Source organism: Acipenser ruthenus, chromosome 4 (genome assembly GCF_902713425.1).
Source record: "Acipenser ruthenus chromosome 4, fAciRut3.2 maternal haplotype, whole genome shotgun sequence".
In the NCBI taxonomy this organism is placed as follows: Eukaryota; Metazoa; Chordata; class Actinopteri; order Acipenseriformes; family Acipenseridae; genus Acipenser; species Acipenser ruthenus.
Window position 1 is genome coordinate 99,337,662 of NC_081192.1, and position 134,287 is coordinate 99,471,948.

General features: G+C 39.9%; 8 protein-coding genes across 10 annotated transcripts in view; 4 read left to right on the plus strand and 4 right to left on the minus strand.

Annotated features, from left to right (window-relative positions):
* LOC117400540 (ATP-dependent zinc metalloprotease YME1L1-like) overlaps positions 1-715 on the plus strand; it is a 13,682-nt gene extending 12,967 nt beyond the window's left edge. For both annotated transcript variants that reach the window (XM_059023210.1, XM_059023212.1), the window contains exon 19: positions 1-715. This exon is cut by the window's left edge and continues 557 nt beyond it. The gene's annotated coding sequence lies outside the window, so the exon portion shown is untranslated.
* Positions 716-2,263: 1,548 nt separating this feature from the next.
* Positions 2,264-14,075, minus strand: LOC117400110 (phenolphthiocerol/phthiocerol polyketide synthase subunit C-like). Its single transcript, XM_033999546.3, has 6 exons — positions 13,980-14,075; positions 13,526-13,679; positions 12,650-12,810; positions 11,678-11,881; positions 8,267-8,448; positions 2,264-8,168 (listed from the first exon to the last, which is right to left on the minus strand). Exons 1-6 carry the CDS (start codon positions 14,035-14,037, stop codon positions 2,637-2,639), a joined length of 6,291 nt encoding a protein of 2,096 aa, XP_033855437.3. The 5' UTR covers positions 14,038-14,075; the 3' UTR covers positions 2,264-2,636.
* A 9,486-nt stretch (positions 14,076-23,561) lies between these two features.
* Positions 23,562-32,461, minus strand: LOC117400111 (patched domain-containing protein 3-like). Its single transcript, XM_033999547.3, has 4 exons — positions 31,404-32,461; positions 30,535-30,656; positions 30,233-30,378; positions 23,562-26,509 (listed from the first exon to the last, which is right to left on the minus strand). Exons 1-4 carry the CDS (start codon positions 32,100-32,102, stop codon positions 24,753-24,755), a joined length of 2,724 nt encoding a protein of 907 aa, XP_033855438.3. The 5' UTR covers positions 32,103-32,461; the 3' UTR covers positions 23,562-24,752.
* Positions 32,462-33,765: 1,304 nt separating this feature from the next.
* On the minus strand, positions 33,766-42,529 carry LOC131737026 (patched domain-containing protein 3). The gene is made up of 4 exons (XM_059023450.1): positions 41,471-42,529; positions 40,602-40,723; positions 40,300-40,445; positions 33,766-33,815 (listed from the first exon to the last, which is right to left on the minus strand). The coding sequence occupies exons 1-4, from the start codon at positions 42,167-42,169 to the stop codon at positions 33,766-33,768; spliced, it is 1,017 nt and encodes a 338-aa protein (XP_058879433.1). The 5' UTR covers positions 42,170-42,529.
* Positions 42,530-59,727: 17,198 nt separating this feature from the next.
* Positions 59,728-73,307, plus strand: LOC117399236 (uncharacterized). Its single transcript, XM_059023451.1, has 6 exons — positions 59,728-59,785; positions 61,556-61,709; positions 63,254-63,414; positions 63,876-64,079; positions 66,419-66,600; positions 67,225-73,307. Exons 1-6 carry the CDS (start codon positions 59,728-59,730, stop codon positions 72,772-72,774), a joined length of 6,309 nt encoding a protein of 2,102 aa, XP_058879434.1. The 3' UTR covers positions 72,775-73,307.
* Positions 73,308-82,052: 8,745 nt separating this feature from the next.
* On the plus strand, positions 82,053-97,131 carry LOC117399354 (uncharacterized). 2 transcript variants are annotated; one of them, XM_033998450.3, is made up of 7 exons: positions 82,053-82,291; positions 87,082-87,154; positions 87,350-87,503; positions 88,186-88,346; positions 89,902-90,105; positions 90,741-90,922; positions 91,021-97,131. In XM_033998450.3, exons 2-7 carry the CDS (start codon positions 87,097-87,099, stop codon positions 96,469-96,471), a joined length of 6,210 nt encoding a protein of 2,069 aa, XP_033854341.3. In that variant the 5' UTR covers positions 82,053-82,291; positions 87,082-87,096; the 3' UTR covers positions 96,472-97,131. The 2 variants fall into 2 exon arrangements, with proteins under 2 accessions (XP_033854341.3, XP_033854342.3); XM_033998451.3 differs by lacking the exon at positions 82,053-82,291 and having other exon boundaries at positions 86,691-87,154.
* Positions 97,132-99,624: 2,493 nt separating this feature from the next.
* Positions 99,625-103,396, minus strand: si:ch211-250m6.7 (patched domain-containing protein 3). Its single transcript, XM_059023452.1, is given in 4 exon segments — positions 99,625-100,363; positions 100,366-101,625; positions 103,196-103,341; positions 103,383-103,396. Coding segments are annotated over 4 exon segments (1,791 nt in total). The 3' UTR covers positions 99,625-99,992.
* Positions 103,397-109,466: 6,070 nt separating this feature from the next.
* On the plus strand, positions 109,467-119,092 carry LOC117399464 (ras-related protein Rab-18). The gene is made up of 7 exons (XM_059023213.1): positions 109,467-109,641; positions 111,984-112,039; positions 113,660-113,721; positions 114,626-114,698; positions 114,815-114,933; positions 116,306-116,372; positions 116,833-119,092. Exons 1-7 carry the CDS (start codon positions 109,574-109,576, stop codon positions 117,006-117,008), a joined length of 621 nt encoding a protein of 206 aa, XP_058879196.1. The 5' UTR covers positions 109,467-109,573; the 3' UTR covers positions 117,009-119,092.
* Positions 119,093-134,287: the final 15,195 nt, after the last annotated feature.

A 134,287-nucleotide genomic window follows, 5' to 3' on the forward strand; every position in this document is an offset into this window, starting at 1 on the left:
TCTGTCTGCAGTCGGCTACAGTTAGTCATTTTGCTTTGTATTGAAAGGTCTGTTCTATGTTTTATATCTGCTTCACCTGTATTCATACTACCAGCAGTGTTTTGCCTCGACTCCTTGCATCTGTATTCATGAAAGACAGTTGGCCAGTTAACATGTTCAATAAAAAATGTACTTCTCAAATATTCTGTTTGAAAAAATAGATGGAAAATCACCATCTGACCATTTTTGTATCCAACTGCAATAGCAAACCTAGTTTTAAAAGGTCAAATACCGTACATGTCTGTTCCACAAACAGTGGCACCACAATTGAAATATTCTCAGTCACATTAGGTACATTTCCACTTTTTAAAAACCTTAATCCAAATACACTTGTGGTTTTTGCTTTAAAAACACACTCTGTTTACTTTACTAATCCATCTGTGTGTTTAGGTTAAATATTTGACATGGATACCACATGTGCTATGGTACCTGTTAATTCCACAGGAAAGTCAGGTTATATTCTTATAATTAATGGAATCTTTGCCCAGATCCCAAAAATAATGGGAAGCATTAGACTTTGCAGCATGACATGCACTTTGCCTTTCAAAACTTGGGTGATGGAGCTGCAAGAAGTAGCAGATCATTGGTTAATTGTGGGTGTTTGGGAGCAAATCTGAAACAAATCAAAACACTGAAATAGTAATGTCTCAACTAAAATCCTACTCTACAATTTTTTTTAAACAAAATTAAATAAAACACAATGGTAACTTAAACGACAAAGGTACAAATCTATGTATATAGTAATTCAAACTTTAATTTGTATCGCACACAACTACAATCCTCTGTGGTGATGCAATAGTCCAGGCTTCCACAATTAAGGCCTGATTTTTATTTAATTATAATTTCCACCATTTTAAAGCAACAGGTATTTTAAGTAGTTTTGTTTAAGAAATATAGCCCATCTGTACCTCATACATTTGTTATCTATAAAATGAAACACAGTGGTCATTTGGAATTCCGAATCATTTTATTGTAAGCTTGCTATACATATTGGACAGATTTAAAAATTAAAATGTATACATTTCTGCAGTGAAATATCCCTTTGCTTGAAAGTTCTTTTTTGTTTCAGAATGTGCATCATTTGCTTTTTCAGTGTTCCCAATATATCTGCCTTTTGTATTCCTTTCTGTTACTGTTGGAGATTGACACAGAAGAAGATTTCTGGGGTGTATAAAACCTCATTTGAACAGACTGTAAAAATAAGGTAATGAAGTATATAACAGTACGTGTGTTGTGTATAATTGTAGTTCTGTATTTGATGCTAACAGAATGCTCAATGATTTTTCGGAGTTGTGTCAAATCTGGTAAAACACATTAGTAACATGTATGTACTTTCCCTGCATTGCTGACAAGCAGCATCTTTTGGAGATCCCCACCCTGTCCTCGGGTTCTCCCTCTTTTCCACTATCTGCCCTCAATGTTGTTCTTCAAGCAGCGGGTTGAAGGGGGCGCAGAGAAACCAGAAACAGTGGCAGAGAAGTTGCAAGACAGGGAAGGCTGGGTCCACAGAGCAACTATGATGAAAGTAACTTTCTTGTACTGCCTGCATTGGACCAAAGTTTCAAAAGTTATTTTTGTTCCTACCTGTAAATGTTCCACTTGGTCCTTTTCTGACCTGGACTGTAATTGGACTGGCAACTTGCAGGTAAAAGGCCAGTCCTCTCAGTCCACTTCCATCCCCAAATTCCATTAAACGGTTATGGGTGAAGATGTGAGCAAATGCTTGAATTGGCACTTATTTGCCACCTATCTTTAAATAAATAATCTGTTATAATTATGGTATAATAAATTCAACAGTCATTCCTCAAATAATTATTAATTGAAGTAACTCCATGTGTGATGTAGTATTGTATGTAATAATATAAAATAAAACATTTATAAATTTAAGACATTTATGCATTTCACCTGGTTGCTGTTTGTTTAGCAGCAGTGCCAGGTGACATTAATTATTATTTTTATAATACACAAAAAAATGATTTTAACGAAAATTAGCAGTGAGATTAAAATGTATGCCTTTTTAAATGAAACACCTTTCTAGATAAATCATGTTGGTAGAATTTCATATTGATAAAAATCGCATATTTAGTATTAAGAAATACTAATATTGAAAATACTACAATTTAAGATTAATTTTATTAATCAAATAAATGAAGACACTTTGAACATTGATTACTACTGATATGTACACAATGTATTATTATTTTTACACATATAAGGCCTTGATTTCTTACAATACACATCAAATGCAATAGTTAATTATACTATATAATTAATTAATCAAATACATTTATCTTGAAAACATAAAAATCAGTTTTACAGTGTCATTATCAGTGATTATTCAATCCCAAATGCAGATCATCTGTATTGCTTCACAAAGCAGTGACATATAACCCTATGCTTCAATAATCTTCAACATATAACAATGTATATAGTAAATGCATCACTTACTAATTATAACATGAATCTAAGGCTGCAAGGCAGCATGCTGTTATGCAATTAATGTACCATTTTATTCTGATACTTAAAAACATAACATAATTCCTAAAACTTTGTCACTCGGTTGTTATTTTCGTATGCTGTAATACTCGATGATTTATCTATTTTTCCTCAGACTGGGACCTTGCCTGGCACCTTTCCTGGAGAAGCGACACCAAAGTAGACACTGTTGTGTTCGGATCAAGTAATTTAACAAGTGGTACATTCACGTGTCTTTCCTGAAAGATGCGATTTTGCAGGGTCATTGCCAGCATCGAGTCAATCCCAAAAGCAGAGAGAGATGCATCTTTTGTCAGCTCATCTGGATCAGCGTTGCTTACTTCAGAAAGCAGGATCCTAACGTAATCATCAGGTTTTATGAGAGATGTGCTCAGCAAAAACTGTGCGTCAGTTACATCGGTATTCTTGAGTTCTTCTGTAACCACAGTATAGAAACGCATTCTGAGAGAGGTGTTTTGAGAAAGGACATGGTCATTTAAATTTTTGAAGTTGAATTTGCACACAACTTGCTGTGGATTGTCCTGCAACAAGCAGCTTTCAAGCCCTTCATGAATCTCAGGTAGCTCCATGATCACCATTCCCTTAGCCTCAAGAAAGCGCTGGAAACTATCCTTGTTTAGCAGGAGTCCCAGGTTCAAAGCTCCCCAATTGATGGACTGTCCAGCAAGTCCACAGTTCCTACGGTAATGGCAAAAGACATCCAGAAATGAATTTGCTGCAGCATAGTTTGTTTGGGCTGAATTTCCAATAAAGGACGTGATGGAGGAGTAACAAATGAAATAGTCTAGGTGACAATGCTTTGTTGCATAGTGAAGATTCAAGGCTCCTGCAACCTTTGGTCTCAGAACTTTGTCAAAGTGGGATCTGTTTAAAGTGTGGATTAAGCCGTCGTGTAAGATGACAGCACTGTGAAACACTCCTTTAATTGGACAACCAGGAAAAGATTGACCAATAAAACTGATTGCCTTCTCAACATCCTTGAGGATGGAAATATCACATTGGACACTTCTCATCATAACCCCATACTGATTCTGTAAGTTTGTAATCTCCTGTTGCCTCTCAGGAGATGGAGCACTTCTGGAAAGAATGACAATGCAGCCACCTCCGCGCTGAGCAATGAACTTCACTGTCTCAAATCCCAGACCTGAAAGTCCTCCAGTCACTATATAAACAGAGCTTCCTTGGAAAAGCTGTTTTTGATTATGATGAACAGGAATATCAGAAATACTATTCTTTGATACATGATCTAGCACAACCAGCGAGATGGACTTTGATAAGAAATAGGATTCAGGCTTCTCAGTATACATGTGCTCACTGCTGCCCATTATTTGTTTTTGGAAGATGTTTCTTGTTAGAGTCAAGGATTTGTTTTCAAAATGCATCGACTTCATCCATTTATAGATGTCTTTTTTGTATTTCATGAGATCGGCTTTCTGGAACACATTGGCTATTTGAAGGATATGAATGTGAACTTCTTCATTTTCACTTCTCAGCAGACTTTGAGAAACAGAGAGGAACAGATGGTTATCACACACTACAACTATGTGCTTAGCATTGGAAACACTGCAGACTTTTACCACTAAAGATGTGTCAAATGGAGGCAGAAGAACTAAAGCCTCACACTTATTTACACTCTGCAGTAGACCACTGAATTCTGTTCCAACTATGGCATCCCATCCTGACTTTTTTGCTGCGAGTGCTAAAACTTTCAGCAAGCTTGACTCCGGTTCAGAGGATATGACACCTAACCTTCTCCGTTGTTTTGATTTGGGTAATGCATGATATAGTATTTCCCATGCCAGTATAAAGTAGGATACACAAGGAGTTTCCATTAGGAAGGGAAGCTTTCTACTGTCATAACAGGCTGCCTCAGGAAGCACAACCTTAGAAGATGCAACAACTGGGTAGCATGAAGCTATGGGATCCCCTACCTTTAACTTTTTCACATCACTTCCCACTGCTGTAACTGTACCACTGAAGTCTAGAGCTAAAAGTTTGTGTTCATGAGCTGCATGTTTATTCCAGTACAGGGTTTGACCAAAATTCAAATCGGACAAGCTGACAGGAAAGTAATCAGATGAATGGACACATATCTTATTGAGCTGAACCTCTACAGTTTGCTTCTTAAGGTGTTTTTCGTGATCACTGGTAGTGTTTGCATGTAGATCTGCCATTCTGTATGGATCTACTGTTTGGAGAACAAAACTTTCAGAACTGGAACGCAACATCCTTTGTTGGCTGCTGCCTGAACTTTTAACAGGTGTGTGTATAATTCCAGATGTGTAAATCTGACCCTTGCTTATCATGACCTCTGGGTATTTTGATGTTTTGTATGAGGTAATCACTTGGGCCAGTGCTGAGATGTCTTCATTGCTTACAGAATGAATATCAATCAATTGAAAGGAGAGATCTGAAATTTCTGCAGCACATGCCCTGGTCATTCCACACAATGCAAATCCTGGATTAATGTGATCCACTGCCTTCTCTGTTGTTCTGTATGTGATGGTTCTGATGGGACATTTGGATTTCTTTTCCTTCAAGTCGCTGACAACCTGTCGATAAACTTCACAACAGTTCACAAGGTTCTGCAAAACTTTCTCTGTACTTAGCTCACTGAGGTTTTGAAATCCCCACAAGAACAAAACCTCATCATAGTCATTGTAAGAGACTGGCCAAGTAGACCTGGTAAACAGTTCTGTAATATCAAGTGTTGACAAACATCCTGAATCTTTGTAGGAAATATATGTAGACTTTGGGTGCATGTACTTTCTGAGATATTTGGCCACACCAAGCTGGTCTGCAAACACTAATGTTTTGGGTCCAATGGTAGAGTTAACTATTTCAGTACCTTCTTTCCACTCATTATGAAAGAAGAATTCTTTTGGAACCGAAGAACTGCTTCCTAAAAATGTAATCCTTACATGTTTAAGTTCAACTAAAGTAGAGCCTTCTTTATCTGTGAACTCCCCACATACCTCAATGAAGTCAAGAGTCACTTTGGTTGTTCTTAAGTACATGAACATTTCTTTCTGCAGGGGCTGAGAAACTATCAAACTGCCAATACCAGAAGGAAACCCAGGTCTGGATTTGAAAGCATTTGCTGCTACAGTAGCTGTCATTTGTAAGAAATAATCTAAAACTACAGGGTGAATGCAGTACTCATGCAACTGTACGATAACTTCTTCTGGGACATTAATCCTTGTAACAGCTTCCTGAAGCTCTTCCCCATAATGCACATCACCAAGCTGTCTGAACACAGACCCATATTGGAACCCTACGCCAGACAGCTTCTCATAAACTTCTTCAGACTTCACTACTAATGCACATCTTTTGTAGATGAACTCCAGCGATAAGTTCTTTTCTTCAACTAAGTTTTCACAGCAACTCTGGATGTTACCAGATGCATGGGTTGCCACTGGAGACTTTACTTTAAATGTGGCCTCACCTTTGTGTTGCTCAAGCATTATCTTTAGCTCAGTTAAATTCTGACTTACAATACAAGGGCTAAGGAAACTAATGCTAAGTTGCATGGCGCTGAGCTGTAGTTTTGGTCTCACACTAGCCATGACAGATGCCAAGCCTAATTCAACATAGAAAGCACCAGGGACTATAACAACACCATTGTTTTTATGTTCATAAATGTATGGTGTTGCATCTGTTGATATGTTGCAGTTGATCTCCTTGCTGTCAATACCTGCACTGCACAGCACTGGATGAACAAAACTTACTACACTGTCATTGCCCTGTCGTACCAACTCAAAATACACCTCTTTTTTGATACCATCGAACTGATACCTTGGGCAGGGTGTAGGTAGAGTCTCATATGCTTTGTAGAATTGTTCCCAATCTACTTCTAACCCTACCTCGAAGAGCTTTGACACAACGGTAAGCAGAGTCTCATAGTCTTTGTCAGGCTGCACAGATGGAAACACTGGAGTCCCATTCCCTACAGTCTCTATAATATTCCTTTGCAGGGCCCTTCTTGGACCTATCTCTACAAAAACAACATGTTTCTTCCCAGCCACTGCTGATTTCACTGCCTGTTCAAACGCAACTGGTTCTCCAATGTTCTTGGCCCAGTACTGGCCTGTGGTAAAATCTCCTTCAGTAGCTAAATGCCCTGTTACTGTAGAAAACAACTCTACTTCCATTTCCTTTTTTTGTAAGAGACCTATGCTGTCCTGTATAGGGTTCAAAATGGACTCCATCATGTGACTGTGGTATGCAGCTGGGACATCTAGAACATGAAGAAATAGGTTCTTGAATGATGTTGACAGTTTCTGATGAAGACCATCTATAGCTTCAGACTCGCCTGACAACGTGCATGACTGGGGGCTGTTGTAGGCAGCAATGCAAGCTTTCCCTGAATAAGCAGGAAGAAACTGTGCCACTTCTGACACAGGTATGTTTCCAACAACAAGCATTTTCCCTCCAGTGACCTTGGACTGCAAAGTACTGCGGAAATAAATGACCTTAACAGCATCATGAAGGGACAGCAATCCAGAGCAATGTGCAGCAGCAACCTCACCCACAGAATGCCCAACTATAGCATCTGGTTTTATACCCCAGTGCTTTAAAAGGCTGGCAATTGCCACCTGAATGGTAAAGAGCAGTGGCTGGACAATGTCAGGTTTTAAATAATCATCATCAGAACCATTTTCTAGCTTCTCTAAGAGACAGATGGAAGTGTATTTATGGAAAACACTCTGTATTTCTTTCACCTTTTCTCGGAATATATGTTCCCCCTTCAATAGCTGTATGCACATGCCTTTGTAGGTGACCCCATTTCCACAGAACACAAAAATGAATTGTGCATCTGACTTTGCTTGAGTAACTGTCATTTTTGCTGCAGATTTAAGTTGTTGGTTTAATTTACTGAGAGATGGTGCTAGAAAAGCTTTTCTGTATTTGTGCCTTGTGTGACTTCTCCTGCATGCAGAGGTATAAGCCAGATCGTGTAGCTTTATTGCATCATGTTTGCTAATCTGTTGGGCTGTGTCTTCCATCATCATTTTCATTGATTTTTCTGAGGCTGCAGACAGCACAACTATTTCAAGTGGCTTTTGTGTTTCTGAATTCAGAACTTGTGATTGTTTGTATTGCCTGACAACAACATGTGCATTGGTTCCCCCAAATCCAAAGTTATTAACACCTGCAGCTCTTCCAAGTGGTCCAGACTTTTCCCACTTTTCTGCTGTGGTTGGAATTTTAAGCCTGAGAGATTTAGCATTGATGCTGGAATTGTCTTCAGAATAGTGTAAAGAGGGAGCAATTGTTTCATGGTGCATCATCAATAGGACTTTGATCAACCCTGCGACCCCTGCTGCAGATTCAGTGTGACCAATGTTACCTTTCACAGAGCCTATTAGAAGAGCTGGTGATCCTGGAGGCCGGGCTTTTCCAATGGCGTTAGAGATGCTGCCTGCTTCTGTAGGATCCCCTACAGGAGTTCCAGTCCCATGAGCCTCTACATACTGTACATGTGAGGGGTCAACATGTGTGGAGTAAATCCTGTGCAGAAGCTCTTCCTGTTGGGCCATTGATGGTTTGGTGATTGGAGTGACTGCTCTGCCATCCTGATTTACAGCACTGCTCGCTATGATTCCCCAGACGTGGTCAAAATCCTTCTGTGCCTGTTTAAAAAATGAATGACACTCATTTCATAGGTACACTCATCAGGGTTTTCAAACCCATCCTCTTGTAATATTCACAGTGTGTTGTTGACTCTTACCTTTGCTAATGGCTTTAGCAAGACAATGCCACACCCTTCTCCTCTTCCATAGCCATCAGCCTTGCTGGAGAAAGGTTTGCTGGTTCCTTCAGGAGATATCATTTTTGCTTTGCTGAGAGCAACAAAAACTCTTGGTTCAATGATGCAACTGACCCCTCCACAAATTGCCATATCACAGTCCCCTGAAAGAATAAGAAAAATCTTTCTAAAAATATAGACCAGTACTGATTAGATACCAGGGGCAGGATTTTCAAAAGGTCACAAATGATAACTCCAGTGTTAATCAACAAATCGGTATGTAGCATTGATTTTCATTATTAAATAGTCGTGCAAATGTGATTTCCGAAATTATGTTGATTTATGAAATAATATTTGTGTGGGAATTTAAAAGGAAGTCCTTGTTAATTGTCATAATTTATCAGGAGTTAATTTGCACTTTGAAAAAGAGGGTTTTAATTAATGAAAGAGTATATACTCACCTTGAAACAGACATTTAACAGACCGCGTCTGTGATGCTGACGATACAGAGAGAGAGTGTACAGGACCAGGGTTAATTTCTTACAGACTATCTCGATAACTCAATATTTGTAGTTATGAAAATATTTTAGCCTTTTCTATCGTGGTTATGAATGAGATTTATTCACTTTTAACCATTTGTAACCTTACAGAATGTGTGTGCTAATATGATATACTGTTATTTGCACCCAGTGTAATGTTACTACCAAGAACTGATCAATGCAACTGCAGCCTATCTGAACTCTGGATACGTACATTATATGACAGCTGACCTCTACTGTAGATTTTATTTGAATTATACAAATATAAACCTAAGTGTAAATAATGGAATCTTTGTATAGATTTTCCTTAGCTGATTGTGGATTTGCAATGTGTCCTTGGCTTTTAACAGTCCACACAAGAATGAAGAACAGGCGTACAAGGACACACAGATCCACTAGGAATGTGATCGAGATCACTGACATGGATTTTGCTTAAACATATTTGTAATGTTGTTTGACTCCCCCACCCCCCCACACTTTATGTGCAATGTACACTTTTACCTTCACGTATATAAAGTGTTCTTATAGCACTCTAAGGGTTCATGGCTACTTCTAACAATGTTGAGTTTATTTATCACGGAGGCGAGCAAACAGTGCAGGTAAATGACTAGTGGGGTTTCATTTTTTTTATTTCAGTTTTTTTTTATCTGTGATGCCTTTTTTACCCACACGCCAGATAATCGTAAATCAACATTTTATATGTGAAGTGTTCTAAATAAATGCATATTCTGCATGACAAAATGCACCATTTTAAATGAAGTTTACAAATTATACACAAACTCCTTGGCTTGATTCATGCCAAAGCTGCCCAATTCCAGCCTTGCTGAAGCACCCGCAGATGAGTCAAATTTTCAGCTTTGCCCAACACCTGGTCATCTAATGGTTAGACGGAGACCTGGAGAGGCCTACAAGCCACAGTGTCTCGCACCCACTGTGAAATGTGGTGGAGGATCGGTGATGATCTGGGGGTGCTTCAGCAAGGCTGGAATCGGCCAGCTTTGGCATGAATCAAGCCAAGTACATGGTTGTCCTGGAAGAAAACTTGCTTCCTTCTGCTCTGACAATGTTCCCCAACTCTGAGGATTGGTTTTTCCAGCAGGACAATGCTCTATGCCACACAGCCAGGTCAATCAAGGTGTGGATGCAGGACCACCAGATGAAGACCCTGTCATGGCCAGCCCAATCTCCAGATCTGAACCCCATTGAAAACCTCTGGAATGTGATCAAGAGGAAGATGGATGGTCACAAGCCACCAAACAAAGCCAAGCTGCTTGAATTTTTGCACCAGGAGTGGCATAAAGTCACCCAACATCAATGTGAAAGACTGGTGGAGAGCATGCCAAGACGCATGAAAGCTGTGCTTGAAAATCAGGGTTATTCCACCAAATATTGATTTCTGAACTCTTCCTAAGTTAAAACATTAGTATTGTGTTGTATAAAAATGAATATGAACTTATTTTCTTTGCATTATTCGAGGTCTGACAACACTGCATCTTTTTTGTTATTTTGACCAGTTGTCATTTTCTGCAAATAAATGCTCTAAATGACAATATTTTTATTTGGAATTTGGGAGAAATGTTGTCAGTAGTTTATAGAATAAAACAAAAATGTTCATTTTACCCAAACACATACCTAGAAATAGTAAAACCAGAGAAACTGATAATTTTGCAGTGGTCTCTTAATTTTTTCCAGAGCTGTATATATATATATATATATATATATATATATATATATATATATATATATATATATGTGTGTGTGTAACAGGGAGAGACCTGGACTGGCCGTCTGACGCATGCGCGATGCTGCAGGAAGGGGGCGGCAGTCCCGTTGGGTCTGCCTGCCAGTCATGGCAGTGACACGGAGAGGTGGGGAAGAGGGTGTGTGTGCTTTTCCCCTCTCTGAGTGGCTGGGAGGCGGACTTTAATGGGATTGCTAACCTATAAAGTAACACTCTGTTGTTTCCTCAGATCTGCCCCTTTCAACTGGAACAGCAAGCAAGGCGGTCTCGCGTTGACTACCAAAAGACGGGAGGATAACAAACGCCCGGAAAGAAAAATCAAAGAAAATAATTTTAAAGAAAGAAAGGGAAAAGTGGGGGATCGTTGGGCAGCCCCAGTATTTGTTGTACAGGGAGACAGCAGAGTGTAGGACGGAGTCCCGGGTCGTACGGGTAGCGGCGACTGGGGAGATTCACGCTGCGAAGTGCAGCACATTTATTTTGTAGTTTTTCCTTACTGTGTTTTATTTTCCCTGTTTCTTTTTGCCTTTTTCGTTTTTATAATTTGTGAGCACCTGCGAGTGCCGGACTGTAGCTGAGTACCCTGCCGTGGTATTCCCCGTTGGTTCTGGATACCATAGCTGGTAGCCAGACCACGGACCACAAGTGCCCTCTACGGGCTCAAAGAAATCAGTACACCTCACCAGAGTACAAAAAGAAAATAATAAAACCGAGCACCTGTGTGGTGTTGTCAACTACCATTTCTGTCTCCCGTGTCAGTGAATACCCGCACCCTCCCACAATATATATATATATATATATATATATATATATATATATATATATATATATATATCATGAATATAATAATGTAAATACTTTATGAAATAACATTAAAACTAGAAAGTTTTTGTAAATAAAATAAAATCATCCCTTGTAGCAAAATGGGTTTATGAAAAAGGATCTGTTTCATTGATATGCCCAGAGGTTAAAGCAATGTGGTAGTGAAATGGTTCATTTATACTGGACACCACTTGTAAAGTAACTTTATTTCAGAGTGCTTGGTTTGGTCAAAGCAATTTTTTAAATGAAACTTTCCAGACCTGATCAATTATTTAATCAACATTTTGTTACCTTGCTTAATTGCTTGACAGGCATAGTGAAGAGCAACCAGAGATGAGGAGCAAGCGCTGTCAATTGCAAACGAAGGTCCAGTAAAGTTGAAACAGTAGGAAATCCTATTGGCAGCTATGCTCATCGCTGTCCCAGTGCCATTGTAATGGTCAGCTGTACTGGCACAATTGTTCAAAATCATTTCATAGTCCCTGTTCATAATACCTGTAATAGCAAAAAATATCGTTATAAAGAGTTATAATACATGTCAAACAATTGTAAACTTTTCTTTCATTATCTTTATACAAGTATTCTTTATGTATACCTTGTAATACAGCTCCTATTATCAACAACACATGTTGGGCTATTACTCTAGAAAACAGCAATAGAACACTCTCAAATGAATGATATGTTTAGATGACTCACAAGCCCCTAAATGAAATGTCTCTGTTGTTTATTTCTGTGTTGGTTACTTTATTAAGTGCGTTGTTACTATCTGATATAATTCTGTAGTGCTTATGATGATGTGAATAAATAGCTTCAAACATTTTGCCTGTTGTATTAAAGTGTTACAGAACACCCTGCAGTGTTGCTTGCCTTTGCTGTATCCTGTATTGTCTGTACAGCAACAATATATTTTGTCAACATGGCGATCATCCTGGACTGCATCACCCAGCTGTTTGTGGTTTTCCTAGGATTAACCCTAAACATGGGCGGGATGAAATCCAGGAACCCCTCCCCCGTGCTGTAAAATGCTCCAATAAAATGTAGTCATTGCTTAATCCAGCAATGTAGCAGGATGACCAAATCGATCCTTTAGTCAAGTTGACAAGTGTTTCAGCTAGTGCCTCCATCAGTGTACAATGTATATTTGTTGATTGTTTTTTGAAGTTATGGATGAACAGCCTTACAAATGCTCACTTGTTGCCTAAACTAACACAGTGTTTTGACTGTGTTTTAGTCTAAATGGTAAACATGGTTAGCATCACCTACCAATGAAAACCCCTGTTCTGGTTCCACTGGCCTTTTCCATTGGCATCCCAGCATCCTCCAGAGCTCGATAGGTACATTGCAGGAGAAGCTTTTGCTGCGGATCCATACGATCTGCCTCTGCTTCAGGAATGCCAAACAGCCTGTGATCAAACTCATTGAACCTGGAGAATGAAAATACAAATTATTATTCCATAGCAATTTTCACTGGGTATTTGGCACATTTATTAATATCACTAGTATATTGTATATATTTACCTTTGGGGTACACCCTACAAGCACCCCTTGTGGACATTTTTATTCTGGCCCGATACAGAAAGCAATTTTACCTTGTTTCCATGCACCACTCAACCTGGGTTGAAAACCCTGCTGCCCCTGATACTGCGTTTCCATGTTATTTTAGCCAATCCACATTGGCTGCCTGTCCAAGCTGCCCCTGATTTTTGTGGACCTTTTCCCAAAGCGGGCCAGACTTAACAACACTGACCAATCAAATGACGAGTGGGCGTGAACATTTAATCCACATCCGGGGTGAGCAGGTTTCTTCGTGCTTTAATATTCTTGAATTGTTTCTTTTAGTAACAAAAGGCCCCAAAGAATTGTTAGGATTGTCAGAACCAAAGCAATAGTATACATCCTTTCGGTTTTGTAAACAAATAAATGTAACCTCAGCCGCAAGGCTTGCTGGGAAAGAACTGCCAACATCCGTCAAAAACTAATATTGCATGGAAACAGTCTTATCCCTTAACTTGGGCAGACTCTCAATGGGGGTTCAGGATCAATGCGGGAGAACCCGAGTCAGCTTGGATTGGCGGTCAGTCTATGCTTATGAAAATTAGGTATTACAGTACCTAGCTACCATTAGGTAATGCTTCTTACCCATCAATGAGAGCTGCTTTCGCTGTGCGGGATTTCCCTGGCTTGCTGTCATCTGGATCGTACCACAATGTGCTGTTGAATCTTTCTGAAGGTATCTCCACTGCACAGTTTTTCCCCTCCAGAAGAACATTCCAAAAATTGTCAATTCCTTCACCTTTTTCAACAACAATATATATATATATATATATATATATATATATATATATATATATATATAGTATAAATTGTATCAGAAAAGGGTTAGAATTAGATTTAGAGTTAGGGTTAAGGTTAAAACTAGGGTTATATCACGCAAAAAGATGTACACATTAAGTACATTGTAACTATGTATAATGACATTGTAATTATGTACACATATATTTACTAAGTAATTGCTACATATATACACTGTAGAGACACTTAATGTAAAGTGTTAACAAATAAACAAATACAACTGAAGCAATTGGAATCCTACCTCCTGGAAAACTGCATCCAATTCCCACAACAGCAATGTTTTCAGAATCGTCTCCCATTCTTTATTGTACACAAACACAGCTAAAATAAAACAAAGCAATAACAGTAGAGTATTCCTAGAAATCCTATCAATTCTAGCAAACTAGTATTATGCATTAATATACATTGCTGGTATGATAATTCTGTACCAAATCATTGCAGAAATACATTTGGAGTCAAATGAAGTTGTCCCACCCAGAGATTTTGCATTGATATTCGTTTAATAACATTTGTGGTAGAACTGCATTTGTGAGATGGATTGCTCATTAAATTCAAGATCCTCACCTAAATATCCAGGCGTAGGATAACCTGGGACAGCATTTCCACAGGCAGCTCAGAAGTGCTGCTCACAAGCTCTCACACTGAGCCCTTTTTTACGTCTTTGTACTATTTGAGAACCTTTCACCCTTAACAAGCCCCAATTGCCTGCCAGTAACCACATTCCAGACACAACTTCCAAAAGTTCAAAAGATAGTCATATGCCTATATACATTTTAACATACTGTACATCTGCACATATTAAATGTCAGCTTGTCACACTAACAGCAGGGGCAGCAGTGTGGGGTAGTGGTTAGGGCTCTGGACTCTTGACCGGAGGGTCGTGGGTTCAATCCCCGGTGGGGACACTGCTGCTGTACCCTTGAGCAAGGTACTTTACCTAGATTGCTCCAGTAAAAACCCAACTGTATAAATGGGTAATTGTATGTAAAAAAAAAATAATGTGATATCTTGTAATCATTGTAAGTCGCCCTGGATAAGGGCGTCTGCTAAGAAATAAATAATAATAATAATAATAATAACCTAAGGGTGTTTTACTTGACACAGAAACATTTTGTTCTGTTACACTTTGTAAAGTGCCACAGGGCTGGTTGTTTGGTTATGATTACTTATGGCTATAATTATGATACTATATTATTATTATGTCAATTGATAGCATGTATTTGCATTTCTATTCAATAAACATTTTTTCCCCCATGGGGCAAAGTATCTTGGGAAAATAAAAGCAGGTGTAATAAATAAATCAAGTAGTGAGCAATATTTATTTGGGTTAACGAAACCATTTGTGATGCGTTCATTAAATCAAAATATCGCTTTATTATATGAAATTTTCCTCAAACATCCTTTCACACTAATTTCTAATCATCTTGTATCCCAAGTCTCATTAAAGCAAGCCCTGGAACAGTCAATATATGTTGTTCTTGTACAGTAAAGAAGTCTTATTTATAATAAATGAATAACTAAACCAGAAAAAAAATAACTACCCGGTTCGTCCCTGAACAAATTCAATATTGTGTTTACATCCTGACAGCATAAATCTAAAACAATGATCATAATAATAACAAAATTGTAAAGTACAGTATTGTAATGTGTTTAAATCTATATTAATATAAATCCTATTTCCTCTTAAATATAGAACATGGTAATTAATAATACACTAGGGCCAAAGGTTTTAAAAACCAGAGACACTATGTAAAACAAATCAACACCAGTTCTAAATAAATCAGATTATGTAAAACCCAAAAGCTCTAATCTCACAAAAGGTCAAATATATTACTATTATTAATGACATGCAGACAATTGTATTATCAACAAGGAATGACAAGAAATGACACTTCTTACCTCATGTCTAGTTCTTTGTTAACTAACAATTTCGGATGGCTTTATATAGTCTTCATTTCAAGCATGTATAATTGGTTAATTGCTGTAATTATGGAAACAGGCCATAAGGAAGGGTTGAGTTTCTCAGAAAGATACCCATCAGTATCAGCCAGTACAATACCCTTATACAGATCATGATTAACCTGAAAGGAGCCTTGCACTTTGCACAAAGTCTTTTTTTCTTTAAAGCAGTTAGCCTTCCTATTTTAGGCAAAGCTAATAATTAGAGGGTGGTACTGGGGTGCTTTGATACGTAATGATGAAGATGTTCTTCAGTGGTTTTGCACAACATGTTATTATTTTTTATATATATAACCTATTCAAGTATTTTGTTGTTTATATGAAATTACATTGTTACTATAACGCTTTCTGTTGAATTACATTTTAAAGATACAAGTGCTTTTTAAAAAGAAATCCGCCTGTCTTCTAAAGCACTGACCCCTTTATTAAAAGTTTTTTTTTGCAAAATAGCTGCCCTGTTCACAATGGGGTGGGGGTTCAGGGTAATGTTCACTGAATGCATGCCTGATTTCATTAAAAGCACTGACCCCATTGTTCTCTGTTATCTGTGAAGCTGTTGGGGATTTCCAATGGCACAATGAGTGATCACTGGCAGTACTGATTTGTGAAAGCACAACAGGGCTTCATTTGTTTCAAAACTATTAGAAACACTATACAGGATTGTGGCAAAGTGGTTTGCAGTGCTCAAGACAAGGACAGACAACAAAGTACTGGTGAAGTGATGGTTTATTTATTTGTAATCCACAGTCAGATGACAACAGTAAATAATAAATGATAACAGGCAGTACACAGCGTAGTGTATTGCTTTGTTTAATCCACAGGTTCAGTCCCGAAATAATAGTCCCAATATTTAATCACCCACAATAAACACAAACACGATCACAAGTCCGTAGTGCTCGTGGTGCAAATACAATTAATCATGACTCACGTGCAGTGTTGTCCGGGTTTTGTGTTGGCCTGTAGCGACAGCTAAAACCAAAACAAACAAAACACTCACAATAACAATAGGGGTTCTCCTTCCGGTTCAGCATTAACCGTAACAAAGAGACAGATCACCTTGCTACATCCCCTTAAATACCATCAATCACACCTCCTTGGTTAACAATTGCAACCGCTCCTCCAATCCGCAGCTGCCACATCGGTTCCCTTCCAGGTCGATTATTTAGTGTACCGTAGCTCCGCCCCTTTCTGGATGGCCGACTTCTGCCTAACCCTGGGAATTAATTATGTGGCCATCCAGTCCAGGGCACTCTGTTCCCTTTATACAACGCCCTCACCGGTCGGGAGGGAGATTTATCACCAAGAATCATTCTGTCACAAGGAGTGACAATCAATCCATGTTTTTTCCTCTAACTTGCACAAGCAACATTATCACCGGCCCTTATTTTTGTGTTTAATATAACTTCAGGATATGTACATACAGTACAATATACAGTCTTAGCTGCCACTAACACACTTTGCAGCTGACTTTTTATGAAAGTAAAATTAAATAAATGTGTTCATTTCTTTGCAACATAATAGATTTTAAAAACATAGCATCATGTACCGGCATGTGTTGTTCATCTTTTAAGTTCCTGAGACTACCTATTATTATACAACGTAAAAGCAATATAGCTAATATATATTCAATACAACGGTAAAGGGAATGGTACTGTATACATCTAAATAAGTAAATATCAGACAATACTGTTTTCTTCCCTTTTTTGTTTGCCATGCTTCTATGAGGGTGTATGTCTGATCCTAGTCCCTCCTTTTATTTCAATAAAATAGTCTGATTTGTGGAAATTGTAAATTAATTTCCCTCACAAAACGTAAAGTATCTGTGTGTTACGTCTCCCCTCCTTTTTACAGCACCCTAGTTTTCAGTAATTGTATGATTTGATGGTGTGTAAAAGAAATTGCAAACTGAAAAGCTGCACAATTCCTGCAGCTTCTCTGAAAGCAAATGTCACCTTAGTTTTAGATTTAGTCTGCCTCTGAGTTCCTTGACCATTATGATTATAGTTAAAAATGATTATAATTAAAAAATGAACGGATGCTCAGGACAAGGTGCAAGGGCAGTTAAAGTGCCAAGTGCAAATAAGTGCAGACGTTTCAGTCAGAACCGCAACCATCCGGCAGCGCTGGGTAAATCTCTTTATGATTGCATTTCTTTACATCAAGAACATTTTTTTATTTGAGTCAGTGATTTGTTTGAAGAGGCTAATCAAGGTGGAATTTGTTCCTTTACCTAGGAAAGAAACATTTGCATGGGCCATAATATAAACTACTTTGGCAGATCTTAACTTCACAGGTACACTATCATCATCAAAGGTGTTTGCAGAACCAGATAACACTTTACTTGCTATCGTCGGTGTGTACAGTTATTACTGCCACAAATTAATAACTGTGTTTATTCTCAGTGCATGTTTGAGACTGAAACTTCAGCCCTGCACTTTAACAGGACTTGCATCTTGTCCTAAATTAATGTTTTTTGCATTAATTGCTTTTTGAAGGAATTTGTTTCTCCAGTTGTTTTATAAGCAATGTTATAAAAATGCATCCCTTTGCAATAAATAAATAATGAAGCCCTTTGCAAAGGGATCGACACGGCCTCCAAAGGTCAGTGCAGAAAAATGTGGGATGAAATAACAATCAAAATAAATATACTTAGCTTTGCTATGCGAAGTTGGACACAAAAGCCGGCATGACAGTCACCTTGTTACAAAGAAGGGGGTCTCATTTATCACCCAGGAGGCAACAAAAACTGGAGGAGGTCCGGCCAAACAAATAGAACTGACTCCCCTGCAGGAACGAGTCTCCCAGCTGTTTAGCAAGGTAGCCATTGGAGGTGTGGAGGGAGCCCCAGGCACCATACAAATGCATAAGTAAGCGGTTGCATTTAATGTCATTTTGTAAATGTATGTCCTGTATTAATTAAATTATAGTTTTGTGTACCTGGTTGCACTTTATGAAACTGTATAAATAATAAGATATCATATAAATATTGTTATTTTCTCTTTTCCAAATGTAGCACAGTCTCACAGTGGGTTACTGCTTTGAGCAGGAGAAAGAGGAGACAGATGATGAAGGACAAAAATGAGGAATATGAGGAGCAGTATGGTGAAAATAGGGAGCAGTGCGATGCTGAATATTTTGGACTTCCCAAAAAGAAAAAAACTAAAAACAAATCATTTAGATCCAAAAAGCAGCAAAAAGGCAACTTCTCCCCAAAGACAGGGTACTGCCAAGGTACCTGCTTCTGAAACTTCTCCCCAAAGACTGCGTACTGCCAAGGTACCTGCTTCTGAAACTTCTCCCCAAAGACAGGGTACTGCCAAGGTACCTGCTTCTGAAACTTCTCCCCAAAGACAGGGTACTGCCAAGGTACCTGCTTCTGAAACTTCTCCCCAAAGACAGGGTACTGCCAAGGTACCTGCTTCTGAAACTTCTCCCCAAAGACAGGGTACTGCCAAGGTACCTGCTTCTGAAACTTCTCCCCAAAGACAGGGTACTGCCAAGGTACCTGCTTCTGAAACTTCTCCCCAAAGACAGGGTACTGCCAAGGTACCTGCTTCTGAAACTTCTCCCCAAAGACAGGGTACTGCCAAGGTACCTGCTTCTGAAACTTCTCCCCAAAGACAGGGTACTGCCAAGGTTCCTGCTTCTGAAGCTGTGGAGGATGTTCTGCAGGCTAATGAATGATGAGCTCAGAAAACAGACCAGGTCAGAAAATGGACCAGCACAGAAAAGACCAAATGTAACTTTTGAGGACACAGAATTAATTAATCAAACAAAAAGGACTTATTTAATTTGGAATGTATGATTCAGGAAACATAACCTTAATGGGGTTGTTTTATGTAATATGTTAACCTAAATAAAGATCAACTTGTAAAGTTATTTTTAATAAATAAATAAATAAATAAATAAATAAATAATTTGGATTGTGACCTGATGGCATTGCTGACTCTAGTTAATTGAGACAACCAACATCTTTGATAGGCTTGGTGGTCTAGTGGTTAGAGAAAAGGGTTTGTTACCAGGAAGTTCCAGGTTCAATCCAAGCTCAGTCACTGACTCACTTAACCTCCTTGTGCTCCGTCCTTCAGACGAGACATAAAACCAAAGTCCTATTGTAAGTGACTCTGCAGCAGCAGTTATTCAGAAAACATGAATGTAACAGGGTTGACTAGGTTAACCTAAATAAAGATTAACTTCTAAAAAAGAAAAAAAAAACTTTGGATCAAGTGACCTGGTCCTGATGGCATTGCTGACCCTAGTTCATTGAGAGAACCAAGATCTTTGATAAGAGACTTATAATCAGAAGCTTGATAGAAATCTCACCTATTCAGCCTTTCCCAAAATGACAAAGCCTCCTTTATTTCTTTGTGATTGAAACAGCACCCATTAACAGTTGCCTGATCAACCTTAAAGAATGACAGGCTTGGTAACACTAACACTTGGTTTCCTTCATCTTAGGTCACGTCTTTATCCTCTGTTTGAAACAGCTGGTACTTGCTGTGGTGGTGTCCCTGTGGGATATTGTATATGTCCTACACATTTAATATTGTAAAGGTTTTGTGGGTTTGGCAGTTATGGACAAAAAAACGATGTGTACTGATTTGTAATACTCTTTAGCAGAAGTTATTGACAGTATCAGAATCTGGGAGTGTGTCGGTGTGTCACACTTACTGTACATTTATACATATATGAATAGAACTATCTGGATATATATATATCCCTTTCATTCAGGCAATACAGCATATAGGGGATCAGGTGATGCTGCGTATACTACTCTGGCTTAGAAACCCTAACCGTCCGGACAGCTGACATCTGCTGAGGAAGCATTCAACACCATGCTTGGGCAAATACAGGTAGTGGGCACTTGAAAGGGAGGTGGCAGATACTCATGAAACAGACTGAAGTGCATTAATTCGATCCCAAAATTGCCACTGCCTGCTGCCTGCACAAACTCTACAACAAAATTAGGTGTTCAGGAATCAGTGGCTACCTGTGTGACAGACGGGGAAGGTTACAGTCTCACGAGAAAAAAAACGGGACTGCCTTTCACAACAAGCCCAAAACAAGCGCAAGAGAACATTCACAGAGGAGGTTAAATGTCTAAGAGATACAAATAGCAAAATCATAGACAAAGAAAAAAAAATAGCAAATATATTAAATGATTACTTTTCACAAGTTTTTACAAAGGAGGATACTGGCAACATGCCCCACATGTCGACCTGTTCTTATCCAATTTTAAATAACTTTAGCATAACAGAGGCAGAAGTGTTAAAGGGACTAGGATCTCTTAAAATAAACAAATCCCCTGGGCCGGATGAGATCCTCCCAATAGTACTCAAAGAAATGAAACGTTATTTACAAACCGCTACCCAAGATCATGCAACAGTCTCTTGACACAGAGGTTGTACTGACAGACTGGAGAATTGCAAACGGAATGCCGATCCATAAAAAGGGAGACAAAACTGAACCAGGTAACTACAGACTAATAAGCCTGACTTCTATTATGTAAACTTTTGGAAACTATAATAAGATCCAAAATGGAAAATTACCTATATGGTAACAGTATCCTGGGAGACAGTCAGCATAGTTTTAGGAAAGGGAGATCGTGTCTAACTAACCTGCTTGATTTTTCTGAGGATGCAACATCGACAATTGCAAAGCATAGGACATGTGGTAGTACTGTATTCCCTTCCCATATTTCAATAGTCCCTTGTGTATTGTAATAGCAGACTAGCTATAATTGCTCGAGAATAAAGTAATGCCTGAAGCACAGGTCTTTTGACCTTTAAATAAAGTGGGGTCCATTGTTCCCTCTACTCTGTCAGATATTGAACCATAATGGTGCAATTTTTTTTTTTTTACTTTTCCCCTAAAATATATCACGTTTTGGAATAGAGATTTAGTTGTCATCCCCATTGCTTTTTAGGACTATTCTCAATTTTACTCTTGAAGAGCAAAACATGCCCCTGCCCTTTTTATACCAGATAACACATTTCCTAAATGGACTAACATCCCTTGAGACACCATCCAGCACCAGGAATCAGGGCAAACTGTGACACAAGCCAATATTAGGTTCAGATCCTAATAAAGTGGCTGGACTGGTTGGACTGTGTGGGTCTTCTCCAATCTGATCACTGATGCATATATCCTGGACCATTTCATCTGGAATTGCAGTTTGATTATCATTTTGACCAATCTATTACCATCATATTAAAATAGGTTTGTTAACACTGGACTGTTGGTGAAGCATTATAGTGATGACTACGTGCATCCTTTTACAATCCAGCCAACTGGTGGAGTTATTCAGGAAGAAATCCATTCAAGTGCCTGGTTAAATAAAAGTACAGAGAGACCACACAGTACTGTGTTAGGTGCCAGGATCTGACTATATGATGTAGAATGGGACCACAAGTTATTATGTATCAATTCAGAATACCTCTTCAGTATGTTCAGACAGCTTTGCCATCTGACTTTAGGCAATGGCTTTGATGTTATTATGTCACACCACTATTGAATAACGCACATACCTGAAAACTTCTTCAATCATGCTTCTGTCTCCCAGAATCCCTGCAATATGAGCCACAGTCACAGAAATAAAATGTCAGAATTGTTCTTAATGGGTTGTCTGTCTAAAGCCAAGAAGGAGAAAAAAGACAAACCAATAGCTTCTGCACAGTATTTTCTTTAATGTATCGGCAGCAGACATGGTGTGGGGTTTAATTAGAGGTGCAGGTATCAGAAATATAGCCTCATATTTCAGGGCTAAACAGAGGTCAGGTATTTGTATTTGACTAGAATGGGTAATGCTGATAAATACAGGCACACATATCACAGATTGATAGTATAGCATTTACTTCACCAAAATCGACAGTAGTCAATAGTTTTTTTGTTAAAATTGCAGTTAAACTCATAGTGCTATATGACTATATTATAAACAGGACAGTTTGTTAGTTATGGCAGTCTATGTAACAAAGCATCAGCCTGACATTATTCTGAAGACTTTTCACACAGGCTTGTAATATCTGGCAGAGCTGGGGGTGAGAAGTATCATCAAACCGCAACAAACCAACTCCCCCCCCCCCCCCCCCCCCCCCCCCCCCCAATAAAACAGCTAAAGGAATAAGAAATGTTTAAAACAAATCAAGGTTAATTTTTAGTTTTTGTTCATTTAAAGCACATATAACTTGATATATATATATATATATATATATATATATATATACAGTAACAGCAATTTTGTTTTATAAATATTAATAAATACCTTATGTTTAAATATACAGTATATGTGCATTGCTCTTTTAATAGTGGTTCCCTTTGTGTGTGTCCTTATTGGTTGATAAACTGATATCCCTGTAATTTGGGTGGTTCTTTTGGTTTCACAGTGGACTGTTGTTTGACAAGCTAATGGAAATCTAATTCAAGAGCTACACCAGAACTGGAACGAAGCTCAATACCGTGTGGAAGGATCGCCTCTGGTGAAATAATTGAACTTGTCTGTATGCAGACCTTCGTTCTAAAACAAACCCCCCTTTGTGTTTCCAATGCGATATTAGAAATTATAAATTGTAATGTCAGTGAAAAAACGAAATCATGTACAATTCTAGAAATATATTTAAAAATACAACTTTCCATCTCTAGAAAACCACTTATGCAATTGTGATAAACTTGGCATTACCATTATTTAGCAGACATTTTTGGGACTGTATGATTGTGGGTTTATATGGGGAGGTGTTGCAGTTTGCACTTCCATCCATCTGCATGTCACACTTACATTATATAGACGTATATATCAACAAGGGAAACACAATGTTATTTACCACAATTATTATTATTATTATTTGTTTATTTAGTAGACGCCTTTATCCAAGGTGACTTACAGGGACTAGGGTGTGTGAACTATGCATCAGCTGCAGAGTCACTTACAGCAACATCTCACCCGAAAGACGGAGCAGAAGGAGGTTAAGTGACTTGCTCAGGGTCACACAATGAGTCAGTAGCTGAGATCTGAACCGGGGACCTCCTGGTTACAAGCCCTTTTCTTTAACCACTGGACCACACAGCCTCCTTAATTATATCATACCTGATTATTAAAGACTTCATCATTTCACCACTCTGGAGGTTTGATTATAGTCTTTTAGTTTTTCAGTTGGCGAATTATAAAATAAATATCAGCCAATGTGTTGAGTATCAGAAACGATAGTACTTTAAATGATAAAACAGTTTATATTTAGACAAGTGTGTAAATATCACATTTGAAACATGCATGTTCACCAGAATATAATTGCATGGTATGTTTATCCTCAAAAGTTCTGCAACCGGAACAAGCTTGGTCTGGTATCTAAAAATGTTCTTAATGAATTGTAAAACATTTTCACAACATCAATTTATACTTTATTTTACATTATATATATAAACTATTAATACAAGTGACAACAATATTTTTGTATGAGAATACAAGTGTTTCAAATACATATTTTACAACTGAACTTGTTTAAATACACTCACAAAACAAAAGATGGCATTTCATCACAAATGTATTTAGAAATGTAATTATATAAAAAAAACATTAAAAACATTTAATTAGATCCAAATGATGTCCCTTCAAAATATGATAAGCTGTTCATCTTTTAACATGCAGTGTTTTCATAAGTGCGTACTAGAAAGTAAGAGCACAGACTTTTAAAAGTGGAACATTCGTGTCATTTTTTAAATGCAAACACAAAACATTCATAATAAATGTTAACAAAAGAAAGACGACAACAAAAACACTTCATAATACAGTACAGACCCTTTTGACCCAGAATTAAGCAGGGCAATGGGTAATCGTGAAATATGTGATTAGCGTGCAAAAATGACAGCCTTACTCATAACTCAGTATCCAATTACCAGATGTCTCTGACCTTGCATACATGTTCTAATTACAAAATACCACCACCTCTCCAAAACACTTGCAAAAAAACAGAACCTGGTGGGTTGGAACCCAACACTGAGTCAATGGTAAAACCCATTAGCTGAATTTTTCATTTGTCAGCTGTGCATTGGTAGTTGCTATTTACTAAGAACATGGACAGTCCAAATCCAACTGACCAGTTGCTTGCAGTTTCTGTATTTTCTCTTTATAAGAGAGGTCTCTAATAGGAGCTGGGTCAACACCACCTTCTTGCTTTAGATTGGGGGTATTAACTATCACAGGGTATTTAAAAGATATGTCTGTATTATATGTTACTTCAATACAATGCCTATTCTTAATGGTCATCCCAGTAACAACACTCTTTTCATCACTGGTGACCTCTCCTGTCTTGCTACAAACCCCGAAGAAGGTCAGGAACACTGGGATAAAAACAATTCCATGAAGAGCCCCAAAAGAAATGACCAGGAACATGATCTTGAAAAATGTCCTGAAGATGTAGCTTTCAGCTGCAGCCAGAACAATGACACCCAGTATGGTAGAAACTGCCCCCTGGACTATAGGGTAACCCAGAGTATGGAGCGCATCAATGGCCTTCTCATTTACATCGCGTTTGCTGTTTGACACAAATGCGTAGGAAATATGTGCAGAAAAGTCTACAGAGAAGCCAATACAGATGACCAGATTGATCATCGATATGGAGTCTAAGTTAACATGCCAGAAAGCCATGAAGCCGGCAACACCAACAATGACAGATCCGATGGCAAACGTTACCCACAAAGAGCAAAGAGGATTGGGAATCAATAGGAGGGCAATGACCAACATTACTGCAGTTGCTACTGCAATATTCTGTATTGTATTAGAGACTATGACTACATACTGGTCAAAGTAGATGAATGCTGGGTGATAAACCAGTACTGGGACTACACAGTTCTTTACATCCTCTCTCAGCTCATCTAGCATGTTCTTTTCCTTGATTGGAGTGGTAATGTTTGTGGTCTGAATAAAGAAACGGGAGGCAATAATATTATCATTAGAGATACTAATGTCTTGTTTAAAGGTTGGAAGAATTAACTTTAAATTGTCTTTAAATACTGTTTCATTATCTAAGTTGATATTTAGTATTGTAGAAACATTCTCATATACTCTTAGCCATGAAACAGACAGGCTTGCATCAACATACAAGCGGTTTTCATGTACTTTCAAACAACTTTCAATGTCTTTACGGACCTCCTTATTCCAATAATCAACTTGTTCTGTAACAACAACCATAACTCTTGGTCCATACTCTGAAAAATAAGCATCCTCATCATCATAGTAGTTAACAACATACGAACCATCATGCGCCAGATTTCGAAGGTCTATACCTTCCTGCATCTGAAGACACCCATAAATACTGCTAGCCAGGTACCCACCATACAGCAACACCACAAACACTTTGGTCCATGTGTTTGTAAGAAAAGGGCCATAGTACTTCTTAAAGAACAGATTCACTGGCTGCTCTTTCTCACAGCCTGTGTTTGCGTCATACGCCCCTCCTACATAGCACATGCTGTACCCTGTAGAGCGTCCTGCTGGACAGTCCTGCTCCACCTTCATGCACGTCAGCCAGTGCCTGTTGCCCTTTTCTCTTTTTCCATTGAGAGCCAAGAAAGCTCCAAAGAATGTTATGTTGTACAGATAGCAGAACAGAACTGCAGTGCCTGTGTAGAGGCAAAACGACTGCACAGATCGGAAGGGTGTCATGATGCCTATGTAGAAAGCCAAGACATCAGTTAGAGTGGTGATGGTGATGGAGACGGCTGCCTCTTTATACGTCTCTGCCAAGCGATCTGCCACTGAATCATGAACCTTGGTTTGCTGCCAGCAGGAGATCATAATGAACATGTCATCAACTCCAATCCCTAGAAAAAACACAATGTTAAAAAGTGAAAAGTTCACAAAACACAATAATTCTACAATATTATAAGTTTTTGTACATATTTACAATTGTATTTTATTCTTTGTACTGTATAACCTAGTTCTGTTATCAAATAACAAGAATATACATTTGAAATAGTTGAATTATGTGTTTCTATGGATATATCATACTGGTATTCAGAATACAATTATACCGCAATACTTGAATATAATCCAATAAAGTGTATGCTTAAAATATAAAACATGCCCAACTGTCCACTTTATTGTGATGATTTCCAGATCAGCGCATGCAATCACTGTGTGAACCTTAACTCTTATAAGAGTAACCTAACAGGCAATACGATTTTTGGATCACTTGAAAGCCATTTATATTATGCCCCAGGTATCTCTGAACAAAATGATGCCCTTCCTGTGGCTATCTTGACACTGAATAACAGAAAAAAAGAACCCAAAACAAGGCTGTCACACCAGAGGGCAGCACTGAGCACCCTCACCATGCAGGTTAGTGGATATACGGTAATTTCACAGTATACGATATTTTAAAAGGCTAGTTGTAATTATTAGACGGTTATCATGGATTTCGCGATTTCTGTGAAATTTACCAGTTGCCGTGTAATATGTAGTTCCCTGTGAAAATTTGTATTTCCGAAAGAATTGTGTAAATATACATATTTATCACTTAAAAATAAATACAGCAAACGTTGGCCTTATTGACTCTCTACCGGTTACGCAGTTTTCACTGCATTTAGGAACCTGGCAGCGAGTTTAATTTGCTTCCGGTAAATTATTTAGCATTTACTGTTTTTCTGGCAAGCATTAAAATGTATATGTTCATTTGTTGTACAATAACTAGAGAATTATACATTTTGAACATGACAGTGCTATTATGTCTTTTCATGAGATTGGCAAACCGCGAGGTCAACGAACCCCTGGGCCAATGAACTCAGAAGGGCACTCTTTGCGTGCACAAGAGTCTTAGCTAAAGAAAGACATCAGCCACGGGTTCAAACGCCACCCCACCGCCAGATGGTGGCCGTTACCCCAAAGGGGTTTTATAATGGGATTTCCCATAGACATTTTTCAGGGTGCTGTATCTTGGGTTCCGGGGGTCCCCCGAGACTTGAAAATCGGTACAGAGGTCCACCTCGGGGCCCCTGTCGATCCCTCCAAGCAATGTGTCCCCAGCTAGAAAGGACATCAGTTTAGACTTTTTTGCCAACCTGGAGCTCAAAAGCTATTGGAAATGCAACCTTGACATGCCATCATGCTGAAAATGTGTAAATTTGTTGAAAATGTAGCATTTGAAAACGGGTGGCTCCCTGTGAAAGAGGGCCCCCATGGAGATATGACCCAGAAAAAGGTCGTTTTTGGACATTTTTGACAGGGCGTATCTCGGGCTCTGTGGGGGTTAGGAACTTGATTTTTTTTTTGCGGTGGGGCCCCATGGGGCCCCACACAAGGAGTCACCATTTTCATAGTTCAGATGCCAGGATGGCTTGGCAAAGTGAATTTTTTCGTCATGACATGAGTTTTTGGGTGAACCACCACACCGTTTTAGGGGGTGGTTTGGGGTGCTCCCCTGAGTCTATATCACTTTGAATGGTGGTTCTACGTGCTCGGGTTTGAGAGATATGCCTGAAATGTGTTTTTCAACCCTGCCATAGACATGAGTGAGGCTGAACACTCTGAACGCCCTGAAAATATTTTTTGCAAAGAATTCCTACGAAACTGGGCATGTTACATTCAGGCTGGTCTAGAACCCTTTGAACTGTGGTCGTAGGTGCTCTGGTTCGAGAGATATGACTGAAAATGTGTTTTATAACACTGCCATAGACATGAATGGGGCTGAATACCCGAAAATATATTTTGCAAAGAATTGCTACGGTGGGTGTCTGCGTGCAGGGATTGCATGGTGGTGTGTGCATGTAGGGGTTGCATGGTGGTGTGCATGCAGGGGTTGCATATTGGTGTGTGCATGTAGGGGTTGCATGGTGGGTTGTGCGTGCAGGGGTTGCATGGTGGTGTGTTCGTGCAGGGGTCACATGGTGGGTGTATACATGTAGGGGTTGCATGGTGGTGTGTGTGTGCAGGGGTCTTATGGTGGTGTGTGTGTGCAGGGGTTGCATGGTGGGTGTATGCCTGCAGGGGTTGCACGGTGGTGTGTGCGTGCCGGAGTTGCATGGTGGTACACGTGTGTGGAGGGGAATTGGAGTTCAGGTTTTGCGCAAAAGAGGGGCGGGGAAAAGACTGGGAAGGGTAGGGTAAAAGAAAAATTACTACAATCATTTATTTTAACTTTCGACTCCCAGTCTCCTTTCCCTCACTTTATGATTTTATTTTGTGATTATTTAATTATTGTCAAAATAAACGGCCTTCATCTACTCAAAGCTGCAATCTCATTTCTGTCCAAAAAGAACCTGAAACACTACAATATATTGATGGACGTTACATAAGAAAACGAGATGTCCTTTTTTCGGAATACCATGTTCCTTCCCAAAAATGTGTTTTAATATTAGTCTTTAATAAAGGAAAACGACTGCTTGAATTAATTTTCATGTATCTATTTCAGTGCAATGTAGTTTCTTCATGTAATAAGAAATACTTTTTTTTAATATTTACATTTTATTTATGTTTTTTCATAAAAAAAAAAAAAAAAGATTTCTGGGGAGAGTAAAAAATACATTAACTTTGATTCATGTACTAAGGGTTACTCTCAAATGAATTCACGATCCAGTTTATGGTAAACTGTGCATGGATGACTTAGAAACTCGGCTGTCAGCTGAGTCCCCAAAACTGGGCTGAATTAGAAAATGCAAAGCGGCCCATTATTTGGGACGTTATCTAAAAACCAAGGCGGCCCAGAATTTGGGACGTTATTTAAAAACCAAAGCGGCCCAGAATTTGGGACATTATCTGAAAAGTAAAGCGGCCCAGAATTTGCGACGTAATGAAAACAGGGGCAGTCTATATGTAAAACTGTGATTACATTAGAGATAAACTAATGTATCCTCTAACAAAATGCAATAGCGTATACATTTTATATTAAAATATATCGCAAAAACGATTATAGATATATGCTATTTGAAAGAAAAAAGTACACCACCACAGAAAGCCAATTCTTACATTCGTGCATAACATGATAATTCATATAAAGTAATCACCCATAGTTTGTTTTATCAGTACAGAGTAATACCACATTATATTTTAATGGTAAGGTTGTGGAAAGCAGATCACTCTCTCTATCTGATCACAATGTTAAAAATGCCTGCACGCTTTTCCACTCGTGTGACGACATATTCATGTGACAGACATGGACCAATCAAAAAGCGAGACTGTTATGCGGTTCCATCCCAAAAACCGTGCCTGTGTCATACCTCCAAACCGCTGCAGCAGCAAAGGTCACTAGACAGCATTCAGAACTGGGCAGACACATGGCAAATGGCATAGGCACTGCACACAGGCAATACAAAAATGAGAATTATAAATACCATATGGGAGATACTGAAATTGAAGAAGGAATCTATGAAAAAGACCTAGGAATTTATGTTGACTCAGAAATGTCTTCATCTAGACCAGGGGTAGGCAACCTTCAAGAAGCTGCTTGATGAGATTCTGGGATCAATAAGCTACTAACAACCCTCTCGTTTGTACACTATCTACACACGACGTATTAACATTAAATCACAAACACTGTACCGGCTTCTTACCAAGGATCAGGAAGGGGGCGTTAGCCACAGTCATAGCGAACGGCATTCCACAGTACAGCAACATCCCGAAACCTGACAGCACCCCTAAACCTGCTGACAGGACTCCAAAGGTGGCCACCCAGACTTTATTTCTCACACAGTCAAACCTAAACGAAATATATACAGGATTTTATCATTTTAATATATATATATATATATATATATATATATATATATATATATATATATATATATATAAAATTAATACATTATTAAGGTAATTAACCTCTGTATACCAATGGTACTGTGTTAATATAACATACCTCATGCAGGATACAATTGAAAAGAAAATGGCAAGGAAATACGTGATGGAAAACAATGGGATCACTTTCCTAGGATTTTCTTCAAACTCCTGTTGCCTTGATACTGAAGTAAAATAAGATACCTGTAAACAGTAAATTTAGACAATAATAAGAATGTAAAATATGTGCAGGTCATTACTTAAACACCCCACCGCACATGTCTAATAAACAGAATGATTGTTAAACACAAATACAAACTAAAGAGAAAACATATGTAATTGTATTAGCCTTAACTGCGAAGAAAGGAAAAGGAGGAGATTATGAAGTTTATGAAGTTTCGCATAAAAATATACCTTTTGTAAGGGTCAGTGTTTTATATCCACCCATGTTTTACTGTATTTAGGTCTGACAGGATCCGCCTATTCTTCATATTTTGAGCTTGATTCCATTATTATGTATCCGCTGAAACATTAGGATCCATTGCAATAATGCATGACGCTTTTTAGCAGCAAATATAAATGAGTCCTGCTTTTTAGCAACACATAAACGAGTCATACTTTTTAGCTATGCGTTTGTGATACTTGTGTACATGATCTCATGAATTGCACATGGTCTGGTTATTTCAGAAGAAAAATATCTTTCAAACTCATTAAAAATGATTATAATAAGCTTTAAAACATATTATAATTATTATAACCAATATTGGTACATGAAACAATGCGTCGTTTGCTTGTTCATTTCTTCCAACGTTCCAGATTGGAAAGCACAAAGCATAATGTTTACATAGGTAATATTTTAAAAGCAGGCTTAACTAGTTGCACCTTGTCATTAAACTCAAAACAGAAAAATCGTACTAGCTAAAAATTCTACACAACGCCTGAAAAACTTACCTTAATAGTATCGGAAGACTCTGTTTTAGAAAGTACTTCTAGAAATGTTTCCAGCCAGCTTTTTGCAGTTTTCCCGTCTCTTAAATAGTAAACTAGTCTAATTGCTTGTGCTCCATAAATTAGGTTTTGATCACTTGTATTGACCCCGCCAACAGTCGTCCCAAGAAATATCTCAGTTTTGTACACGGGGTAGGTAAGATTAATATCTGCTATTTTGCTGGCATTGTAATATATTAGTTCTAATATCGCATTTGGAGCACATGTGTCGTTTGTTTTAGCACAAAGATCTAAATATGTATTATTGTCTGAAGTCATGTGTCTAACAATGTTGTCTAGTTCAATTATTTCTTTAAATGCAGTTTCTGTTAAAATATTTTTTTTGGAAACGGCAATAAGGGACGCGTAGGTCCCCTCTGTGTAGAGCCGCTGGCTGGAAAAGTCCGAATCATTCTGAGGGAAGTATTTCTGTACAACGTCTCGCTCTCCCTTTGCAGCGCCATCCAAGGGAGTAAACTGGTCTTCGATGTCGTTTGCTTCATACTCCTTCAGAAAATAAAAGCCTGCCCCCAGACCACCGGAGACCAGCAAAGGGATCACTAGAAACCACCAGGGATGTGATCCTACAAAATGCCCTAATTTATAAAAAGCTGCGCAGATTGGCTTTTCTATGCAGTCTGTACGGCACCCACATCTAGCCATCCCAATAGAATTCAAACAGACCACGGGATTTGTTGTGGTATTTAAAACAATATTATTAGAACAGTTTTGAAAATATGCCGTTTTAAAATGATGTTGCTTTCTAAATAAACAGAATGAATTAAACTTCGCTGACTAAGTCCAGATAAGTGTAGCTGCATTCAGCCTTCAACAGACATACTTTCTCGTTGTATTCTCCTGAAGACAACAGTGGTCAGTGATCACGCAAGTTGGTTTGCATAAGGGGGCGTAAACCACTGAAACAGTTGGCTATTAACAACTTTGCGGTGTTTAATTTATCGCCAGTATGAGTTGTACTGTCTGTTAAAACATGTGCAAAAAAATGAATTCTCTATTAAAGTGGAACTGTCTGTAGTATTGCAGATTTAGTTATGCTATATTCTGGTGACAAACATATTCTAGTTCCATTTGTACTAGTTTATTTTAGTAGTTATAATAATTATTACAGTAACTAATCACCTAATACAGTAGTTTCATGTAAAAAAAACAGTTCATGTACACCAGAAGTAAATACAAAAGAGCATAAAACATTCAAATCTGAACAAAAGAGCATGAAAACATTCAAATTTGAACAAAAGCTATTAAACGGGATGGGGTAAAAGCCTGAACGAGACGGAACGGCCCGGAACGGTACTTTAATTAATTCAATTGCTTTAAAAAAAAAGGTGAGGAGAATATTTTAGCAATAAGAACCGATTAGTAACACGCTGTCATTAACCCGTCCCGGCCCACAACCCTCGTTTTATCACCAAAAAGCTCCCGCAACACTGGGTTCCGAAGGTGCAAAGACGACGAAAATTATACACACAATACAACTAAGTGGGAACAACATAACACATTGAAAAAACCCACCGAACCGACCTTCAACTGCCCATTCCGTGCAATAAACAACTGTGTAGACAAAACCGGCCGGGTGCACCAGATACTCATGCCATGCGTATCGGGTGAAACTGCAAATAATAAATGGCAACCACAATTTTAGATTTGCCATAATGTTACGTGCATTTAAAAAAAAAAAAAAAAAAAAAACATAATCACAGTATTGACATTTGACAAACTATACTTCTGTACACATGTCAATTGTACCAATGTTGGTCTTTTTGAGAAGGCAACAGGAAACCCAGTATAAAAATAGCAAATGAAAGTATAGTAAGACAATAAGTTGTATTCACAATGCCAGCATCTCGCACTTCTGGAAGTTCTGTCAGTCTATAGTTTACATCAGAGAGATGTTGTACTATTTTGTATGGTCAATGCATTGGTAAGACATCGATCTGTATCCACAATCCTCACTGATATTTCAAACAAGATGCTGGCAAATGGGAGGCTCCCGAGTGGCGAATCCAGTAAAGACGCTGCGCACGGAGTGCAGGATGCGCCCTATAGCCTGGAAGTCGCCCGTTCGAGTCCAGGTTATTCCACTGCCGACTTTGGACGGGAGCTCCCAGGGGGGTGGTGCACAATTGGCTGAGCGCCGCCCGATGTCCTCGGCTCACCGCGCACCAGCGACCCCTGTAGACTGGCCGGGTGCCTGCGGGCTTGCCTGTAAACTGCGTTGTCCTCTGACACTGAAGCTTTGGGGTTTGCTGCATGGCGGGCCTGCAGAGTGAAAAAAAGTGGTCAGCAGACGGAAGACAGGGTGTGTTCATCTTCGCCGCTCCCGAGGCAAGGCAGGTGTGGTAGCAGTGAGCTGAGCTTAAAATACAATTGGATATGTCAAATTGGGAGAAAAAGCCGGGGCTCGTGATCCACTTCACAATGCACACATGGGTTCTATTGGCACGGTTCATTAATTTGGCAGATTGTAGAAGACTTCACAAAGGCTATCATGTCTTTGTGCATACCAGACCAGAAAACTAATTGGCACAGTCATGGAAGTGTTTTTGTGACTCCCAGGTGACCAGACTGTGTATGTCATGGCAACGTCTCAACAGGGTGCCCAACAAGGTCTGAAGCACAGACTTTATACTGGTTAGTTCTAGAATAGGCTTCTTCATACAGTAGTCCATCTAGAACACAGAATTTACGGTGTTCACTTTCAGCTTCCATATCTCCAACGATTTAAAGTGAGCTAGCATGGGCCCAATAATATCTTCCAAAACAACAAGACAGTTTATCATGGCATGGTTCCCTTGCTCATTGTGTTGGGTTCCTGGAAAGTGTCTTACAAAGGTTTACCATAGTAAAAGCATAACAAAGTGTAATAAAGCATAAGTGAAAGCATGGTAAAGCATAGGTAAACATTGTAAAGGCCAGCAAAGTATATTAATAAACATAGGATAAACTATGGTAAATGCATAGTATTCCCATGGGAAAATCATGGGAAAGCTGCAAAAACACGATGCATCAGTTAGTTCTGCTTCCCAGGTTTTATGGACAATGTTAAAATAAAACTCCTGAAGTCTTAAGCACCAACATACTTATCAGATCATGGACAAACATTCCTTTTTTGAAGTGGAGGATGGTTGCTCAGCCTCATGGAATGTCCTACTTACATATGCTATTACTTTGTCATTAGCTTTGCTGTCCTGTTGCATTAACACTGCCCTATTCTGGTGTCTGAAGCAACAGTGTGGACTCTGTAGGGCTTCTCAAAGTTACTACAGGTAGTGTAAGAACTGGTGATTTCCATTCCATTTCCAAAACTTCATGCTGATTTGAACTTGGCTCTCGCCAAGATAAGCACCAACTAAGACGTAGCTTTACAGTAAACTAATGTGATTCATCTGTGTCTCCATTCATTTGCGTTTCCTTCCATATGATGATGCAGATATCCTGCCTGGTGTTGATGGCTGGAGTGTAATGCTGGCTCCAGGGATCAGCTTATTTTGCCGCCCTAGTGCATCAGCACACATAACGGCTGCAATGCTGGCTCCGGGTATCAACCACAATGCGGTCTCCCCAGCGCATCAGCATGACAACTGTCTGGATTGAGCTAAGTAGGGTACATCTCTGGGGTCTTCAAGTGGGCACCTTCCATCCTTGGTGTTTCATCGACTAGCCCACGACACCTCAAGAGGGCTCGACGGTGATTCTGGCATCCCAGCATCACCCACCTCTGTCCCCCACTCAACTCAGCCCAGCTTACTTACCTGTAAGTTTGAGCTTGAGGTCCCCAACCAGAATCTTTCCTTCTCAACCACAGCCAGTTGCTGCTCTAGATAAGTTCTTCACTGTGCAATGCAACTCTTGGCCACTGAATCCGACGTCTCTGAGAAACTGGGTTGTAGAGTGTGCCACAAATCCTCGACAACCCACCTCCACTGAACACAAAGGACATGACGGATCCTCTCCTACCCAGAGGTTTAGGTTCTGTGGTAATGGGAAAACATCATATGTTGACCTCATGAGGAAACTGATCCTGCTCTGTTGCATTGTCTATAGGTCTTGCCAGCTGTTCTTGCGTTGTTCCACACTCCCATTTCATCCATTCTACCTGCTTGGCTTGGGAAAAGGCCTTTATGCACCTCATCCTCTACTCCTGCTTTTGTACCTCGTTGACTACCAGCTTCCTCCGTTGAGCTGGGGCTGCCTTGTAGGAGGAGCTGAACTGAGACAAAGACCCCCTCTTCCATGCTGAACTTGTCCCATGATATCACCGATTTGAAGGGCAGCCTTTGCATCTTCCACGGCTTTCTTTGCCGCCCACTTTCTTCCCGTTTTCAACACAGATGCTGCCTCCCTTAACCATTTGTCACATGACTCTATTAATGTCATTTCCAGTTGGACCTTGGCACAATTAAACTCCTCGGATAGAGCGGAGACTGGTAGCTGCAGTATTCCTTTATGATAAAGTCCCACTCTGCTGAGGCAGCGTGGAACTTCCAACCATTTCCTGATGTATGAACTGGTTAAAGCTTCCAGCTTCTCTACTGTTGTCAAAGAAACCTCGTACACAGTCAGTGACCACAGCAGCCTCAGCAGTAGACCAAACTGAAAGCACCAGACTTTTAGTTTGCCTGGTAAAGCTCTGCTGTCTATGCTCTTCAACCCTTCCACTGCTTGTACTCTAACTTCTCCCACACAAACTGTGTCCTTTAGATCCCCGTCGTACCATCTCCCAAGACTAATTTGCCCAATAACCGATTAGTGCAGGCTATTGTTGTAGTCATGGTTGTCATGTCATCCATGCATGCTCGAATTGGTGGTAGTTGCATCCCAGAAGCCAAGCGCTCTCCTCCCACTACCTATTTTGATGCCCTAATGATTACTTCCATTGCCATGGTAAAAGCCAGTGGGGAAATGGTGCATCCTGCCATTATTCCAACTTCTAGGCATTGTCATGTAGTGCTGAATTCTGAAGTTGAAAAACTGAATTACAAATCCCCAAAGTAGGCTTTCACTAAATTTGATATTGTCAACGGTACACTGAAAAAATCAAATGCTGTCCAAAGACGCTCATGTGGCACTGAACCATATACATTAGCCAAATCCAGGAATGTCACATGGTGCGCCTTCCTCTTCTTTTTAGCTGATTGAATTTGTTGTCAGATCACAGTGATGTGTTCTAAGCATCCTGGGAAACCTGGAATGCCTGCTTTTTGTACTGAAGTGTCAATGAATAAGTTTCAGCGCATAAGTGACACTGTCTTTAGCCTGCTGGAAGTCTGATGTATGTTGTTCATTCCATATGAAGGGTTCAGGAAGTCTACTATAACTATTATACCGCAATACTTGAATATAATCCAATAAAGTGTATGCTTAAAATATAAAACATGCCCAACTGTCCACTTTATTGTGATGATTTCCAGATCAGCGCATGCAATCACTGTGTGAACCTTAACTCTTATAAGAGTAACCTAACAGGCAATACGATTTTTGGATCACTTGAAAGCCATTTATATTATGCCCCAGGTATCTCTGAACAAAATGATGCCCTTCCTGTGGCTATCTTGACACTGAATAACAGAAAAAAAGAACCCAAAACAAGGCTGTCACACCAGAGGGCAGCACTGAGCACCCTCACCATGCAGGTTAGTGGATATACGGTAATTTCACAGTATACGATATTTTAAAAGGCTAGTTGTAATTATTAGACGGTTATCATGGATTTCGCGATTTCTGTGAAATTTACCAGTTGCCGTGTAATATGTAGTTCCCTGTGAAAATTTGTATTTCCGAAAGAATTGTGTAAATATACATATTTATCACTTAAAAATAAATACAGCAAACGTTGGCCTTATTGACTCTCTACCGGTTACGCAGTTTTCACTGCATTTAGGAACCTGGCAGCGAGTTTAATTTGCTTCCGGTAAATTATTTAGCATTTACTGTTTTTCTGGCAAGCATTAAAATGTATATGTTCATTTGTTGTACAATAACTAGAGAATTATACATTTTGAACATGACAGTGCTATTATGTCTTTTCATGAGATTGGCAAACCGCGAGGTCAACGAACCCCTGGGCCAATGAACTCAGAAGGGCACTCTTTGCGTGCACAAGAGTCTTAGCTAAAGAAAGACATCAGCCACGGGTTCAAACGCCACCCCACCGCCAGATGGTGGCCGTTACCCCAAAGGGGTTTTATAATGGGATTTCCCATAGACATTTTTCAGGGTGCTGTATCTTGGGTTCCGGGGGTCCCCCGAGACTTGAAAATCGGTACAGAGGTCCACCTCGGGGCCCCTGTCGATCCCTCCAAGCAATGTGTCCCCAGCTAGAAAGGACATCAGTTTAGACTTTTTTGCCAACCTGGAGCTCAAAAGCTATTGGAAATGCAACCTTGACATGCCATCATGCTGAAAATGTGTAAATTTGTTGAAAATGTAGCATTTGAAAACGGGTGGCTCCCTGTGAAAGAGGGCCCCCATGGAGATATGACCCAGAAAAAGGTCGTTTTTGGACATTTTTGACAGGGCGTATCTCGGGCTCTGTGGGGGTTAGGAACTTGATTTTTTTTTTGCGGTGGGGCCCCATGGGGCCCCACACAAGGAGTCACCATTTTCATAGTTCAGATGCCAGGATGGCTTGGCAAAGTGAATTTTTTCGTCATGACATGAGTTTTTGGGTGAACCACCACACCGTTTTAGGGGGTGGTTTGGGGTGCTCCCCTGAGTCTATATCACTTTGAATGGTGGTTCTACGTGCTCGGGTTTGAGAGATATGCCTGAAATGTGTTTTTCAACCCTGCCATAGACATGAGTGAGGCTGAACACTCTGAACGCCCTGAAAATATTTTTTGCAAAGAATTCCTACGAAACTGGGCATGTTACATTCAGGCTGGTCTAGAACCCTTTGAACTGTGGTCGTAGGTGCTCTGGTTCGAGAGATATGACTGAAAATGTGTTTTATAACACTGCCATAGACATGAATGGGGCTGAATACCCGAAAATATATTTTGCAAAGAATTGCTACGGTGGGTGTCTGCGTGCAGGGATTGCATGGTGGTGTGTGCATGTAGGGGTTGCATGGTGGTGTGCATGCAGGGGTTGCATATTGGTGTGTGCATGTAGGGGTTGCATGGTGGGTTGTGCGTGCAGGGGTTGCATGGTGGTGTGTTCGTGCAGGGGTCACATGGTGGGTGTATACATGTAGGGGTTGCATGGTGGTGTGTGTGTGCAGGGGTCTTATGGTGGTGTGTGTGTGCAGGGGTTGCATGGTGGGTGTATGCCTGCAGGGGTTGCACGGTGGTGTGTGCGTGCCGGAGTTGCATGGTGGTACACGTGTGTGGAGGGGAATTGGAGTTCAGGTTTTGCGCAAAAGAGGGGCGGGGAAAAGACTGGGAAGGGTAGGGTAAAAGAAAAATTACTACAATCATTTATTTTAACTTTCGACTCCCAGTCTCCTTTCCCTCACTTTATGATTTTATTTTGTGATTATTTAATTATTGTCAAAATAAACGGCCTTCATCTACTCAAAGCTGCAATCTCATTTCTGTCCAAAAAGAACCTGAAACACTACAATATATTGATGGACGTTACATAAGAAAACGAGATGTCCTTTTTTCGGAATACCATGTTCCTTCCCAAAAATGTGTTTTAATATTAGTCTTTAATAAAGGAAAACGACTGCTTGAATTAATTTTCATGTATCTATTTCAGTGCAATGTAGTTTCTTCATGTAATAAGAAATACTTTTTTTTAATATTTACATTTTATTTATGTTTTTTCATAAAAAAAAAAAAAAAAGATTTCTGGGGAGAGTAAAAAATACATTAACTTTGATTCATGTACTAAGGGTTACTCTCAAATGAATTCACGATCCAGTTTATGGTAAACTGTGCATGGATGACTTAGAAACTCGGCTGTCAGCTGAGTCCCCAAAACTGGGCTGAATTAGAAAATGCAAAGCGGCCCATTATTTGGGACGTTATCTAAAAACCAAGGCGGCCCAGAATTTGGGACGTTATTTAAAAACCAAAGCGGCCCAGAATTTGGGACATTATCTGAAAAGTAAAGCGGCCCAGAATTTGCGACGTAATGAAAACAGGGGCAGTCTATATGTAAAACTGTGATTACATTAGAGATAAACTAATGTATCCTCTAACAAAATGCAATAGCGTATACATTTTATATTAAAATATATCGCAAAAACGATTATAGATATATGCTATTTGAAAGAAAAAAGTACACCACCACAGAAAGCCAATTCTTACATTCGTGCATAACATGATAATTCATATAAAGTAATCACCCATAGTTTGTTTTATCAGTACAGAGTAATACCACATTATATTTTAATGGTAAGGTTGTGGAAAGCAGATCACTCTCTCTATCTGATCACAATGTTAAAAATGCCTGCACGCTTTTCCACTCGTGTGACGACATATTCATGTGACAGACATGGACCAATCAAAAAGCGAGACTGTTATGCGGTTCCATCCCAAAAACCGTGCCTGTGTCATACCTCCAAACCGCTGCAGCAGCAAAGGTCACTAGACAGCATTCAGAACTGGGCAGACACATGGCAAATGGCATAGGCACTGCACACAGGCAATACAAAAATGAGAATTATAAATACCATATGGGAGATACTGAAATTGAAGAAGGAATCTATGAAAAAGACCTAGGAATTTATGTTGACTCAGAAATGTCTTCATCTAGACCAGGGGTAGGCAACCTTCAAGAAGCTGCTTGATGAGATTCTGGGATCAATAAGCTACTAACAACCCTCTCGTTTGTACACTATCTACACACGACGTATTAACATTAAATCACAAACACTGTACCGGCTTCTTACCAAGGATCAGGAAGGGGGCGTTAGCCACAGTCATAGCGAACGGCATTCCACAGTACAGCAACATCCCGAAACCTGACAGCACCCCTAAACCTGCTGACAGGACTCCAAAGGTGGCCACCCAGACTTTATTTCTCACACAGTCAAACCTAAACGAAATATATACAGGATTTTATCATTTTAATATATATATATATATATATATATATATATATATATATATATATATATATATATATAAAATTAATACATTATTAAGGTAATTAACCTCTGTATACCAATGGTACTGTGTTAATATAACATACCTCATGCAGGATACAATTGAAAAGAAAATGGCAAGGAAATACGTGATGGAAAACAATGGGATCACTTTCCTAGGATTTTCTTCAAACTCCTGTTGCCTTGATACTGAAGTAAAATAAGATACCTGTAAACAGTAAATTTAGACAATAATAAGAATGTAAAATATGTGCAGGTCATTACTTAAACACCCCACCGCACATGTCTAATAAACAGAATGATTGTTAAACACAAATACAAACTAAAGAGAAAACATATGTAATTGTATTAGCCTTAACTGCGAAGAAAGGAAAAGGAGGAGATTATGAAGTTTATGAAGTTTCGCATAAAAATATACCTTTTGTAAGGGTCAGTGTTTTATATCCACCCATGTTTTACTGTATTTAGGTCTGACAGGATCCGCCTATTCTTCATATTTTGAGCTTGATTCCATTATTATGTATCCGCTGAAACATTAGGATCCATTGCAATAATGCATGACGCTTTTTAGCAGCAAATATAAATGAGTCCTGCTTTTTAGCAACACATAAACGAGTCATACTTTTTAGCTATGCGTTTGTGATACTTGTGTACATGATCTCATGAATTGCACATGGTCTGGTTATTTCAGAAGAAAAATATCTTTCAAACTCATTAAAAATGATTATAATAAGCTTTAAAACATATTATAATTATTATAACCAATATTGGTACATGAAACAATGCGTCGTTTGCTTGTTCATTTCTTCCAACGTTCCAGATTGGAAAGCACAAAGCATAATGTTTACATAGGTAATATTTTAAAAGCAGGCTTAACTAGTTGCACCTTGTCATTAAACTCAAAACAGAAAAATCGTACTAGCTAAAAATTCTACACAACGCCTGAAAAACTTACCTTAATAGTATCGGAAGACTCTGTTTTAGAAAGTACTTCTAGAAATGTTTCCAGCCAGCTTTTTGCAGTTTTCCCGTCTCTTAAATAGTAAACTAGTCTAATTGCTTGTGCTCCATAAATTAGGTTTTGATCACTTGTATTGACCCCGCCAACAGTCGTCCCAAGAAATATCTCAGTTTTGTACACGGGGTAGGTAAGATTAATATCTGCTATTTTGCTGGCATTGTAATATATTAGTTCTAATATCGCATTTGGAGCACATGTGTCGTTTGTTTTAGCACAAAGATCTAAATATGTATTATTGTCTGAAGTCATGTGTCTAACAATGTTGTCTAGTTCAATTATTTCTTTAAATGCAGTTTCTGTTAAAATATTTTTTTTGGAAACGGCAATAAGGGACGCGTAGGTCCCCTCTGTGTAGAGCCGCTGGCTGGAAAAGTCCGAATCATTCTGAGGGAAGTATTTCTGTACAACGTCTCGCTCTCCCTTTGCAGCGCCATCCAAGGGAGTAAACTGGTCTTCGATGTCGTTTGCTTCATACTCCTTCAGAAAATAAAAGCCTGCCCCCAGACCACCGGAGACCAGCAAAGGGATCACTAGAAACCACCAGGGATGTGATCCTACAAAATGCCCTAATTTATAAAAAGCTGCGCAGATTGGCTTTTCTATGCAGTCTGTACGGCACCCACATCTAGCCATCCCAATAGAATTCAAACAGACCACGGGATTTGTTGTGGTATTTAAAACAATATTATTAGAACAGTTTTGAAAATATGCCGTTTTAAAATGATGTTGCTTTCTAAATAAACAGAATGAATTAAACTTCGCTGACTAAGTCCAGATAAGTGTAGCTGCATTCAGCCTTCAACAGACATACTTTCTCGTTGTATTCTCCTGAAGACAACAGTGGTCAGTGATCACGCAAGTTGGTTTGCATAAGGGGGCGTAAACCACTGAAACAGTTGGCTATTAACAACTTTGCGGTGTTTAATTTATCGCCAGTATGAGTTGTACTGTCTGTTAAAACATGTGCAAAAAAATGAATTCTCTATTAAAGTGGAACTGTCTGTAGTATTGCAGATTTAGTTATGCTATATTCTGGTGACAAACATATTCTAGTTCCATTTGTACTAGTTTATTTTAGTAGTTATAATAATTATTACAGTAACTAATCACCTAATACAGTAGTTTCATGTAAAAAAAACAGTTCATGTACACCAGAAGTAAATACAAAAGAGCATAAAACATTCAAATCTGAACAAAAGAGCATGAAAACATTCAAATTTGAACAAAAGCTATTAAACGGGATGGGGTAAAAGCCTGAACGAGACGGAACGGCCCGGAACGGTACTTTAATTAATTCAATTGCTTTAAAAAAAAAGGTGAGGAGAATATTTTAGCAATAAGAACCGATTAGTAACACGCTGTCATTAACCCGTCCCGGCCCACAACCCTCGTTTTATCACCAAAAAGCTCCCGCAACACTGGGTTCCGAAGGTGCAAAGACGACGAAAATTATACACACAATACAACTAAGTGGGAACAACATAACACATTGAAAAAACCCACCGAACCGACCTTCAACTGCCCATTCCGTGCAATAAACAACTGTGTAGACAAAACCGGCCGGGTGCACCAGATACTCATGCCATGCGTATCGGGTGAAACTGCAAATAATAAATGGCAACCACAATTTTAGATTTGCCATAATGTTACGTGCATTTAAAAAAAAACAAAAAACAAAAACATAATCACAGTATTGACATTTGACAAACTATACTTCTGTACACATGTCAATTGTACCAATGTTGGTCTTTTTGAGAAGGCAACAGGAAACCCAGTATAAAAATAGCAAATGAAAGTATAGTAAGACAATAAGTTGTATTCACAATGCCAGCATCTCGCACTTCTGGAAGTTCTGTCAGTCTATAGTTTACATCAGAGAGATGTTGTACTATTTTGTATGGTCAATGCATTGGTAAGACATCGATCTGTATCCACAATCCTCACTGATATTTCAAACAAGATGCTGGCAAATGGGAGGCTCCCGAGTGGCGAATCCAGTAAAGACGCTGCGCACGGAGTGCAGGATGCGCCCTATAGCCTGGAAGTCGCCCGTTCGAGTCCAGGTTATTCCACTGCCGACTTTGGACGGGAGCTCCCAGGGGGGTGGTGCACAATTGGCTGAGCGCCGCCCGATGTCCTCGGCTCACCGCGCACCAGCGACCCCTGTAGACTGGCCGGGTGCCTGCGGGCTTGCCTGTAAACTGCGTTGTCCTCTGACACTGAAGCTTTGGGGTTTGCTGCATGGCGGGCCTGCAGAGTGAAAAAAAGTGGTCAGCAGACGGAAGACAGGGTGTGTTCATCTTCGCCGCTCCCGAGGCAACGCAGGTGTGGTAGCAGTGAGCTGAGCTTAAAATACAACTGGATATGTCAAATTGGGAGAAAAAGCCGGGGCTCGTGATCCACTTCACAATGCACACATGGGTTCTATTGGCACGGTTCATTAATTTGGCAGATTGTAGAAGACTTCACAAAGGCTATCATGTCTTTGTGCATACCAGACCAGAAAACTAATTGGCACAGTCATGGAAGTGTTTTTGTGACTCCCAGGTGACCAGACTGTGTATGTCATGGCAACGTCTCAACAGGGTGCCCAACAAGGTCTGAAGCACAGACTTTATACTGGTTAGTTCTAGAATAGGCTTCTTCATACAGTAGTCCATCTAGAACACAGAATTTACGGTGTTCACTTTCAGCTTCCATATCTCCAACGATTTAAAGTGAGCTAGCATGGGCCCAATAATATCTTCCAAAACAACAAGACAGTTTATCATGGCATGGTTCCCTTGCTCATTGTGTTGGGTTCCTGGAAAGTGTCTTACAAAGGTTTACCATAGTAAAAGCATAACAAAGTGTAATAAAGCATAAGTGAAAGCATGGTAAAGCATAGGTAAACATTGTAAAGGCCAGCAAAGTATATTAATAAACATAGGATAAACTATGGTAAATGCATAGTATTCCCATGGGAAAATCATGGGAAAGCTGCAAAAACACGATGCATCAGTTAGTTCTGCTTCCCAGGTTTTATGGACAATGTTAAAATAAAACTCCTGAAGTCTTAAGCACCAACATACTTATCAGATCATGGACAAACATTCCTTTTTTGAAGTGGAGGATGGTTGCTCAGCCTCATGGAATGTCCTACTTACATATGCTATTACTTTGTCATTAGCTTTGCTGTCCTGTTGCATTAACACTGCCCTATTCTGGTGTCTGAAGCAACAGTGTGGACTCTGTAGGGCTTCTCAAAGTTACTACAGGTAGTGTAAGAACTGGTGATTTCCATTCCATTTCCAAAACTTCATGCTGATTTGAACTTGGCTCTCGCCAAGATAAGCACCAACTAAGACGTAGCTTTACAGTAAACTAATGTGATTCATCTGTGTCTCCATTCATTTGCGTTTCCTTCCATATGATGATGCAGATATCCTGCCTGGTGTTGATGGCTGGAGTGTAATGCTGGCTCCAGGGATCAGCTTATTTTGCCGCCCTAGTGCATCAGCACACATAACGGCTGCAATGCTGGCTCCGGGTATCAACCACAATGCGGTCTCCCCAGCGCATCAGCATGACAACTGTCTGGATTGAGCTAAGTAGGGTACATCTCTGGGGTCTTCAAGTGGGCACCTTCCATCCTTGGTGTTTCATCGACTAGCCCACGACACCTCAAGAGGGCTCGACGGTGATTCTGGCATCCCAGCATCACCCACCTCTGTCCCCCACTCAACTCAGCCCAGCTTACTTACCTGTAAGTTTGAGCTTGAGGTCCCCAACCAGAATCTTTCCTTCTCAACCACAGCCAGTTGCTGCTCTAGATAAGTTCTTCACTGTGCAATGCAACTCTTGGCCACTGAATCCGACGTCTCTGAGAAACTGGGTTGTAGAGTGTGCCACAAATCCTCGACAACCCACCTCCACTGAACACAAAGGACATGACGGATCCTCTCCTACCCAGAGGTTTAGGTTCTGTGGTAATGGGAAAACATCATATGTTGACCTCATGAGGAAACTGATCCTGCTCTGTTGCATTGTCTATAGGTCTTGCCAGCTGTTCTTGCGTTGTTCCACACTCCCATTTCATCCATTCTACCTGCTTGGCTTGGGAAAAGGCCTTTATGCACCTCATCCTCTACTCCTGCTTTTGTACCTCGTTGACTACCAGCTTCCTCCGTTGAGCTGGGGCTGCCTTGTAGGAGGAGCTGAACTGAGACAAAGACCCCCTCTTCCATGCTGAACTTGTCCCATGATATCACCGATTTGAAGGGCAGCCTTTGCATCTTCCACGGCTTTCTTTGCCGCCCACTTTCTTCCCGTTTTCAACACAGATGCTGCCTCCCTTAACCATTTGTCACATGACTCTATTAATGTCATTTCCAGTTGGACCTTGGCACAATTAAACTCCTCGGATAGAGCGGAGACTGGTAGCTGCAGTATTCCTTTATGATAAAGTCCCACTCTGCTGAGGCAGCGTGGAACTTCCAACCATTTCCTGATGTATGAACTGGTTAAAGCTTCCAGCTTCTCTACTGTTGTCAAAGAAACCTCGTACACAGTCAGTGACCACAGCAGCCTCAGCAGTAGACCAAACTGAAAGCACCAGACTTTTAGTTTGCCTGGTAAAGCTCTGCTGTCTATGCTCTTCAACCCTTCCACTGCTTGTACTCTAACTTCTCCCACACAAACTGTGTCCTTTAGATCCCCGTCGTACCATCTCCCAAGACTAATTTGCCCAATAACCGATTAGTGCAGGCTATTGTTGTAGTCATGGTTGTCATGTCATCCATGCATGCTCGAATTGGTGGTAGTTGCATCCCAGAAGCCAAGCGCTCTCCTCCCACTACCTATTTTGATGCCCTAATGATTACTTCCATTGCCATGGTAAAAGCCAGTGGGGAAATGGTGCATCCTGCCATTATTCCAACTTCTAGGCATTGTCATGTAGTGCTGAATTCTGAAGTTGAAAAACTGAATTACAAATCCCCAAAGTAGGCTTTCACTAAATTTGATATTGTCAACGGTACACTGAAAAAATCAAATGCTGTCCAAAGACGCTCATGTGGCACTGAACCATATACATTAGCCAAATCCAGGAATGTCACATGGTGCGCCTTCCTCTTCTTTTTAGCTGATTGAATTTGTTGTCAGATCACAGTGATGTGTTCTAAGCATCCTGGGAAACCTGGAATGCCTGCTTTTTGTACTGAAGTGTCAATGAATAAGTTTCAGCGCATAAGTGACACTGTCTTTAGCCTGCTGGAAGTCTGATGTATGTTGTTCATTCCATATGAAGGGTTCAGGAAGTCTACTATAACAGCATAGTTTTTAAATCAATTTTCTGTAGCATCCACTAAGTCCAAGAAACTGTGACTGTAATCAAACATCACACATCACACATCACACATCACACATCACACACTACACATTACACATCACGCATCACACATTGTGCATCACACATCACGCATCACCCATCACGCATCACACATTACGCATCACACATCGTGCATCACGCATCACACATCGTGCATCACGCATCACACATCGTGCATCACGCATCACACATCGTGCATCACACATCACGCATCACACATCACACATCACGCCTCACACATCACACATCGTGCATCACACATCACGCATCGTGCCTCACGCATCACACAACACACATCGTGCATCACACATCACACATCGTGCATCACACATCATGCCTCACATATCGTGCATCACGCATGTCCTCTGTTGAGGTGGGGTTAGAAGTCAGACTCCAAAAAGCCTTAAACCTTAACGGTGTAGAGATGTATTACATATAAGGGATCATTACAGCAGGAACCGGTTTTAGGGTATGCCCATTGAGCACAGGGGAATCTTTGGGCGGACAAGCAAAACACAATCCAGGGAAGCAGAGTGGAACAGTTTTGTCAATTCCGATTGTCCGTGTCTGTCCAGTGGGTTCAGTTTCAGTACTCTCCAGTACTGGCTGCGCTCACATCTCATTCATTGCTGATCCTATTATCTTGACTGTAAGCGGCCTTAGCAGAACAGAGTTCTTGAAATCTGCTGTTATACCGGGGCTACAAGTGTACCCACAATTACACTTATACATGGATAGAGGCCCAGTTACTTCACTTCCACCGTGTTTAATGCTAGTGAAAATGGTCTTTATAATAAAGTGCTTATTGAGTGCTTTGAGCGGCCCAGTTAGTGCAAAGAAAATTACAATATGTGCTGAGTAATAGCAACTACAGTATTTCAATCTTTAAAACAATGACATCACATTCATTCTTAAATATGCATGTTTGCCTGTATAAAATAGAAAGAGCTTAACCTCCATGCACTTTCCCCACATCCTGTGTTGTTACTGTGTGTGGATTCTTTAACTTTCAAAAATGCAGAAAACACTGGAAAATTGAGATATATTTATTGATTTTTTTGCTACTTTTTTTTTTATTTAGCACAGCCACTTACTGTACTTTCTAAGTTAAACATTAATTGTTATTACCTTGACCACCTGGACACGGAAACTAGCTGCAACGCTGTGCTCAGTCCCAGGAAAGTCCCTTGTAAGCTCCAGGAAGCAAATACTGTGTTCGGCCTTTCAATAATGGGACCAATTTTCCAGACTATGCACTGTAAACAGCTAGGAATAACATTACATGAACTAGTGTTTTTTATTGAGCAAACTTCCTTGGTACTGTACTAAACCCATATACAGTATGCAGATTGTGATCTATTAAAATGCAAGTGGATGCCCTTTTATGATATCTGCTACTGTTCCGTTTCTCAAATAACTGTATACCTGGACATTTATGCTTGCTTCTAGATTTTTTTTTTTAACACAAATTGCCGGAAGTTGCTGTTTTTCTCAGCTACCTTATTCCAGTAAAAGCAATTTTAAAATGCATTTTAGAATAGATACCTGAGGTATTGTGAGTGTAGGTACAAAAAGAAGAACCAAAAGCTAATATTAGGTAAGAAATGTATGCCAAAATTCGGATGTTTATATTGATATACATATAAATGTAGAGTAAATATGACACACCGAAAGAGGGACAGGCACACAGGGTGCCTCTGTATTCAGTACTCCCACATTCTGATGTTGCCAATAACTACCGGGCTCAGCTTTCTCCTCTCCGTTTGACTCCGCCCATAATGCAATGCACGCCAACGCTGCCCAGTTGATTGGCCTATTCACACAGGAATGGGATGCGACAAGCGAATCTGTAGTACGACACACCGCACCATGACAATAAATAAATACATTTAAAAAAAAATAGAACATGTAGTTTCAAGGACGCGGGAAGTGGGGGTGCTGGGGGTGCAGCCGCACTCCCACTTGCTGTAGGAGAAGTGCTGTGCCTGTGCGGCACCGGTAACATTTTTCATTAACTTATTTTATTTTATTATTAACATCATTTCGTTCACACTCTAGTACAATATTAAGGCTCCTTTCGGGGAGAACAGTCCTCCTAAGAGGGCGTAATCACCATGCGCCTTTAAGGAAATGGGTAGCCAAAAATGAATCTACGGGGGCATGGCAAGCAGAGATAGCCGCTGAATACACCTTCAAGGTGGACAGTGACCTTCCAGCATCAAGCAGTTCTTGCAGGAACTGCAATATGACTGGCCTAGGGCAAGTGATGGGGTCATGGTTTCTAGCCAGACACCAAACTTGAAAATACTTCAACTTATAAGTATAAAAAAAACCTAGTGGAGTCCGCCCTAGCACTCTGCATGGTACCCACAACAGCGTCCGATAGCCCTAGGGCTAGCCAGCGGTCCCTTACAGCTGTCCCGACAGAGGCCGAAGCCACGGTGGGTGATGTTTTATTTACACAAAAATCTCACAAATTCTAATGGGAAAGAAGTGAAGGAGAGAGAGAGTACACTGAATGCACACGAACCGACTCACCGCAGCGCTCAGGTTCGGCCAGCGGCTCCACTGGACAACGGGGATAAGACAGTACCTAGCCTCGAGGAGGAGAGCGCGGCTGGGTCACTCGACAGCGGGGATACGGCCAGGCCTGGCCCCGAGGAGGATACTGTGTTAGTCTCAAGAAGCGGATCACTGCACAGACAGTTGCTCACATACGACCGACAGGTAAAAAAAGAGCGGGCTACCAGCAGTCGGGGAAGCCGCTGAAAGACAGAAAGATAAAAGAACTCGGTCTTTTTTCAAGAGTCGTTGATTCCAGAAAAGCGGCAAGCCAGCTTTCAGGACGAATGCTAGGGCTATGCTACAATTGACCCGAATCGACTCGAGGACTATTTCTTATCACTCAGCTAAATACAGAGGACTTACCTTACCGTCTTGAGAAGGAAAAACAGAGAGATCCTGTGAGTGACGGTTTTATACCCTCGGTGGGTGGGACCTAGTGCGTCATGCCAGGAAGGGGCCTTCGGCAGCTCTGATATAGGGAGCTCAGCATTACCTTCCTCAAGGGCAGGAATATCCCATACGTAATGTTTGGTGGTCGCGCTTCGACTTGAAAGGGAACATTAAATTACTGGTAGTACTGTGTAGAGATAATGGCTCAAAAGATAATTTCTGATTTTTTTTGGGATGTACGGCAGTACCACCTTCTAAAATTAGTAGTCCTCCTACTGTACAGACCCCTGAAAATGAATTGCCCTCCCCACATATAACCGAAGTTGCGGCTCCACCAGGACCAACTTGTGACTGCAGCAGCAACTGCGGCCCCAGCTGTGTCCTTTGAACCTTTGTTTGAGGCATTTCAACCAAAGGACTACAGATTTCCTACTCGTTCCTTTTGAAATGAAAAATTCACTCGATGCTGTAAATCAGCTTGGTTTGAACAATCCTTTTCTGCTCTGAGACGCCTTAAAAATTGGCTACGCAGCACAGAGTCAAAAAAGACAAACACAACGCTCTTATGCATGTCCACCGTGAGATACTGGACAGTCTAGATGTTGTCTCCCTTATGAGAAATTTTGTAAGCGCAAATCAGTTTTTGGAGTAGCCTAACCTAAACAGATCAAGAGGTTGGCTACATGTATCTAAAATACTAGCCTTTAAAATTGTAACTTTGTTAAAGTTTGTTTCCAACTGCCTCTATGCATTTTGTTGCTGATTTCTGATTCGGTCGCGCAGCTACAATGTAAAACCAAGTGTTAAATGAAATGAAGAGATAATAAACTCGTATTGGTGTTTATTTTCTAAACACGTGTTAAACTGCAGTGGTAATTTAAACACGATTAAGTGTTTGAAAGCTAAACATTTTGTTCGAATATGTAGAAAGACTTTAGGCCCTGTCCACACTATGCCTTTAAACCGTATTAGTTGCATTTAAGCCGGTTTAAAAGTGCTAAATACGGTTTGCGTCCACACTACGCAGCATTTAATAACGTACTCGAGACCAAAAATAAAACCTGAAAACTTCAAGCCCTACTTGTGTGTGTGTTCGAATTTACTTTTTCCGCAAACTTGTTATATTTCATTTATGCAATAATGGACCGCTGTTAATATGGGGCATAACACATTATTTTAAAATAAAATACAGTGCATGTTGCGCTGCTGTTAATTGTAACTGAACTATTCTAATTGTGTGTGGACGCAATAAGCCTGACTAAACATGAAACGGTACTTCAGTGTGGACGCTTTGAGCTGGATTAATTAAAGCGGTTTCGAGTACGGTTCTCGAGATCGGTTATGAAGTGTGGACAGGGCCTAAACGTGTGTCAGGCCTATATAATCCTGTGTACATCCCAGAGTGTTTCACCTTTAAACATTTAATAATCATGTTTAAATTATAACCACTGCAGTTTAATTTGTATTTAGAAAATAAACATCAAGACGACTTGTTTATTATCTGTTGAAGAAGTTTCCCGGTTTGCAATGTCTGAATTATCTTTTCTGTGTTTCATTATAGAAATCATTACAATTTAAAATGTTTATAAACTTGATTATATGAATACTTTACTTCCTATTGTTATTTATTTTATGTAAGGCTTACAGTTAAGGATGGGTTTATGTTTTATTTCCCTCATGACACCGCGGTTTATTCCGTTACTGTTTTTAAAAGGTTTTGTTTGAAATCAAAATGTAAGCGTTTGGGATTTTGTTTCTATAGCTGTTTGAAAATCTAAGGTCCGTAGGTCGTTGCATTTTATTTGAGTACATTTCTTTTGGAACGTAGTTGAAGTGGTTTTTCAATGTTACATATAAAAAAAAAAATGTACCCGCGTTTTTTCGTCTTATTCCTTATAAAACTTGAGTTGTTCTGCATATGATTATGAAATACACAAAAAAATACTATTTTCTGTAGGCTATATAAATATACATCATCCCCCATTTTCAGCACCCCCAGTTTTAAATTCGTTCCCGCGTCTCTTTGTAGTTTTGAAACAAAACATTCACACTGCCTGCGATGTGACAGGGTGACTGAAGCGATGCAAAACAAATAAATAAATAAATAAATAGGATTGGTGTCTATTTTTACGATTTTGTTGCGCGGCAGCCGGGGAACTGACCAATGACCAATCAGAGGAATCGCCTATCACATCACTATCGCAGTGTGAATAAGACTTAAGATGAAGGAAACCAAGTGTTCCCTTTCAAGTCGAAAATAACCATCAAGGTATGGGACATTGCCGTCAGGCAGTAGGGATTGGCTGAGCTTTATGTCAAAGCTGCCGATAGGCCTCCGCGCAAGCTGGCGTGTAAGCCCGCCCCCTTGGGAGCTTACTATACGCAGCGCGCGGAGAGTCACTTCCTCTTTTGCCTTCAGCATCAGTAGCGGTAGGACTTAGAGCTAATTTAACTGATTGTACTCACTAAGCTTAGGCTTGAGAAGCTGGTTTATCCCCTTCTCCGAGTTTATTTCAGTTATTATTGTTATTATTGTGTATTTGTATTATTTTAGGATATATTTTGTGTTTACATTATATATTCCTTTTCGCTTTGCTTCGGCATTGCGTTCTTCGTGGTCTCCCCGTCTTTCCTCTGTTCTTTATTATTTACTGTGTGGGTTTTTTGTATATATATATTATATATATATTGTATTTATTGTGTAATTATATATTGTTATATATTTACATTGTGTGTCGGACGCGTGTTGCGTTGGCCTTGGCCACGCGCAATTGCATCCTCGGTCTAGCTTAGGCTAAACCGTGTGTGTGTGCGGGTAGTCTGCTCTGCAGTGTCCCCCCCCGCGGCGCGTTCCCGCCACGTGGTATTGCACTACACTCCCTTTCCTTTTGCAGCGTCCACAAAAAAAAAAAAAAAAAAAAAAGTTTTTCCCTTCACTATACAGAGGAAGACAACCACCAACGTGCAAAATCCCCAGCACCTTCAGGTAAGTATTGCACAGCACCAGACACTGTACCAGCACTTTGTGTCTCCGCTTGGCGGGTCAGCTGACGCTTAGGCGTCTGTGCTTGCGTTCCACGCTCGGTACTCGCGCTTCGGCGCTCGCGCTCCGGCGCTTTTGGTGTCAGCGCTTGTGCGCTTGGTGCAGCGCTTCGGCGCTTTGTGCAGCGCTTCTGCGCTTGGTGCTTAGTGCTTCTGCACTTGGGGCTCAGTGCTCGACGCTCGACGCTTCGGTGCTCGGTGCTCGACGCTCGGTGCACGTTCCATCAACGTCGGTGCTCGACGCTCGGTGCTCGACGCTCGACGCTCGACGCTTCGGCGCTCGACGCTCGGTGCTTGGCGCCTCGACGCACGCACCCTCGACGCTCGACGCACGCGCCTCGGCGCTCGACGCTCGGCGCCTCGACGCTCGACGCTCGACGCTTCGGCGCTCGACGCTCGACGCCTCAACGCGCGCACCCTTGACGTCGACGCACGCACCTCGGTGCTCGACGCTTCGGCGCTCGGTGCTCGACGCACGCACCCTCGACGCCTCGACGTTTGACGCGGCGGCGCTCGACGCACGCACTTCAGGTGCTTGACGCTTGGTGCCCAGCGCTTCGGCGCTCGACGCGCGCACCTCGGCTCTTCGTGATTGACGTCAATATGTCTGGGTTCCACCGCTGTGTGACCTGTCAGGCCAAGTTGCCTGCCAGCGACCCTCACGAGGACTGCGTCGCATGTTTAGGGCCGGACCATGCAGCATCTGCCCTGGCAGACAGGGCATACTGCCAGCTATGTGCGGGGTTTCAAACACGCACCCTGCGCCAGAGAGCTAGGAAGGCGGTGGGAGGTCGTTCCCCATCCTCGGGCTCGTCCCACACCGTCTCGGCCCCACCATCGTCTATCGTGTCGCCGCCGGCGACGTCTCAGCCTATGAGCCCATCTTCCCAGCTTACAGCTGGTCAAAGGTCTCCAATTAGGCGTGCTCGGGAACGTTCCCGCAGCCCCTCCTCTCGCGGGGCTCGCCCCCGTCGGGAGTCGCGATCTAGATCTCGATCGCCTCGCCGGAGAAGGCACTCCCGCTCCCCTCGAAGGGGTAGACGGCATCAGGACACATCTGGGGTGGCTGAGCTCACCTCCAAGATGTCGCAGTTTATGGAGCTCATGATGGGACAACAATCCCTCCTCATGACTCTAGCGAATGTGGCGCCTCGGGCCCCAGAGATGGCTACCGGACCCAGCGCTAGTCAGCCGATGGTTCCTCCACCAGTTCCCCAGGAAGTAGAGTGGGACGCCGATGCTGTCTCAAGGGACGCATCTGATGCAGACCCGCTCTTTGAAGACACATAGCCTGAGGTGGCATCCCAGCACTCTGGGCAGGACGACCCTGAAGTGCAGGATACTAATGACCCTATCTGGTCAGTGGTGGAGAGGGCAGCCCGTCACCTAGGCGTGGACTGGCCTGCATCAGAGCCAACACGTCGCTCTCTATTTGAATTGCCATCGGCTCCGCCCCTTCAGTCCAGGATGCTCCCGGCATTCCCGGATTTTATTAAGGAGGTGAAGTCCACCTGGGGAGCACCGGCCTCCGCCCCTGCGACTTCTCGCAAGGCTTCGGCCTTCACCATGCACGGGGCGAGTGAAGCTGGGCTGGCGTTGTTTCCGCCAGTGGGCGCCGCGTTCGCCGCGCTAGTAAAGACGCCGACACTTTCGGGGCTGGCTAAGGACCCTTCCTGCCCTAACAGGCAGTGTAGGATTACGGAGGCCCACCTAAAAAAGGGTTATGCCGCGGCTACAGAGGCAGTTAGACTGTCCAATGTGGCCAGCCTCCTGACAGTCTACCAGGCGGCGCTGATTCGCGACCTGCCTGAGTCCCCATCCGTCGGGCTCAGAACCGAGCTGGGTGCAGTTGCACAGCTTTTGGTCAGGCTGGCTCAGCTAAATGCGCGAGCACAGGGCAGGAGCATTGCTTCCCTAGTAGTAGCAAGGAGGCAGCTATGGCGAGCACAGGGCAGGGTACAGGAGCCTGATAAGGCCCCGTTGTTAGATGCTCCTATATCCCCGGGGCACACGTTTGGCCCAGCGGTGGAGGAGATGCTGCAACGCTCCGTCAAGGCGCGTGAGGCGTCGCAGCAGTTGGCTAAGATGTGGCCAAGCAAGCCTTTCCAGCCAAGGCGGCCGCAGGAGCGCCAATGGCGCAGGGCGCCGCCGCAGCAGCAGGCGCACCCACAGGGCAGTAAAACCGCCCCTTCGGGGGTTGCAGCACGCAGCCAACCCGCGTTTGCAAGACCGCAGCGCGGAGGGTGGCGCCCCAGAGGAGGTAGCAGACCACGCCCTCGTGGCTCTGGTCAGGCCCCTCGTGAGCGAGCGCAGCCTAAGCAGCCCTGAGAAACCCCGGCAGCCGTTAACCCACCCCTACACTGTTCCACAGCTCCTGTTCTGGCAACAATGCACCAACGACATCTGGGTGCGCAAAACTATAATCACCGGGTACACCCTTCAATTCCGGTTAAAACCCCCCCCCTTCAGGGGAGTGGTGGTAACTGCAGTGAAGGACTCGGTTCAGTCCTCAGCTCTAAATGCAGAAATACAGGCATTGCTCAAGAAGCGTGCCATTCAACTAGTAGACCCTGCTCTGACCGACCAGGGGTTCTACTCCAAATACTTCCTTGTGCCAAAGAAGGACGGCGGGCTCCGCCCTATTCTAGACCTGCGTGTACTGAACAAATACCTACGGGTGTTGTCGTTCAAGATGCTTACGCACAGGCACATTGTCCAGTCTGTCCGGCAGGGCGACTGGTTTACCACCGTAGACCTCACAGATGCGTACTTTCACGTTCCCATCTGTCCGGGTCACAGGAAGTACCTACGTTTCGCATTTCAGAGCAGGGTCTACGAGTTTTGTGTCCTGCCATTCGGCCTGTCTCTAGCTCCTCAAACCTTTTCGAAGTGTATGGACGCCATTTTAGCCCCCTTGCGGGTTCAAGGCGTTCGACTGCTGAACTATCTGGACGACTGGCTCGTCTGTGCGCAGTCAAAGGAGCAGTTGGCACAGCACACAGTGATGGTTACAGACCATCTTCAGCGGCTAGGTCTGAAGGTCAATCCAGACAAGAGCCGCCTCGTGCCCAGCCAACAGACCGAGTTTTTGGGTCTGCATCTGGACTCAGTGTCCATGGAAGCGACCCTATCGACACAAAGAGTTGCCTCATTAGAGCGGTGTCTCTCCCTATTCAGGTTGAGAGAAACAGTCAGCATGGAGCTCTGTCAGCACATGCTGGGGTTGATGGCTGCCGCCTCGCAAGCCCTTCCTTTGGGCTTACTACACCAGAGACCTCTACAGGCCTGGTTCAATGCCTTCGCGTTGCACCCGCGGAGAGACAAGCACCGCAGGCTGAGGGTATCCCGAACCTGCTGGGAAGCATTACGCTGGTGGAGAGTTCAGTCGAACATCCGCCAGGGCGTGCGCTTGGGTCCCATCTTCCGAAGGGAAGTTATCACAACCGACGCTTCCAACCAAGGTTGGGGAGCAGTCTGGAACGGGACAGGGACCCGTGGAGTGTGGTCAGGACCCTGGAGGTCAGCCCACATCAACGCTCTGGAACTCAGAGCAGTGGACCTCGCCCTTCGGCACTTCTTGCCAGTGCTTCTAGACAAGCACGTGTTAGTGCGGTCAGACAACACCACAGTAGTGGCGTATATCAATCGCCAGGGCGGATTGCGGTCCCCAGGTCTTCACCGGATGGTAACGCGGCTGTTGCTCTGGGCTCAACCGCGGTTAGCCTCTCTGCGTGTAGTTCATCTGCCGGGCAGAGTCAATTACGCAGCGGATCTCCTGTCCAGAGGAGGTCCTCTTGCGGGCGAATGGCGTCTTCACCCTCGGGTGGTAGAGCGCATTTGGGACTGGTTCGGCACAGCGCAAGTCGATCTCTTCGCTTCGCGAGAGACCACGCACTGCCCCCTATGGTTCTCGGTGAAGGACCTCGACAGCCCCCTAGGAGTCGATGCACTGGCTCACGAATGGCCGCCAGGGCTCCTGTACGCATTTCCACCGATTTCGATGCTCCCCGCCTTCTTGGAGAAGGTCAGGGTAGAGCAAGCGACAGTGATTCTGATCGCTCCTCGGTGGCCTCGGAGGATATGGTTCCCGAGTCTAGTGCAGTTGTTGCACGGTCGCCCGAGGCATCCGAACCCCAAGCTCATGCAGCTATGGGCTTGGCCCCTGAGCGGGAGCGCCTGTCAGCCTTAGGGCTTTCGACGGCGGTTATATCGACCATTCAAAGTGCGAGGGCGCCCTCCACTCGGTCGCAATATACGTATAAGTGGCAATTATTTCAGAGTTGGTGTCTGGCTGAGGGCCATGACCCGGTCTCCTGCCCTATGGCAGTGATATTACAGTTTCTGCAGAAGCTGTTAGACGAGGGTAAGTCTCCCTCTACACTTAAAGTGTATTTGGCCGCTATTTCGGCTTGCCACGTACGCATTGACGTGTTATCACCTGGTTGCCATTTTTTGGCATCTCAGTTTCTGAAAGGCGCAAGACGCTTGCGGCCTCCAAGAACGACCAGTTTACCGTCGTGGAGCCTTGATGTGGTGCTAGAAGCCCTTGCCAAGGCACCGTTTGAGCCTCTCCACAGTGTGGATATGAAGCTCATATCTATTAAGACTGCGTTTTTGCTGGCTGTAGTATCAGCAAAACGCGTGAGCGAGTTACATGCACTGTCAGTGCATCCTTCTTGTACTCGTTTTGCAGGAGACGGTTCTAAGGTCTCCATGCGCCCTAATCCGGCCTTTTTACCAAAGGTTATATCCCCGTTCCACATGAACCAGTCAGTCGAGTTGATGGCGTTCCATCCTCCTCCTTTTTCTTCCCCAGAGGAAGAGCGGTTACACATGCTCTGCCCTGTGAGGGCATTGAGGTGTTATATTGACCGCACAAGGACTGTGAGGCAGACAGAACAGTTGTTCATATGCCATGGTTCTAGATCTTTGGGTCAGCCGCTGTCTAAACAGCGCCTTTCCCACTGGATAGTGGATGCTATTAAATTAGCGTATGAATCTGCAGGCCTTCCACCCCCAGGGCAGTTGAAGGCGCATTCTACCAGGGGTATGGCGACATCCTGGGCCCTCTTTCGAGGGGTGCCGGTGTCTGATATTTGCGCGGCAGCCAGTTGGGCTACGCCACATACTTTCATGAGGTTTTACAGGCTAAATGTGCTGGAATCCTCTGCTCCGTCATTTGGAGCATCTGTGTTGCACTCTATGACGCCTCAGGTTGCGGACGTCTAGAGTAGGTGACAATATGGTGTGACTATTCCACCTTGGGACAGGTGTCATTGCGAGCGTAGACGCTGAGGCGCAGCTCCGCATATGTGTAGATGTACTGCCTACACAGTTGCGTTATGACGTAAGTCTGTCCTACTGCCGAGAATCCTCCCTCGCGACGGCTTGGGTATGCTGTTCCCATACCTTGATGGTTATTTTCGACTTGAAAGGGAACGATAGGTTGCGGATGCAACCCCGGTTCCCTGAAAGAGAAAATAACCATCAAGCCGCGAGGTCGCTCTGGAGGCCTTCACGGCCTGAAGGGCAAAAGAGGAAGTGACTCTCCGCGCGCTGCGTATAGTAAGCTCCCAAGGGGGCGGGCTTACACGGCAGCTTGCGCGGAGGCCTATCGGCAGCTTTGACATAAAGCTCAGCCAATCCCTACTGCCTGACGGCAATGTCCCATACCTTGATGGTTATTTTCTCTTTCAGGGAACCGGGGTTGCATCCGCAACCTATCGTTAGTGTTACCGAGCCTGTCATTCTTTAAGGTTGATCAAGCAACTGTCAATAGGTGCTGTTTCAATAAAAAAGAAATAAAGGAAGCTTTTGGGAAATTCTGAATAGGTGAGATTTCTGTCAAGCTTCTGGCCATAAGTCTCTTATCAAAGATCTTGGTCCTCTCAATGAACCAGGGTGAGCAATATCATTATTATTATTATTATTATTATTATTATTATTATTATTATTATTATTATTATTATTATTATTATTATTATTATTATTTATTTCTTAGCAGACGCCCTTATCCAGGGCGACTTACAATCGTAAGCATCAGGACCAGGTCACTTGATCCAAAGTTTGTCTTTTTTAAAAGTTAATCTTTATTTAGGTTAACCTAGTACAACCTTGCTACAATCATGTTTTCTGAATAACACATTCCAAATGATATATTTCCTTGTCGCCCCCCCCCCCCCCCCCCCCCTTTATTTAGCATTAGTATAAAGAGCAGACAGAAATGGATAGTTAACTGGAAACACCATGAGGTAAGAACTTAGCAACTGCGATTCCTTGTTTGAAAACCTGCAAAAAATTGCTATCTTTTTATGCTGTATTTTACTACTTAATTTGTCAATACAGTTTTATATATATATATATATATACATTAAAAAAAACTTTAAACAACAACTTAAATATAATAAAACAGTCTAAAATTCCGCTTTTAATTATTTAGTAGACGCTTTTATCCAAACGCGACTTGGGGGTGAACTATGCATCACAAATGCTGTTGCTGCAGTCACGTAGACCTTGGTTTTACGTCTCATCTGAAGGACGGAGCACAAGGAGGTCATGTGAGTCCGCGTCTGAGCTAGAATTGAACCTAGAACGTCCTAGTAATAAGCCCCTTTTTCTATCCACTTGACCACCAAACCTCCTTAATTAGGGTGCGACCGTTTTATGACTTACAGATGTAATTATAACATTGCTTAAAAGTAATAACGAAGTGATATTTGAAGTTTATCTAATACGTTTCAGTGGGGTGAGAGTGGGCTTTACTGTATCTTCATTGCCACATCATTAAACATTGTCTCTCTTGCTTGTGTTTTTTAAGCAAGAAACAATGGAACAAACAGGAGAGGACATCGCTGTTGTAGGAATTGGATGCAATTTCCCGGGAGGTATGTACTGTGTGAATATTTTTGTCATTATAATAATACACTCATAAGAGCAAAACGTCTATGTCATTACACAATGTGTTAATCGTATTCGGAGTGTTTGAGAAGTTAAAAAGTATCCTTGTGTATATCTAAGTATAAAGTTTGTAAAGAATTAATGTTGGTGGGAAGCTGGGGTGCAGGTGCGTATGAGAAGTACAGTATGTGAACTTGTCTCGCCTACTGAATGCCTGCCTGCCACAGGGCTCCCCTGGGCTGGGTCCTAAACCCTGTGTGGTGCAGTAACCACACACCAGCCGGACGTTGGAAGACATTAAAGGTTTGATGACATAAAGGGGTTTAACAGTACAGTTTTGAGCTAAATACGGGAGAAAATCAGTCCTGGAAGATGTCCGGGAGAAAGGTCCAAAATACGAGAGAGCTGACGTGTCTGAAAAAACTGAAGAATAATTGCAGTAGAACCGGTCATATCCGATTGAAATGGCTCCAGGGGTCCATCTAATATGTGAAAATATCGTAACTCAGAGGGATTCGCTATAGCCTCATTGCTTTATTAACACTGGGGCATTATAAATGAACAATGTCGGTACATCAATGTGTCTAAAACACCACAGTACGGTGCTGCAGGTATACTAAACAAAGAAAAACAGTCAAAATTATTTTAGAAGCAAAGACACAAAAAATGAATGGTATATATTGACACTTCAACTTTTAAACCAATGCTTATGACACGGCAAGTATTTTGAACTACCTTACTCACAGTATCTTACTTACCTTTAAAAGAGCAGTACTTTTATTTGTGTTTCTTTAACACTTTCCTTCAATAAGCAGCGCGGGAATTCTATGTTTAGCATTGTGGAGAGATTGTATTGGTTCTGGTTGCTACGTTTTGTACCCTCTTGTGGCAGAGTGGTGTTACTACAGCTTCAGTACATTGGTACTGGTGCTATTTATTTTTAAATAACACATGCTCAGTAAGTGCATACTGAACATTTTATGCTAAAACACCTGTCCAGTCCTGTGGGTTTACAATTACTAAAGCAGTAACTTGACAAAGATTGAACAGCAAGGTTTGCTTGGTTTCTTAGAGCAGTTAGGTCTTCAGTTTATGTGCCCCACCTTTAATAAACTGGGCGGTGTTTACTCTGCTCAGTAGCACACTAGAGAGGTGGCACTGCACAAGCACTTCTGAGTTTGCACATTGCGCTTTTGCGTTTTTCAAAATTGTGACCACCTTACAATTTGTATGCAGGGACTCTGTGTTCTCTGTGCACTTCCCATAAAGATATGGTTAGTAGTGTTTGTATTATAATGACAGAGAGGTTTTGAAAAGGAAAGCTCTGTTCGAAATTGTACACCCATCTCTTTTCCTGATATCTTTCCTTTGACACTCCAAATCAAGTACTGTACTGCTGTAATCTTACAGTATAGGGGGATAATATTCCCCTTGTTTGTCTTCAAAGTTCTGTATAGAATGATTACAGAAAGAGTTTTTATCCCTTTGGCATACTATTCTTAATAAAGAGCTGCTTTCCAGTTACAAAGAATAATACAAAAATAAGCTGTTCAGGAGGGGCAATCAATGGGATTCAATATACTGTATATATAAGACCTGTGTTCGGTTTTTTTTTCAGTATGCTGTATACAGTATACATGGGGGGTGGGGTGGGCTACGAGTAGCATTAGCATCTGTGCTGCTGCTTGTTACTGTGTTATAAAACTTTAATACTAAAGGCAACTAATATAACATTTAAAATCATGTTGTTGAAAAAGGTGAAGGAATAGACAACTTTTGGAAGGTCCTTCTGGAGGGGAAAAACTGTGCAGTGGAGATACCTTCAGAAAGATTCAACAGCACATTGTGGTACGATCCAGATGACAGCATGCCAGGGAAATCCCACACAGCGAAAGCAGCTCTCATTGATGGGTAAGCACCCAGTGTAGCTCCTCCTAGGTGTACAGGAGCCTACAGTAAGCGACACAGGGTCCACGTCCCTAGCTCGCCTGCGCCACTACCAGCTTTACACCATAGAAATGAAATCCATTTGGTTAACACACCCTATTAAGTCACTTTTTATAGGGCAGGGTGAATGACTGTGGTATAAATCAGTGGAGAAAAGACACAGGCAAGAATAAAATGTAACAAAATGTTTATTAAGAGCATAGAGCCTAGGGGTCAATCCAGGCAGGATAGCAAGGTTTACTGTATGTAGTCGGCTAATTTGAGCATATCCAGTGTGCTGTCCTGAATAGCAAAGGTACAGAAAACATGAGCAAACTGTCTAACAGAAGTGAAAATACTAGTTCATAAAAAAGTCACAATAATTCATTTCAACACATCAGAAAATATCAAATAAACAAACACAGTTTTTTATATATATTTTTTATAATTCTGCATTTTAGACCCTATTGACCCAAAACTGATCCTTAGGGCTGCAACACATAACAAAATGTTTCATGAAAATTGAAATATGAGACACCACGTGGTACCCCAGGGTAATGTTGCAACCCATTCTCTCTCGTTCATTTTATTCCTCATGGCTCTCACATAACTGGTAAAAACAACAACAGCTTTGTACACAGGTCAATTATCGCAGGTGAAGCATGAACATAATACAGCTGTCCACACTATATTTTACCTACAAAAACTTAACTAAACAAAAACATGTCAGATAGACAGACCCTTTGAGGTCGTTGATACCAGAGTAGGATAATGCATTGTTCTCATTGAATTCATGAAATTGATCATTTAAAATTCAATTCAAACCTTTATTTAACCAGGTAAAGACATTGACATTGAGGCAACAAAAATACAACAGACAACAATACATAGACAGTTAGAAACATTACAGCAATATGAAATAAAAAATAAAAAAAACTAATAAAATCAGCATCTGCTCTGACAAGCACATGAAACAGGGAACAAAGCTTCAAGTCTAGAAAAGAAAGCACCCTCTGAGATAAAACCAGGGAGTTTAAGCCTTGACTGTAACTCATTCCCATCGTGAGCAGATGCATATTGGAATGAGTTATGCCCAACAGCAGTAAAAACACGAGGGACAAGTAAACTAATCAAATTGCTGAATCGAAGGTTATAAGAGGAGACCGATATAGTCAACAGTTCACTTAAATAGAGGGGTAATTTCCCTATTAGAGTTTTATAAATGAGTCTGTACCATAATGCCCAGTGATATGCTGATATTAAACTGACGCTGAACAAGTGGATTAAATAGCACGTTATGAGAGCCACAAACGTAGTAATATATTTAATGATTCACTGCAATAGTATACTTTAGAGCATTTAATGCCGAGATCCATGCAACTGGAACTAAAATGAAGGCCTTCTATTCATTTCTTTTAGATTGATCAGCTGTTTAAATTACTTACTTTCCATGTACTTAGGATATATTGTTTTGAATAACTCCCTAAGAGATTCAAATGTAATGCATAATTTGTATTGTCATTCTCCAGGTTCAATGAGTTTGATCACAGGCTGTTTGGCATTCCTGAAGCAGAGGCAGATCGTATGGATCCGCAGCAAAAGCTTCTCCTGCAATGTACCTATCGAGCTCTGGAGGATGCTGGGATGCCAATGGAAAAGGCCAGTGGAACCAGAACAGGGGTTTTCATTGGTAGGTTAACTCTCACAAATTGATATGATGCTATGATGATCATTATGTTGATGATAACTGAAATTTATAAATAAGATTTATATTGTGTTCTGGATCTGGGTTAACTCCCTGACACATGTATAAAGATCAGTAACTACACTTATCTCTTGTGCATCTTTCAGGGTTGACATCAGTAACTGGGCTGCACTTATCTCTTGTGCATCTTTTTAAAATAAACTTTGATCTACATTTATTATTAGACAGGGCATAAGGTGTGTAAAGCTTTGTAAATAATGGGCAATTGTAAAAACAACATATGCTGTATATTGGCATCACTGTAATATTTTTTTTTACATTATAGTTTTGTATAGTTATTATTTATTTAGATATATGATTAAAGTGAACAGATTAGCAGATGTAGCTGTGACCGTTATTTTACGAAAACAATTACCAAAAAACATTTATTTTCTTCTTCTTTACAGGCCTGATGAATCGGGATTATGAAATGATTCTGAATATGTCTACCAATACAATAAACCATTACAATGGCACTGGGACAGCGATGAGCATAGCTGCCAATAGGATTTCCTACTGTTTCAACTTTACTGGACCTTCGTTGGCAATTGACAGTGCTTGCTCCTCATCCCTGGTTGCTCTTCATTATGCCTGTCAAGCAATTAAGCAAGGTAACAAATTGCATACTGCAGTATTTTCATTTCTTCAGTTTTGATTAGAAATGCACAAAGTTGGGGTCCCCGACTGGCTCACCCAGTTAAAGCGCTGTCGCTGGAAGCGCAGGGTGAATCACACAGCTTGGACGGCGCCAGTTCACATCCAGGCGGGCGTCACATTGGCTCTGAGGCTCCCGGGGTGGGGGATGGGAAACCGGCAAGGATTGTTTCTCCTCATCACGTAAAAACGAACCCTACTGGCCATACACCGAGCACATTCAGAGTGGATAAGAGGCAGGGCTGGTCTCTTTCTCCGGGATCGGTAGCCCGCCCATCTCTGCTCTGGATTGCTTGGCGTAAAAGCGATTCTGGCTTCAGGCTTGTGAGATCGGAGGACGCTCACATGTCCTCAGAATGTCTGGCTGCGTGGGGACTCACTGCGATGAGGAGAAAAAACATAATTGAACATTCCAAATTGGGGGAAAATAAATGCAAATAATAATTGGTCACTAAAAAAAAAAAAAGAAAAAAAAAAGAAATGCACAAAGTTGCTTGTTTAGCCACAAACAGTTTGATTTGGAGAAGATCGATTCTGCTTCCAATTGAATATTGAACTAAAAAAGTGTGTTTTCCATTTAAACTGAACACGATTTATGTTGTTGTTTTTAACTATGTTTTTATGGGGACATGCCAATATTTCTATATAATCCACCCCCACGGAAGGAAAATAAAGAGAGACAATGTTGGAATTAAAGAGGGGTAGTTGTGTTTTAAAAGTGTGGGGTTATGGTTTGAGAGAAGGGGGGGGGAGGTGGCCTTGGTTTGGCCGGGTGTGCTCCGCACAAGGGGGAAGATGTGTGGCAGAGTAGGGGACAGAGAAGAGATGTAGTCCAAGAGAGTGCTGCAGGACTACATTCCCCAGAATGCTATGGGGTTGGCAGGAGCCAGAGTGGAATCACCTGGCTCCATTTTAATTTGAAGCACCTGAGGCTGATTAAGCCCTGGATAAAAGCAGGGGAAACCCTGTAGACAGGGTTGAAGGAGGAAAGCCATGTGTGGTGCAGACCTGCGTGGTCTAAGAGAAGGTACTGTGTGAACCTTGGGATATTGTTAAACTTGTAAACTGTGTTTTGGCTGTTAAACGGCTTAGCCATCCAGTGTGTTTGTTAAAGAGTGAAGAAAAGTTTAGTTTAGCTCTCCAATAAGAGTTAGGTGTTTGTTTGTGTAATAAAGGTGTGCAACTGTGCTATACTTGCAGTTCTGTGCCTGGGTCAAGTATTTTAAAGGGTGTGAACGAGCCGTAGACGAAAGCTATTGTTACACTTTGTAATCTGCACCTTATCCTAAAGCTAGAAAAGAATCTGAACACGTTCCTGTTGTTCAGATATTCTATTTATTCATGAAACACGATTTTGTCTTGAGAGCCCCTGGTCTTCTTACTACTTCTATTGGATTTAACTAAATACGTCCAGTTATTGTTTTTTGAAGTATTATCTGTGTCAGGGGGCATGTTTTTGACGCTGGTGGAAACAAGTTTGATATATTCCATTTGTTATTGTGTCACCCCCCACTACATTCCCCATGTTATCCCTCTGGCTCTTTAGTTCTTCCCTGACTGCTCTTTTAATGTTGTGGTATTGGAAGAACTGCTTGGGGTTATGTTGAATGTCCAAAGCAGTGTGGAGTATTCATTTGCCAGGATGTTGTCCAGCCAGGTGTGTTGCAGTCTCTTAACAAGCAGCTGTATACCAGAGCTGTCAGCCAAGTATGTTTAAAGAAAAATGCATCTCCAGCCATTATTTGCATGAAAAGGACTAGGTTGTTAAATAATGAACTGGATTGCCACTATGCAGTGGTTTGTGGGTATTGTAAGCCTTTATTACAAGTACATTAAACAGAGGCACTTATACCTAATAAGTAATGGAAACCTTTCTAAAGCACAGGCTGCAGGGAACCCAGGAGATCAATACATAATGTAATTTCTAAGTAGCCTTGAAGCACAAGTAAGCTATTTTGGCAATGGGGATTTGGGGAAAGTTTTAATATTTTAAATTTAATAATTAAAATAGACCCTTACTAATGAATAACAAGTAATTTCTACACTTTTACCCTGCATTTATATTTTATTAATGCTCAGAATCTCAGGGATAAAAAATAATAAGACATGCATCAGAAAATTAAATCTATTAATTGAGTGCCATTAATAATTTATCCCACTTAAAACAAGTTTTAATTTGTATCAATGTTCCATAGAGAAAAAAAATGATCTTTCTTTTATATTTTGATGCTATGGTTTAAGGTCATGGTGGTTTACATGTCTGTAACAGGAACTGCTCACATATCATTTCTTTCAGGGGACTGTGAGATGGCAATTTGTGGAGGGGTCAGTTGCATCATTGAACCAAGAGTTTTTGTTGCTCTCAGCAAAGCAAAAATGATATCTCCTGAAGGAACCAGCAAACCTTTTTCCAACAAGGCTGATGGCTATGGAAGAGGAGAAGGGTGTGGAATTGTCTTGCTAAAGCCATTAGCAAAGGTAAGAGTCAACAACACACAGGGGCTCCCGAGTGGCGCATCCAGTAAAAGCACTCGCTAGAGTGCAGGATGCGCTCTATAGCCTGGACGTCGCCGGTTCGAGTCCAGGCTATTCCACAGCCGACCGTGGACGGGAGCTCCCAGGGGGCGGCGCTCAATTGGCCAAGCGTCATCCGGGGGGAGGGAGGGTTAGGTCAGCCAGGGTGTCCTCGGCTCACTGCGCACCAGCGACCCCTGTAGTCTGGCCGGGCGCCTGCGGGCTTGCCTGTAAGCTGCCCAGAGCTGCATTGTCCTCCGATGCTGTAGCTCTGAGGCGGCTGCACGGTGAGTCTGCAGTGTAAAGAAGCGGGCGGCTGACGGCACACGCGTCGGAGGACAGCGTGTGTTCATCTTCGCCCCTCCCGAGTCAGCGCAGGGGTGGTAGCGGTGAACTGAGCCTAAAAAATAATTGGGCATTTCAAATTGGGGAGAAAATAATAACAACTAATTGGCAACGACTAAATTTAAAAATAAATAAAAATAAATAAAAATAAAAAAAGTCAACAACACACTGTGAATATGACAAGAGGATGGGTTTGAAAACCCTGATGAGTGTACCTATAAAATGAGTGTTATTTTTAAACAGGCACAGAAGGATTTTGACCATGTCTGGGGAATCATAGCAAGCAGTGCTGTAAATCAGGATGGCAGAGCAGTCACTCCAATCACCAAACCATCAATGGCCCAACAGGAAGAACTTCTGCACAGGATTTACTCCACACATGTTGACCCATCACATGTACAGTATGTAGAGGCTCATGGGACTGGAACTCCTGTAGGGGATCCTACAGAAGCAGGCAGCATCTCTAATGCCATTGCAAAAGCCCGGCCTCCAGGATCACCAGCTCTTCTAATAGGCTCTGTGAAAGGTAACATTGGTCACACTGAATCTGCAGCAGGGGTCGCAGGGTTGATCAAGGTCCTATTGATGATGCACCATGAAACAATTGCTCCCTCTTTATACTATTCTGAAGACAATTCCAGCATCAATGCTAAATCTCTCAGGCTTAAAATTCCAACCACAGCAGAAAAGTGGGAAAAGTCTGGACCACTTGGAAGAGCTGCAGGTGTTAATAACTTTGGATTTGGGGGAACCAATGCACATGTTGTTGTCAGGCAATACAAACAATCACAAGTTCTGAATTCAGAAACACAAAAGCCACTTGAAATAGTTGTGCTGTCTGCAACCTCCGAAAAATCAATGAAAATGATGATGGAAGACACAGCCCAACAGATTAGCAAACATGATGCAATAAAGCTACATGATCTGGCTTATACCTCTGCATGCAGGAGAAGTCACACAAGGCACAAATACAGAAAAACATGTATTGCGTCATCTCTTAGTCATTTAAAACAACAACTTGAAATGAGTTATAAACCAATAGTGGTAAAGCCAGACACGCAACTGGCGTTTGTATTCTGTGGAAACGGGGTCACCTACAGAGGCATGTGCAAACAGCTCTTAAAAGATGAACCAGTGTTTAGAGAAAAAGTGAAAGAGATAGAGAGCATGTTCCAATTTTACACCTCTATTTGTCTCTTGGAGAGATTAGAAAATGAATATGAATATGATGACTTTTCAAGGCCTGACATTGTCCAGCCACTGCTCTTTACCATTCAGGTGGCAATTGCCAGCCTTTTAAAGCACTGGGGTATAAAACCAGATGCTATAGTTGGGCATTCTGTGGGTGAGGTTGCTGCTGCACATTGCTCTGGATTGCTGTCCCTTCATGATGCTGTCAAGGTCATTTATTTCCGCAGTACTTTGCAGTCCAAGGTCACTGGAGGGAAAATGCTTGTTGTTGGAAACATACCCGTGTCAGAAGTGGCACCGTTTCTTCCTGCTTATTCAGGGAAAGCTTGCATTGCTGCCTACAATAGCCCCCAGTCATGCACGTTGTCAGGCGAGTCTGAAGCTATAGATGGTCTTCATCAGAAACTGTCAACATCATTCAAGAACCTATTCCTTCATGTTCTAGATGTCCCAGCTGCATACCACAGTCACATGATGGAGCCCATTTTGAACCCTATACAGGACAGCATAGGCCTCTTACAAAAAAGGGAAATGGAAGTAGAGTTGTTTTCTTCAGTAACAGGGCATTTAGCTACTGAAGGAGATTTTACCACAGGCCAGTACTGGGCCAAGAACATTGGAGAACCAGTTGCGTTTGAACAGGCAGTGAAATCAGCAGTGGCTGGGAAGAAACATGTTGTTTTTGTAGAGATAGGTCCAAGAAGGGCCCTGCAAAGGAATATTATGGAGATTGTAGGGAATGGGACTCCAGTGTTTCCATCTGTGCAGCCTGACAAAGACTATGAGACTCTACTTACCGTTGTGTCAAAGGCATTTGAGTTTGGGTTGAAAGTAAATTGGGAACAATTTTATAAAGCATATGAGTCTCTACCTACACCCTGCCCAAGGTATCAGTTTGACAGTATCAAGAACGAGATGCATTTGGAGTTAGCATATCAGGGCAATGAAAGCATGGCAAGTTCTCATCATCCAGTGATAAGCAATGCAAGAAATGATAGAAAGGAATTCACCTGTATCATATCAAGAGATGCAACACCATACATTTATGAGCATAAAAACAATGGTGTTGTTATAGTCCCTGGTGCTTTCTATGTGGAATTAGGACTAGCATCTGCCATGGCAAGTTTAAGACCAAAGCTGCCTCTAAGTTCTATGCAGCTCAGCATTAGTTTCCTTAACCCTTGTACTGTAAGTCAAAACTCAACAGAGCTACATGTTCTTCTGGATCAACATAAAAACCAGACCACATTTAAAATTAGGTCTCAAGTGGCAAGTTATGCATCTGGCAAAATCCAACATTACATTGAAAGCAAAACTGAAGAAAATAATATACTGCTGGGCCACATCTACAAAAGATGTATGTCAGTAATGCAGTCTGAAAAAGTTTATGAAGAGCTGTCTAACATAGGGTTCCAATATGGGTCAGTTTTCAGACTTCTTGGTGATGTGCATTTTGGGGAAGAGATTAAGGAAGCTGTTGCAAGAATTAAGATCCCACAAGAAATAGTTGCAGATATGCATGAGTACTGCATTCATCCAGTAGTTTTAGATAATTACTTACAGTTGACAGCTATTGTTGCAGCAAGTGGCTTTAAATCAAGACCTGGGTTTCCTTCTGCTGTTGGCAGTTTGATTGTATCTCAACCACTGCAAGAAGAAATGTTCATGTACTTAAGAACAACCAAAGTGGCACCTGATTACATTGAAGTGTGTGGAGGGTTCACTGATAAAGAAGGATTTCTTTTAGTTGAACTGAAACATGTACGGATTACATTTTTAAGAAGCAGATCCTCAGTTACAAAGGAGCTCTTCTTCCAAAATGAGTGGGAAGAAGTCACTGATGTAATAAATTCAGGCACAGGACCCAAAGCCTTTGTGTTTGCAGATGAGACAGGTGTGGCCAAATACCTTCAACAGCACTTGCATCCCAAGTCCACATTTATTCCATACAAAGATTCAGAAAAGTTTTTAACAACTGTGCCATCCCAAGACAGTGACTATAATGAGGTGTTGTTCTTGTGGGGATTTCAAAACCTCAGTGAGCTAAGTACAGAGAAAGTGTTGCAGAACCTTGTGAACTGTTGTGAAGTTTATCGACAGGTTGTCAGCGACTTGAAGGAAAAGAAATCCAAATGTCCCATCAGAACCATCACATACAGAACAACAGAGAAGGCAGTGGATCACATTAATCCAGGATTTGCATTGTGTGGAATGACCAGGGCATGTGCTGCAGAAATTCCAGATCTCTCCTTTCAATTGATTGATATTCATTCTGTAAGCAATGAAGACATCTCAGCACTGGCCCAAGTGATTACCTCATACAAAACATCAAAATACCCAGAGGTCATGATAAGCAAGGGTCAGATTTACACATCTGGCATTATACACACACCTGTTAAAAGTTCAGGCAGCAGCCAACAAAGGATGTTACATTCCAGTTCTGAAAGTTTTGTTCTCCAAACATTAGATCCATACAGAATGGCAGATCTACATGCAAACACTACCAGTGATCACGAAAAACACCTTAAGAAGCAAACTGTAGAGGTTCAGCTCAATAAGATATGTGTCCATTCATCTGATTACTTTCCTGTCAGCCTGTCCGATTGGAACTTTGGTCAAACCCTGTACTGGAATAAACATGCAACTCATGAACACAAACTTTTAGCTCTAGACTTCAGTGGTACAGTTACAGCAGTGGGAAGTGATGTGAAAAAGTTAAAGGTAGGGGATCCCATAGCTTCATGCTACCCAGTTGTTGCATCTTCTAAGGTTGTGCTTCCTGAGGCAGCCTGTTATGACAGTAGAAAGCTTCCCTTCCTAATGGAAACTCCTTGTGTATCCTACTTTATACTGGCATGGGAAATACTATATCATGCATTACCCAAATCAAAACAACGGAGAAGGTTAGGTGTCATATCCTCTGAACCGGAGTCAAGCTTGCTGAAAGTTTTAGCACTTGCAGCAAAAAAGTCAGGATGGGATGCCATAGTTGGAACAGAATTCAGTGGTCTACTGCAGAGTGTAAATAAGTGTGAGGCTTTAGTTCTTTTGCCTCCATTTGACACACCTTTAGTGGTAAAAGTCTGCCGTGTTTCCAATGCTAAGCACATAGTTGTAGTGTGTGATAACCATCTGTTCCTCTCTGTTTCTCAAAGTCTGCTGAGAAGTGAAAATGAAGAAGTTCACATTCATATCCTTCAAATAGCCAATGTGTTCCAGAAAGCCGATCTCATGAAATACAAAAAAGACATCTATAAATGGATGAAGTCGATGCATTTTGAAAACAAATCCTTGACTCTAACAAGAAACATCTTCCAAAAACAAATAATGGGCAGCAGTGAGCACATGCATACTGAGAAGCCAGAATCCTATTTCTTATCAAAGTCCATCTCGCTGGTTGTGCTAGATCATGTATCAAAGAATAGCATTTCTGATATTCCTGTTCATCAGAATCAAAAACAGCTTTTCCAAGGAAGCTCTGTTTATATAGTGACTGGAGGACTTTCAGGTCTGGGATTTGAGACAGTGAAGTTCATTGCTCAGCGCGGAGGTGGCTGCATTGTCATTCTTTCCAGAAGTGCTCCATCTCCTGAGAGGCAACAGGAGATTACAAACTTACAGAATCAGTATGGGGTTATGATGACAAGTGTCCAGTGTGATATTTCCATCCTCAAGGATGTTGAGAAGGCAATCAGTTTTATTGGTCATTTTTTTCCTGGTTGTCCAATTAAAGGAGTATTTCACAGTGCTGTTGTCTTACATGACGGCTTAATCCACACTTTAAACAGATCCCACTTTGACAAAGTTCTGAGACCTAAGGTTGCAGGAGCCTTGAATCTTCACTATGCAACAAAGCATTGTCACCTAGACTATTTTGTGTGTTATTCCTCTATTGCTTCATTCATCGGAAATTCCGCCCAAACAAACTATGCTGCTGCAAATTCATTTCTGGATGTCTTTTGCCATTACCGGAGGAACTGTGGACTTTCTGGACAGTCCATCAATTGGGGTGCTTTAAACTTGGGTCTCTTGCTAAACAAGGACAATCTGCAGCTTTTTCTTGAGGCTATGGGAATCATGACCATGGACCTACGAGAGATTCACGAAGGGCTTGAAAGCTGCTTATTGCAGAATAACCCACAGCAAGCTGTGTGCAAGCTCAGCTTCAACAATTTAAATAACCATGTCCTTTCTCAGAACACCTCTCTCAGAATGCGTTTCTATACTGTGGTTACAGAAGAACTCAAAAACACAAATGCAATCGAACCACAGTTTCTGCAGAGTACTTCGCTCTTCAAACTTGAGGATTATGTTAGGTCACTGCTTTCTGAAGTAAGCAACGCTGATCCAGATGAGCTGACAAAAGATGCATCTCTCTCTGCTTTTGGGATTGACTCGATGCTGGCAATGACCCTGCAAAATCGCATCTTTCAGGAAAGACATGTGAATGTACCACTTGTTAAATTACTTGATCCGAACACAACAGTCTCTACTTTAGTGTCGCTTCTCCAGGAAAACTGCCATGCAAGTCCCCAGTATGATGAACAGGACTTGTCAATCCGTACCACTGTGGACGAATACAGTCAAGAGACAAAGTTTTAACAGTTATTTATTTTTGTATTGATCAACTATAAACAAACTAAAGAATGATAGACAGTGTAATTATTGCAATAGAATCATGCTGACTTATATCTTTAAAAGAATGATCTTCTTTATAATCTAAATTACACTACGCAATTTCTTAATTTATTTACAGTACAACCATTAATTAAACTACATTAGAAATATAGCCTACATCTTAGTCTGTATTTGGTATTTACTGTTTTCTTTCCAGAAAGAAATAATATAATTACCTTTAATTCCTCCAGGATCACTACCACGCAGGATTCAAGAGAATATTTGTTTTCTTGTAAAACATTCTGGCTTTAAAATGTTAAAGGCCCAAAACATGATAAAAACAATTGCGTGAATCTTTGCTCATCAATGCATTCTAAAACATTGTGGTTTGATAAATGTACTATATATTGCAATGAGGAAGTTGTTGGATCATGTATATTTCTACATTAATAGAAATTAAAGTAGTAACATATTATCTTATAACACTTTTGCTCGCTGTCCTCTGATTTTAATATTTACTGTGTTTGACAGCACATGTGCCAGAGTGTTCAGAGCCAAGTTTAACAATCAAATCTGGATCTACTATAATAGCAGAGGGTTTTATTACAGTCTGGTTTACTGTGGAATAGGGGAATTTCCATTTCTTTCCCAGTACATGTCACACCTGTTCTACCTAGTAGTCTGGCATCTCCAGCACATTATTCCATGGCACCTTATTTACTCATGCCAGGAATTATATACATCATCATTTAACCACTGAAGACCAAACTTGAATCATTCTGGCTTTATATTGTGAAGGTAACAGAGGGAATATATGTTAGTCTCCGGTTGAGAAGAGCATTATTCCCCACAGAGTGAAATAGAGTTAAAAGACCAAATAGGGCAGCCTGCACTACCAGCGACATTATTATTATTATTATTATTATTATTATTATTATTATTATTATTATTATTATTATTATTAGTTTATTTAGCAGACGCCTTTATCCAAGATGACTTACAGAGACTCGGGTGTGTGAACTATGCATCAACTGCAGTGTCATGTGCAACAACGTCTCACCCGAAAGACGGAGCACAAGGAGGTTAAGGATTACCTGGTTACAAGCCCTTTTCTTTAACCACCAGACCACACAGCCTCCTGTGACATGGCCAGTAGAGGTCACTGGTCGTCCGAAATCTAGCACTGTAACGCAACACCTGTGTGTAACAAGGTAAATTATTATGTGTGAATGAAAGCAATAAAAGTGGGAATTCATTAACAGGTGGGGATATAAAAACTCAATTTTGGAGTCGTGGAGAAAGGCACGGTGTGTGTGTGTGCGTGTGGGCAGGTATTACTATCAATGTAAGGAAAAAAATTGAGAAAATGTCCCCACAAAGATAGTTGTGGGGATGCCCCCACTTTGTAAAACTAATTATGCCTTAAAAAAAAAAAAGTGCTAAAATATTTAGTTTGTTGTCGACTTTCACTCTGTGTGGAGTTTTGTCTGACTGGAGTTAGAAATAGTAAATAAAAATACAGTGAGAGTCAATGAGAAGTCCCCACAAATATAGTTCTCCTTGGGGAGATATGTATTATTTTCTTTCTATTTGTTTGTAAATAATTGTAAATATTATTATTATTTATTTCTTAGCAGAAGCCTTTATCCAGGGTGACTTACAGTTGTTACAAAGTATCACATTGCAAAATATCACATTACATTTAAGAGCAGTTATAAAATACAGTAAAATCAGTGGTAAATAAGAGCAAATTCAAATGACAGAAAATTGAAAAATACAGTAAATAATTACATTAAATAAAACTACTGGAGAACGTGAATAACTGCTTCATCAACTCTTCAATTCAGTCACACCACTCTGAACGGGTCCAAAATACCACAATATACAATGATATGATATGACAAGATAAAAAAATGACTTCCATTAGCCTATTGAAAATCTTCATCACTAAATCTAAAAAGCTGGAAAATGTCCAATGATTTTTGTGACGAAGCCAACTGTTCAAATTCTATTTGCCTTAACAAATGTCATAAATACTTTAAAATCAGAACCAACATTTACACATTTTCATAACAAATACAGTAGAACTAAAGTAGTCTGTCTAACGGTTTTTAATGAGCTGAAATTATTTTAAAGATTAGGGACATCCAGAGACCCAACTTGCAACCACTGTATCAGTAAAAAAAAAAAACAAATAAGAAAACTACAAATCCCATCAATCCTTCAGGACTTAGGCCTTGTCACCTACAGTACAGAAAGTGGTAATCTCAGCCTTTGGAGGGATGGATAACATTGTCTGGTGTGGGACTGTTTTAACTGTCCACCGTTGCATTATATCCAGTGTAAAGGCAGGGTTATATGCTAAAGTAACAGGAGTCATTACATTGCTCTGACAATGTTCCCCAACTCTGAGGATTGGTTTTTCCAGCAGGACAATGCTCCATGCCACACAGCCAGGTCAATCAAGGTGTGGATGGAGGACCACCAGATCAAGACCCTGTCATAGCCGAGCTGCTTGAATTTTTGTGCCAGGAGTGGCATAAAGTCACCCAACATCAATGTGAAAGACTGGTGGAGAGCATGCCAAGACGCATGAAAGCTGTGCTTGAAAATCAGGGTTATTCCACCAAATATTGATTTCTGAACTCTTCCTAAGTTAAAACATTAGTATTGTGTTGTTTAAAAATGAATATGAACTTATTTTCTTTGCATTATTCGAGGTCTGACAACACTGCATCTTTTTTGTTATTTTGACCAGTTGTCATTTTCTGCAAATACATGCTCTAAATGACAATATTTTTATTTGGAATTTGGGAGAAATGTTGTCAGTAGTTTATAGAATAAAACAAAAATGTTCATTTTACCCAAACACATACCTATAAATAGTAAAACCAGAGAAACTGATAATTTTGCAGTGGTCTCTTAATTTCTTCCAGAGCGGTATATGTATATATATATATATATATATATATATATATATATATATATATATATATATATATATATATATATAAAAATTCATTCATTCATTCATTCACTGGATAAATGTGTTTTCTTCTTTTAAAATAAATACTGATATTCTGACCCTACTTCTTAAACAGCCAATACACTATTTGCAATATAATTTACCAAAGTTTCAGAGTTGTTATTGTGCATACTGTTGTAGTCAAAAGTTTACGTACCCCAATGGAAATTTATAATTTCTCGAAATTTATCAAAAACAACGAATTTTAGGAAATTCATAGTACTGCACTGTGGCTGCAACTACATATATGCATTTATAGTGGATAACCCCCTGCCCATTTCCACTTATGTGAGGCTAAATTAGCAAATACTGTGCATTGTTCCACAGCTAAACCATAAAATTTCTGATACCTTGGACCTCATTTTCCACTGTGTAGTAATGATAAGCCTTGTGCATTGTTCCTGTTGCAGTTTGCTTATTCCATAATGTTAGCGATGGTTAACTGTATACTGTCAACCCTATGGTATCGCCAGCCTTTGAAGACCCAGATAAAAGTGCCCTGGTGATATGATTCTGCCTCTGGGCATTGTGTTTGATAGTGCATGTGCCAGTGTTCAGAGCCACGTTCAACAGTAAAATCTGAATCTGCCATAGCAGCAGTGGCTGTTGTTACTGTCTGTATTCCAGACTGTGGAATAGGGGAATTCCCCGTCCTTTCCCAGTATGTGTCACACTTGTTATACTTAGCAGTCTGGAATCTAAATGGACATCTTTAAATACAGTGAAACAGACAATAAGGCGGTTATTTTGAAACATTAAGTTAGACTGCTGCCCCACGATAACCCCACTGTGATGTGATGTTAATAACGTCACTAGGGGGAGTTAACACTTTTATGTAACAATGGTATTAAACCAAAATAGAGGTGTTTGGATCATTGGAATAGGATGATAAATAAGGCTTGTAAGTAGACTTATATTGTTTATTATTATTTAGAACTGCAATCCTGCAAATAACATTTTGGAGCTTTAAGAATGTTGCCCAAAATGTATAGAAATACCGTACTTACTTTAATTATTGGATTTTAATCTTTATATACATTAAAGAGTAAGTAAAATCTGGATCTGCCATAGCAGCAGTGGCTGTTGTTACTGTCTGTATTCCAGACTGTGGAATAGGGGAATTCCCCGTCCTTTCCCAGTATGTGTCACACTTGTTATATTTAGCAGTCTGGAATCTCCAGCACAGCATTCCTGCTTATTCTGCTGGTTTTATAGTACCATTTGCCATTCAAATTATCATTAAAAAAAATACAGTTTATTGTCCAATGGTGGAAAAAAATTGTTTTTATTTAATATACTATATTACCCTTGTATGCAAATATGTGCACAATTCTAGATTAGAAAATGTTGGCTGTTACGCAATATTACTCAATTGATTTCAAAATGTTACTAGAAAAGCTGACATATTTCGTGCAATTTATGTGTGTCGATTGAGACAGTGAAGAGGGAGACTGATGGTGTTAAACAGTTTCTCCAGGAATACAGGGATGGTGGACTTGCCTGAGCCCAGATAGATGCAAGAGAAGTAGCTGAGAAAATGCAGATGTAAAATGCCATTTTTATATATATTTAATACTGCTTAATCTAAGTTAAAAATAAAAGATCATGGTGGGAATTGAACTTGTTCATGGCCCCGCGGCAACATTAACCTATTTTGTATTCTAAAACCCAACATTATTAAATTTGTAATAACGGTCTGATACTCTCTCTTCCTTCAGATATTTTTGTGAGTAATTTAATAAAAAATATATTCCTATATTTAAGTATTAATATTTCGTGCAGTTGTCTCTCTGACTGCCTGACAAGTTCACATTCACTTAACATTTTTTTCTCGCTGTTAGCTAACGTTAGCCACGGTGCAGACCTTGGGTCAAACCAATGTGTTTGTGCGAGTAGGGAGACTTTACTGTGATTGTTTATAAATGTGGCCCATATTTTAAAGATTTTAAAGCAAACCAATGCCAATCACAACACAATATAATACATAAATAATGAAAAGTGGGGGGACAAAATATATAGTTTGACCCCCCCATATTCAAAGTGTGTGTGTGGGGGGCACTAAATTCAAAGGCACCTATGGAAGCATATAAACTATGCAAGGCATTGTCCCTGAATGAAAGTCAAACTAAACCACTGTCTTTTGTTCTTTGTATAAAGTTTCTCTTTTGAATAGAAATATCTTTATTAAAATGAATATGGCCTTTTACTGTTACGTATTCTGTTTAAAGATTATTTCAAATTTTAAGTAGATTTATAAAAAAGACGACCTCATTGTGCTGTACAACTTTAACATACAAGGAACAGAAAAACCTTCATTAAAAAGCTTTATGAAAACAAAGCAATTCTGAAGTCTTGGAATCAAGTCTTAGGCCCAGGAAGTGAATTCCATAGGGACTTTTTTTATTTTAATGTAAAAAAAAAAAAAAAATTCAATAACAGTTTCAGTTTCATGTTATTATAACAGTCATTTCCAAAAGGGTTGGTCTGAAAAAAAAAAAAAAAACTCTCAGCGGTCATGTTTCCTGCCCATGAACCATTGCTCCAAAAGGTATAAAAAGGACTGAACACACACTATCTATAATAAGGACTGAACACACACTAGTTATAAGAACGTCTGAACACACACTTATTTGCCGATTAGGCTCTAATAGAACCAAGATGAAACAAGAAATGAGGTAAGAGGGTTTTTTTTTTTTTTTGTATTCCTTTAGTCATGTGCATGAGACCTATATAATGAATGATCAGTAGTATTAGGTACTGTATGGGGCTTATTTAAACAGGGCTGTGTGGTTGCACCATCTTCAATTCTTGTTAAACAACCTACAAACAACTAGTAATTGGCAATTCATTCATTTATATATGTGTGAATAAAGTAAATCACTAAGGGGTAGATGTACTGAAGTGTTGCGTCTGTTGCAGTCGTTGCAAACTAAATTAATGTTTTAAGAAAATAATACCTCTACTACCGTAGATTGTCAAATACTTTGTTTTATAGTTATGGTGGAACAGAACTTCTATATAGAGCCATCCTCACCCCAAACCCCCTACCCCACCCCATATCAACAAACCTAAAATAAAACTGTAAAACTACAAATCCTGTCAATCCATTTTATAAGAAACTAAGTCAAGTAGAGACATTTTTCAGCTAGTGCCTTCTTCACTGTACTAAACTGCAAATACTGTCAACCCTGTGGTATCGCCAGCCTTTGAAGACCCAGATAAAAGTGCCCTGGTGATGTGATTCTGCCCCTGGGCATTGTGTTTGATAGTGCATGTGCCAGTGTTCAGAGCCATGTTCGACAGTAAAATCTGAATCTGCCGTAGCAGCAGTGGCTGTTGTTACTGTCTGTATTCCAGACTGTGGAATAGGGGAATTCCCCGTCCTTTCCCAGTATGTGTCACACTTGTTATATTTAGCAGTCTGGAATCTCCAGCACAGCATTCCTGCTTATTCTGCTGGTTTTATAGTACCATTTGCCATTCAAATTATCATTAAAAAAAATACAGTTTATTGTCCAATGGTGGAAAAAAATTGTTTTTATTTAATATACTATATTACCCTTGTATGCAAATATGTGCACAATTCTAGATTAGAAAATGTTGGCTGTTACGCAATATTACTCAATTGATTTCAAAATGTTACTAGAAAAGCTGACATATTTTCGTGCAATTTATGTGTGTCGATTGAGACAGTGAAGAGGGAGACTGATGGTGTTAAACAGTTTCTCCAGGAATACAGGGATGGTGGACTTGCCTGAGCCCAGATAGATGCAAGAGAAATAGCTGAGAAAATGCAGATGTAAAATGCCACTTTTATATATATTTAATACTGCTTAATCTAAGTTAAAAATAAAAGATCATGGCGGGAATTGAACTTGTTCATGGCCCCGCGGCAACATTAACCTATTTTGTATTCTAAAACCCAACATTATTAAATTTGTAATAACGGTCTGATACTCTCTCTTCCTTCAGATATTTTTGTGAGTAATTTAATAAAAAAGATATTCCTATATTTAAGTATTAATATTTCATGCAGTTGTCTCTCTGACTGCCTGACAAGTTCACATTCACTTAACATTTTTTTCTCGCTGTTAGCTAGCGTTAGCCACGGTGCAGACCTTGGGTCAAACCAATGTGTTTGTGCGAGTAGGGAGACTTTACTGTGATTGTTTATAAATGTGGCCCATATTTTAAAGATTTTAAAGCAAACCAATGCCAATCACAACACAATATAATACATAAATAATGAAAAGTGGGGGGACAAAATATATAGTTTGACCCCCCCATATTCAAAGTGTGTGTGTGGGGGGCACTAAATTCAAAGGCACCTATGGAAGCACATAAACTATGCAAGGCATTGTCCCTGAATGAAAGTCAAACTAAACCACTGTCTTTTGTTCTTTGTATAAAGTTTCTATTTTGAATACAAATATCTTTATTAAAATGAATATGGCCTTTTACTGTTACGTATTCTGTTTAAAGATTATTTCAAATTTTAAGTAGATTTATAAAAAAGACGACCTCATTGTGCTGTACAACTTTAACATACAAGGAACAGAAAAACCTTCATTAAAAAGCTTTATGAAAACAAAGCAATTCCGAAGTCTTGGAATCGAGTCTTAGTCCCAGGAGGTGAATTCCATAGGGACTTTTTTATTTTAATGTAAAAAAAAAAAAAAAAATCAATAACAGTTTCAGTTTCATGTTATAAAAGTCATTTCCAAAAGGGTTGGTCTAAAAAAATAAAAAAAACTCTCAGTGGTCATGTTTCCTGCCCATGAACCATTGCTCCAAAAGGTATAAAAAGGACTGAACACACACTATCTATAATAAGGACTGAACACACACTAGTTATAAGAACGTCTGAACACACACTTATTTGCCGATTAGGCTCTAATAGAACCAAGATGAAACAAGAAATGAGGTAAGAGGGTTTTTTTTTTTTTTTGTATTCCTTTAGTCATGTGCATGAGACCTATATAATGAATGATCAGTAGTATTAGGTACTGTATGGGGCTTATTTAAACAGGGCTGTGTGGTTGCACCATCTTCAATTCTTGTTAAACAACCTACAAACAACTAGTAATTGGCAATTCATTCATTTATATATGTGTGAATAAAGTAAATCACTAAGGGGTAGATGTACTGAAGTGTTGCGTCTGTTGCAGTCGTTGCAAACTAAATTAATGTTTTAAGAAAATAATACCTCTACTACCGTAGATTGTCAAATACTTTGTTTTATAGTTATGGTGGAACAGAATTTTTATATAGAGCCATCCTCACCCCAAACCCCCCACCCCACCCCATATCAACAAACCTAAAATAAAACCGTATAACTACAAATCCTGTCAATCCATTTTATAAGAAACTAAGTCAAGTAGAGACATGTTTCAGCTAGTGCCTTCTTCACTGTACTAAACTGCAAATACTGTCAACCCTGTGGTATCGCCAGCCTTTGAAGACCCAGATAAAAGTGCCCTGGTGATGTGATTCTGCCCCTGGGCACTGTGTTTGATAGTGCATGTGCCAGTGTTCAGAGCCACGTTCGACAGTAAAATCTGGATCTGCCATAGCAGCAGTGGCTGTTGTTACTGTCTGTATTCCAGACTGTGGAATAGGGGAATTCCCCGTCCTTTCCCAGTATGTGTCACACTTGTTATACTTAGCAGTCTGGAATCTAAATGGACATCTTTAAATACAGTGAAACAGACAATAAGGCGGTTATTTTGAAACATTAAGTTAGACTGCTGCCCCACGATAACCCCACTGTGATGTGATGTTAATAACGTCACTAGGGGGAGTTAACACTTTTATGTAACAATGGTATTAAACCAAAATAGAGGTGTTTGGATCATTGGAATAGGATAATAAATAAGGCTTGTAAGTAGACTTATATTGTTTATTATTATTTAGAACTGCAATCCTGCAAATAACATTTTGGAGTAAAAAGCTTTAAGAATGTTGCCCAAAATGTATAGAAATACCGTACTTACTTTAATTATTGGATTTTAATCTTTATATACATTAAAGAGTAAGTAATGCCAAATTATATGATCTTAATTTCAGTTATTTTTACTAACTATTTTCTTCCCCTTTTCTGATGTGAATTCCATAGGGACTTTTTTTATTTTAATGTAAAAAAAAAAAAATCAATAACACTTTCAGTTTCATTTATTATAACAATCATTTCCAAAAGGGTGGGTTTGATAAAAAAAAAAAAAAAAAAAAAAAATCAATAACACTTTCAGTTTCATTTATTATAACAATCATTTCCAAAAGGGTGGGTCTGATAAAAAAAAAAAAAATTCTCAGCGGTCATGTTTCCTGCCCATAAACCATTGCTCCAAAAGGTATAAAAAGGACTGAACACACACTATCTATAATAAGGACTGAACACACACTAGTTATAAGAACGTCTGAACACACACTTATTTGCCGATTAGGCTCTAATAGAACCAAGATGAAACAAGAAATGAGGTAAGAGGGGTTTTTTTTTTTTTTTGTATTCCTTTAGTCATGTGCATGAGACCTATATAATGAATGATCAGTACTATTAGGTACTGTATGGGGCTTATTTTAACAGGGCTGTGTGGTTGGTTCAATTACTTTTTATTCACTCTTATGAATGATGGAAATCATCTGCTTTGTAGCTGGTTGAATTAGTCATGTTAGAACTTTTGAAAGCTTTTTTTTAAACAGTCTCAATTTTGCTGGCATTTCCTGTCCGCTTTTTCTCGTGTGTTGCCAGTTGTGCTCAATGCATTTTTAAGATGAACACCCAACTACCTAATTTTCACTAAAGTTAGGGTGTACTTACAAGCCTTGAAAACAAATTTCTATGACATTTCTGGTTTTCTCAGTGTGTTGGGAGCAATAGACTGTCTAGGCTACTAAGTAGACCAAGTTAAAAATAATAATTAAAAATAAAATAAAAAACCCAAAAATCATTTAGTTTCAATTTTAAATAATCTTTTATTCGCTTTGTACAGGTGTCTGCTAAATAAACAAATAATAATAAATGAAAAGCTTTTTGGAGGTGAAGGTTGGGGCCCCACTATAGAATCTGATAGGATTAAACTGCCTTTCATTTTATATATATATATATATAACAGTATTAAAATAGGTAAAATGAAGACAGAACAGAATGCATTGTACAGATGACGTTTACATTTAACAAAAACAATGTTATTTTGATCCTTGCACCCTTGCATGTATAGACGTTCTCCTTCGGGCACCCTCTGCTGCAGCAAACCACAACTCAACTGCTGCTATTTCCCCAGAAGGGGACACTGCTGCTGTACTCTTGAACAAGGTACTTTACCTCGATTGCTCCAGTAAAAACCCCTGTATAAATGGGTAATTGTATGTAAAAATAATGTGACATCTTGTAACAAGTGTAAGTCGCCCTGGATAAGGGCGTCTGCTAATAAATAATAATGATGTTTTCTGCATCAATACATTGATATTTATATCTATGGATGCACCCCCCCAAGTGAAACAAACTGGGTACCGGTGAAAGGGGAGCTCTAAACATACGTGAGCGTCCTGGACAAATGTGCTAGGATAATATAATCCAGTTAAGTTTATAAAGTTAATTTATAAAGCCGGATATAAATATTAAGAACCGTACCTGGATTTTTTTTCCCTTTATGTGAAGGCGTATTATTTTTAGTATTATTAGTGATACAAGGATGATTATTATATTAACAACGTAGACCTACGGCTGTATGGTAATACAGTACTTTGTAACAACCGCTAAATTAATTAATAAATAATGCTGGTAAACAGACAGAACAATTCCACGACAATAAGCACAGGCCCGAAAATATTGCATCGTCATAACAGCGGGACACAGAGAGCTGGTCGTGTCTGACTTTTTTTTTTAAAAGGTCTTGAAGGAGTTACATAATTTATAATTTTTAAGATATTAAATGTTGTGGAGTGTTTTCATGCTGCAGTGGGGGGTTCTTTTGTAACAGAATATGGTGAAGGGTGGGGATGAATTCTGTTTACAGTTTCGCAGTCTATCGCAGTTCCGTCTTTTGTAAGAGCTGCAAACCGCAGGGAGAGGACATGTTAGCATCTTACAGAGCTTGCCATAGGATCACTAAAGAAGGGGGCTGGCACGCTTGGTTGAATAGGTCTGGCCCTCTTCCGATACGTTAGTATATCTATCATTGTTTAAGTGTGTACCTGTTAGAGAAACATTAACATATTTCCTGCAAAGTATTGTCTCTCCAGATATCTGCTTGAATAAAGACTACCTTCTTTATCACCGACTCTTGGAGACTGATTTCATTTTCCGTCCCTGCAGTCTGTTATTTACTTTTGTATTAGATTATTCCATTTCGAATACTTTGTTACAAAAAGCAATATGAAAAATGGGAAAACAAGTCTGAATCAGTTTTGTATTTTAAACTCAGAAATTGGAAAATGAAAAACGGGTCGATTTTTGTTTTTATGAAAAACCAAAATTGAAAAACGAGTCGTTTTCTGGTTTTCCGATTTCCGATTTAGAATGCAAAAACGATTTGCCGGAATGTACACGGACCGTTTGCACTGCGAGTGGCTCATCTTAGTACATCTACCCCTAAGTATTATATTGCCTTCAGGTTTTATTGATCAGATGTACATGAATGAATGTTCAATTAATAGCTGTTTTTAGTTTGCTTGTTTAATGTAAGCTATCAGTTTACCATTTCCATATAACAATTTATTAAAACAAAAATTAAAAAACAAACTTATGTTTGTGTTCCTGGAAAAAAGGATTTTTTTTTTTTTTTTTTTTTTTTTTGGTTTCCCTGGAAACATTAGAAACTGTAAAGGCAGGGCTACAAATATAGCAATACTAAAATAAATAAACTTTGTAAATTATTCCAGAAACTAAATTAATGTTTTAAGAAAATAAGACCTCTACTACCGTAGATTGTCAAATACTTTGTTTTATAGTTATGGTGGAACAGAATTTCTATATAGAGCCATCCTCACCCCAAACCCCCCACCCCACCCCATATCAACAAACCTAAAATAAAACGTTAAAACTACAAATCCTGTCAATCCTTGCAGCAGTTACACTCATGTAATAAAAATCAGGAATAACTGTTTTGTAAGGCTGTTCTACATGAACCACAATTAATAACATTTAATAACTTGTCTTGTATTTTAGTAGGTGACCAAAAGCCACTACAGTATAATAAGTTATGGCTACTTCTACATTAGACTATCATTGCAGAAATCCCTATATTTTGCCTGGCAAACCCAATGGCAATGTGTGTGTATATCCTAGAGGTTGTAGGAGGTATTCCTGGTAAACTGATTAATTTTTGACAACCTGACTAATTAAATAAATTAGGAATAAGTAAGTATTGGCAGCTTGATTCTATAGTGCATCAAGTATATAAGTGTCACCCCATTTGGGAGTTTGTTTACTGCATGTACAAGAGGTCTCAGAAAGTACAGCTTTGATTGAGAACCTTCTCGATTTGAGTGAAAAGGTGAAGTTTCAAACCACAAAAACGTGTATTAAGCATAACTGTTTCTTTCTGCGAATTAGATAAAGATTTCTACAAAATCAAACCAGTCATTTTGAAAACTGGTACACATACAAGAGCTGAAACCCTGAGAACTTGTATTATTACCTTATATGGCGAGTGCGCCATGGACCTCCTATCTATATAAACCAAGCCCAAAAAGAGCACTGTAAAAACCCGAAGGGTGAGAGACATCCCTGCTCTGTATCAAAGAGGGGTGTTCAGATGAGCACATGCACATCTACTGTGTTGCAAAAGAACCTAAAGAATGTGTTGGACTACAGTTGTGGATGAAGAAGAGGACAATGCACAAAGACTGTGTTGATCATGTTGGGGATTGAAGGGTTTTCACAGAGAGGACTTCATAGTACAATTCAACACAATCCAAGTTTCACAACTAAACAGCGAATGAGTAAATGTTGCCCGGGACTGTTGGGTAGAATCTGTGTTACATTCTTCACATGAAAACACAACCAGAATACCTGAACTAGTACATGACGTGTGATAAGCAACTTTTAATAAGCCTTGAGAAATAAATGAAAAGTTAGAATTACCTCATGTTATTTACATGCAGAGCTTTTAAATAAACTTATTTGTATACAAGTATATTTAGTTAAGTTAGACTGAAGGTTTGGTACTATTGATTCACTTTGATACATAGTACTGTACATGTTTAACATTTATTTCTGACTTTAAGATTTTCTGTATCCAATACACTGTTGCTGGTAGTTGATCTTTCCTTGTGTCTAGTGTGGGTGTTCATAGTGCGGGTAAGTCCTCGATTAACCTCCTTGTGTTTCGTCTTTCAGGTGAAACGGTGTTGTAAGTGACTCTGCAGCTGATGCATAGTTCATACACACTAGTCTCTGTAAGTCACCTTGGATAAGGGTGTCTGCTAATTAAACAAATAATAATAATAATAATAATACTCCAAACTTAAATAATATTTCACATCGGAATTAGTGAATTGTTCCTACAACATGATGCACTTTGTGGATTAACACATTTTATTTCATTGAAGCCAATTTGTGTGATTAACAAATTCATTCAATTATCTGAACTAATTGGGCCCGATACTAGTTTGCATAATCAATTTGTATAGATAACTGAACAGATATTAATAACAATGACTGTACCTTTAATAATGTGTAGAATAAAGTTAACATACACAAGTACCTACTGATGATATATAGCTACATGCAACATTACAAATCATTAAATTAATGCAATTCAGTATTATTATTTATTTCTTAGCAGATGCCCTTATCCAGGGCGACTTACAATTGTTACAAGATATCACATTATTTTTACATACAATTACATTATTTTTTTACAAATTATTTTTACATACAATTACCCGTTTATACAGTTGGGTTTTTACTGGAGCAATCTAGGTAAAGTACATTGCTGGTGAGTTCATACCTTCTGCGCTAACTTATTTCCAGCTAGTGTATGGTACTGTTATTCATGGAATTTCAGTTGCATGTTATTCTTAGTATCATGGGAGTATAATTATTATTATTATTTATTTCTTAGCAGACGCCCTTATCCATTACCCATTTATACAGTTGGGTTTTTACTGGAGCAATCTAGGTAAAGCACCTTGCTCAAGGGTACAGCAGCAGTGTCCCCCACCTGGGATTGAACCCACAACCCTCTGGTCAAGAGTCCAGAGCCTTAACCACTACTCCACACTGCTTTAAATGATGACAATCTAAGTCTTTGCTTTTCTTCTAGTTTTTAAAGTAGACAATGGAGGATTTAAAAGCTGCCATTGCTGTTGTTGGCATTGGATGCAATTTTCCAGGAGGTAAGATTTAATTGTGTGAATATTTGATTATTTTATTTTGCATTTAAACTTTTACTTAGCACAACTATGTGATGCTATAGGATATTACTTAATTCCGAGTTCAAAGGTTAGTCTAATATTCATGTGTTTTGGGTTTAGTAATTCCCAAATTATATTTAAAAAATATTATATACATATTATTTACATTCAACAAAGGTGAAGGAACAGATAACTTCTGGAAGGTCCTTCTGGAGGGTAAAAACTGTACAGTGGAGATACCTTCAGAAAGATTCAACAGCACATTGTGGTACGATCCAGATGGCAGCAAGCCAGGGAAATCCTGCACAGCGAAAGCAGCTCTCATTGATGGGTAAGATTAAGAATGGCACCCGTACCAATGCTTTCTTTTTACACTATCGGAACAAAAACCTTTTACTTCTTGTAGCCCAAATAATATTAACAGACTGCAACTAGCAGTGTTATAATTGAGCCACACAGTATATAATCCAGGTTACACAGTATTCCAAATGTGTGTTACATTGAGATAGATTGAACGTGCTGAGGCACTGTAGCCAGACATCTGTTGGTTATTACCATTCCCATTCAGGGGAACATTTGTGTATGCTAATATAGTTATACCTAGGCTCACAGTCATCTGAGTCAACAGCAATACAGCCACAAATGCTCAATTCCTTTGGTGAAATACAGGTTCATTAGAGTTCAGTAGGAGGCTCATGCTGCACATTTCAATAAAATAACTGGTGAGTCATTCCTAGCAAAATGTCATTATATATTTATTTTATACATGTTTATACAGAGTTATGATTGCTGGGTTTCACTTTGTGTAACCACAAACATTGATCTACAAAACTGAACTGCTGGTGGGCGAAAATTCAGTAGTCACATAACCGGAAGGCTATGAACATTTGTCTTGGTTATTTAGTACACTATCACATATAAAAAAGGTATAAACTGATACTAATATACAAGTTTAATCTATGACATAATCCCAAGTTGAATCGCAGCTAAAAGTGTCTGCTGTTATTCCCCAGGTTCAATGAGTTTGATCACAGGCTGTTTGGCATTCCTGAAGCAGAGGCAGATCATATGGATCCGCAGCAAAAGCTTCTCCTGCAATGTACCTATCGAGCTCTGGAGGATGCTGGGATGCCACTGGAAAAGGCCAGTGGAACCAGAACAGGGGTTTTCATTGGTAGGTAAACTCAAAGATAGAAACAAAACGAGGAAATGATTCTAATGCGAATTTACTCTGAAGAGAGTGTATACACCTAGACAATGCATTTCTGTGGCCCACTTTAGAACACTGTAGTGTGGATATGAAGGAGGCTCCAATCAGGAAGAAGTAGCAGCGGAAAAGCAGCAGGGCCTGACTTAATTATGTATTTATGCTAAATAGATAGATACAGACAGATTTTTTTTTCCAAAGAACTTTATTGTACAACAAAATATCAATTACATTTACAATACTATACAAGAGTCTCAAGCAAGTTAAGGTTAACACATTACAGAAATGCAAAACAAATGTCCACACAGTCATCCCACACTCCACTCCAGTACCCCAAACCTCCTGCACAGTCAATCTAGCTGGTGCACCAATTTATAAAAGGTAAAATCTACTTTGACTCTTGCTGTCACCAACATTTTAAAACAGACACTGTCACAGCAGTTAATACCCCATTCATTTTGTTTTTTCTACTCTTTAAAATGACAATCTTTGCTTGTCCCAGTAGAAAGTTAGCCAACTGACTTATATTTGTATTCCCTTTGGTGTACATCACCCCGGAGATAAAAGTAGTTTGAGTAAAGTTCAAGCCCAGTGCGCTGAACAAATCATTTAGTACCTCAAACAAAGGCTGTAACCCGGGACAAAACAGAAAGTAACGAAATACTGTCTCCATTTTCAAGCAAAATAAACAGTTATCATTCACCCCTGGCTGAATGGTGGCGAGAAAGGCGTTTGTGGCCACAATGGTGTCATTTTAGAAAGGGATTATAAACTAGATGCTCTTCAAGCATCCAGAACAGCCCTACAGACTTAAAATCTCTGAGTCTTAAAAACCTTCCAGGCGTTCAGCATCCATCTATAAAACACTGGTAAAACAGATAGGTTTAACTGTCCATTAAAAACAGGTGCCTATCAAAATTTAGCCTCCCCACCAAGCGAAGAAAAGCAAAAGCCAATGCTTTCCAGGGCAAAGGCTCAGGAGTGGACAGCAGTCTCTGTAGCGACTGGAGTTGAAAAGCCGCTACTCTGCTCTTTATGTCCATCAACCCCTGCCCTCTACAGGTAAGTACAACACCCCCTGCTTTATCCAATGAAGACCATCCCAAAATAAACTTAGCAATAATTTTTGAACTTCTAACAGCAGAGGTGGAGGGGGGTCTCCACGCATTAGCCTATGCCAAAGCATGGACGTGACCAAGTTAAGAAAACTGGCGAGAGCCTGGTTAGAAGACAACGCCAGTTTTCTAGTCGGCCTTTTATCTCTTCCAAAACTCCGTCCCAGTTCTCTTTCGCTATTCCCTATCCTCCCAAGTAGATTCCCAACTACCTGAAAACCTCCCGGTTCAAAATTAGTCCTGGTGGTAAATCTGGTGGTCAGCTGCCCTCCCAGTCCCCCAATCAGAAATGCATTACTTTTAGCCCAGTTTACCCACTCCCCGCGTGCACAACGCTAGATAGATAGAGATAGAATTGTATTTATTGTTGAAAATGTTCAAGAAAAGTATTTTCTTTTCTATAACAGGTCTAATGAATCGGGATTATGAGATGATTTCAAATAATGCTGCCAGTAAAATAAACCATTACAGTGGCACTGGGACAGCGATGAGCATAGCTGCCAATAGGATTTCCTACTGTTTCAACTTTACTGGGCCTTCGTTTGCAATTGACAGCGCTTGCTCCTCATCTCTGGTTGCTCTTCACTATGCCTGTCAAGCCATTAAACAAGGTAATACTATATAATTTCTACTGTAATGTATCTGTTGTAATAAACATTTGTAACAATATAGCTCTTGAATTCTGGTGTCTTTCTGATACATTTCAAATGGAATTACTTTTCATTACTCCCATTCAAGCTTGGAGCAGCTATACGCCTTCTGGTGGTGTCTAGGTAAAAAAAAAAAAAGACATTTGTGGTACTGTGACACTTAATAAATATAGAGCAGTATATTTGAAAATCAAATAGCACAAACAAAATACTTTCAGAAAACAGAAAATAAACCGACAGTCAGGCCAAAGCGAAACAGAATAAAAAACAAATAAACTTTAAAAACAGAACGAGTACCTACAAGGTCTCAGAGTTGGTAGCAGTCGTTTGTCTTTCTCTTACTCACAATATCTTTCCACAATCCTCCTCTTAGCTCTCACCACCTTAATGAGCCTACATGCACACTACGTAAGCACTGATTTCACAGTATAGTGTCATACGATTTCAATGAAATCCAGTGGATTTAAATGCAGCAGTGAGGTAGATTGTTTTGTCCACAAAGTCCATGAAGCAAATCTAATGAACCACAAATGGAACTTGAAATATATGTTGCCATGTCCACAACACAAATTGTAAAAATATACATTTTGTTTCAGGGGATTGTGATATGGCAGTCTGTGGAGGGGTAAGTTGCATCATTGAGCCCCGAATTTTTGTTACTCTCAGCAAAGCAAAAATGATATCTCCTGAAGGAACCAGCAAACCTTTCTCCAGCAAGGCTGATGGCTACGGAAGAGGAGAAGGGTGTGGCATTGTCTTGCTAAAGCCATTAGCAAAGGTAAGAGTCAACAACACACTCTGAATATGACAAGAGGATAGGTTTGAAAACCCTGATGTGTGTACCTATAAAATGAGTGTCATTCATTTTTTAAACAGGCACAGAAGGATTTTGACCACGTCTGGGGAATCATAGCAAGCAGTGCTGTAAATCAGGATGGCAGAGCAGTCACTCCAATCACCAAACCATCAATGGCACAACAGGAAGAGCTTCTGCACAGGATTTACTCCACACATGTTGACCCATCACATGTACAGTATGTAGAGGCTCATGGGACTGGAACTCCTGTAGGGGATCCTACAGAAGCAGGCAGCATCTCTAACGCCATTGGAAAAGCCCGGCCTCCAGGATCACCAGCTCTTCTAATAGGCTCTGTGAAAGGTAACATTGGTCACACTGAATCTGCAGCAGGGGTCGCAGGGTTGATCAAGGTCCTATTGATGATGCACCATGAAACAATTGCTCCCTCTTTACACTATTCTGAAGACAATTCCAGCATCAATGCTAAATCTCTCAGGCTTAAAATTCCAACCACAGCAGAAAAGTGGGAAAAGTCTGGACCACTTGGAAGAGCTGCAGGTGTTAATAACTTTGGATTTGGGGGAACCAATGCACATGTTGTTGTCAGGCAATACAAACAATCACAAGTTCTGAATTCAGAAACACAAAAGCCATTTGAAATATTTGTGCTGTCTGCAGCCTCCAAAAAATCAATGAAAATGATGATGGAAGACACAGCCCAACAGATTAGCAAACATGATGCAATAAAGCTACATGATCTGGCTTATACCTCTGCATGCAGGAGAAGTCACACAAGGCACAAATACAGAAAAACATGTATTGCGTCATCTCTTAGTCATTTAAAACAACAACTTGAAATGAGTTATAAACCAATAGTGGTAAAGCCAGACACGCAACTGGCGTTTGTATTCTGTGGAAACGGGGTCACCTACAGAGGCATGTGCAAACAGCTCTTAAAAGATGAACCAGTGTTTAGAGAAAAAGTGAAAGAGATAGAGAGCATGTTCCAATTTTACACCTCTATTTGTCTCTTGGAGAGATTAGAAAATGAATACGAATATGATGACTTTTCAAGGCCAGACATTGTCCAGCCACTGCTCTTTACCATTCAGGTGGCAATTGCCAGCCTTTTAAAGCACTGGGGTATAAAACCAGATGCTATAGTTGGGCATTCTGTGGGTGAGGTTGCTGCTGCACATTGCTCTGGATTGCTGTCCCTTCATGATGCTGTTAAGGTCATTTATTTCCGCAGTACTTTGCAGTCCAAGGTCACTGGAGGGAAAATGCTTGTTGTTGGAAACATACCTGTGTCAGAAGTGGCACAGTTTCTTCCTGCTTATTCAGGGAAAGCTTGCATTGCTGCCTACAACAGCCCCCAGTCATGCACGTTGTCAGGCGAGTCTGAAGCTATAGATGGTCTTCATCAGAAACTGTCAACATCATTCAAGAACCTATTCCTTCATGTTCTAGATGTCCCAGCTGCATACCACAGTCACATGATGGAGCCCATTTTGAACCCTATACAGGACAGCATAGGCCTCTTACAAAAAAGGGAAATGGAAGTAGAGTTGTTTTCTACAGTAACAGGGCATTTAGCTACTGAAGGAGATTTTACCACAGGCCAGTACTGGGCCAAGAACATTGGAGAAGCAGTTGCGTTTGAACAGGCAGTGAAATCAGCAGTGGCTGGGAAGAAACATGTTGTTTTTGTAGAGATAGGTCCAAGAAGGGCCCTGCAAAGGAATATTATGGAGATTGTAGGGAATGGGACTCCAGTGTTTCCATCTGTGCAGCCTGACAAAGACTATGAGACTCTGCTTACCGTTGTGTCAAAGGCATTTGAGTTTGGGTTGAAAGTAAATTGGGAACAATTTTACAAAGCATATGAGTCTCTACCTACACCCTGCCCAAGGTATCAGTTTGACAGTATCATGAAAGAGGTTGATTTTGATTTGAAACACCAAGGAAGTGTTGCAAATTCTAATCATCCTTTGCTTTGTAATGCAAGTAACAACAAAGAGTTCAGCTGTCGCAGCATTACAGATGAAGCACCATATGTTTTTGAACACAAAAACAATGGTGTTCCTATAGTTCCTGGTTCCTTCTATGTAGAGCTAGGACTTGCATCTGTTATGGCCAGTGTGAGACCAAAATTGCCTCTTAGTTACTTGCAACTCAGTATAATATTCTCTAGCCCTTGTACTATAAGCCAGAGTTCAGTAGAACTAAAGGTCAAATTAGAGCCACAAGGCCATACAACCGCATTTAAAATTGGGTCTTCAAAGGCAATTTATGCATCTGGCACAATTCAGCATAACAGTGGAAATTTAGTAGAGGAAAACAACATTTCTCTGGATTGCATTTACAAAAGATGTACAGAAATGTCAGAGTCTGATGAAGTTTACAAGAAGCTGTCTAGCATAGGCTTCCAGTATGGGTCAATTTTCAGACAACTTGACTATGTGCATTATGGGAAAGAACTTCAGGAAGCTGTTACAAGAATTAAGGTCCCCAATGAAATTGTGGCACAGTTGCATGAGTACTGCATTCACCCTGTAGTTTTAGATTATTTCTTACAAATGACAGCTTTTTTGTTAGCAAATGGTTTCAGACCTAGACCTGGGATCCCTTCTGCTATAGGCAGTTTGATAGTTTCTCAGCCCCTACAGGAAGAAATGTTCATTTATGTAAGAACAGTTAAAGTTGCAGCTGATCACACAGAGGTATGTGGGGGTTTCACAGATAAAAAGGGCTCACTTTTAGCAGAACTTAAACATGTAAGAATTAAGTATCTTGGGAGCAGATCTCCTGTGATTGATGAGTACTTCTTCCATAATGAATGGAATGAAGTATCTGAGGTACTAACTTCTAGGGCTGTACCCAAAGCATTAGTGTTTGCAGACCAATTGGGGATAGCCAGATCCCTTGAGAAACATTTACACAGAAAATCCATATACATCCCCTACAATGATTTAGAAAGTCTGTTAAAGTGTGACATTGTGACTTTCCTTACAAGCTGCAATGTGTCCATGTCAGCTGATGACTATGATGAAGTTTTGTTTATGTGGGGAATTCGAAACCTCAGTGATCAGAGTTCAGATACAGTGCTGCAGAACTTAGTAAACTGTTGTGAAGTTTATCGGCAGCTTATCCACTTGTTAACGGAAAAGAAATCCAAATGTCCCATCAGAACCATCACATACAGAACAACAGAGAAGGCAGTGGATCACATTAATCCAGGATTTACACTGTGTGGAATGACCAGGGCATGTGCTGCAGAAATTCCAGATCTCTCCTTTCAATTGATTGATATTCATTCTGTAAGCAATGAAGACATCTCAGCACTGGCCCAAGTGATTACCTCATACAAAACATCAAAATACCCAGAGGTCATGATTAATAAGGGCAGTGTTTATACAGCAGAAATCAGACAGACACCTATAAAAAGTGTCAGCAGTAATCCAAAAATGGTCAGTCAGTTTCAGAGTTTTGTTCTTCAGACCACAGATCCGTACAGAATGAAAGATCTGTCTGCAAAACTTACAAGTGGTAATAGTAGGGGCCTTCCAAAACAGACCATAGAAGTTAAGATTACTAAAGCATGTGTCCATTCATCTGACTATTTTCCAGTCAGTGTTTCAGAATTAAACTTTGGTCAGACCCTGTACTGGAACAAACACACAACTGATAGGCACAATGTTTTGTTTCTGGACTTCAGTGGTACAGTTACAGCCGTGGGAAGGGATGTGAAAAAGTTGAGGGTCGGAGACCAAATAGTTTCATGTTATCCTGTAGTTGCATCTTCTAAGATCTTGCTTCCAGAGGCTGTTTGTTATCCTAGCAGGGAAGTTCCATTCTTAAAAAAAGCTCCTTGTGTATCCTACTTTATGCTGGCATGGGAAATTTTACACCATGTCCTACCCAAATTACAACACCAGAGGCAGCTATGTGTCCTTTCTTCTGTACCTGAATCAAGCTTATCCAAAATAATCAAGCTCACAGCAGATGCATCAGGATGGCATGCCACAGTTGGAACAGAATGTAATTTATTGCAAAATACAAAGCAGTGTGCTTTGGTCATTTTACCCCCCTTTGATGCATCTTTAGTGGAAAGAATCTCTTGTGTTTCCCTTGCCAAACACATAGTTGTAGTGTGTGGTTACTCTTCCCCAACTCTTACTCCTAGTATGCTGAGGAGTGAAGACGCTTACATTCACGTCCTGCAAGTGACGAGCTTGTTCCAGAAAGCCTATCTCAATAAATACGCGCATGACATCTACAAATGGTTTATTTCAATGCATTTGGATAAAAATTCTTTGGACAGCTTCCAAAAAGCAGTAACCGTGAGCAATGAGTACAAATTTGAAGAGAAGCCTTTTTCCTATTTTATCTCAAAGACCATCTCACTGGCTATGCTGGGTCATGTGTCAAACAACAGAGTTTCTGATATCCCGGTGCAGGAGAATCAAAAACAACTTTTCCAACAAAGCTCTGTTTATATAGTGACTGGAGGACTTTCAGGTCTTGGATTTGAGACAGTGAAGTTCATTGCTCAGCGCGGAGGCGGCTGCATTGTCATTCTTTCCAGAAGTGCTCCATCCCCTGAGAGGCAACAAGAGATTACAAATGTGCAGAATCAGTATGGGGTTACTATAATAAGTGTCCAGTGTGATGTTGCCATCCTCAAGGATGTTGAGAAGGCAATCAGTCTTATTGGTCAAAGGTTTCCTGCTTGTCCAATTAGAGGATTGTTCCACAGTGCAGTGGTCCTACATGATGGGTTACTGCACACTTTAAACAGACTCCACTTTGAAAAGGTTCTAAAACCTAAAGTTGCAGGGGCTTTGAATCTTCACTGTGCAACAAAGCATTGTCACCTAGACTATTTTGTGTGTTATTCCTCTGTTGCTTCGTTTATTGGAAATTCTGCCCAAACAAACTATGCTGCTGCAAATTCATTTCTGGATATGTTTTGCCTCTACAGAAGAAACCTTGGGTTTTCTGGACAGTCCATTAATTGGGGTGGTTTGAACTTGGGTCTTCTGCTGAACAAAGAAGGGGTTCAGCAGTTTCTGGAGTCAAAAGGTATGATGATCATGGAGGTACCAGAAATCCATACATGCCTTGAAAAGTCTTTATTGCAGAATAATGCACAGCAAGCCATATGCAAGATCAGTTTTAAGAAATTAAACGGAAATGTCCTTTCTCAAAATGCTTCACTTAGAATGCGTTTCTACTCAATAATGGCTGAAGAACAGAAAAACATGAATGCACATGAACCACACATTCTGCAGACTGCTTCCTTCACAAAACCTGATGATTATGTTAGGCACCTGCTTTGTGATGTAAGTAGTGCTGATCCAGATGAGCTGATGAAAGACACATCTCTCTCTGCGTTTGGAATTGACTCGATGCTGGCGATGACTCTGCAGAATCGTGTTTATCAGGAAAGAAATGTGAATGTACCACTTGTTAAATGGCTTGATCCTAATACAACAGTGTCTACTTTAGTGTCTCTTCTGCAATAAAACTTCAAAACACACGCATCCCAGTTGAGGAGCAAGAGGCTACTGATAATTGAATGCAGTAACTTAGAATAAATATTGGTGGCATGGATCATTTTGTTACAGACAGTACAGCCAGAAGGCATTAATGAAGAACTTGGATTATCATATTACCTATAATATATAATTAATATTTCTTATGTTTGTATTGATTCTATATTCTTTATATCATTAATGTTTATTTGATAATTAATTAATTACATTATACTTAAGACTTGTTACCAGTTGGCTACATGGCCATTAATGTTTATGTCTACATAGTATTTACATATTTTTTGAATATTAACATCAGTGTTATTCATTTTTATTATTTTGGCTCTAGTAGTATGGAAATCAAAATGGTCTATCTGCAATACAGACCTGAGTCCCAGTTCGAGGAATACTGTAGTAATAAGTTATAAAGAAATTGTAGGTCTGCATACATAGCAAACCTTGGCATCTTGAGGGGTAGTTATCTATCTTACACAGTCATAGTGTCAAAAAACATGATTCCAAATGCAGCATGTTTCTCAAAGTAGAAGCCAGGAGTGCCTTTTTTTCATTTTATAACAGCACATAAATGAAGTGCTATCAGTCATGTCTCCTTTTTGATTAATGAAATAAAAATATTTGAGTCAGAATGTGGATTATTGTGTGGTTTTATTTTTTTCATTTTTTAACATTCTGAATAGAAAATGAAGGTGAGCAGATTTAAATAAAAAAAGATAATCCACACGCAGCCACAGTATTATGGAAAGGGTCTCCAAGGACACATTATTAGCAGGCACCAGAATAAAAATGGTTTAGGTACATAACACTTGAACGGGTCCTAGAAATAAGAACACAGAAGGGGGCCTGTTCAGTAAACTGTGAAAAATCTAAATAACGGCATCATTTAAATATTAAATTAGCACCAAACCTGCTATTTTTCCAACTTCTGAAGACAAATATGCACCTAATAGACTCACACACTATAATATACTGTACATTACTGTAGATGTGCAAATCAAACTTCAACAGTGGGTCCAAACACATCTCAAGGTATTCATAACTATCAATGCAATATATATATATATATATATATAGAGAGAGAGAGAGAGAGAGAGAGAGAGAGAGAGAGAGAGAGAGAGAGAGAGAGAGAGAGAGAGAGAGAGGGAATAATAGATGGGCTTCAGTGCATCACAAGACAATGTTTAATCGAGGGTTTATGTGACTATTTATGCTATGTAGGTGCATTTGGAATAATACAAAAGTTAATAACTTTAAACACTGCTGTAGTTACAGCTACAGTGATGTACGAGGACGAAGAGGTTGTTGCTATGATACTGTTTCTAAGGTAACTGTAACCTCTTGACTTCTCTAAACTTCCTGCAAAGGTACGTCGGTATTACCTTGAATGTTATTGATGAGACACACACACACACACTGGTAAAATTGTAAACTGTGCATCTACCAAAGGTTTACTGTACCTCTCTGTGCTTTACCATGTTCATCTGTGCTTTCAGACCATTCTGCCTTTTAGCTGTACTGTGTTCTTGACCCATAACAAGTATGGGCACTAGATGACAACTTTGAGGAAGTAATGATTTTGTGTTGATTGTAGTCATCTAAGATATAATATATTTTAATAACAATAACAACACAACACTCTTCTTGTTTTTAATTTATTCAAATAATTAAAGTCACATAAAACACACAAAAATTACATAAATATATTACTTTACATAAATCTCCTTTATAATAATACATTATCTAAAAAGTCAAGAAGTGTAAATTTTTTTTTTTTTTTTTTACAAATTTTACAAGTAATTACAGCTGGCAGTACAGTACTCCACATCTGAAACTAGTCAATCAAACGATGCAGCATAAACAGCATTTTGTTTTATGTTGTATATCAGTTTCTGATCTTTTAAAATAATCCTGATCTGTTAAACACTTTTTACAGATGTAAAAACTTGAAAAGCAGTAGCTAAACAAAAAGTGCAAATCCAGTACTGAAAAGTGGATGTACTTGAAAAAATTTATGGCTAACCAAAGAAAAATGCTTTATTGTATGGTTCGGTAGTAGCTGTGCTCATTGTCACATGGCTAATTTAAATTGTCACATGGCTTGCAGTCGAAGATTTATTGCTGTTTGCAATGGCTGCTGGGAACCTAGGCACTTCCTTGTGCAATTATTTGATTCTTCCATTACAATGCATGTTAGTGGACACATTTTTGACAATTGCAACAGGGATTGACCGACACACCATATGATTTCAGGGGTGGCTACTTTGTTTCTGGTCACCAAAAAACACATACACAAAAATCAACGTATGCCTTGTTTCCACTGCCTGGAGCTACAGGCTTCGGCTGCTAGGCACAAAAATCATGAGCATTTCACTGCATTTTTACAAACCTGGCCAACCCTGGAAATTCTTTCCGTGACTGTGGGATGGCATTGTGTTTTGTTTTAAAGAAACCAGTGGCAACACTGGCAAAGGAAGCTGAACTTGAACGTTCATTGCTGTTTTCATTATGGTACGACATGCAGTTTGTCTTTTAGCTTTCAGTTTGTGTGTTCTCTTTTCAAAATTAAAGTTTCACACTGCTAAACGGAAAACATTAATACATTGTAAACAAATGCCTCAATAACCTATGCAGCTACTGGCATGTAGGTAAAAATGCCATTTTTTTGGGGGGGGGGGGGGGGGGGCGACTGTCGCTTCGTTTTTATATATCAAGTTCCACATGTCTCAGCATGGCCATAAACAAAGAGTTTAAACCCCTCCTGGCTACATGATGACCAGAGATCCTAGTTCTCCGTAATAAAAAGAACAACATTTTCTGATTTAAAAAAAAAAAAAAATCTGTGTTATTCTGCAATTAAAATAATTATAAGATACACAAACAGTACAATTGAATAACACTTAACACAGGAAGTATTTATTGGTTATTTTAAAGTCTAAGGAAGTCACAAGCACACCAGTGCCATCAATCAATAATATAAAACAAACTCACTATTTTACTTTAAACATTACAGATATGCCTGTGTAGTAATAATACAAACCAAAAAATCATGTAGTTAACATTAACATCTCCATGTTAATCTTTGTCATCTAGATGGCTATTGCCAAACTCATTGACCTGATCGTTTTTTTGGCATCTTTAACAGCTTGTTCAGTAACAACAATGCAAGTCTGGACAACTGAAGTAAACGGCAAGCCACTTAACATGACTGTGACCGTGCACCTCATTCAACCTTGACCTCTGTTCAACCTTAACCTCGGTACACCGGAAGCAGTTTTATTGAACAAGTATGTTTACGTACATTTAAAGCAAAAACGTGCCTGTGTTGATGATTATATATGATGAATGCACTGATTTGATATTAAACAAACAAAAAAAACTTTGCATGTTTTTTGCCCCGCCCCAAGTGTAAAACTAAAAATTCTCCGAAACCATAGGAAATCTGTGTTTTTCAGCATTATTCCACTGCAAATGGATTCCTGAGTAGATAGCTGTGCTCAGCTGCTTGGGCAAGCCATGAAAACACCTTGTTTTGTTGCTGTGGGCAGCCCTAGTAATGTCATTTCTATTTGATTTTCCTTACCCTTATCACAACACTTGGAAACCCCGAAAAAGGTCAGGAACACCGGAATAAAAACAATTCCATGAAGAGCCCCAAAAGAAATGACCAGGAACATGATCTTGAAAAATGTCCTGAAGATGTAGCTTTCAGCTGCAGCCAGAACAATGACACCCAGTATGGTAGAAACTGCCCCCTGGACTATAGGGTAACCCAGAGTATGGAGCGCATCAATGGCCTTCTCATTTACATCATGTTTGCTGTTTGACACAAATGCGTAGGAAATATGTGCAGAAAAGTCTACAGAGAGCCAATACAGATGACCAGATTGATCATCGATATGGAGTCTAAGTTAACATGCCAGAAAGCCATGAAGCCGGCAACACCAACAATGACAGATCCGATGGCAAACGTTACCCACAAAGAGCAAAGAGGATTGGGAATCAATAGGAGGGCGATGACCAACATTACTGCAGTTGCTACTGCAATATTCTGTATCGTGTTAGAGACTATGACTACATACTGGTCAAAGTAGATGAATGCTGGGTGATAAACCAGTACTGGGACTACACAGTTCTTTACGTCCTTTCTCAGCTCATCTAACATGTTCTTTTCCTTGATTGGAGTGGTAATGTTTGTGGTCTGAATAAAGAAACGGGAGGCAATAATATTATCATTAGAGATACTAATGTCTTGTTTAAAGGTTGGAAGAATTAACTTTAAATTGTCTTTAAATACTGTTTCATTATCTAAGTTGATATTTAGTATTGTAGAAACATTCTCATATACTCTTAGCCATGAAACAGACAGGCTTGCATCAACATACAAATGGTTTTCAAGTACTTTCAAACAACTTTCAATGTCTTTACGGACCTCCTTATTCCAATAATCAACTTGTTCTGTAACAACAACCATAACTCTTGGTCCATACTCTGAAAAATAAGCATCCTCATCATCATAGTAGTTAACAACATACGAACCGTCATACGCCAGATTTCGAAGGTCTATACCTTCCTGCATCTGAAGACACCCATAAATACTGCTAGCCAGGTACCCACCATACAGCAACACCACAAACACTTTGGTCCATGTGTTTGTAAGAAAAGGGCCATAGTACTTCTTAAAGAACAGATTCACTGGCTGCTCTTTCTCACAGCCTGTGTTTGCGTCATACGCCCCTCCTACACAGCACATGCTGTACCCTGTAGAGCGTCCTGCTGGACAGTCCTGCTCCACCTTCATGCACGTCAGCCAGTGCCTGTTGCCCTTTTCTCTTTTTCCATTGAGAGCCAAGAAAGCTCCAAAGAATGTTATGTTGTACAGATAGCAGAACAGAACTGCAGTGCCTGTGTAGAGGCAAAACGACTGCACAGATCGGAAGGGTGTCATGATGCCTATGTAGAAAGCCAAGACATCAGTTAGAGTGGTGATGGTGATGGAGACGGCTGCCTCTTTATACGTCTCTGCCAAGCGATCTGCCACTGAATCATGAACCTTGGTTTGCTGCCAGCAGGAGATCATAATGAACATGTCATCAACTCCAATCCACTACCATTCTGTCTCCCTTCTCCCTTTCCTCTCTAAAACCCTTGAGCGAACGGTACATCGCCAGCTCTCTGCTCGACCCCCTCCAATCTGGTTTCCTCCCATGGCTTCTCATATTATTTCTATGCTGATGGTGCCCAGATCTTCCTCTCTTTTGCCCCCTCCGACTCCGACATTTCCTCCTGTATCTCCATCTGCCTCGCGGCCATCTCCTCCTGGATGCACTCGCATCATCTTAAACTGAACCTCTCCAAATCAGATCTCCTTTTCTACCCCCCTTGTACTCCCCCACCGCTGATCTCTCTATCTCTATTCCTCTTGAATCCACAACCCTCTCTCCCTCCTCATCAACCAAGAACCCCAGTGTCACCCTCTACCCCTCCCTCTCCTACTCTCAGCACATCTCTACTCTGGCGTGCTCCTGTCGCTTCCTCCTCAGCAACATATGCAGAATTTGCCCCTTCCTCACAGACTACTCCACACAGCTCTTTGTTCAGGCCCTGGTACTGTTCCGCCTTGATTAATGCAACTTACTCCTGGCCAGCCTCCCTGCCCCTGCTATCCGTCCACTCCAGCTGATCTAAAACTGTCCTGCCCACCTTGTCTTTTCCCTTCCTCGTTTCTCCCATGCTACTCCGCTGCTCCGCTCCCTTGACTGGCTCCGTATCGCAGCTCGCATCCATTCAAAACTCTTGTACTCGCCTATCGCTGTCTCGACCATTCTGCTCCCTCCTATCTCCAGACTATTATTTCTCCCTACACCCCCTCTCGCCCCCTCCGCCACGGCAGATTAGCTGTGCCCCCCCCCCGCTCCCCTACTTCCAGAGCCCACTCCTTCAGCTCCCTTGCCCCTCAGGGGTTGAACGACCTACCCATGGATATCAGGACTGTTCAGTCCCTGACAACTTTCCAGCGCCTCCTCAAGATGCACTTGTTCAGACAGCATCTATAAACCTCACAACTCTTGGGTTGTGAGGTTGCCCGGGTGCTGACGCCAGCCCTTCTGACATGTGGTATTTGTAGGATTCTTGTAATGCACTGCTATACATATAATACCAGAGTTTATTGTGCCCTCATGTGGTTAATCAATGTAATTATATTTTCAACCAAGCACAAAAACTACATATTTGTACTTCCAAGTATCAAATTTAAAGCGCTTACTTACTATTTCTGATATACAACATTTATAATATCAGAAAGCTGTTTGTTTGTTTTTAGCATCTGCAGCACTGACATCTTATTGGGCCACAGACTGTAGAATAAAGGGAAACCGGCTAAAGTTAAAGAAGTAAAATGTAATGGTAATAAATGATAGATAGGAGACAGAACTTAAGGAGAGGAGAGGAAACAACAACAACAAACAACACTAGTGAAACTTAACTGAAATGATTGCATGGTGTTTGGAATAATGATCGTGTTACCTGAAGATATGATTGTTTCACTAATATACAATATAGTGTATACAAGATAAAATACAATAATTGCATTTTTATAGCTAATAATGTAAACAACGTTTGCGGTTTGGCAGTTGCTAGGTTAAGATCAAATTTGAATTTGGCTGTGTTCATGTCCACTCCATTCCTGTTTGCTTCTTACCAAGGATCAGGAAGGGGGCGTTAGCCACAGTCATAGCGAATGGCATTCCACAGTACAGCAACATCCCGAAACCTGACAGCACCGCCAAGCCCGCTGAGAGGACTCCAGAGGTGGCCACCCATGCCTTATTTCTCACACAGTCAAGCCTAAAGAAAATGGCATTTTAAAAAAATGTAAAAGTACTCACATATGCACTAGCATTGTCCTATCACTTGTGTCACGTGAAAAGTTGACAAAGTGGGTTAACCTTCACTGTAAAACTTTGGACTATTACTTAAACCTACTGCCCCCAGAATTGCAAAATCAATTCCCAATTCCAATTCCAATTCCCATTCCATTTAATCAATTCCAACACATCACTGATCAAAAACTGCTGTAATGCATTGATCTAAAAAAATTACAATATATGTTTACTATATAATATTCAGCACCTCTAAATGATGGGATATTAATATACAAGGTGTATTACAAAGGTAGGAATTAATTAGTTGGACCTTCCAGCAAATTACTTGAAAATACATTCAATCTCAAGTTTTGCTCTCACGGTTTACGATCCTGGATGGAAATGTTTTGCTTTTAATTAACTGTAGCCCATACATTCCCTTATAAAAGTTTACCACTGTAATTGTGCAGTTTTAGCATGGTTATACTATGCATTTACCACAGTTTATTAATAATTTACCATACCTCTCTGGCTTTTACAATTTTAACCTATGCTTTATTATACGTTGTTATACGTTTAATATAGGAAACATTTTTAAGGGCAACTCTATCCAATTGTATGTATGTATTTATTTATTTATTTTGCACCACCAGAGCCAGAGAACCATATACTCTGTAGATCCCACCCTCAAACACAGGCTCCCACACTGCAGAATAAACTAAACTGCCAGGCTCAGGCTGTAGGTTATGAATGTAATAAATGTACACAATTAATAATTGCCTACCTCAAGCAAGATACGATTGAGAAGAATATGCTTATATTTGTGGTATGTTGTATAAATATGTTGTATAAAACAGACCTAGTTAATTTACAATAACAGAACAAGATAACAGTGGTTGCCATTTTTTATTGTTAGTAGAAAACTTTTCTAATGACATTTCGTTTTCCATTCTATTGCTTAAATCTATTCATTTGCACCCGTGCCAGTCTCCACCTTTGGGGATCAAAGCTTGCTCCTAACCTTCGAGCTAGTCATTGATTCAGCTTATCAAAGGTGGCTCTTACAGCAGCCCCAGGGTGTACCAGCGGCACTTAAGAGATTCGATGCTGGTCAAAGGTCTAGTGGGGTCACAGGGGTACTTTCAACTCCTGAGTTTTAAAAAGTCATCACAATGTGAAAGTTACTGAGAGCCGAGAAAGCGATACTCCCTCAGATCAGAATGTGAAAGATACAGAGCCAAGAGAGTGAGACTCCCTCAGATCAGAATGTGAGAGATATAGAGAGCCGAGAGAGCGAGACTCCCTCAGATCAGAATGTGAGAGATACAGAGAGCCGAGAGAGCGAGACTCCCTCAGATCAGAATGTGAGAGATACAGAGAGCCGTGAGAGCGATGCTTCCTCAGATCAGAATGTGAGAGATATAGAGAGCCGAGAGAGCGAGACTCCCTCAGATCAGAATGTTAGAGATACAGAGAGCCGAGAGAGCGAGACTCCCTCAGATCAGAATGTGAGAGATACAGAGAGCCGAGAGAGCGAGACTCCCTCAGATCAGAATGTGAGAGATACAGAGAGCCGTGAGAGCGATACTTCCTCAGATCAGAATGTGAGAGATATAGAGAGCCGAGAGAGCGAGACTCCCTCAGATCAGAATGTGAGAGATACAGAGAGCCGAGAGAGCGAGACTCCCTCAGATCAGAATGTGAGAGATACAGAGAGCCGAGAGAGCGAGACTCCCTCAGATCAGAATGTGAGAGATACAGAGAGCCGAGAGAGCGATACTCCCTCAGATCAGAATGTGAGAGATACAGAGAGCCGAGAGAACGATACTTCCTCAGGCAAGCAGACAGAATAGAGGGCTTTCTGCTCCAGAGCCAAGAGAAACTGCAGGTCTTTCTGGGGGAGAGAACAGAGGGAGCAGTAATAGCTGCATAGTTTGTAGTGTCCTGCCACAGGGCCAAAGACACACAGTACATGACCCTGACACAAATATAATTCTGTTTATTGCATGTCTGTTCTTTTGTGTTCTTTAATGCATTGTATCTTTGGCAATATTTGTTCAACTTGGCATGCCAATAAAGTACTTGATATACAAAAGTGAATCTAAAGAAGTAGAATACCTTAGTAAGCATAACTTTGATATGTCATACCCCTACCAAGTTGCACTACATTAAGCACTATCAAGTTATGAGCTGTAAGTAAACAGTACCTTTACCACCTCAAATAGTTTGTTAAGCCATTGGCCATGAATGACACAACTGGAATGATACAATTGGTATTAACAGTAAAGGCTTCACAAAACCATTAACTGCCTCAGGTGTTGTTGAATTCAATGGAATATTGTATTCTGTCATACTACAAGTATAATGATTATTATTATTATTTTTTTTATTATTATTATTATTTTTTTTTAGATGTACAAAGTTTTATTTTACCTCATCCCTACCAGACACAAATGCAGTTATTCTTATGATCAGCATCGCAAAAAAGTTAATTTTACACCCCTGTAGCTCTTAGGGAAGCCCTCTATATAAATACAAAAATGTCACATAGGGGGATTCCAGTGATTATGCAGCAGTAGTTAGTCACAATTGGCTCTGTTCCAGGAACAAGCTAGAGCAAAATTAGCTTTTAATTTCCGATGACTAAATTATAACATGTCAGCGATTTACACGCCGCCACTGTTGTAAGGAGGCTGTGTGGTCCAGTGGTTAAAGAAAAGGGCTTGTAACCAGAAGGTCCCCGGTTCAAATCCCACCTCAGCCACTGACTCATTGTGTGACCCTGAGCAAGTCACTTAACCTCCTTGTGCACCGTCTTTCGGGTAAGACGTAATTGTAAGTGACTATGCAGCTGATGCATAGTTCACACACCCTAGTCTCTGTAAGTCACCTTGGATAAAGGCATCTGCTAAATAAACAAATAAAACTTGTTAAATTTGCAGATGACACAAAAATAGGAGGAGTGGCAAACAGTGTTGCAGCAGCAAAGGTCATTCAAAATGAACTAGACAGCATTCAGAACTGGACAGACACATGGCAAATGACATTTAACAGAGAAATGTGCATTATAAATATCATATGGGAGATACTGAAATTGAAGAAAGGATCTATGAAAAAGACCTAGGAGTTAATGTTGACTCAGAAATGTTTTCATCTAGACAATGTGGGGAAGCTATAAAAAAGGCCAACAAGATGCTCGGATATATTGTGAGAAGTGTTGAATTGAAATCAAGGGAAGTAATGTTAAAACTTTACAATGCATTAGTAAGACCTCACCTAGAATATTGTGTTCAGTTCTGGTCACCTCGTTATAAAAAGGATATTGCACTCTAGAGTGCAAAGAAGAGCAACCAGAAATTATCCCGGGTTTAAAAGGCATGTGTGACAGTCTGGCTCGCAGTGGTGAAGTGGATGACGTCACGGACCAGGAAGTAACTGACACCATAACAGTGGATGGGCGGGTGAAGCTGAATGCTATTGCACTCAGCGTATTTAATAACAAACAAAACAAAAGATTTAAACAAAACAACAAAACACAAAACAAAAGGGCACGAGGGCCAAACGAATAAACAAACAAACAAGTAAGTGTCGTGCTGGACAAGCCAGCACGTTTTAGCAATTGTTTTTCGAATGTTGCTCGCTCTCTCCGCTCCCCGTACTCTCCTCTGTACACCCAACCTCAAGTGCAGAGAGCTGCAGGTTTATATACTCTGGCCCGAGGGATTAACTAGTTGGTAATTATCTTATTATCCCTCGGCCAGAGTCTGCACGCATTTGGTAAGGATGCATGACTGTCAGCTAGTTAAATAATCAGTAGCTGATCAGCCATGCATCCTCACAGGGTTTTTAAATATAAAATAATAAAAGACGCGACGCTTTTACCCGCGCCGTAAACAAAAACACAAATAATAATAAATAGGGGCGGGACACTCCGCCACAGCATGTCATTTGCAGACGGGCTAAAATAATTGAATCTATTCAGTCTTGAACAAAGAAGACTACGCGGTGATCTGATTCAAACATTCAAAATCCTAAAAGGTATAGACAATGTCGACCCAGGGGACTTTTTCGACCTGAAAAAAGAAACAAGGACCAGGGGTCACAAATGGAGATTAGATAAAGGGGCATTCAGAACAGAAAATAGGATGCACTTTTTTACACAGAGAATTGTGAGGGTGTGGAACCAACTCCCCAGTAATGTTGTTGAAGCTGACACCCTGGGATCCTTCAAAAAGCTGCTTGATGAGATTCTGGGATCAATAAGCTACCAACAACCAAGCGAGCAAGATGGGCTGAATGGCATCCTTTCGTTTGTAAACTTCCTTATGTTCTTAAGTTCGTAGGGGAAAGGAACCCTCTGGGAATCCGTGGCTAAACAGACCACCCTTCATCCAGGCAGCTAGCTAAAGGTCTTATTGTGGTCAGAGAGAGGGTTATACAGTATTGTTCATGACAGCATCCAGTCTATTCTTGAAGGATCAAATATGCTTCAACAACTCTGTCCGGCAGCCTGTTCCAATGGTTTAATGGTCCAATGTGAAAAAGCTCCTTCTCCCCTCAGTTCTGAATATGCCCTACTTCAGCTTCCACATGTGGCCTCTGGTTCTGTTCTTTTGACCTGCAGGTTGTGTATCCTTATGGCTGGAATCGGGGAATGAGGCTGGAAGGCGAGGGCACTTGGTGGCGTTGGGAATAACAAAAAATTAGAAGTTAACTTTTACGTGGTGGAACTCAGGTAATAACCGCTGCGGAGGGCATCACTAACCAAACTCTGATAATGCCCGCTGCTGAGGGCATCACTGACCAAACTCATTACTTCTGATATTAAACCAAACTCAGGTAATGACCCTGCCGAGGGTATCACTGATTATAAATTATTATAAATGGCAGTACAAGAAACAAGGTGTAACAGAGCATCAAAACAAATGACCCCAACAGAGCAACTAACCAAAACACACATATATATATATACATGACATTCAAATCAACTTTATTCACAAAACTGAAAGAACCTGTTCGTGACTGAAGGAGCTCACTCTTGGGAAGAGAGAGACCCCTAGAGGTAGAAGCTGCAGGACTTGCGATGGTGATCGTTAAAGATATTAAAATAAATAAAATAAATAAATAAATAGGACAATCACATGATTGAATGCGCACATCACTACGGCGCAATTGTTGGAGCCTCTTTTCCACTCAAAATTCCTGCATGTAAACACATTCAATAAATCATCTAACCTAATTTAGAGGTTAAAAGCAAATTTGAACATCAAGTAACAAGGAAAGGCGTTGCTCCCACACATTGGCAGTAAGACTATAGGCTCAGGACTGTACAAACAAGTAAAAACAAAGCAAACAAACAAAGAAAAGAAAAACACAAAGCATGGACAGGCGAGCACAGTGAAGCGAGCCCCCCAGACACACGCACATTGACCAGCACGTAAACAGACCAGCAGACACTGGGGGTCCCCAGGACCAGGGTTGGGAACCACTAATCTAGATGACAACAGAGTCCTTTTAAATGTGTTAAATTGTTTGTTTTGTATTGTGATTAGGCCCAACACATAATCTCATAGATACTTTTGATCGGGTAGCGTCGGCAAGGAGACTCAGAGACCAGAATGCTGCAGTTCACTCGCTCACGCGTATTTATTTACAAAAACACACAAACAACCCGGCACCGCCACGCTAAACTATCACCAGTGACTGTAGCCCAGTGAATCATTAACCAAACTCACGGCCCCAGTCACATTCCCACGAGTTTTTGCAGGGAGGAATGTAACCATCTCCCTGCCACCCAACATTCCCCCCACACACGTACACTGGCAGGGATTTCATCTGCTATAATACTACTCTGTTTTGTTAAGTTGTAAAAAAAAAACAAAAAAAAAAACGTTAATTAACAGAAGCAGATATGATACAACACAAACACTAAAGCCTGTCACATTTACTCCTGCACTATATACAGCAATAAGCCTCCCATCTTTGGACCTCTGTTTAAACCTCTTGGATACCCCCTGGTGGTGGTTTCCCTTTATGCAGCTGGTGCTGCGCTGCGCTGGAGCAGTATTGTGACGACACAATGTGTCTGCTCCAATAGGAAGTTGCTTTGTGAGGGGAGCTTCTCTTAGAACACAGAGCCTTCAGGAAGGTGGAACTGCAACGTATTTCCTGTTTTCATCTGTCAACGAGATAAAACACACAAAGCAGCTGGAAGTATGGATGACGACGTATTGACCACTCTGAAGATTTTGATAATCGGAGAAAGCGGAGTAGGGAAGTCCAGGTAAGGATGCTTGTTTTCCACTGAATGTGAAGAAAAACAAAGATACGGGCCGTCCCTCGCTGGCTTGCTACTGTGTGCGGCGTAACACCAGCTAGATGCAGCTGAGCAGGCCTACAGTGGCTTTTAGTTATTTACGTGTTCCTGAGCGGTTTATTATTATTATTATTATTATTAGTATTATTATTATTATTATTATTATTATTATTATTATTATTATTATTATTATTATTATTTCGTGTATTTGATTCAACGCATGTTAGAACGCAGACTTACTAATGTAGAATGCTGTAGAATTTCAGTTTTAGGTAAGACAATTTACTATACGTGCCCTTGTTTAAGTCGATATATTTATAATAATACCAAATTAAAACACCAGCTTGTGTTCTCCAGTGTTACTGTATCCTTCTTTATTTTTTGTAATTTCAAATAGTTGACTTCGTGAGTTGTCAATTACTATTCAATTGCTGATTACTAATACGAATTGATAGCACACTCGAGGAAAATAATAATAATGCCAGTACGAAATACACAGAAAACTATTGTTTCAAAAATTAAGTTTCTTTCAGCGTCAGCTGTCGTTTGTACTACAAGTAATGATACATCTACACATTGGAATGGTTTGATGTCTTTGATCGGTTTACATCAGTCAGTTTAATTAAGGCTGTTCTTTAAATAACGGAAACCACGTCCTATGTTGATTCTATCTGGATAGAATTTGAAACCTATCAGATCTCAAAGTAAGGCATTTTTTTAAACATTGAAAAATGTGGAGAATGTAACACGATGTACCGCCTTGTACTCAGGGTGATTTTGCAACTGCTGGTCTGGTGATAATGACGTCTCGATGTTGTACAGTGTACTACAGTGGCCTTTGGCTCTTGTCCTATATTGTGTTATAGAAACACTCCCAGTGCACTTTGAAATATACACCAGATTTATAAATGATGTCTGTTTCGGTGTTTATGCAGAGCTACAGTTATTTCGTTGGTCCTGTAAACAGCATTTCATAAACGGATGGAAAAAGATGCATGCTTACACTGTATTTGTGTAGGCCTATACTGTACCACAGGGTTCAGTATTAGGTCCGCTGCTATTCCTAATCTAAATGAATGATTTAGATTCTGGTATAGTAAGCAAACTTGTTAAATTTGCAGAGATACAAAAATAAGAGAAGTGGCAAACACTGCTGCAGCAGCAAAGGTCATTCAAAATGATCTAGACAGCATTCAGAACTGGGCAGACGCATGGCAAATTAAATTTAATAGAGAAAAGTGTAAGGTACTGCATGCAGGCAATAAAAATTTGTATTATAAATACCATATGGGAGATACTGATACAGCTTGTGCTAAAGTATGGCTGGACCAAGTTTCATCATGAGTGTGACAAAGATGGAGTGACAGCCAGACATCCTTTGTATGCCCCAGATTATAATATACTCAACAATATGCGCTGAAGCAGGTCCTTGGCAAGTTTCATCACAATTAGACAAGTGGTTCTCTAGCTGCAAATCTCCAAAATGCCATGCAGAATATATCGTTGGATAAATCTGGGCTCGATTTGCTCCTTTTGATTTTTACATAATTTGAGGCAGTCCTGAAACCCAGGATGGGGTGCAGGATTAGTATGACTTTCAAAAACTGCATACCTATTTTTAAAACTTTAAAAAGTTGCAGTCTGACATTTTTGATGCCTGATGCAACACTTTTGACACTTAAAACCTTATTGGTCACATAGTCGTCAAAACTACATTCTGACTGACAAACACCTGAGTAGTGGAACTTGTTTTTCAAAGTGGAGCATTGCGCTTTACTTGTCTCCTTGCTTTGTTGGAAACACCCGAAGCTTACACAAGGGCTGTTATTTTCCCTCTTGCTTGCTGGCAGAGGCTGCACCCAAGGAATTATTGTAGCAGATAAACCAAATACAAAAATATGAACGGAGTCGATGCTAAATTTGTGGTTAATAAAATGAAGATTATGGAGATTGCTTGTACAGAAGGTTTTACGTACAGTTTTACAGACTTTAAGTAAGACTTTAGTTAATAGAAACCAGTACTTATTTTCCATTCCTCTGTCCAGACTTGATACAGTTATCCCAAAAGAAAAGCCTACCTTGGCTTTCTATTTCACCGCTGTGAGTGCTTATACAGGATCTGTATCCTTTATAGGCAATTGGCTTTTGATAACGGTAAGACAGAAGCAACATATTGTTTGATGTTGTGCTGCCTACTGTAAAACCGTTTGTTGTACTTGTTGGTGTATTATTTTTTTATTTTTTTGTGAAGGTTTTTTAAAGATTGCTCAATGTGTGTTTTTTTTTTTTTATTGGCGTGTCTTTTGCAGTCTTCTCTTAAGGTTTACGGATGATACTTTTGATCCAGAACTCGCGGCAACCATTGGTAAGTTTGAAATAAAATAAAATTCAGAGTAGGTTGTGTGTGTTATAAGCTGATTATTATATTAGCAAAAACAACTGTTTGGCGTTTTCGTCCTAGTTGTTTTTTAGACAAAACTCTGAATGCTAATCTGCTTGTTCTTGACCAGTTATTAGGCTTAAATAAGATCACACAACTGCCTAAAGGATTTTTGCAGGCTAGTTGGATCTATCCATTTCTGTTGGCAACATTGTCAGCACATCAGTTATTATTCATAACAATTACACAGGAATGAATGTGCAGCTTGGCTGATAAAGTGAGGGACAGCGGAGCTTTTCTGTTCCGCCCATTCCTCCATGGCCAGGACTACAGTTAGCCCGATTCCATTTCTGACAATTCCTTGGCAAACTGTGGACGGTACAGTAGCTTAGGAATCTGTGTGCAATTTGGCACATTTAAGTAAACCTTTTAGCTGACCAGACGCAATTTTAATATCCTTAGCCATTGTCTGGTACCTTGGTGAACTGTACGCATGTTGTAACACCTTGTGCCTGTTAAATAATATACTCAACAACACAAAAAAAAAAGAGAAGCGTTAGGTTTTGGCCCTGTCCACACTACATAACCGATCTCGAGAACCATACTCGAAACCGTTCTAATTAATCCAGATCAAAGCGTCCACACTAAAGTACCGTTTCATGTTTAGTTGGGCTTAATGCATCCACACACTATTAGAATAGTTCGATTACAGTTCCTAGCAGCGCAGTGAACAGTGGAAATTAATACAATAGTATCACACCATGCACTGTATTTTATTTTAAAATGTGTTATGTTTCATATTAATAGAGGTGCATATTGCTAAAAAGAAATAAAGCAAGTATTTTGGAAAACGTAAATGTCAACACACAAGTAGGACTTGAAGTATTCGGGTTTTATTTTTAATGTGGTGACGTCCCTTTAAGCAAATTGAGCCAATTCTGTTTTCATAATTAAACAAAAAAAAAAGATGTTAATTACAAAATAATCTTTTGTTATTAACTTCATATCTTGCCTGTGCCTAATTCTGGTCCTCTTAATTTTATTTCAAACAGAGCTGACAAATTGCGTGAATTGTTCATCCCAATCGTACTTTTAGCATTTTTTTTTGCAGTCGCTTAATTTAACGTTGTGCTTTTGTTATTTTCCCCACTAGTTTAACAGAGATATCCTGGCAGTTTTTTTTTTAAAGCATAAAAATGAACACCCATTGCGGAGTGTACACTGATAGCAAGTCCTTCAGGCGCCAGTATTGCGCCAAACATACAACAAAGCATTTGGGGATATTGGAGGTTACACAAAAAATGCAGTATGGTATTACAGCGTCCACACTTCTGATAAGCCGCATACCTGATACCTGATTGGCATGGCAGATCAAGACCATCTATTAATTTTGGGCAGACAAAGGCATTGTGTTTATTAATGACATAGTTTCTCATCATTCATCTGTAATGACAAGAATAAGGGATTTGAGTGCATGGACGGACTGGCCATCATCCTTTAAAATGACACTGTTTATAGCAAGCTAGTTTTATTTGGTGACTATTTATTAGCCATGCAGAAAAGCATTGCAGTTTAACTTACTGGCTGAATGAATGTTTCTTGCAGGTGTTGATTTCAAAGTGAAAACTATATCAGTGGATGGGAATAAGGCAAAGCTTGCGATATGGGTAAGCTATTTTTGTATGGCTAATGCAATATAAGGAAACATCATTTTAACTTGCCAAAATTTTAGATCTGTTTTAATAATAACTCTATCCACAAGATATATATATATATATATATATATATATATATATATATATATATATATATATATATTTTTTTTTTTTTTTGAAATGATCTAATGATTGCAGGATGGATCTTGCATTTGAAAAAACTGCAGGCCACGGTTATAATTAGCCATATTGTAAGAAGATATATTGTAAGGAATCTGAAGAGCATTGCATTTACATCTATTGACTTCTGATGTTGGCGCGTATGATAGGTTGCAATTGGAAGCTTGTTATCCACCTACAAAATCACCTTAGTTTATGAGCATGTCTGAATTCCACTCCTCTCCTCTGTCTGGACTTTTAGGGTTTTGTATGTTTATGTCTTAACACTAAACATAAAAGACTGTTGACTTAAAACACATAATCCACGTAATCCAGCAGATAGAGCCTTACATTTATGTGCTAAATCTTATTAGTGGTAAACTAGAGATCAATGCACATAACTAAGCATAGCAATTTGGGTCTACCAGGTTTAATGAGGCGAATGGAATTAGTGTGGATTGTAGCAATACTGTAGGTTAGGCTCATGCAATGCTGTTTGGAATTTCAGACGGAAACTAAAACACAGAACCATATTGTTCCTGTACAGTCAGATGTATTGAATACTAACCTTTGATATTTATAACCAACTAATTTTAATACTGTGTAAGGTGCAACACACTTGTAGTCCAACAGATGGTGCCAGTGACTAGCTTTAGAAAATTCCTTGAGTTTGAAAAGTGGTTCGTTATTTGATATTGCAAGATTGTGTTGTAGGTTTAGTGAGTTCTTGTTGTGTTTATTTTGCTTTTAATTTTAGGACACGGCTGGCCAGGAACGGTTCAGAACTCTGACTCCTAGCTACTACAGAGGAGCACAGGGTGTGATCCTGGGTAAGTCAGCAGGCTTCTTATATTCTTTCTTATTGGTTTTGACATTGCGTGTCTTGCTGTCTAACATATGAAATGCATGCAAGCACCGAATGGATTGTCAATTGCTTTTCTTTCAGTATATGATGTGACGAGACGAGATACGTTCGGCAAACTTGATAACTGGCTAAATGAGTTGGAAACATACTGCACAAGGAATGACCTCGTCAAAATGTTAGTTGGAAACAAAATTGATAAGGTGAGTCTTATTTAGCTATTTCCATAGATCTGAACCTGCTGTGCATCCATAGGAAAGATTCACTGAAACAGGACAAAAGTGAACTTAGATGTGAGGTTTAGTGGTCTTATTCCTCGTACTGTATTGTGAATGTGTGTGCTTACACAGCTTAGAAAAACAGAGACATTTAAAGTGCTGGAAGTTAACTAGTCAAACAGGTTAGTTGGTAAACAGAGTTCTGTATATCTTGGCACTCAGAACCTATATGCTTTAAGATAACTGTCTTTTCAACTCTTCTTACAAAAGGCTCAATCTTTAATAAATATTTTTGTATTCCCTGAAGGGATGCATATCCCTGTCCATGGGGCTATTGTGAAAGTTCCTATACATACATTTACATGTACGTGTGACGGATGGTGTGTGAATAAATAACAGTCCTGAAACAGTATTTCTCCCACAAAAACGTCTGCGTTTATTAAAATAAACCTCCCCTTTACCAGCGAGGGTATTGGGGGGAACACAGCTGGCTGGCTGACAAACAAAAATACCAAAACAAACAAAGTGTCCACAATGAAATCCCGAGTGTCCTGTGCATGAAAGTGCTCTGTAATCCACACGGGGTGTGCTGATGTTGGTGAAGGGAAGGTAGTGCTCTGTGATCTGGAACTGGCTCCGTGGCTGCAGTCCCGCGCTCCTACTCCGCCTCTGAAAACACACAACAAACAACAATTAATCCAAAAAACACAACGCTCCGGCTGGTGGCTCAGTTTCTCAGCGCAAGAGGAGGAACTGACGTAGCCGCTTCCCCTTTGTACCCAGCAAACTCCTCCCTGCAGTCAACGCGTCATCATGGTTTCTCCAATAGAGGGCTGCCCCGCAGGTGACTGCAATGGAATCGTCCTGAGTACTTGCAGCTACGCGCCCCTCCTAATATGGTCACCTTCCGGTTTCCACCAACCACCGAGGTGGTAGATCTGGGAGGCAGCGTACCTTCCCCCTTACACAGCGCCCTTTCTAATCGGGAGGGAGATTTTCAGCATCGATCCTTTCTCTATCACAGTATGTCACACTTTAATTTAGCCAAAGGACCAATTTTACAGTTGTGAAACTTGGTAAGGACATTTTCCAGAGCAGTGCATTGAGAGTATCACACAGGGATATAAGAAGTGTGTGTCAGTCTGTTACACTCAGCAGCACTGAAAATTCGTGAAACAATTGTGTAATAGTCTTCACTTGTCCACGCTTCAGCTACAGTACCCTATTACCAGCTACTGAGATGTAGTATATGGTTTTATTTATTTTATTTTTTTTGTTAAGACCATAAATAAACGTATGTTAGGTATTGAGATTGAGCTGAAAGGGTTTTTTTTTTATTTATTTTTTTTAAATATAGGAAGGTCGGGAACTAGACAGGAATGAAGGCCTTAAATTTGCAAGGAAACATTCCATGCTTTTTATAGGTAAGTCAGAAGAATCACCATAAATAATATATATATTTTTTTGTTATTGCAGACAACTATACACAACTGCTTTCTCTGACTATCTTTCCATTTTATTTTTTATCATTTCATCTCCTTTTTAATGCAACTTCAAGATGATTTTTGTTTTCATAAGCAATATGCATTTTAATGGTGGCTGTCTTAATGTATTAATTTGACAGGTGCATTTATTTATCTAATTTGAAGGCTGTATCAGACATCTCTCTCTCTCTCTCTCTCTCTCTCTCTCTCTCTCTCTCTCTCTCTCTCTCTCTCATTCATATATATATATATATATATATATATATATATATATATATATATATATATATATATATATATATATATATGAATCAAATCGGATAAATAAATGCACCTGTCAAATTAATACATTTTTAAAGCCTTTTTCTGAGAACTGTTTACATTTTAACCCCCTATGTAGAAGCCAGTGCGAAAACTTGTGATGGTGTACAGTGCGCTTTTGAAGAACTTGTGGAGAAAATCATTCAGACACCTGGACTGTGGGAGAGCGAGACCCAGAGCAGAGGAGTGAGGCTGTCTGACCAGGAGGAGGGCAGTAGAGCTGGAAGCTGTGGCGGATACTGCTCCATGTTGTAAAAAAAAAAAAATCACAAAACTAAAACACACATTTTTTAGACTATTTAAACAGCTGATGAACTGTATTCCTGTCTATACTTTCATGAGCTGATGTAATAGGAACATTGCTGTTTGCACACTTTTTGGTAACATGGCAAGAGCCATTGTTTGTAAAAAAGACCCGCTCCCAAACCACTTCTCGAGACTTGCAATCAGTCTGTGACCATGGGTACAGTGGTCTAGTTCATATACATATGAAGAGCATTGAATGTGGCTGGTTTCGGTTAATGTAGCAAAATATTTACAACTCACACTAAAGATAAACACATCCCTGTTTGCTGCCTTCTAGTATCATGCCATTATGTCATTTGTACTTGACAGCATACATGTTTTCCATTGAGCACAAACATTATTCCTTTCCTCCTGTCGCTGTTTTGAATGTGCGGAATTGACAAATTCATTGTGTATATGCAAGCACAAAATCACTAAAAAAGGGATTTCTTTTCCCCAGTGTAAGCTGCTTGCTGTACGCTCCGCATCATCACGTCTTTTAATCCGAAAAGAAGGAAACGCTTCATTTTAACATTTTATTTGAGCGGTGAAAATGCTGTTAGATGCTACCAAGTTGTGGACTTTTTTGTAATGTTATTCTGAATCAGTTATTTGTTTGAACCAATTAATAATAGTTCCAGACTTTTTTGGCTCTGCTTTTTATTACTCTTATTAACTCAGACTGCATTCTTTAAACTGGGTTTGAAAGGTTTATAAATCAGGCAGATTGGCACTGTAGCTTTCTATTGTACGCTGCAAAAGCATAAAAATACATGTCTTGCTTTGTTTCCTGTTTCCTTAGCTAGGTCTTTAATGGTCCATAGCACAGGGACATTCTGACTTTCTTAAAATATCTTCACATCAAAGATTAAACTCAATTTATTACATTTATCTTATGAATCATTCCCAAATCTAAACTATTTAACAAACCATTAGTGAGGGCTTTGCAGTTCAGTGAAACACAACAGATATACAGTATTCTGAGCCTAAGAAATACAGCATTTACTTTTTTTCCATTCCAGGCACATTGCTGAAGTGTACTTCTGTGCATGTGTATAAAAATTGCAGCATGCAGCAGTATAAATCAGACCACTTATCTGGACAATGTACAGATGTTTGAAGCATGTATGTCTTCTGTTTATGTTGGTGGGGTACATTTACATCTAACCTGTTAATCCAAGTATAATTAGTTTTTGCTATATATATATATTTATATATATATATATATATATATATATATATATATATATATATATATATATATATATACAGTACTGTGCAAAAGGCAGGTGTGAAAAAATGCTGTAAAGTAAGAATGCTTTCAAAAATAGACATGTTAATAGTTACCTGCCTAAAACTTTTGCACAGTACTATATATATATATATATATATATATATATATATATATATATATATAAATAATAGCAAAAACTAATTATACTTGGATTAACAGGTTAGATGTAAATGTACCCCACCAACATAAACAGAAGACATACATGCTTCAAACATCTGTACATTGTCCAGATAAGTGGTCTGATTTATACTGCTGCATGCTGCAATTTATATATATATAAATTGTCTACATGTTTGTATTGTTACCCTAAAATTCAAAGAACTCTTCAAGTGTTCACTTAATAAAAAAACAGTAATTTATGTGCTAAAACAGTCACCAAATGTTGCATTCTTGGGGAGGGTGGGAGAATCATGATTTATTTAATACCCATGTTTTTAATCTGTTGTTTTTGTGGAAAATGGTTGATTGTGGAGGTTAAGAATTAGGCAATATGTGTTAAAGTATAACTCAATCTTATATGATCTCCACAGAAAGTAGTTTTGTTTATATTGATTACCATATTTCTCATGAAACATCTTTCACACACACACACACACACACACACATCTATATATGTATATATATGCGCTTTATTAGACCTGGAGCTTGAGATGGTTGTCCACTGTTTTAATGCTATCTACTGCTTTTAAAAATATTGCATATATACAGTACTGTAAAATCCTAATCTGTTCATGTAAATAAAGAATTAGTATCTGATGGACTTTTCCTTTCTCCTGTTTTTTTTTTAAATCAAAATAAATATTGTGTGAATTTTTCTAGTTAAACACCTGAATACAGGAGCTCCCGAGTGGCGCATCCAGTAAAGGCACTCCGCGTGGAGTGCAGGATGCACCCTATAGCCCGGACGTCGCCGGTTCGAGTCCAGGTTATTCCATTGCCGACCGTGGACGGGAGTTCCCAGGGGGCTGGCACACAATTGGCCAAGCGTGGGGGGGGTCCTCGGCTCACCACGCACCAGCGACCCCTGTAATCTGGCCAGGCACCTGTGGGCTTGCCTGTAAGCTGCCCAGAGCTGCGTTGTCCTCCGGTGGCTGCATGGTGAGTGCAGTGTGAAAAGAACTGGTCAGCTGATGGCACACACTCCCAAGTCAGTGCAGGGGTGGTAGCGGTAAGTCAAGCTTAAATAATAATTGTATATTCTAAATTGGGAAAGATAATAAAAAATAATTGGCGACTACTAAATTTTAAAAAATAACAACACATGAATAGAACTGAAGCCCAGGGGCGGACTGGGACCAAAAATCGGCCCGGGAAGTTCGGGTCCACCGGCCCACATTTATGTCAAAATCAACATACCGAAATAATAATGAAGTCAGCGCAAGCAGCGTGCCATCATGATGAAGTATCTGTAAAAAAAATAGAGTTTTAAATTGTTAGGGTAAAACTTCTTTGTACATTGTAGGCTATAGCTACTACCAGGTTTTCAAACATATTAGGGGCGATTTAGGTATGGCAAAGTATAGGCTATGGCAGTTGCCATACCATGGCTTCATGATATAGAAGTCACAAATAATAGGCTATCCTATTGAAAATATCATAGATTTTTTCGTCTACAAAATATGTTTCTATTCATTATTGTTTGTCTCTGCACGTCTCTGTCTGCCACCGCTTTGTGTTCAGTGAATGCAACACGTAGAAAGAAACCATTCTCTGCACACCAAAACCAACCTCAGTAGGCCTAATAATAAACTGTAAAGTATAAACACATATCTTATCAATTCTAGAAACCATCACTGACCTCACACAGATTGTGGTCTCTCAGAAGGCCTAATTAAAAAAAAAAAAAAAATTCTGAACACATCGGCTCATATTTAGCAATTCTAGAAACCATTAGCAGCACTCAGCGCCAATAGCAACCCAAAATTACAATAGGGTTTCAGAACCCCTAATTATATCTCAAAATACAGTCTACTTTATCCAAATACAAGTAAACGAGACTGTCCTACCTTCCATCGCCAGCAGACGTCGCAGCAGTGCACACTTCTCTGCAATCCTGTCAATAACTCCATCACTGTCTAGGGCAATCAGTATCTCTTTCTCTGTATACATTGGCATGAACCCTTACAAGTGGTTACTGACAAAGTCAGGAGGAATTTGTAGCCCAAACCAATTACATGATAGGCATCAGTCAATAAATTCTATCGGGATAGAATCAAAAAGCAACACATGGCACAGTTTTGCATGAAGTGCAAGTTTTGTTCTCTAGCTCCAGCTCTTCTTCACATGCTCCACTGTTTCCATCCTCCTCCAGAGGCCATGATATGTCGTGTATATAGTCACAGCCAAGGCGTTATTAGGTATGAGGCGCAGCCGAGTCTTTAATCTATTTTAATGCAACCATAAACTCTACTGCTTGTACCTGCTGTGCTGGACCCTGCCACAGCGTCATCTTCTTCAGTGGCCTCCCTAGGCTGAGTCGGCTGATTAATACTGGCATCCTGACGTCCCTTGCTCTCCCTACTACCAGCCGGCTGACGGAACATGTCATTTATTTTTGAGCACTTTGCGGCATCTGCCTCGAGAGACCGTTGCCGTTTGTCTCGAATCTTTTCTGCCCCACCTTTTCTTTTTCTCTCAATTTTTTACTGACACTCATCCACTATCAATACAAGAGGTTCAAACGAAAGACGAAATCTGGTTGACCAATCCCGTTCTAAGAAAATCCGGGCATCCAATCAGGGAGTGGCCACTCCTCGCCCCCCCTTAGATATTGCGATATTGGATCTACCCAAGAGATGACTGGTGCGGTGATGTGTGCGTGCGAGAGAGCGAGACTGCCAAGTTAATAGCAGTGTAATTCTCAGCATGTAATGGGGGAAAAAATATTAATAATAATTATAAATCAAACGTAGACTAGCGGCCCACGCAGGTCCAAACAGACCGGCCCACCGGGGATTCTCCCGCACTTCCCAATGGCCAGTCCGCGCCTGATGTACAGTGTACTTGTTATTGAGTTTTCATTATTTAAAGAGACACAAACCAAATACAGTACATTACACTATAGAATCATCCCGTTGTTTAGTGATAGATGTTAGTTATGATTTATTAAATTAGAATTTAACCCTTTACAGTAATTTTCTAAGGTAATCTAACATGTACATTACTTAATGAATCAGTATACATACTGATGAAATGTATACTTTTAAAAAGAATGCTTCTAGACCAGTATACAGCTGTTGCCAAATTGACATCTGTTCTATAACATTCCTACTCTTATAATCTGAAAAAAACAGGAAATAGCTTGGTGTGGGAGTTCGTAAAGATGCATTGCCAAGCAGAGTCTTGCTGCCTACATCTCTTCATATTATTGCTTGTTAATGTCACAGTGCTGTGGTAAACAGTCGACTGTACTTTTAATAGAAGAGAAGCAACCGCAGAGCTGCCTACACAACATCCGCTTACATTTCAGAAAATACTTCTGTCATGACCCACAGAGTTGTGTTTTCCGGTGTATCACCCGAGGGACTGTCTCAATGGACATATTGGGCAACGAAGCCCTGCGTGGAGGGACCAGTTGGTTGAACCCATACTCATGCTCACTGTGATGTCACAGACAAGTTGAACCCATCCTCGTGCTCACTGTGATGTCACAGACGAGTCGAACCCATCCTCGTGCTCACTGTGATGTCACAGACGAGTCGGACCCATCCTCGTGCTCACTGTGATGTCACAGACGAGTCGGACCCATCCTCGTGCTCACTGTGATGTCACAGACGAGTCGGACCCATCCTCGTGCTCACTGTGATGTCACAGACGAGTCGGACCCATCCTCGTGCTCACTGTGATGTCACAGACGAGTTGGACCCATCCTCGTGCTCACTGTGATGTCACAGACGAGTCGGACCCATCCTCGTGCTCACTGTGATGTCACAGACGAGTTGGACCCATCCTCGTGCTCACTGTGATGTCGCAGACGAGTTAAACCCATCCTCGTGCTCACTGTGATGTCGCAGACGAGTTGAACCCATACTCGTGCTCACTGTGATGTCACAGACGAGTTAAACCCATACTCGTGCTCACTGTGATGTCACAGAGATCCTTACACAGCTTTTGTAGGTAGAGTGGCTGTCACATGACCAGGATTTTCTCATTTTATTTTTATTCTCTTATTTTTTTTTTTTTAGCCAGTCAGTGTTATTGACAGTAGAAAGGAATCATTCAATCTCCAGGACCTTTCACAAAATCCCCTCTAGATTTGTTTCCCCTGTTGAAATAAATATTATAAGTTTTGTTTGCCCTTCCTGTAACAAACATTAAACTCAGAAACCAGAACAGGTGTCTCCTCCAGGTCACCTCATCAGCAATAGAATTCACAGGCTCAGACAGGCGCAGACTGGCCATTGGGAAATGCGGGAGAATCCCCGGTGGGCCGGTCTGTTTGGACCTGCGTGGGCCGCTAGTCTACGTTTGATTTATAATTATTATTAATATTTTTTCCCCCATTACATGCTGAGAATTACATTGTTATTAACTTGGCAGTCTTGCTCTCTCGCGCGCACACATCACCGCACCAGTCATCTCTTGGGTAGATCCAATATCGCAATATCTAAGGGGGGGGGGCGAGGAGTGGCCACTCCCTGATTGGACGCCCGGATTTTCTTAGAACAGGATTGGTCAACCAGATTTTGTCTTTCGTTTGAACCTCTTGTATTGATAGTGGATGAGTGTCAGTGTAAAAATGGAGAGAAAAAGAAAAGGTGGGGCAGAAAAGATTAGAGACAAACGCAACGGTCTCTCGAGGCAGATGCCGCAAAGTGCACAAAAATAACTGACACGTTCCGCAGGCCGGCTGGTAGTAGGGAGAGCGAGGGACGTCAGGATGCCAGTATTAATCAGCCGACTCAGCCTAGGGAGCCCACTGAAGAAGATGACGCTGTGGCAGGGTCGAGCACAGCAGGTACAAGAGTTTATGGTTGCATTAAAATAGATTAAAGACTCGGCTGCGCCTCATACCTAATAACGCCTTGGCTGTGACTATATACACGATATATCATGGCCTCTCGTACCTTATTGCTTTTATAAAACGGCTACACCAATATTTGTAACGTTAGTCACTTTTTGAGATCTAGTCAGCTATGTATAGTTATGCTAAACTCCGCTAGCAAATCGACTAGCCATCCTATGCTAGCTAGCTAGCTAGCTGTAAAAAAAACATTAGCTCAAACATTTCCCATTTGCGTCTCTCTCTCGCTCCACCATTTAGCTGGCTACCCCTGATATAAACTGAAACAAAATCATGGCAAGCCGAGCTGAAGGTGGTATTAGCCAATTTTTATTTGTAAAACTATAGCATGACATGCCATTTGGCTATAGTATTGCCCCCTACTGGACACTCGCAGCGTAGATTTCACATTGCAGGTATTGTATCACACTAACAAAATCCCAAATTTTAAAGCAATCGTTCACATGAATTTGATTGGGTTTGATACTTTGGTCGATGTTGATTAGGTTGTTGTGCAAAGATATAATTTATGGAACAGTGAGAAGGCCTAACAGCGGCCTATGGTTGAATATAGCATGGCTGGATCGCTGACCAATCAGAGAGGAGGACCGGAACTATCCGTTTTATAAATTAAACAAGCTATGTTCTTATGAGTAGTCTTCCAAATTATAATAAATTTTGCTAAAGGTATTAATTAAATGGATTGCTGTTGTTTTTTTGTGCATATTAAAGCAGATGCAGCTGAGCTTGAGGAGCGAGAAAGGGACAGAATGGATGCTGTTGCAGAGTCCAGTGCAGAGAGAACAACAGCTGAGGAAAGAGAAGGAGAGAGAGACAAGATGCAGGCATATGAAGTGAATGCAGGGGGGTCAGCTGGTAGCTTTGATTACTTCACACGCCCTCAGTCCAAAGAGCTGGACACATTTCTGTTATCACCCTAACACAGACTGAAGATGTCAGCTTTGGATAGATACAGGGTCAACACAACAAGTGAGGTGCCTGAGGAGGATGGAAACAGTGGACCATGTGAAGAAGAGCTGGAGCTAGAGAACAAAACGTGCACTTCATGCAAAAACTGTGCCATGTGTTGCTATTTGATTCTATCCCGATAGAATTTATTGACTGATGCCTATCATGTAATTGGTTTGGGCTACAAATTCCTCCTGACTTTGTCAGTAACCACTTGGAAGGGTTCATGCCAATGTATACAGAGAAAGAGATACTGATGGCCCTAGACAGTGATGGAGTTATTGACAGGATTGCAGTGTGCACTGCTGCGACGTCTGCTGGCGACGTAAGGTAGGACAGTCTCGTTTACTTGTATTTGGGTGAAGTAGTTGACTGTATTTTGAGATATAATTAGGGGTTCTGAAACCCTATTGTAATTTTGGGTTGCTATTGGCGCTGAGTGCTGCTAATGGTTTCTAAAATTGCTAAATATGAGCCGATGTGTTCAGAATTTTTTTTTTTTTTTTTAATTAGGCCTACTGAGAGACCACAATCTGTGTGAGGTCAGTGATGGTTTCTAGAATTGATAAGATATTTGTTTATACTTTACAGTTTATTATTAGGCCTACTGAGGTTGGTTTTGGTGTGCAGAGAATGGTTTCTTTCTACGTGTTGCAATCACTGACCACAAAGCGGTGGCAGACAGAGACGTGCAGAGACAAAGAATAATGAATAGAAACATATTTTGTAGACGAAAAAATCTATGATATTTTCAATAGGATAACCTATTATTTCCCTCCTCCTCCCCCTCCTCTGATCTCTCCATCTCTGTTCCTCTGGAATCTACCACACTCTCTCCCTCTTCCTCAGCTAAGAACCTTGGAGTCACCCTGGACCCCTGCCTCTCTTATTCCCAGCACATCTCCACTCTGGCACGCACTTGCCGATTCTTCCTGAGCAACATCCGAAGAATCCGACCCTTCCTCACCAACTATGCTACCCAGCTCCTGGTCCAGGCCCTGGTACTCTCCCGCCTAGACTACTGCAACTCCCTCCTGGCTGGCCTCCCTGCGTCCGCCACCCGTCCGCTCCAGCTCATCCAGAACTCTGCTGCCTGCCTGGTGTTCTCTCTGCCTCGCTTCGCCCACGCTACTCCACTACTCCGCTCGCTCCACTGGCTCCCGATCACCGCTCGCATCCAGTTCAAGACTCTTGTACTAGCCTACAGATGCCTTGACCAGTCTGCACCCAGCTACCTCCAGACCCTCATCTCTCCCTACACCCCCACTCGACCTCTCCGCTCCGCCTGCACTAGAAGACTAGCTCTACCACCACTACGCTCCCCTGCCTCCAAAGCCCGCTCCTTCTCCACCCTTGCTCCGCAGTGGTGGAATGACCTTCCTACAGATGTCAGGACTGCCCAGTCCCTGACCACATTCCGGCGCCTCCTTAAGACTCACCTCTTCAAAGAGCACCTGTAGAACTCCTGTTTGTATCCTGGGACACTATCACCCTTCATGTAAATGTGCTTTATTTTGCTCTTATCAGCCCCTATTTTACTGCATTTAATCCTGTACTTCAGAATACTGTAATCTGCCAAGTTTTTAACCTGTAGTACTTTGTATTTAATCACATCCTGATGTAACTATCACTATTTAATCATATCCTGATGTAACTATCACTATTACCTGCTGTATTATTGAATTGTGGTTTGTCAAACTTGTACTTTACTTGAACAAAAGTTATGTATTTCTTGCTCTTATTGTATTACTTGTATTGTAACGCTTGAAATGTTTTTGCTTACGATTGTAAGTCGCCCTGGATAAGGGCGTCTGCTAAGAAATAAATAATAATAATAATAATGAAGCCATGGTATGGCAACTGCCATAGCCTATACTTTGCCATACCTAAATCGCCCCTATTTTTTTTTTACCGATACTTCATCATGACGGCGCGCTGCTTGCGCTTACTTCATTATTATTTCGGTATGTTGATTTTGACATAAATGTGGGCCGGTGGACCCGAACTTCCCGGGCCGATTTTTGGTCCCAGTCCGTCCCTGCTGTACATGTCAGTTTGTGCTGTTTGTAGTTTATTGCTGTCTTTGGTGTACTGTGGTATGGTATAATGCCCATTTTATATTTCATTTATATGTTGTGGTATTGCTTTTTAAACCTGAATCTTCAAGGGCACTATAAGAACAACTTTAAAGCGGTCTTTAAAAACGGACCTGCATTGGCTGATGCAGAGCCTTGAATTCATGTGCTTCTATACCGTAGTAACAGACATGTCTCCTGCACGGTTAGCTTTAATATCAAGGAATTGGGTGGCTTAGTTCATAGTCATAACAGACACAACAAAAAATGATCTACCTGACTAAGAACTTTCTTTAATTTTATTTTGAGCAGAAAAGTGCGATGTTGAGTGCTTGAGGGGAAAGAATGCTCCAGTTGTCATCCTCAGTTCAGACCTTATTTTCAATAGCAGCACTTTTTGTGCAATGGCATCTGTTTTATTGAAAGTGTTGGGCTGTCTCACTTTTCTTATGACAGCATTGCATTACTACTGAAATAAACACAGAGATGAGTGTATGATAGTACGTTGGCACCGCGTTCGTCTAGAAATAAGTCCAGGGATAACAGCCTTCATTCATCAAACATGTCCTCCATGTTATGGTGTTGAAATACTGTATATACACAAATATTCACGTATCCACATTCATATATAATGCTGTCATTTACTTTTGAAATAGGAGCGATGTCGATGCCTTGGTTATACAGCAACACGTAAACAAAAAGACAAGCGCTAATTTCCACTTTTATAATAACCTAATCAAGTTATGTCAACCTAGACAGGTGTTAATATTCAAGTGGTTAAAACATATTTCCAGGAGGTGCACATGTTTCAACATGGAAGTTCTGTTTGAAAAGGAAAACCCGATTAGAGAATTGATTGACATGTACAAAAAAAAATAGATTGTCTATTCAGTATAAATAAATCCAATCTGTTTTATAATTGCAGTGCTTATTTTCCTTACAAGGGCTGATTGCGGCCTAATTATTACTCATGCCTAGTGTTAGATCACTCAGACGTACACAGCTTCTGTGACAGGAACTCGACCTTGGCCTTTGAAATCCGTTTTCATTCTCATAATGTAGTTTTCTCTTCAAAGTCTTTCAGTGGTGATAATTCTGCGGGGCTCAATGAACTTTTAAGGCACAGTAATGCCAAGCGTCTATAACATTTGGATTGCACACTTGCCTTTTAGTTACAGTATATGTAATAACACTGAGATACTTCTCTATATTAAGTAAGCTGAATGAGCTTTTAATATATAGGGTGAGCAGTAAACAAGTGATAAGTACTGTATATTTTCCTGGAGTTTACACTAAGCAGTCTTACAGGGGTTGTTTTTGAAATCGTTTACAGAAGGCTCAGATACTTCGCAGAGGGTTTGCTTGGTACATGTTTAGTTATGAAGAATTGTCTTATTACGTCTCAGAATGGATTCACCTCTCAATGAAAATGAATTATAAAACAACCATAGGGGCTCGGAGATAAAAAGGCTTCTGCATACCATGACATACATAATTTGCCAATTGCAATGAATTTAGTTGAGTACTAGGTAGTACAGTATAAACTGAGGATCATCAAAGCTCTGTACTTTAGAGTTTGGAGTTAGGGATGATCCCCTTCCCCTCTCTGAAAATCAGCTTTTTGCAAAATAAGATAAACAACATTAAATTAAAAAGCCAAGAAAATATTTGTTTTACAGGTTCAGAATATATCAGTTTAATTTTTTTAATGGAAATAAATGTTTTGAAACATATAATTGAAATAAAATGAAAACATATAAATGATTGGATGCACATTTCTATTGCATGACACAACTAAACACAAACATCAGTCCATATATCCACAGCACCTGGTGACACAGTGCAGCTGGGAAGCAAATAACACAAGAAGTAAACTTCACTCATTAGATTGAAGTGCACACACCATCCTAAAGTTTCATCTGCGTTTTGCTTGTTTACAAATGTGCAAAGGGCTACAATATAGAACATGATTGTGTGTTTAAACCACAAGAGAAACTAGAACGTTCTTAATAATTATATAAGCTACAAGGATGTCTTAAGCATCCCTGTGAGGAGAACTTGTATTACTGTACCGTTTCAGCTGGTAACTTCATATTTTCCGTGTTATGAAAACTCCTCAGGGCAAAATCCAACCACACCCTTGATTTTGACTTGTGACCGAGGATGGCTCTCCAGGTGATAAGACTCTATTGTCTTCGTTCTCAGCACACAGCTGTATCCTGCGATTCTCTGAGTCAGCTTTGATGGGGGGTATGGAATTTCAGTGTTAATTTCAAAACTACCCAAATCATAAACACTATTTAACTATTCTAAGTAGGGCATCCTCAGCTTATTGCAGATAGTGCTGAAGCTACACATACCATAAATACTCTACTCTCGTTTTAAATATATGGCATGTATTGAAGATGTAGCATAAGTTTACATAAGATGACATATGGCATCCATTATTCATTGCAAGACCCCAGAAGCATACTTTTGTATGTAATAAACGTGTTGTATGAAATGCATTTTACGCACCAGTAAGAATTTATTGCAGATTGTTAAAGTGGCCCCAGAGAAATGTAACAATTTATTTTGTCACGCAACAATTACCTTGGAACCCAACTTGGACCCTACAGTGAAAGATGGAGGGCGTGCTTCCTGGATAGCTTATTTATGTGTGCAAATTTATGGCTCAGGTAGAGCTAGAAACCCGACACTGCCAATTAGCAGTGGTGTTACAGCCCTGTGTTTTCAACTGTTGTCTCCAAATTACTGGAATAAATGTGAATCATCCCTCTGATTTGTCTTTCATTTTGTGGCTCTTAGCAACACTTGTGAGAGCCTTACCAGTGACTTATAGAAACAAGCAGTGGCATCAGTTCAGAAACATACTTCTGTTTTACAGTGTCTTGCACAAGCATTTTGTGGGCTAGTAAGAAATAAAGAAGTCTCAAAAATAGAACCCCTTCCATAGAGAGATATATTAAGAGGCCAAAATGATTCCTCCGTGTTTTTTGCTAACTGCAGTGCTCTACACCTCAGTGTCTTGTTTTTCATTTACGACTTGAAATACCTTGGCTGTACTTCACAGCCAGCACATTTTATTGTTCAAATATTTACATTTATAAAACCAATGGCTTGGCCACAGTAGACAGTAGCACATATATTTAAGTGAGGTCACTGACTGCTGCAAAAGTCTTTTGCAAGTCTTCCAGATGTTAATGAATAGAAGTTGACAATTATGTATGTTGTCCCTCGTTTCACTGCTTTTAAGTGCATATTTACTTGCCTAATATGTATTGAGATTTATAACCTTGGATTATGATCTTTGGCACAGTTGTTTTAAAATGAACTCTAGTGTACACAGGGTTTAAAGTGTTCTTAGAAGCTTGATGGCTTAACTGTGTCGAGAAAGAAAAAGATTCGCAAAGCATATTTCTTTCTTTCCTAAAACAGCAGTTTTGGTGCATAGCGGTGAAGGAGGAAGCAACGCAAACTAAATTGTGAAATCTGCCAGACCATCTGGGTCAACATAAATGATAGTCCCAGTATGAATCGGAAATAGATCACGCTCTTCTATATAGCTTTGGACTAAAGACAGTAAATAATACTGTATATGCTTGATAGGGTTGGGCGGGGATGTCCTGATGTGTTCTTGAATGCTCTTCTCCTACACTCTGCTTTGAGACAAGAGATTCTTTTTTTTAAATTGTTGAGTATATTGTTCATGACAGCAGCTGGTTAATCATTGGTATGTTATTTATGTGCAATCATATGCTAAGATCGTTATACATGTGTATGTTACTTTATATATATAGTCAGTGCTTGGAAATTGTGGCTTGTGATTGGTTAAAACCTCATCATAGGAGCAAAAATAGATTTAACAATTGTCCTCACATCCTTACACCACCAGACAAAAGCCTCAGTCTGTCATGTGATTGGTTCACATCACTGTCAGCCCCACCTTTCAAAGGCACGCCCTCCACCTCCACTCGTAAACAACAAGATGCCTGGATGAAAAAATTGCTGAACGCGATTCTGTGACAGAAAATGAATTGTTTATTTTAATAATTTATGTTATTTACTTATGCTGTATCAGATATATTTAAACAAAAAAACTGTAAAGCCATAAATATTTGCGGCCAAAATATTTGGAGAATCGCAGCCATAAAACCTGTTTTACTCCAGAAATGTTGGCGCCCTGTTGCACTGGTAGTAGTATATTACTTCATTACAGCACTAAGATATGCGTGACAAAAATGTTTTCGTTTTTTTTTTCATATGCAAAAAATACATAATAAAAGGCTCGCAAATATTTATGGCTTTACAGTATTTAAAGTCATATTTACTATATAACCTTGCCTCTCATTATTATGACTGACTCTATATTAAATATGTACTGCAGACTCAGCTAATAGTGGAAAATTAACTGTCCCTCGGGAAGACTATTATTACCTCCTGTGGCTTCGGGCATTATAGCCCCCTGTTGGTAACAATAGTAAACAATTTTCCACTATAGCCCTCTTCTCCAGTCCATATTTACCATATATATATATATATATATATATATATATATATATATATATATATATATATATATATACAAGTATTTGAAAACCAACCAAGACTGGTGAAAGTTAATATTTTTGTATTATTTTGTAATCCTGAAGACAACTCTTAAATGTTCTCTACATATATTGTTCATTTATATTATAACCAACTATTAAGATATCTTGAACAGTCTTGCCTAATCCTAACCATAAAGTCTGTAGTTCCTTTATTGACATTATTATTATTTATTTCTTAGCAGACGCCCTTATCCAGGGCGACTTACAATTGTTACAAGATATCACATTATTTTGTACACATTATTTTACATACAATTACCCATTTATACAGTTAGGTTTTTACTGGAGCAATCTAGGTAAAGTACCTTGCACAAGGGTTCAGCAGCAGTGTCCCACACCTGGGATTGAACCCACAACCCTCCGGTCAAGAGTCCAGAGCCCTAACTACTACTCCACACTGCTGCCCCAGTGCATTGTGCATTTAAAGTTAAGTATTAGACTACTGTAGGTACAAACAGTGGTGTAACTGGTTTTAAAGGTTAGTAGAAAAAAGTAGTTTCTGAAGCTGGGGGAGATAGTAATATAATCCAAATTAACGTACATTGCATACAGATTGGCGCCTTTGTGGCTAGGGTGTGGGTCAAAGATATTGTAGCGCTTATGGCATACTGTAAAAAGTAAGTTAAGTAGTAACTCTTACACTGTAATATCATAGTGTATGACATGCACGGCTCATTCATAGACCCTGATTAGCACTAGTTTTGGATTATCTCTCCTATAGTAACAACAGTCCAATATTAGTGCTCATCCAAGTGTGTGAAAAAAGCCAGTAATGTCAACAGTGTAACTGGAATACAGCATTACCAACTTAACTACTTTAATAGATCTACAGTAATTGCTAATACAAATTTATTTGATGACAGCTTCCAACAAATCATTTTCAAGGAGAACAGTATCCTTTCCCAGTTGTATATTTTTCTCTGGACCCACCTTCAATGAACTGACTCAATTCCAGCCACGAAGTGGGCAGGCAGTTTGGCTATGTTTTGTTTTGCTTTACAGATATCAGACAAAACAAAACATTTGCTCTAAAGTAATGCAGCCTTGAAAAACGCACTTGTTGGACAGGACCAACTATACAGTTTCCCAAAAGACAAACTAATCAAGTAGGTCTTAATGAAGGGCTTATTTTCAGGTCGTCTTTAGATCTCACACAAAAATGCCACACAATGCGAATGTTTTTTTAAAAAAAAACTAGATTAACATATTGTATAGACATAGCCACAAAACAGTTAGGCCATATATAGGTTTGGAAGAAGGTATAACTGCAGTGTACAAAAGACGTAAACAACAGATTTAAATATTCAGCTTGTAAGAATATATATATGAATATATATATACATATATATATATATATATATATATATATATATATATATATACATATATATAGCCTAACTGTTTTGTAGCTATGCCTATACAAGACATTAATCTAGTTTTTAAAAAAATAGGTCTTGAAAAAAACATTTGCATTGTGTGGCCTCATTTTACATGATAAATGATTGTATTATTTACATTTAGTGAGCTCATGTAGTAATTATGTGAAGCAGCACGGTATTCGTAGAACAAAATAGCTACCTTTAATGAACGTGTTGTCAGAATGTAATTGTACGATATCTAATTACTTCAGCATGGCTGGCGGTAATATTTCTTCATTACAGATAGGAAATACTTCTTTTCATTTAGATCATTTTAGGAATTTTTTTGGTTCTTTTATTCCATTCCACTTTCTTTCTATTTTTTTCTTCTTTTTGGTAATTTGAATACAAGAGTGAAAAAAAAATAGAAAACGGTTTCTGGTCTTTTTCAAAACGCACGCCAAACTGGAAATTGTAATTGTCCGTGTTCATTTTCAGCAAAGAGAAACAACTGCAAGTCCAATTTAACCGATCAGATTTTACTGTGTAATTTAAAGTGTCAGATTTGCTAAACTATTACTGAAGTTTAAAAAGACTGTAATTATTTAGTAGTAATTATTTGGTGCATATACAGTATTGTAAGAAGCATTCATTTACCTTCGGGAGTTGTTTACCACCCTTTTTAACGACTACATTGCAATCTCTGTGACTTTAGATAAAAGGGGTTTAGACTTTGCAGCAGACAAGTGATATTCAGTGCATTTAAGTTGACCCCATGAGGTAGATCTGAAAGGCGATATGAAGGAAACAGTGAGAAAGATCCAGAAGAGCCCACAATATGTTAATCCACCAGCTTTGCATCGGTATTCCGAGCGGTCTTAAATTCAAAGCACTTGAGTCAAATTCTGGATATTCTTTGTAGGTCTTGTTTTGGTGGTTCAGCAATTTCACTTGGTCTTCGGTTACATTTTGGTTGAAGAACTCAGGGGACGAAAGTAATAATCAAGCCTGTGATGTTAAAAGCTAAATGTTACCAGTATAGTGTACTTCTCCAGGCTATCTGTACTATGCTGTGTCCACTCTAGCCAAGGACATAAACACTTTCATCAAAATTAAAAAATAATCTACAGTATGAAAAAAAGGGATATATAGATAAATCACTGTATTGATTTTGGATCAACAATTGTTTCACCTTGGAGCTCCAGGAGACTCTACTAGGAGTGTCTACACATACATTTAACACATCATCACGCCAACTCCCAAAACACATCAAGTTCATCCTCAGGATGCTCATGGAAAATATTGCATTTATCTTATCTATTGTTATTATAACTAAGCATTTACCTTAACAGCCAATCAGATGGCTCCGTTGCCGTAGGATATGGCACTACAGTTTTTGATTTCTTTTGATTGAAATTGTTTTATATGTTCTTTATAAAATTATGGTGTATAATAGCGATGACCCTTTCTATCCTTGACCTACAGGTGAGGTTGAGGCTACAAACTTAAATGTGTGATTGTAAAACTAAAGATAGTGGAATTTTTCAAGATTGTAAAATTGCTGGTTGGTTGGGTCCATGACAAGAACAGATTGTGACAAAAGTGGAACAAACACCAAAAAAAAAAACCTCTAAAGACAGCAATTGTTTCTGATATTGTTTATTCATCTTTCAGACAAGTTCGTTTGTTTTTTAAGTCTTTTAATTAAAGCCTTTCAAACATTATATTGTAAAAGTATGTATTTGGTCATAGGACAAAAATCCAGCCTCAAATATGCTTTAAATTCACATAATTTAACAAAAATAAAAACAAAACTATTTTCTTCAGTTTTACACATCATAATAATTTATAAAAAAAAGTATGAACAAAGTAATTGCTTATAGTCTTTAACTATAAAACAGCATTTTTGTAGAAAACAGTACCCAACTTGTAAAAAAAAAA

Coding starts and splice junctions, on each gene's coding strand:
- LOC117399354 (XM_033998450.3), top strand. CDS start 87,097: ATGGAGGATTTAAAAGCTGCCATTGCTGTTGTTGGCATTGGATGCAAT. Junction 88,347..89,901: donor CAGAACAGGGGTTTTCATTG/GTAGGTAAACTC, acceptor TTTCTATAACAG/GTCTAATGAATCGGGATTAT. Junction 90,923..91,020: donor TGCTAAAGCCATTAGCAAAG/GTAAGAGTCAAC, acceptor TTTTTTAAACAG/GCACAGAAGGATTTTGACCA.
- LOC117399464 (XM_059023213.1), top strand. CDS start 109,574: ATGGATGACGACGTATTGACCACTCTGAAGATTTTGATAATCGGAGAA. Junction 112,040..113,659: donor AGAACTCGCGGCAACCATTG/GTAAGTTTGAAA, acceptor TGTTTCTTGCAG/GTGTTGATTTCAAAGTGAAA. Junction 116,373..116,832: donor ACATTCCATGCTTTTTATAG/GTAAGTCAGAAG, acceptor CCCCCTATGTAG/AAGCCAGTGCGAAAACTTGT.
- LOC117400110 (XM_033999546.3), bottom strand. CDS start 14,037: ATGGGAGACGATTCTGAAAACATTGCTGTTGTGGGAATTGGATGCAGT. Junction 12,811..13,525: donor AAAGCAGCTCTCATTGATGG/GTAAGAAGCATT, acceptor TTCATTCTCCAG/GTTCAATGAGTTTGATCACA. Junction 11,882..12,649: donor CAGAACAGGGGTTTTCATTG/GTAGGTGATGCT, acceptor TTGCTATTACAG/GTATTATGAACAGGGACTAT.
- LOC117400111 (XM_033999547.3), bottom strand. CDS start 32,102: ATGGCTAGATGTGGGTGCCGTACAGACTGCATAGAAAAGCCAATCTGC. Junction 30,657..31,403: donor AGTCTTCCGATACTATTAAG/GTAAGTTTTTCA, acceptor TACTGTTTACAG/GTATCTTATTTTACTTCAGT. Junction 30,379..30,534: donor TCAATTGTATCCTGCATGAG/GTATGTTATATT, acceptor TATTTCGTTTAG/GTTTGACTGTGTGAGAAATA.
- LOC131737026 (XM_059023450.1), bottom strand. CDS start 42,169: ATGGCTAGATGTGGGTGCCGTACAGACTGCATAGAAAAGCCAATCTGC. Junction 40,724..41,470: donor AGTCTTCCGATACTATTAAG/GTAAGTTTTTCA, acceptor TACTGTTTACAG/GTATCTTATTTTACTTCAGT. Junction 40,446..40,601: donor TCAATTGTATCCTGCATGAG/GTATGTTATATT, acceptor TATTTCGTTTAG/GTTTGACTGTGTGAGAAATA.
- LOC117399236 (XM_059023451.1), top strand. CDS start 59,728: ATGGAACAAACAGGAGAGGACATCGCTGTTGTAGGAATTGGATGCAAT. Junction 61,710..63,253: donor AAAGCAGCTCTCATTGATGG/GTAAGCACCCAG, acceptor GTCATTCTCCAG/GTTCAATGAGTTTGATCACA. Junction 66,601..67,224: donor TGCTAAAGCCATTAGCAAAG/GTAAGAGTCAAC, acceptor ATTTTTAAACAG/GCACAGAAGGATTTTGACCA.